The sequence below is a fragment of the Rhinopithecus roxellana genome, chromosome 15 (genome assembly GCF_007565055.1).
Source record: "Rhinopithecus roxellana isolate Shanxi Qingling chromosome 15, ASM756505v1, whole genome shotgun sequence".
In the NCBI taxonomy this organism is placed as follows: domain Eukaryota; kingdom Metazoa; phylum Chordata; class Mammalia; order Primates; family Cercopithecidae; genus Rhinopithecus; species Rhinopithecus roxellana.
This window is the reverse complement of record NC_044563.1, coordinates 38,003,645-38,124,118: the sequence shown is the minus strand read 5'-3', so window position 1 is coordinate 38,124,118 and position 120,474 is coordinate 38,003,645. Positions and strand designations below refer to the sequence as shown.

Below are 120,474 nucleotides of genomic sequence, written 5' to 3'. Positions count from 1 at the left end.
CTCTGAGAATGCACAGACTGCCTCCTCAAGTGGGTCCCTGACCACCGTGTAGCCTAACTGGGAAACACCTCCCAGTAGGAGCTGACAGACACCTCATATAGGCGGCTGCCCCTTAGGGATGAAGCTTCCAGAGGAAGGATCAGGCAGCAATATTTGCTGTTCTGCAATACTTGCTGTTCTCCAGCCTCCACTGCTGATACACAGGCAAACAGGGTCTGGAGTGGAACTCCAGCAAACTCCAACAGACCAGCAGCTGAGGGACCTGACTGTTAGAAGGAAAACTAACAAACAGAAAGGAATAGCATCAACAACAACAAAAAGGTCATCTACACCAAAATCCCATCTGTAGGTCACCAACATCAAAGACCAAAGGTAGATAAAACCACAAAGATGGGGAGAAACCAGAGCAGAAAAGCTGAAAACTCTAAAAATCAGAGTGCCTCTTCTACTCCAAAGGATTGCAACTCCTTGCCAGCAACAGAACAAAGATGGATGGAGAATGACTTTAACAAGTTGACAGAAGTAGGCTTCAGAAGGTCGATAATAACAGACTTCTCCGAGCTAAAAAAGGATGTTTGAACCCAATCGCAAAGAAATTATAAATGTTGAAAAAAGATAAGATGAATGGCTAACTGGAATAAACAGTGTAGAGAAGACCTTAAATAACCTGATGAAGCTGAAAACCAAGGCATGAGAATTTCGTGACTCATGCACAAGCTTCAGTAGCTGATTCGATCAAGTGAAAGAAAGGGTATCAGTGATTGAAGATCAAATTGATGAAATAAAGCGAGAAGACAAGGTTGGAGGAAAAAGAGTACAAAGAAATGAATGAAGCCTCCAAGAACTATGGGACTATATGAAAAGACCAAATCTACATTTAATTGGTGTACCTGAAAGTGATGGGAAGAATGGAACCAACTTGGAAAACACTCTTCAGGATATTATCCAGGAGAACTTCCCCAACCTAGAAAGACAGGCCAACATTCAAATTTAGTAAATACAGAGAACACCACAAAGATACTCCTTGAGAAGAGCAACCCTAAGACATATAATTGTCAGATTCACCAAGGTTGAAATGAAGGAAAAAATGTTAAGGGCAGCCAGAGAGAAAGGTCGGATTACCTACAGAGGGAAGCCCGTCAGACGAACAGCAGATCTCTCGGCAGAAACTCTGCAAGCCAGAACAGAGTGGGGGTCAATATTCAACATTCTTAAAGAAAAGAATTTTCAAACCAGAATTTCATATCCAGTCAAACCAAGCTGCATAAATAAAGGTGAAATAAAATCATTTACAGACAAGCAACTACTGAGAGATTTTGTCACCACCAGGACTGCATTACAAGAGCTCCTGAAGGAAGCACTAAACATGAAAAGAAACAACCAGTACCAACCACTGCAAAAACAGGCCAAACTGTAAAGACCGTCGATGCTATGAAGAAACTGCATCAATTAACAGACAAAATAACCAGCGAACATCATGATGACAGAATCAAATTCACACATAACAATATTAGCCTTAAATGTAAATGGGCTAAATGCCCCAATTAAAAGACACAGACTGGCAAATTGGATAAACAGTGAAGACCCATTGGTGTGCAGTATTCAGGAGACCCATGTCACGTGCAAAGATACACATAGGCTCAAAATAAAGGGATGGAGGAAGATCTACCAAGCAAATGGAAAGCAAAAAAAAAAAAAAAAAAAAAAAAGCAGGAGTTGCAATCTAGTCTCTGATAAAACATAGTTTAAACCAACAAAGATCAAAAGAGACAAAGAAGGCCATTACATATTGGTAAAGGGATCAATTCAACAAGAAAAGCTAACTACCCTAAATATATGTACCCAATACAGGAGCACCCAGATTCATAAAGCAAGTCCTTAGAGACTTACAAAGAGACTTAGACTCCCACACAATAATAATGGGAGATTTTAACACTCCACTGTCAACATTAGACAGATCAATGACACGTAAAGTTAACAAGAATATCCAGGACCTAAACTCAGCTCTGCAACAAGCAGATATCATAGACATCTACAGAACTTTCCACCCCAAATCAACAGAATATACATTTTTCTCAGCACCACATCACATTTATTCCAAAATTGACCACAAAGTTGGAAGTAAAGCACTCCTCAGCAAATGTAAAAAAACAGAAATCACAACAAACTGTCTCTCAGACCACAGTGCAATCAAATTAGAACTCGGGATTAAGAAACTCACTCAAAACCACACAATTACATGGAACCTGAACAACTTGCTCCTGAATGACTACTGGGTAAATAATGAAATGAAAGCATAAATAAAGATGTTCTTTGAAACCAATGAGAACAAAGACACAACATACCAGAATCTCTGGGACACATTTAAAGCAGTGTGTAGAGGGAAATTTATAGCACTAAATGCCCACAAGAGAAAGCAGGAAAGATCTAAAATTGACACCCTAACATCACAATTAAAAGAACTAGAGAAGCAAGAGCAAACACATTCAAAAGCTAGCAGAAAGCAAGAAATAACTAAGATCAGAGCAAAACTGAAAGAGATAGAGACACAAAAAAACCCTTCAGAAAAATCAATTAATCCAGGAGCCGGTTTTTTTAAATGATCAACAAAACTGATAGACCGCTAGCAAGACTAATAAAGAAGAAAAGAGAGAAGAATCAAATAGATGCAATAAAAAATGATAAACGGGATATCACCACCAATCCCACAGAAATATAAACTACCATCAGAGATTACTATAAACACCTATACACAAATAAATTAGAAAAATCTAGGAGAAATGAATAAATTCCTAGACACATACACCCTCCTAAGACTAAACCAGGAAGAAGTTGAATCGCTGAATAGACCAATAACAGGTTCTGAAATTGAAGCAATAATTAATAGCCTACCAACCAGAAAAAGTCCAGGACCAGACAGATTCACAGCCAAATTCTACCAGAGGTACAAAGAGGACCTGGTACCATTCCTTCTGAAACTATTCCGATCAATAGAAAAAAAGGGAATCCTCCATAACTCATTTTAGGAGGCCAGCATCATCCTGATACCAAAGCCTGGCAGAGATACAACAAAAAAAAGAGAATTTTAGACCAATACCCCTGATGAACATCGATGTGAATATCCTCAATAAAATACTGGGAAAGTGAATCCAGCAGCAAATCAAAAAGCTTATCCACCACGATCAAGTCGGTTTCATCCCTCGGATGCAAGACTGGTTCAACATACACAAATCAATAAATGTAAACCATCACATAAACAGAACCAATGACAAAAACCACATGATTATCTCAATAGATGCAGAAAAAGCCTTTGACAATATTTAACAGCCCTTCATGCTAAAAACCCTCAGTAAACTTGGTATTTATGGAACATATCTCAAAATAATTAGAGCTATTTATGACAAACCCACAGCCAATATCATACTGAATGGGCAAAAACTGGAAGCATTCCCTTTGAAAACCGGCACAAGAGAAGGATGCCCTCTCTCACCACTCCTATTCAACACAGTGTTGGAAGTTCTGGCCAGGGCAATCAGGAAACAGAAAGAAATAAAGAGTATTCAGTTAAGAAATGAGGAAGTCAAATTGTCCCTGTTTGCAGATGACATGATGGTATATTTAGAAAACCCCATTGTCTCAGCCCAAAATCTCCTTAAGCTGATAAACAACTTCAGCAAAGTTTCAGGATACAAAATCAATGTGCAATGTAAAGGACCTCTTCAAGGAGAACTACAAACCACTCCTCAATGAAATAAAAGAGCACACAAACAAATGGAAGAATAATCCATACTCATGAATAGGAAGAATCAATATCATGAAAATGGCCATACTGTCCAAAGTAATTTATAGATTCAATGCCATCCCCATTAAGCTACCAATGACTTTCTTCACAGAATTGGAAAAAAACTACCTTGAAGTTCATATGGAACCAAAAAAGAGCCCGCATTGCCAAGACAATCCTAAGCCAAAAGAACAAAGCTGGAGGCATCATGCTACCTGACTTCAAACTATACTACAAGGCTACAGTAACCAAAACAGCATGGTCCTGGTACCAAAACAGAGATATAGAGCAATGGAACAGAACAGAGTCCTCAGAAATAACACCACACATCTACAACCATCTGATCTTTGACAAACCTGACAAAAACATGCAATGGGGAAAGGATTCCCTATTTAATAAATAGGGAAATTAATAAATAGGGTGCTGGGGAAACTGGCTAGCCATACGTAGAAAGCTGAAACTGGATCTCTTCCTTACACCTTATACAAAAATTGATTCAAGATGGATTAAAGACTTAAATGTTAGACATAAAAACCCTAGAAGAAAACCTAGGCAATATCATTCAGGACACAGGCATGGGCAAGGGCCTCATGACTAAAACACCAAAAGCAATGGCAACAAAAGCCAAAATTGACAAATGGGATCTAATTAAACTAAAGAGCTTCTGCACAAAGAAACTACCATGAGAGTGAACAGGCAACCTATAGAATGGGAGAAAATAATTGCAATGTACCCATCTGACAAAGGGCTAATACCCAGAATCTACAAGGAACTCAAATAAATTTACAAGAAAAAAACAACCCCATCAAAATGTGGGCGAAGGATATGCACAGACAGTTTTCAAAAGAAGACATCTATGCAGCCAACAGACACATGAAAAAATGCTCATCATCACTGGTCATCAGAGAAATGCGAATCAAAACCACAATGAGATACCATCTCACGCCAGTTAGATTGGCAACCATTAAAAAGTCAGGAAACAACAGATGCTGGAGAGGATGTGGAGAAATAGGAATGCTTTTACACTGTTGGTGGGAGTGAAAATTAGTTCAATCATTGTGGAAGACAGTGTGGCGATTCCTCAAGGATCTAGAACTAGAAATACCATTTGACCCAACTATCCCATTATTGGGTATATACCCAAAGGATTATAAATCATGCTACCTACTATAAAGACACATGCACACGTATGTTTACTGCAGCACTATTCACAATAGCAAAGACTTGGAACCAACCCAAATATCCATCAATGATAGACTGGATAAAGAAAATGTGACACATATACACCATGGAATATATGCAGCCATAAAAAAGGATGAGTTCATGTCCTTTGCAGGGACATGGATGAAGGTGGAGACCATCATTCTCAGCAAACTATCACAAAGACAGAAAACCAAACACTGCATGTTCTCACTCATAGGTGGGAATTGAACACAGGGTGGGAACATTACACACCGGGGCATGTCAGGGGGTGGAGGGCTTGGGGAGGGATAGCATTAGGAGAAATACCCAATGTAAATGATGAGTTGATGAGTGCAGCAAACCAACATGGCACATGCATGCCTATGTATCAAACCTGTATGTTGTGCACATGTACCCTAGAACTTAAAAGTATTAAAAAAAATACTTTTGCTAGTGGAGCCACAAATAAATTGAAGTAGGTAGCTTAAAAAAAAAAGTCTGTTAAGAGGGTGAAAAGAAAAGCTACTGGGAGAACATATTTGCAGACTACATATCTAACAGGGGACTAACATCTAGATGTATAAAGATCTCTTGAAACTGAACAGGAAAAAAAATGAAGGATCCAATTAGAATATGGGGAAAAGACGTGAGATGCATTTCACTGAAGAGAATAGACAGGTGGCCAGTAAGCTCATGAAAAGGTGTTCAACAGTATTAGCTATTATGGAAATGCAAATTAAGCCAAGTAAGTTATCACTACACACTTATCAAAGTAGTTAAAAATAAAAAATAGTGACAACCCTAAATACTGGCAAGAACACAGAGAAACTGATCACATTGCTGGTGGAATACACGGTGGTACCCCTCCTCTGGCAAATAATTGGGCAGTTTCTTAAAAAAACCAAACATGTAACTACCATACAACCCAGCATATGAACTCTTCAAAATTTATCCCAGAGAAGTAAATACTTATGTTCACCAAAAAACCTATATGTGAATGCTCAGAGCAGCTTTATTCATAATAGCCAAAAACTAGAAACAGCATAGATATCCTTCAACAGGTGAATGGTTTAAAAAAAAAAAAAAAAGTGGTACCTCTATACCACGGAATACTGCTCAGCAATAGAAAAAACACAAACTGATTGCTTCATGCAAAACCTAGAGGTCTCTGTAGAGCATTATGCTGAGCAAAAACAGGTCAATCTCAAAAGGTTCCATTCTGTACTCTACCATTTATATGACATTCTTGAAATGACAAAATTATGGAAATAGAGACCAGATTAGTGGTTACCAGGGGCTACAGAGTGGGTGGGAGCATGAGGGCATAGGATGTGGCTATAAAAAGGGAAGCTGAGAGGACCCTGTGACGATCTGTTCTGCATCTTGGCTGCATCAATGTCAATGTGCTGATCATACTAAGATACTGTACTATAGGTTTGAAGAAGTTAATATTGGGTGGAGGGGACTAGGTAAAGGGTATACAGGATCTATCTGTATTATTTCCTACAACTGCATGTGAATCTACAGTTATTTCAAAAAGTTTAATTTTTTAAAATAACTATTCTTAGCTTTCCATCTGTTCAAAAGCAGGTGGCAGGCTGGATTTGGCCCACAGGCTGTAGTAGTTTATAGAGTTTAGTGCAAACACCAAGAAACACTGTATGTTCATTCAATGGTGTTTTAAATGCTAAAACTACAGAGATCCAAACAGAGAGGTCCTCAAATGTGTTTTCAGTCATTTGGTTCTTATAATTGTAATAGTGGTTTCTCTACAGGGACAATGTCCATCCCAATCCTAATTGGGAGGTGATAGGAGCAGTGGGTACGTAACCTCTAGATTTGGAATCTTCAAAATCCTCTTTGACTTGTTTTAATATCAGCACCGTGAGTTCACCTTCTCCAGTTATATGCTTCATGGAAGCTGGTGTGTGTTTTATTCAATGTGTTGCAGGCCAGGTAAATATGATTGTTCTTTGAAAAGGAGTTCTGTTTGAATTGCTTACATTGGTTTTAACTTTCTCAGCCCTTCCATTCACAATCTGTTTTGGCCACTGTGCAGCAGAAAAACAAATTTTAAACCATATTTAAAACATGTATATTCACATTCACATTAGGAAGTTTATTTTGATCCAAACAGCAATCATTATTCATTCATTCAGTATGGTCTCTGTTTCCTTTGCATCGCTATTTAATGTTTCCTTATGTTGGCTTCTGTCTTTTAAAAAATATATCATGATCCTTAGCCATCTGCTTGTATTTAAAAGCGGTACACTAAAAAGCTCTGTGCCCATGGGTGGGCTCAGTGGAATTTTACTAACCTGGAGGAGCTTTACTGGAATCCAAATAGATTTCTTTGGGTAGCCGTCAATGTTAGTGTCTTTAGGTCTTTTCTCTTGGATCTGCTACATTTCTCAGAGAGGCAGCTTCTACTTTTCTGTCTGAAGGGTATACTCTTCCTTGCCACATTCTGGGGGGCCAGGTGGGGAAAAATAAGGTTGAGGATCTCAGCATTCGATCTGTATATTACTTGAGCACATATTTTTCGTACAAGACTTCTTCCTTCAACTGTACCTGGTGCCTTCAGCCAAGAGACTCGTGTTCTGCTCTCTCTTGAGAATGAATCACCTGCCTTCTGCCATGGTTGGGGAAAGAATCTGGCAGTTTAATGAGTTCTTAGACTGACTTTCTACAATCTTTTTTCTAGTTTTACCTTCACAATCACTTCCAGAATAACCTGGATATACCCATTCCTGAGCTTTGTGGGGATGTGCAGTGCCAGTCAGGCTGCTTTCGAGATGCTCTCACTGCCAACCATAATTCATTGTTCTCAGAGCTGCTAAGGCAGTTACCACTCATCCCTTTGCTTTCCATTTTTCAAAATGGAGCTGCTCTTACTCTGCTCCCTTTCTCTTTATGCTAGTGATAGGGACAGGAGACAGAAATTCTAGGTAAGAAAGGCCAGGTCCCTGGCAAAAACCCCACCCTCAAGCTGAAAAGCCTGAAACCAGGTCCCAAAATGAGAACTTCTATCCCTGTTTTCCTGCTCAAATGTTGCCTTTTTCTGAACTACACAAGGCCCCAGCCCTCCCCATCCTGTGCCTTTAAAGATCCTAGACTCAGCCAGCAGAGAAGTAGCTGGATGTCAGGACTACAGCTGGATGTCGGAGAGAAGCAGCTTGACTTTAGATGGACAACTTAACGGCATAGCTTCAAAGAAGAATACAGCTGGAGACAGCCAGACTTCAGAGGAAGATTACCTTCCGACCCCGTTTTGGCTCCCCTTCTCACTGAGAGCCACTTTCATGAGCAATAAAATCCCCCACATTTACCATCCTTCAATTCGCTCATGCAACCTCATTTTTCCTAGACACCGCATAAGAGCTCAGGAGCCACAAGTGCAGATACAAAAGGCTGTCACACTGGCCCTTTGCCCTTGCTGGTGAAGGGCAGCCACCTCACGTGATGAGGCAAAGGGCCCACTGAGCTGTTAACACTTAAGCCATCTGCAGATGGCACAGCTAAAAGAGCACTGTAACATGCCCTGTGGGGCTTTGGGGGTTACAGGTACTCCAACCTAGACACTGCCACAGGGCCTGCATGGAGTTCTCTCCTGCTGGCACCAAAGCAGCCAACCAATTCCAACAGTCACACGCTCCAGTTCCCACCTCATTTGCTGACGCGCTCACTCCTGGGAGGAGTTGAGAGCGGCAGGTTGAGTAAACCAGGCACCCCTGTCATGAGTCTTGGGAAGGGGATAGGGAAATATCCTGCTTCACTAGGAATGTATGTCTTTTTTCCTTTTACTTTACTATGGCTTTACTTTGGCTTTACTTTTAGAAGAGAGCATGTATTCAACTCATCATCATTAACAGAAGTGTTTATTCAGCCTGAGCCAACACATAGGAATTGTGCTTGTAAGGGTTTAACATATCTGAGTTTGTCAGCATCTTTCTTTTTTTGAGACAAAGTCTCACTCTGTGGCCCAGACTAGAGTGCTGTGGTGCAATCTTGGTCCACTGCAGCCTCCGCTTCCTGGGTTCAAGCAATTCTCCTGTCTCAGCCTCCCTGAGTTTGTCATCATTCTTATCCAGTTAAGAGCTGGGACATAGGCTCCTCTCCCATGCCTACTTCATGCACATGCACTCAAGTTATTCTGATTGTAGCTAGGATTAGTTCTTATCATTACTATAGGTAATGACAAAGACTCTAAGGCAGGGGCCAAATCCCAAGCTTAACTTGAAGGAGAAAGTACAAGATATCCTTATTTGGATATGAAATCATCAAAGATATCCTTATTTGGATATGGAATCTTCTTCAAAATCCATTTTCTTCTGTTATTTTGTTGTTTTAAATGTTAACAACAGTATTTGGGGCCTATCTTCTCCAGTTCTAGGCTCTCCTAATGCTAGATACTTAATCAGAATCTATCAGGATGCTCCAGGAAGTGGTAGGAGATCCAGCCAGTAACTCTAAGAACCTCTTCATGTCTAATGTTCTAAAATTCAAACAGGTTTTTTAAGATAGTCTGAAAATCTAACCATGAAATATAGACCTTAATTGCTATGTAAATATGGTCTGGGCTCCATGCAGCAAATTTACATATCAGCAGTAGACTAAATAAGAGCCTCAGGGAGACAATTCCTCGTGGTACAGCAGTACAGTGGGCAGATGGGGACAACAGATGGGCAACAGCAGCTAAGCAGAGCTCCTGGGACCCAGTTCAGGGTGGGTCAATCCATGTGGTGGGTCTATCCAGAGGACATGTCACCCTGCCTAGGTATAGGCCACTCACAAATCCAGGGGAAGTTAGGATGGGACATAACACAATGTAATGCATTTCCTCACAGGCCGTGGCTGACTTGGAAGTTTGCACGAGGGTAATGGGAATTGGGAGAACCCTTCATATTTATTCAGCTCAACATTTTGGAAAGTTGACAAATTATCTACATATGCATTTATGTATAAAGCAAAGGATTTAGAGCACGCTGCTTTTTAAAAGCTTTGCCAATTTGATAGGTAAAATGGTATTCTATTGTTACTTGAACAGAAATTTTTTGTTTACAGAGTTGTACTTTTTTTTTTTTTCATGAGTATACTGGTCATTTGCATTTTTCTTTTGTGAATTATCTGCTTTTTCACTTTTTAAAAAATATTTGTTGATATTCTCCTTTAGCTTCTAGGCAAATGAGGTTAACAAGACAGACAAATTCTTTTTGAATCTCATGGAGCTCAGGATTTAGAGGAGGTAAACATACATCAGGTAATTTTTTTTTCTTCTTGTTTTTGAGACAGTCTCACACTATCACCCAGGCTGGAGTGCAGTGCCATGATCTCAGCTCACTGCAACCTCTGCCTCCCAGGTTCACACGATTCTCCTGCCTGACTTCCAAGTAGCTGAGATTACAGGCACACACCACCATACCCGGCTAATTTTTTGTATTTTTAGTAGAGAAAGGGTTTCACTATGTTGGCCAGACTGGTCTTGAACTCCTGACCTCGTGATCCACGCACCTCAGTCTCCCAAAGTGCTGGGATTACAGGTGTGAGCCACCGCACCAGACCAGTAAAAAATTTTTGTAAATGTTTCTGAAACTTGAAAAAAAAATACATAGCCTCTGTTTTTAGGAACAGAGTTTGATATGTATGAGTCAGATATATTGTTTTGTCTTCTAAATCCTTATCTTTTATTTACTTGCTCCAACAGCAAGTGGTAGGAGATCCAGCCAGTAAACTCTCAGAACCTTTTCATGTCTAATGTTCTAAAATTCAAATAGGTTTTTTTAAGATTGTCTGAAAATCTAACCATGAAATATACTTGCTCCAACAGCAAGTAAATAAAAGATAAGGATTTAGAAAACTCAAAGTCTCCAATCACTAAATTCTCCAATTACTAATACATTTCTGTCTATCACTTTTTGTATTTCCTGTAATGTCTGTTAAGTAAGATAAATTTGGTCATTTTGTACATATTCATAATTTCTAGATCTTCATTATAAAGTATATACTTTACTTCACAAAGTACCCTTTATCTCTTTTATGCTTTTTGCTCCCATTCAACTTTATTTAATAGTAAGGTTGTAACCACTGCTTCCTCTTTGTTTTCCTGACAATTTCCTGTTTGTAGATACATATTTAAAGCTATGAATTTTCCTCTGATCTCTGCTCTAATGGTATTACTTTTTCTAGATGCATCACTGATATACTTTTGTCCATCTTTTTACTTTCAACTGCTTTGAATCACTTTAAGGTATATCTTTTTTATAACATGTGCATTAGGTTTTCCTTTATATTCCAATTTAGGTCTTTTTTCTTTGAATAAGTATATTCACACCATTTTCACACGTATGACACCTATGTTTGGTCTTGCTTCTGTCATCATATTTTACATTACACTATATCCATCAATGGTTCAAAATAACTTCCAATGTATATATAACTTTCAATATACCTAACTTCCAACGTATATAGAAGCTGTATAGCTTGTGTTTCCTTCACTCGTGTGTGCTGTCATGATTTTATAAGTTTTTATTTTGTCTTAGTTTTTCCTAATGTTACCGGGGGGTCCTTGCTCTCAGAGTTCCCAAGATGGTGGCCGGCTGCTTCCAAAATGGTGGCAGGCCACTTCCAAGATGGTGGCAAGCCTCGTGTTCTCTGACCTGGGGTTCTTGACCTCACGGATTCCAAGGAATGGAATCTTGGGCCATGCAGTAAGTGTTATAGCTCTATTAGAAGCCGTGGGTCACGGAAGAGAACCGTGGAACCCAGAGACTAGTGTTCAGCTTGATTAGTATGAACCCAGGCACTTAGCCATGCAGGAACAATGGCAAGCCTTTAGCCCGATCAGAAGCGGCAATAGGCACCTTGCTGGATCAGGAGCACAGCAGACACCCTGCCAGATCCCGAGGGATGGAAGTCAGCAGTGGGTCTGTGACAGAGAGCAAAAGCTCAGCTCAAGCCATAACAAACACAGACCAGAAGAATGCAGTTGCAAGATTTAATAGAGTGAAAACAGAGTTCCCATACAATGAGAGAGAACCCAAAGGTTGTTGCCATTGCTGGTTCGAATGCCTGGGTTTATATCCCTGATCATTGTCCCTCCCACTGTGCTCTCAGGCAACAGATGATTGGCTATTTCTTTATCTCCTGATGTTGCCTAATTAGCATTTTAGTGAGCTCTTCTTACTATCTGATTGGTTATGTGTGAGCTAAGTTGCAAGCCCCGTGTTTAAAGGTGGAAGTGGTCACCTTCCCAGCTTGGCTTAGGGATTCTTAGTCGGCCTAGGAAATCCAGCTAGTCCTGTCTCTCAGTCCCCCATCTCAACAGGAAAACTCAAGTGCTATTGGGGAGGTTGGCCAACTGCTCTAACTGCTTCCTGCTGAATTTGGGCATAATAGGGGTGGTACAGTTGAGATTTTCTCGGGAGGGGTGCCTTCGATGTCATTAACATCAGAGCATGGGCTAGCAGGCCGGTCCGGGGGTCTGCGGTACATCTTAGTCATGGACTGCATCTGGGGCTCCACTTGAAGAGCAATTTGTAGTTTTATAGCTTTGATTCTGGAAGAGACAAACTTAACAAGGAGGTTAAAGATACAGGGATTGAAATGTATGGCCTGCAGTGCAGGGGATTATTTCTTTGGCACACTTCACAGGCCCTGACTATCTGCTTGATAGTTTTGAAAAGGCCTGGTCCAGTAAATAATAATTTGGCCATCTGATGGGTGCTATCAATGCCTAAGTGAAAGGTTTGGTGAAGGGTTTTAAGTAATTTCCATTGGTTAGCTGCAGGCAAACGTATTTTTCCTTCTTTGGTGGCTAGCCATCCTGAGAAGAGAAAACTATGTCCTCATGAGGTTCCCCATTCTATTTCTCCTGCTGAGTACTGGGGCTTGCTTTCCCAGAGGGGATTCGCCCATACTAGGGGTCCTTCTATAAGCATTTCTAATGGAGGGTCCTGCCTTGTGGCTCTTTGGGCTTCAATATCTGTTTGGTGGTTCCCTTCTATTTCCCTTTCCTTTCCTTTCTGATAGCCCCAGCAGTGTACGACTGCCACCTCTTTAGGTTCTGTACAGACAATAATAATCTCCCAATGGCTTCCTGATGTTTGATAGGTGTTCCCTCAAAAGTTAGGAATTCCCTTTCTCTCCATATTGTTGCATGGGTATGGAGGATTAAGTAAGCATACTTAGAGTCTGTATATATATTTACCCTTTTTCCATCTCCTAATTCTAGTGCCTGAGTGAGGGCTATTAGTTCTCCCAGCTGACCTCTAAAAGGTCCCCTTGAGCGGTGTAGGTTTGAGCAATTACTTGTTGACAGTTATGTTCTATCTTTTCTTCATTGTCTGGAAGAAATGTGGCTGGGTTAAGAGTTGCACAAGTGCACAGTCGCAGCACTGGCCCTTCAAGTAATAGAGCCTGGTATTTAAGTAAATGGTTGTCTTACAGCCACAAGGCTCCTTTAGCAGTGAGTATGCCATTCACATCATGGATATCCACACAGTAAGATCTCTTCCCTGTATTATTTTAACTGCTTCAGATACTAAAGACTGCTACTGCCGCCACTACCCACAAACAATGAGGCCAATCCTTTGCCACTACATCAATTTCCTTACTCAGGTATGCCACAGGTTGCAAGCTCGTCCCTCAGACCTTTGTAAGGACTCCTAGAGCTATTCCTGGTTTTTCCTGTGACATATAAAGAAAAGTCTTGCCCCGTTGGCAAGCTTAACACTGGGGCTTGGGTTAGGGCTTTCTTTAGGGCCGGGAGAGCCGCTTCGTCTTCAGGTGTCCACCTTACTAAATGGGTATTGGCTTTCTCAGTTTCCTTAATTAGTGTACATCATGGTCTGGCTCTTTCACCGTACCTGGGAATCCATATTCAGCAGAAACCTGTTATGCCAAGGAACCCTCTTAGTAGCTTTAGGTTTTTGGGATGAGGATAAGCCAGTACAGGCTGGATACATTCCTCACTGAGGGCCCTGGTGCCTTTGGATAATTTTAGCCCTAAGTATTTAACCTGCTGTGAGCAGAGCTGAGCCTTTGGTTTGGAAATCTTGTAGTCACAGGTAGCAAGGAAATTTAAGATCGCTTGGGTGGCTTGATGGCACAAGGTTTCTAAATGGGCGGCTAAAAGTAAATCATCCATGTACCAAAGGACAAGAGTGTCGAGGTATGAGAACTGGCCCAAATCTTGGGCTAATGCCTGGCCAAATAGATGGGGGCTATCCCTGAACGCTTGAGGTAAAACAGTCCAGGTGAGTTGAGATGTTGGGTTTGAAGGATCTTCAAAGGCAAATAAGAATTGAGAGTCAGGATGTACAGGGATGCAGAAAAAGGCATCCTTAAGGTCCAGGACTGTAAACCACTCTGCTTCCTCTGTATTTGGGAAAGCAGAGTATAAGGGTTAGGTACAGCTGGGTATAGAGGAACAACAGCCTCATTGATAATCCTAAGCTCTTGCGCTAACCTCCATTCTCTGTTGGGTTTCTGTACTCCTAAAATTGGGGTATTGCAGGGGCTACTGCATGGTTTTACTAGGCCTTGGGCTTTTAGGTCCTTAACAATCTTTTGGAGTTCTCATTGGACCTTGGGTCTAAGGGGGGGTACTGCCTTTGGTAGGGAAAGCAGGCAGAATCCTTTAGTTTAACTTGAACAGGATGGGCATTCTTTGCTCATCCATATTGTCCTTCTGTTGCCCAGGCTTCAGGATTAATTCCTTCCTCAAGCAGGGGACAACAAATGGGTGTTCCTTCTCCTATGTTCAGGTGTATAATGGCCCCTGCTTTTGCTAGAATGTCTCTCTCTAACAAGGGAGTGGGGCTTTCAGGCATAATTAGAAAAGCATGTGAAGAGTAAAAGCTCCACAACTTAGTGGCTGGGAGAAGTATCTAGTGACTGGCTGTCCTAGGACCCCTTGGATAGTGGACCCCTTGGAAGACAGTTGTCCAGGACAGGAGAGTAAGACTGAGAAGGCTGCGCCAGTGTCCAGGAGACAGTTAACCTCCTGGCCCTCAATGGTCAAGCATACCCGGGGCTCTGTGAGGGTGATGGCATGGGCTGGCGCTTGCCCTGGGCACCCTCATTCCTGCTGCTGGATCATCTGGTTAGTGGCTTCTGACTCAGCGAACCTTCATCCCCTGGGGCAGTGGGCCTTCCAGTGATTCCCCTGACATAAGGGGCATGGACGAGGGGGCAGCTTACTTCAACTTGGACAATCTTTTTTAAAGTGTCCTTGTAGACAGCACTGGAAGCAAGCCCTATTAGGCATTCGATTTGCCCAGCTTTTCCCTTTTCCAGAGCCTCCAAAGTCTGCTTGCCTGAGGGCCATGACTAAAGCGGTAGCCCTTTTTTAATCCCATTTGTCCCGTTCTGCCTGCTCCTCCTGATCTCTATTATTAAAAAACGAGGTTGCCAAGTTCAATAGGGTTTCTAAGTTTTGCTCTGGGCCTAAGGCGGACTTTTGAAATTTTTTTCTAATGTCTGCAGCTGACTAATAAACTTATCCTTTAAGATTAGTTGGCCTTCAATAGAGTCAGGTGACAGAGAGGTATGCTTCCTCACTGCCTCCCTTAGTCTCTCCAGAAAGGCAGTAGGAACAGCTCCAGTCTCCAACTCCCAGCGCGAGCGACACAGAAGACCGGTGATTTCTGCATTTTCAACTGAGGTACTGGGGTCATCTCACTAGGGAGTGCCGGACAATCGGTGCTGGTCAGCTGCTGCAGCCTGACCAGCGAGAGCTGAAGCAGGGCGAGGCATCGCCTCACCTGGAAGCGCAAGGGGGAAGGGGATCCGTTTTCCTAGCCAGGGGAACTGAGACACACAACACCTGGAAAATCGGGTAACTCCCACCCCAATACTGCGCTGTAAGCATACAGGCATTCCAGGAGAATATATCCCACACCTGGCCGGGAGGGTCCCACGCCCACGAAGCCTCCCTCACTGCTAACACAGCAGTCTGCCGTGATCTATCCGCAAGGCAGCAGCGAGGCTGGGGGAGGGGCGCCCGCCATTGCTGAGGCTTAAGTAGGTAAACAAAGCCGCTGGGAAGCTCGAACTGGGTGGAGCTCACAGCAGCTCAAGGAAGCCTGCCTGTCTCTGTAGTCTCCACCTCTGGGGACAGCGCACAGCTGAAGACCAACAGGGGAAGTAGCGGGAGCCGGTGCAGACGCGAACGACTCTGTCTGACAGCTTTGGGGAGAGCCGCGGATCTCCCAACGCGGAGGTTGAGATCTGAGAACGGACAGACTGCCTGCTCAGGTGTGTCCCTGACCCCTGAGTAGCCTAGCTGGGAGAAATCCCCCACTAGGGGCAGTCTGACACCCCACACCTCACAGGGTGGAGTACACCCCTGAGAGGACACTTCCAAAGGAAGAATCAGACAGGTACACTCGCTGTTCAGCAATATTCTATCTTCGGCAACCTCTGCTGCTGATACCCAGGCAAACAGGGTCTGGAGTGGACCTCAAGCAATCTCCAACAGACCAACAGAGAGTCCTTCTGACTGTCAGAAGGAAAACTATCAAACAGGAAGGACACCTATACCAAAACCCCATCAGTTCGTCACCACCATCAAAGACCAGAGACAGATAAAACCACAAAGATGGGGAAGAAGCAGGGCAGAAAAGCTGGAAATTCAAAAAATAAGAGCGCATCTCCCCCTGCAAAGGAGCGCAGCCCATCACCAGCAACGGATCAAAGCTGGTCAGAGAATGACTTGGACGAGAGGAGAGAAGAAGGCTTCAGTCCATCAAACTTATCAGAGCTAAAGGAGGAATTACGTACCCAGCGCAAAGAAACTAAAAATCTTGAAAAAAGAGTGGAAGAATTGACAGCTAGACTCATTAATGCAGAGAAGATCATAAACGAAATGACAGAGATGAAAACCATGACACGAGAAATACGTGACAAATGCACAAGCTTCAGTAACCGACTCGATCAACTGGAAGAAAGAGTATCAGCGATTGAAGATCAAATGAATGAAATGAAGCGAGAAGAGAAACCAAAAGAAAAAAGAAGAAAAAGAAATGAGCAAAGCCTGCAAGAAGTATGGGATTACGTAAAAAGACCAAATCTACGTCTGATTGGGGTGCCTGAAAGTGAGGGGGAAAATGGAACCAAGTTGGAAAACACTCTTCAGGATATCATCCAGGAGAACTTCCCCAACCTAGTAGGGCAGGCCAACATTCAAATTCAGGAAATACAGAGAACGCCACAAAGATACTCCTCCAGAAGAGCAACTCCAAGACACATTATTGCCAGATTCACCAAAGTTGAAATGAAGGAAAAAATCTTAAGGGCAGCCAGAGAGAAAGGTCGGGTCACCCACAAAGGGAAGCCCATCAGACTAACAGCAGATCTCTCGGCAGAAACTCTACAAGCCAGAAGAGAGTGGGGGCCAATATTCAACGTTCTTAAAGAAAAGAATTTTAAACCCAGAATTTCATATCCAGCCAAACTAAGTTTCATCAGTGAAGGAGAAATAAAATCCTTTACAGATAAGCAAATGCTTAGAGATTTTGTCACCACCAGGCCTGCCTTACAAGAGACCCTGAAGGAAGCCCTAAACATGGAAAGGAACAACCGGTACCAGCCATCGCAAAAACATGGCAAAATGTAAAGACCATCGAGGCTAGGAAGAAACTGCATCAACTAACGAGCAAAATAACCAGTTAATATCATAATGGCAGGATCAAGTTCACACATAACAATATTAACCTTAAATGTTAATGGACTAAATGCTCCAATTAAAAGACACAGACTGGCAAACTGGATAAAGAGTCAAGACCCATCAGTCTGCTGTATTCAGGAGACCCATCTCACATGCAGAGACATACATAGGCTCAAAATAAAGGGATGGAGGAAGATCTACCAAGCAAATGGAGAACAAAAAAAAGCAGGGGTTGCAATCCTAGTCTCTGATAAAACAGACCTTAAACCATCAAAGATCAAAAGAGACAAAGAAGGCCATTACATAATGGTAAAGGGATCAATTCAACAGGAAGAGCTAACTCTCCTAAATATATATGCACCCAATACAGGAGCACCCAGATTCATAAAGCAAGTCCTTAGAGACTTACAAAGAGACTTAGACTCCCATACAATAATAATGGGAGACTTCAACACTCCGCTGTCAACATTAGACAGATCAACGAGACAGAAAGTTAACAAGGATATCCAGGAATTGAACTCATCTCTGCACCAAGCGGACCTAATAGACATCTATAGAACTCTCCACCCCAAATCAACAGAATATACATTCTTCTCAGCACCACATCGCACTTATTCCAAAATTGACCACATAATTGGAAGTAAAGTACTCCTCAGCAAATGTAAAAGAACAGAAATTATAACAAACTGTCTCTCAGACCACAGTGCAATCAAACTAGAACTCAGGACTAAGAAACTCAATCAAAACCGCTCAACTACATGGAAACTGAACAACCTGCTCCTGAATGACTACTGGGTACATAACGAAATGAAAGCGGAAATAAAGATGTTCTTTGAAACCAATGAGAACAAAGATACAACATACCAGAATCTCTGGGACACATTTAAAGCAGTGTGTAGAGGGAAATTTATAGCACTAAATGCCCACAAGAGAAAACAGGAAAGATCTAAAATTGACACTCTAACATCACAATTAAAAGAACTAGAGAGGCAAGAGCAATCACATTCAAAAGCTAGCAGAAGGCAAGAAATAACTAAGATCAGAGCAGAACTGAAGGAGATAGAGACACAAAAAACCCTCCAAAAAATCAATGAATCCAGGAGTTGGTTTTTTGAAAAGATCAACAAAATTGACAGACCGCTAGCAAGGCTAATAAAGAAAAAAAGAGAGAGGAATCAAATAGATGCAATAAAAAATGATAAAGGGGATATCACCACTGACCCCACAGAAATACAAACTACCATCAGAGAATACTATAAACGCCTCTACGCAAATCAACTAGAAAATCTAGAAGAAATGGATAATTTCCTGGACACTTACACTCTCCCAAGGCTAAACCAGGAAGAAGTTGAATCCCTGAATAGACCAATAGCAGGCTCTGAAATTGAGGCAACAATTAATAGCCTACCCACCAAAAAAAGTCCAGGACCAGATGGATTCACAGCTGAATTCTACCAGAGGTACAAGGAGGAGCTGGTACCATTCCTTCTGAAACTATTCCAATCAATAGAAAAAGAGGGAATCCTCCCTAACTCATTTTATGAGGCCAACATCATCCTGATACCAAAGCCTGGCAGAGACACAACAAAAAAAGAGAATTTTAGACCAATATCCCTGATGAACATTGATGCAAAAATCCTCAATAAAATACTGGCAAACCGGATTCAGCAGCACATCAAAAAGCTTATCCACCATGATCAAGTGGGCTTCATCCCTGGGATGCAAGGCTGGTTCAACATTCGCAAATCAATAAACGTAATCCACCATATAAACAGAACCAAAGACAAGAACCACATGATTGTCTCAATAGATGCAGAAAAGGCTTTTGACAAAATTCAACAGCCCTTCATGCTAAAAACGCTCAATAAATTCGGTATTGATGGAACGTACCTCAAAATAATAAGAGCTATTTATGACAAACCCACAGCTAATATCATACTGAATGGGCAAAAACTGGAAAAATTCCCTTTGAAAACTGGCACAAGACAGGGATGCCCTCTCTCACCACTCCTATTCAACATAGTGTTGGAAGTTCTGGCTAGGGCAATCAGGCAAGAGAAAGAAATCAAGGGTATCCAGTTAGGAAAAGAAGAAGTCAAATTGTCCCTGTTTGCAGATGACATGATTGTATATTTAGAAAACCCCATCGTCTCAGCCCAAAATCTCCTTAAGCTGATAAGCAACTTCAGCAAAGTCTCAGGATACAAAATTAATGTGCAAAAATCACAAGCATTCTTATACACCAGCAACAGACAAGCAGAGAGCCAAATCAGGAATGAACTTCCATTCACAATTGCTTCAAAGAGAATAAAATACCTAGGAATCCAGCTTACAAGGGATGTAAAGGACCTCTTCAAGGAGAACTACAAACCACTGCTCAGTGAAATCAAAGAGGACACAAACAAATGGAAGAACATACCATGCTCATGGATAGGAAGAATCAATATCGTGAAAATGGCCATACTCCCCAAGGTTATTTATAGATTCAATGCCATCCCCATCAAGCTACCAATGACTTTCTTCATAGAATTGGAAAAAACTGCTTTAAAGTTCATATGGAACCAAAAAAGAGCCCGCATTGCCAAGACAATCCTAAGTCAAAAGGACAAAGCTGGAGGCGTCACGCTACCTGACTTCAAACTATACTACAAGGCTACAGTAACCAAAACAGCATGGTACTGGTACCAAAACAGAGATATAGACCAATGGAACAGAACAGAGTCCTCAGAAATAATACCGCACATCTACAGCCATCTGATCTTTGACAAACCTGAGAGAAACAAGAAATGGGGAAAGGATTCCCTATTTAATAAATGGTGCTGGGAAAATTGGCTAGCCATAAGTAGAAAGCTGAAACTGGATCCTTTCCTTACCCCTTATACGAAGATTAATTCAAGATGGATTAGAGACTTAAATGTTAGACCTAATACCATAAAAACCCTAGAAGAAAATCTAGGTAGTACCATTCAGGACATAGGCATGGGCAAGGACTTCATGTCTAAAACACCAAAAGCAACGGCAGCAAAAGCCAAAATTGACAAATGGGATCTAATTAAACTAAAGAGCTTTTGCACAGCAAAAGAAACTACCATCAGAGTGAACAGGCAACCTACAGAATGGGAGAAAATTTTTGCAACCTACTCATCTGACAAAGGGCTAATATCCAGAATCTACAAAGAACTCAAACAAATATACGAGAAAAAAACAAACAACCCCATCAAAAAGTGGGGAAAGGATATGAACAGACATTTCTCAAAAGAAGATAGTCATACAGCCAACAGACACATGAAAAAATGCTCATCATCACTGGCCATCAGAGAAATGCAAATCAAAACCACAATGAGATACCATCTCACACCAGTTAGAATGGCAATCATTAAGAAGTCAGGAAACAACAGGTGTTGGAGAGGATGTGGAGAAATAGGAACACTTTTACACTGTTGGTGGGATTGTAAACTAGTTCAACCATTATGGAAAACAGTATGGCAATTCTTCAAGGATCTAGAACTAGATGTACCATATGACCCAGCCATCCCACTACTGGGTATATACCCAAAGGATTATAAATTAGTCTACTACAAAGACACATGTACACGTATGTTTATTGCGGCACTATTCACAATAGCAAAGACTTGGAATCAACCCAAATGTCCATCTGTGACAGACTGGATTAAGAAAATGTGGCACATATACACCATGGAATACTATGCAGCCATAAAAAAGGATGAGTTTGTGTCCTTTGTAGGGACATGGATGCAGCTGGAAACCATCATTCTTAGCAAACTATCACAAGAAGAGAAAACCAAACACCGCATGTTCTCACTCATAGGTGGGAACTGAACAATGAGATCACTTGGACTCGGGAAGGGGAACATCACACACTGGGGTCTATCATGGGGAGGGGGGAGGGGGGAGGAGGGAGGGATTGCATTGGGGAGTTATACATGATATAAATGATGAATTGATGGGTGCTGACGAGTTGATGGGTGCAGCACACCAACATGGCATAAGTATACATATGTAACAAACCTGCACGTTATGCACATGTACCCTAGAACTTAAAGTATAATAAAAAAAAAAAAAAAAAAAAAAAAAAGAAAGGCAGTAGGATTTTCTTCCCTTCCCTGAGTTATAGTGGACATCATTGAATAATTCATAGGCTTCTTCCTAGTTTTCCTTAGTCCTTCTAGCACGCAAGTTAGCAAATGTCTGTGGCACCAATCTCCATGTTCTGATTCTGTGTCCCAATGAGGGTCTACACTGGGAACTACCTGCTGGCCTGTAGGGAATCGTTCTCTTTCCTCTGTTGTCATCCTATCATTGACCTGAGATACCAGAGATCGCCATACTCTCGGGGTGCAGTTATGGCGGCACTTCATTTGGGGTTAGTGTCTGATTTAGCAGTAACATTAGATCTCTCCATGTCAGATCAAAGGATTGTCCTAACCCTTGTGAAACATCAATATAGCCATCAGGGTTATCTGAAAATTTACCTAGGTCTATTTTAATTTGCTTTAAGTCTGAGAGAGAAAAAGGTACATGCACTCTAGGTGGGCCGAATTCTCCTCCTCCCACTGCTTGAAGGGTGCATAATCAGGGAATATTGGCACTCTTTGGTTCATTGTTTACCCCCTTTTCTATCTCCTTTTGGACAGTTTGGGTTGAAGGGGGGAGGTCCTTATTAGTTGGGGAATGAGTCAGGGGGACACTGGGGTAGGGAGGTAGACTGAGGGTTTCCTGTAGGGCATAAATCACACTTCTTACATAATTGCAAGTTGGCTCTTAACAAAAAGAAAGTTTGTACATATGGCACTTCACTACATTTGCCTTCTTCTCTACAAAGAGGTCTAGCTGTAAGATGGTGTTATAATTTATACTTACCTCAAGAAGCCAGGTTTCTCCACCTTGAAGAAGATATTGTGGCCAGGTGGTACTGCAGAAGAATATGTCTTTTCTTTCTTGGCACCTGAGGGTCATATTGGTCCTAATCCTCCAGAATACATCTTAGGGGCATTTTTGCCTTCAGGGGGGAATGTTTCCCATCTGAAAAAAGAACATAGGGATGCCAGCGCCCCTAGTCATTTTCCGATGAGCATTAGTCCTAGAGCGTCCTCTATGGTCCTAATGCTTATTCCTTTCCAGGGTGCGTAACTACCCATGGACCTCTGCTTATTGGATTAGTTACGCTCACTGATGTAGCAGTCCTGCACCTGTTTTCCCACCTCTCTTGACCACAAAGAAAGGGGTCCGGGCTGCTGGATTCTAGCGGTCCTTTATCAGCATGCCCAACATTGCCTTTGTGCTCAGGGGTGAGTCCTAGACCTGGGCTGGGTTCCTGAGTATTTCATAACAACCCAGCTGCCCCATCAAGATGCATTCACATAAACAACAGTTCTTATGCAAATTCATTTCAGAAAGCATGTAGTGAACCGTTGGAATCATGACTGAGATAGTCTTTTGAGTCTGTAAGTACTTTAAGGCCTGGCTGAGTGCAAACAACTCACACGTTTGAGGAGACCAATTATTAGGCAATTTTTCTAACTCTGCTTCCACAAGAGTCTCCTTATCAATTACTGAATACCCATTGTGGTTTTTTCCTCAATCACCTAGGAGGAACCATCTATTTTCCTGTCCTGAAGGGACTTCCTCCTAGGTCTGGTTGGACCATTGTATGGTAATTAAGATTTAAATTCCCTGTTGAGAAATCTGCTGGGTTAAGGGAATTATCAGTGGTTGGAGGTACATTAACCTTTTCTAACAGAATAGCCCTACACTTTAAGATTTTTGAGTTAGTAAGCTACCTTTTTGCTTTTTTGACTTAGAATAATTCTGAACTGGTGAGGTGTGCTCACAACAAGTTTTCCTCTAAAAGTTATTGTTCTACTTTTAACAAAGCAGTTGCCGCTACTGACTGAATGCATCTGGCCTATCCTTGGGTTACTGGGTTAAGGATTTTTGATAGGAAAGCTACAGGTTGTCAGTGGCCTCAGTGCTTTCAGGCTACGCCCTTATCTACACTGACAACAAAGTGTCATTGGAGTGTTATAGGGTCAATTATCAATTACAGGTTTTAAATTTACCATGGCTTTTAAAGGAATAGGGCACACTTTTTTTTTTTTTTTTTTAACTATTTCCATCTTTTTCTTTCTTTTTCTCTTTGACTTCCTCTTTGTCTCTCTCTCTCCCCATCTCTCTCTCTTAGCCATTACAAACTTGGGGCCCTAGCAAGGGTGGTGGGTAATGGGTCCCACATAACTGCCCATGTCAAGAGCTTTAGACCTAAATTGGAAGGGATATCAGGGATAAGACTCCCTGGGTTTATAGCCTAGATGTCTAAGGATGCATCCTAGAGCTTCCTTAGATCCCTCTGGAGATACAACTTGCTAAAGGAAATTAAAGTCTGAACCATTAGTACCTAGGAGGCAGGGATCAGAGGAAGTAGATTCAGATGTAAGGAGAATTTTGGGGCTACACTTTCAAGAAAGTTGTGGTCCGGACCCAGGAGGTATGGGTCAGAAGGAAAGGTTGGGGTGCACGCATGGGTGACTGTTGAGTAGAAACTTCTGGCTGTGACGTGATCTCAACCGGCTACTGCCAGGAGTTTGGAACAACAGCTTTCTGCTTCTAGTTGGCCCTCGGCTTCCCCAAGAAAACTGAAAGTGGAAGCTGGCTCCGGGCAGACCAATGTGCCCAACCCAGAGGGTTGGGGGTTAGAAAGCCCTTCCCCAGATAGCCACACACCTGAGTCTTAAGTCCCGCGGCCATGCTAATTATTTTTAACTGGCTGACAGGTGCCCGGTATTTTCCTCCACTTTCCAAGGAAGGATAGGACAGAATAGCAAGTGAAAGTGGTCCAATATTACTCACCACTTTGGAGGTCCTTTCGTCGCCACCAAAATGTTACCAGCGGGTCCTTGCTCCCAGAGCTAACAGAAGTCGTGGGTCACGGAAGAGAACTGTGGAACCCAGAGACTAGTGTTTAGCTCAATTAGGATGAACCCAGGCATTTAGCCATGCAGGAACAAGGGCAAGCCTTTAGCCCAATCACGAGCAGTAATGGGAGCCTCACTGGATCAGGAGCAGACCACTAGTGGTGGACGGGAGCAAAAGCTCAGTTCGAGCCGTAACAAACACGGACCAGAAGAGTGCAGTTGCAAGATTTAACAGGGTGACATAGAGTGAAAACAGTGCTCCCATACAAAGGGAAAGGACCCAAAGGGTGTTGCTGCTGCCGACTTGAATGCCTGGGTTTATATCCCGATCATTGTCCCTCCCACTGTGCTCTCAGGCAACATATGATTGGCTATTTCTTTATCTCTTGTTGTTGCCTAATTAGCATTTTAGTCAGCTCTCCTTACTATCTGATTGGTCCTGTGTGAGCTAAGTTGCAAGCCCTTTAAACTACCTGTTTAAAGGTGGAAGTGGTCACCTTCCCAGCTTGGCTTAGGGATTCTTAGTCGGCCTAGGAAATCCAGCTAGTCCTGTCTCTCACTAATGGCTACTTTATTATTATTTTTTTCTCTTGTTTTTTGTCAGGAAAGGTTTTCCATTTGTTTTTCAAATGATCATTATATATTTCTTATAATTTCCTGATTTTTCCTTTTAATTTCAGCTTTTATTTTAGATACAGTGAGTACCTATGCAGGTTTGTTACATGGGTATATTGCACCCAGGTAGTGAGCACAGTACGTAGTAAGTTTTTCAACCTACACACCTCTCCCTCCTTCCCTCCTCTAGTAGCCCACCAGTATCTATTGTTCCTAAGTTTTATGTCCATGGGTACTCAATGTTTAGCTCTCACTTATAAGTGACAACATGGGGTGTCTGGTTTTCTGTTCCTGTATCAGTTAGGATTATGTCCTCCAGCTCCATCAATGTTGCTACAAAAGACATTATTTCATTCTTTAGGCTGCATAGTATTCCATGTACCACATTTTCTTTATCCAGTTCACACTGATGGGCATCTAAGTTGATTTCCCATCTTTGCTATTGAGAATAGCATGGCAATGAACATGCGTGCTTGTGTATTTTTGATATAATGGTCTGTTTTCTTTTGGGTATACACTCAGTAATGGGATGTTGGGTCAAATGGTAACTCTGTTTTAAATTCTTTGAGAAATCTCCTAACTGCTTTCCACAGTGGCTGAATTAATTTACATTCCCTCACCAATAGCATAGACGTATTCCCATTTCTCCGTGGCCTCTCCAGAATGTTGGTTTTTAGCTTTTTAAATTGATAAAAATTGTGTATAATTATCATGTATATGTTGTTTTGAAATATGTATACATTGTGGAATGGCCAAATGGCGCTAATTAACATATGCATTACCTCACATAGTTGTCATTTTGTGATGAGAATACTTAAAATCTACTCTTAGTAATTTTCAAGAATGCATTAACTGTAGTCACCATGCTGTATTAAATGATTTCTTGAACTTATTCCTCCTGAAATTTTGTATCGTTGACCAAAAGCTCTCAAACCCCCTTCCGTCAGCCCCTGCAACTCTTCCATGAGTTCAACCTTTTCAGATTACACATGTAAGTGAGATCATGCAGTATTTATCTTTCTGTGCCTGGCTTATTTCATTTAACATAAACCCTTCCAGGTTCATCCATATTGTCACAGATGACAGAATTTCCATGTTTTTAAAGGCTGAACAGTATTCCATTGCGTATATACCCCTTTCTTTATCCATTTATCCACTGATGGACACTTAGGTTGGTTCCATATCTTGGCTATTGTGAATAGTGCTGCAGTGAATATAAGAGTACAGATATCTCTTTGACATACTTATTTCATTTCCTTTAACTACGTACTCAGTAGTGGGATTGGTAGATCACACGGTAGTTCTACTTTTAATGTCTTGGAGAACCTCCATATTTTCCATAATGGCTGCACTAATTTACATTCCCACAAGCAGTGTGCAAGTGTTCCCTTCTCCACATCCTCTCCAACACTTTTTTTTTTGTCATTTTGATAATAGCCATTCTAACAGGTATAAGGGTGATATTATTTTAATTTGCATTTCCCTGATTAGTGAGGTTGAATATTTTTTCATATACCAGTTGCCCATTTGTATGTCTTTTGAGAATGTCTATTCAGGTCTTTTACTCATTTTCTAATGTTTTCTTACTATTGAGTTCCATATATATTTATATATATTTGGGGTTTTGGGGTTTATTTAAAAATTTATGTGAGTATATAGGTGTATATATTTATGGGGTACATGAGATGTTTTGATACAGGCATGCAATGTCAAATAAGCACATCATGGAGAATGTGGTATCCATTCCCCCTCAAGCATTTATCCTTTGAGTTACAATCCAACTACATTCATTATTTTAATATACATTATTACTATAGTCACCCTATTGTGCTATCAAATAGCATATCTTATTCATTCTGTTTTTTGGGGGGTACCCATTAACCATCTCCCTGTATATATTTTGGATATTAACCCCCTATCAAATGTATAGTTTGCACTTTTTTTAAAAAAAACCATTCTGTAGGATGTCTCTTCACTCTATTGATTGTTTCCTTGGGTCAGAAGCTTTCTCGTTCGAGGTAATCCCATTTGTCCATTTTTGCCTTCGTTGTCTGTGCTTTTGGGTTCATATCCAAAAAAATCATTGCCCAGACCAGTGATACAGAGTTCTCCCCCATGTTTTCTTCTAGCACCTTTATTCGTTAATCCTCTATTTCTTAATTTCTATCTACTGACATCATACATAAGCAACAATAAGAGAATAGTGTGCTTCACTTCATACTGCTCCTCCACCAAATAAGCTGGTTATATTATTTCTATTTATTCTTTCAGTACTTACCCTTACACTTCAAAGTATATTATCAGCTTTAAATAATTTCAAGTCCTAACATTAAAAGAAGAATACTTATGTCACTTCATATCTTCTCACTTCCAACTTGTTATAACATTTCTGAAACCATAGTTTGCACAGTTGATTTTATCATAATCCTATAGGAAGTTATTTTCCTGTAGCTTCTCCATGTCTCTTGTTTGGACACTATCGTCTTATGGTTTCTTCATAAAATACTCATGAGAAATAGTCCCTAATTCTTCCATGTTTAGAAATGCTTGTGTATTGCAGTTATACATGTTAGTTTGATGTGTTCCCCTGCTAGAATGTACTCTATTTAATAAAGACAGGAATATTTTACATTTTTCTCACTGACGTATCTCCCAGTACCAACAACAGTACCTGGCACATAGTCATTACACTGAAAACAGTTGTTAAATGAGCAACATATTCTACAAAGGAAAGATAAAAAGAGCTCTTGGGTTGGTCTTTTTCTCCCTGGGAACTTTGTAGGCATTGCTCTTCAAATGCTAAATGGTAGAGAAGATTGAGGTTAGATTTCCATGCCCACCGCTATTTATTTTTGGTTTTTAGTAATTTGACTCCGACATGCCTACATGTGGTTTTCTTTGTTTACCCTACTTAGAGTTTGTTGAATTTCTTGAATCTGTTGGTTATTTCCCATCAAAGTTGAAAACCAAGCGAATTTTTATTAATGTTTTTCATGTGCACTCTTAAAAAATTATATTCTCCATTGAGTAAAAGGATCTAGTTTTATATACCATATCAAGCTTATTGTTATTATTCAAATCTTCTATATATGTGCTCCTTTCATCTGCGTGATCTATCAAATTCTAAAAGTGCTACATTAAAAACAACTAAAATTGTGATGTATTTCTTCTCATGGTCCTGTCAATAGTCACTTGCTTTATATATTTTGAAGCTATATTTACACATTCATGATCATAATCTTTTATTAGAGTACTAGTATATGTCATCCTTTGTCCCTCATGGCATGTCCACCTTATATTTCTTTTGCTGATGTTAAAACTGTTGCCATAGCTTTTGTTCATATTTGCCTTCCTTTTTCCTTTTTTTCTTCAATGTTTTGTACATTTTTGCTTTGAGTATGTCTTTTAAAATCCAATCTGGGAGGACTGTGTGAGATAGGAAAATTTCAATGTCTCTGGAGAATTGGGGTGGATGCAACAGATGGGCAGACCTTTGACAGAATCAGGTGAAGACAGAGAAATTTCAAGGTGGAGGAGCCTGAAAAAGGAGTTCATAATGGGCTTTTTTAATGTTTTCTAACCCAAACTTGTTGGTGCCTTTGAAGTTAAGCCTGATCCCAAATGACTTAATATGGTTTCTGAAAAAGCTGGGTGATCCCCGTGTGACCAGTTGTGCCTGTTTCAGTTGGAAAGGGAATATTCAAAGGTTGGATGAAAGTTTCCTTGTGGGAAAGTTCAAAAGCAGACAACTTTTATGAAACAATGGGAAAGTGAACACAAGGGAAGGAGAGAGAGAGACCCTTAACCATGACATTACTGAGCATCCAAATCCTCTCTCAGTTCCACATTCCTTAAGTTGTTAACAGTTCAAGGGAATAAAAGCTTTTTGAAAAGACTGGCTCCTTTCCAAAGAACTGGCAGGCAGGGAGATAATACACATGACAAGACTGAAATACACTGAAGTCAGGGACATTTGCCTTGTAATGAGAAAAGACTCAGAAGAGGACTGCCTACGGAAGTACATTAAGATTCGTAAGAAAAAGTTAGGCCTGACAGAGTAAGAGTTTTGCCAGGTAGAGGCAAACCATACGTGCACAGTTGCTCTGCCTGCTATTTGAAGCATGGAGGAAAGGGGACACGGATCCAGAGGATGTACAAACCCTTCTGCAATTCTAATACAGTTACTCTCAAAAGATTTAGAGGAAGCTATTCATTTATCTTCCTGATCCCAAAATTCTGTATCTCATTTCTAATGTTTAAGCAAAAGTCTGGGAAATATTGTACAGAACACAGAATTAGACAGTTTCAGATACATTCAAAGGCGGACATCTTTGAAAAATATTCTGTATGGGATATAGTCAAGGCAGAGATATAGGGAATGTGATGGTAGACTTCCAAAAAAAAAAAAAAAAAAAAAACCTCAGAGCCATGATTTCAAAAGATTTCCTTATTTTTCTACCTCTGAAAAGTAATGAATGGTGTGAGACCCTTTTGGGGAAGAGGGAAGGACAATCATCTCTTGAATTTTCCTAGCAACCTACAGCAGTGTCTTAACCATCTCCAGTTCACAGACGAGCCTGGCTGCAGGTTCCCTATCTTACCTCATTAAGGACACATGAAGGATGGATGGGTGCATACTTGCTCTGTCCTTGAACTGACCAGGAAAACTTAATAGATGGTGGCCTCAGGACCAATCAAACGGAACTTAACCTTTACAAGTTTAGACACATGATCAGTTGGTAGCAACCGCTGCATTTATAGAGATCTGGGAAGATCATGAGGAGATACACAGGCTACCTTGTAGCTTCTATCCTCAGACCTCTTACACCAGGTGCCATTGATTCTCTGAGCTCCAAGTAAATCTATTCATTCACATAGGTATTTTTGTTAACTCTATGTTCACAGAAGCTCTGGGATATAAGAGCTCTCATGAGATTCTATGGTCCAACATACCCATATGAGGTGCCTGGCCAGTGTCACACAGAGTAGCAGACTGGGTCCAGATCCTTCTTCTCTCAGTCTCATAACCTCCATAATGACAATGATAATCACCAAGATTTTCGTTAGCCAGAAAATGTATATGCAAACACATCTTGGTATCGGGACTTAAAAAAAAAAAAAAAATACATCAAATGACACCTTTTAAACCAATGACAATGGTTTCTATTCTTGTTTCCAACTCAAATCTTCTTTCAGAATATGCTCTTCAAGAAACATTAGGCTTGGTAATGAGGACTCTGAAAGCCAAGAGTGCTCGATTCTACTGCAGAAACCCCAGCATGACTTTCTGTGAAACTCCTAATAAATAATTCAGTATTGCCTTGAAGCCATTGAATAGCTGGAAATAATTTGGAAGCTGGTGTCTCAAATCATTACCAAGTACACCCACACGAGACTGCTATTTCCCCTGAGAACTGTTCAACTTCCACCAAGCAAGTCCACACTAAATTGGCATCTGGTCCCTGCCAGGTGACTCACATCAAAATGTTTATCTTTTAAAGGTCCATTTTCAGCCTGCCTTCACGAAGCCTGTCTAGTAGCTGCCTTCTGAAGGTCCAGTTCAAACCAACGAGGCCTCCTGATGGACAATAAAGAGGAAAACAGTGGTGAAGATAGAGCCACAAGCACCTAAAGGATCCGTCACACCGTGTGTGGCATGTCTGTTTGGCCAGTAGAGCCTTGGGGAGCAGGCCTTCATTTATATTCTGAGTTTTTGAACACACTGATGAAAAGGGAATGGCCATTTATGGGACCTCCATAATGTACTAGGCACAAAGTATGCCATTTTCATATTTCAATATATCTTCCCAACATCCCCGAGAAATTAAACTTGACTTCACAGATGTGGGGCAAGTGCGGCGCAGGTCATGGGTCCTGAGTGAGGTCATTCAACTAGAAAGTGGCAGAGGTAGAATTCAGATATGTCTGTTTCCCCAAGATTATATTCTTTTCACATCATACGCAAAATTTCCTAAGCAAGAACACCGAAATGTTTTAAGTAAGGAGCCCATGGAAAAGATTATTTCTCTTATCGCTACCAGGTGAAGCTCCTCTTTCGCTGAGCAAAAGACCAGAGGCTGGGTGCAGTTAGTGTCCACAAGGCAGGTCAAACTCACAGCCCATTTGTCTAAAGATGGCATCAAAGGCTGTTCACCATGACTAGGTTCAAATACCCTGGGCAGGCAAGGTTTCTTTAGACCAGAGGAGTAGAAAAAATAATTTATTGAAAGGCAACAGATTTTAATGATGAAGAAGAGCATGGACTCTGGAGCCAGGCTGCCTGGGTTTAAAATCCCATCTCCTGTTTTGCCCCAAACAGTCTACGGCATGTGTGCATATGAGGGTGTCTGCAGAGCAGATGGACGGGCAGGAGTGGCCAGGTAGTGGGGTTTGCTAAAGAATGGTCAATGGGGACCTGAGGCATGCTGCATCTATTTTTGCATATGTCTAAAAGGCACTGTAACACAAGCTTAAGAATAAACAAACCAGAGCTCCTCCACTCACTAGCTGTGCGACATGGACAGGTTTCCTGGTCTGCCTCAGCTTCCTCATGTGTAAGATTGAGTAATAATCGTACCTACCTCATGCGGCTGCCGTGTGAGAAATAAACACATGTAAAATACCAAGCTACTATTGTTTACACAGTTAACTATGAGTAACTAAGCCCCAGGCGCTAGATTTGGCTTTACAAATACACTATTTCAATTTAACCCTCCCCACAATCCTATGAGGCAAGATAACCTCTAAGTGGACTCAGGGGTTCCAGCAGCAAAATCTGCATCAAAACCCAGGTTTGTTCTAAAAAGCCTTATTTTCTACTAGAGGGTTCACCTTCCTAAAAGTGACTTTACCAGTTCTTTACAGATAGAGCAACTGAGGTTCAGTGGGATTAAGTAATCCACAATTCTGAGTGGTAGACTGAGAACTAAATGCCGATCAGGTAATTGCAAGACATGCAGACTGTCGTCTTTCTGCTGGAGTGGATGGGCTGGCCTTGCTCCATCCTCACAGCATCTGCCCCCCTGGAAGGGGACTCGCCAGCCACACAGCAGCCACTGTGAGGAGCAGGGATGGCTGCAGATGCCTTCCTCCTCCCTCCAACCCCTGAATGAGAAAGTCCTTGGGACAGTGGCCTGCAGTCTTTCTCAGACCAGCAAGCATTGAAGTTTGTAACAGAACCAAATAAAGGGGAGGAAAACAGAAACCTCAGAGGAACATGATGCTAGTGGCCTCTGAATTTGTTAAGTATTTTAGCGAGTCTCTTTCCAGGGCCATTGGCCCTTAAGTAAGCATGAGGAGGCACCAGGTCTCTCTGAGACCAGCTGACAGAGTAGGGCCGCAGAGCTCCGTCGGCCTGCCGAGTCCAGGCTCTTCAGGCATCAGCCAGGGAAGTCCTTCCTTTCAATAGCTGCTTCGTCTTCCTGAGACACTCACTCCAAGAGGCCCCAAATCTCCACTAACAGCCTCTGCCATCAGTGAGCGAGTCGCGCAGCCACGGGCATTAGGAAAAATGCTTGGTCCTGGTTCCTGATGGAGCACCCTCTTTGGAAGTCATATTCATGGTTACTGTTCTGAGGATTTCTGTTCTCCTGTCATTGCTGATTATGGAGATTTGTGGGGAGAGGCATGAGCAGTGCTGTTAGAACAAAATGAGGCAACCATTCCAGCCAATTTGCATTGAAAACTCAGCTGGAATGCCAACAATTTGCATCCTTTCAGCTAAGAACAAAACCAAGCCTGACCTTTACTTCCAGGACCACTCTGTATTGCTGTTTGCACAAACATATCAAGTTAAAGTAGGAAAAACTAACTGGTGTAAAAAGCATCTGTGGTCACAGTCTAATTAGAACTCTTTCTTTCTAAAGCAAGCCAATTAATGCACCCTTTCTGTCCCTCTCCATCTTAAAACTGTCGGTCAAAAAGCATAATTTTACTCAGAAACGATGAGCAGAGGGAGTGCTGAGGAAGGTGGAGACAGCCACAGGAGAAAGGGAAGGGGAGGGAAGAGGGGCAGACCCCTGGGCAGGGGGAGACTCACAGACAGCAACTCCTGGCAAAACACGATAAGCATCCAGTTTAAGGCTATTATCTCCTTTATTCAAAAAATAAATATTTCACTTTGATTCAACATATTTCAAATCACATTAAGCACAGAGAAGAAATACAGTCCCTTTGGAGATTGTGACACGTGTTGGAAAGAGGCATGATCCAAACAATGGGAATGAGGTGAGTGCGGATTCCAGCTGCTTCCTGACCCAGAGGTTCTGTACCTCTTCAGGTGGAGCTACTTATTGATTTTTAGGAGAGAAAAGGAAACACACACACACACGCACGCACGCGCTTTGAAGTCTGAAAGGCACATGAAGTGGACCATAAGGTGTATGGCACATTCACTGATAAAACATCCCCTATTCCCTCCCAAGAAAAGCGGAGATACTTTAATCAAGTCAAAGACCAGAGAAGACAGGGTGCTCCAGCTTCCAGCTCAGCAACATGAACATCTCTGAATATGAAAGCCATTTTTTGTTTACGTCCCCCTCCCGCGCCTCCTATCCCTGCCGATGGGGTCCGCGGCTGGCTGTGGGGCTCACTCGGTGATGGTGGGGCGCGTGGCCACGTACACAAACACCACGATCAAGAGCACGACCACGGCCAGCGTGGGCAGCACCACGGTGGTGATCTGCTGCCGGGCCTCCTGCATGGCTTGCTTCCGCTCCTTCTTGTCCTTGGAGGTCTCCTTCTTGGGCTTCCCTTTGAGCTGCCGCATCTTTCCTAGAGGAAGCTAGGAAGGTGTGTCCAGAGGGATTCCAGGAAGAGCCACCCTCCTCTTGTCAAGGCTGGAACCTCCTGTACAGAGAACAACTGTGATGGTCAAGAATAAACCAAGTGGAAGAAAAAATAAACCATAAAGGCAAATACACAACTAGGAAAAATACCTGCAACTTACACGACAAAGGGCTAAGAAAAGAGGCCACACCGGGCTCTAAGTTCCCTTGGGATCAGCGCTCTAAGTAGTGGGCACTGGGTCACCGGTGTGCTGTGAGAGGGGCCTCTGCTCCAGCACCAGCTGGACAAAGCCCTGGGTACCAGACAAATAATACTGTGTTCTGTACATGCCATGAGGTGAAAGGATTGGGAAGTACCAACTACGCTGCCTCCACTCAGAGGAGTGGCTGTCCCTTTCACGGCTCTAGCTGCTTGCTTTCCTGCTCTAAGTTCCATGATCTCCCCAGCCCATCTCCAGCATGCAACTACAGGCAGTCTGCAGTCTCCAGGCATGTGGCCCCCTTCCTGCCCAAGCCAGGCCAGCCTCATTAAGGCTGCAGAGAGCCCACGGGCACCAACTTCTCTGATCTCTTTGTTGGTTCCTTGGCCCATTCATTCAAACCTTCCTGAGCACCCACCGTGTGCCAAGCATTGCTCAAGGAGCTGAGGATAGAGATGAAGGACTCAGTTGTGTCCCCACAGAGGTCAGTCTGGGAGGCATGATGGAAACCTGGGTCACAATAACAATGAAGGGAGATGGCTGAGCCCACAGTCCTGCCACCCACTCAACCTGGGATTCTCCTGTGAATTCTGTGGCCCGCGGAGGGTCCTAACAGGTGAAGTAGAACTTTCAGGGGCCTGAGGAATGAATACAAACGTTTGGCTAACCTACAGAGGAACATCTCTATAAAAGTCAGCTTCTTAGCTTGAAGCAGATGAAAAAGACTTTGGCTGATTTAAATTGAGGAGTTTACTTAAAGGTCTTTGGCATCTCATTGATTCCCAGAAAAGCCAAAGAACCAGGCTCAGAAAATGGGAAGGACATTATGCTGTGCTGCCATAACTGGAGCCCAACTCACACTCCCAGTGTGAGGATGGCAGAGCCTGCATCACCATCTGTCAGCACTGGACATGGGCACTGGAGCATGAGGTGCCGAGCCACCATGACCACCCCCAAAAACTAGATGTGGCTGCTGGCACGGTCTCCAGATGAACTCCCCACCCCCCAGCTTTCTGCATCACCAGCTCTCATGCATGTGTGACTAGACAAGCCCAGGTCTATATGCCCACAGCCTAGCTTTCCAATTTGTACAACAGGAAGAGTACTTTCCAAACACAGTGAGGGAGTGGGGTTGGAAATCAGGCAGGGATATATCAAAGGCAGATGTCCATTACAATATCCTGGGCGAGTAGCACGGAGTGAGGGGTTCTTGGAAGCAGAAGAGCGCTGTACACCAATGTTCCTCTAGCAGAGGGACCTATGCTCTATACTGTCTGCCCTGTTTTGTCCAGGGTAGTGGGTGGCCTGTCATCATCTTGAGGAGGAAGATGACATCTACATCTAAGTGACTGAGGTGGCAGAATGTGGACTCAGAGTTGGGAAAGGTCTTATTGATACCATCCTGTTTTTTTTTATGAGGGATCCTTAATCTCTTACCATTCCTCTCATTCCATTTAGATCCCAAAGCCTTTTTTTTATCATTCAAAATCAGGCAGAGTTTCCTAAGGTACGAGATGACAAATATTATTGTGCTAGGATGGCCACAATATATATATATATTGCCAATCAAGAGCAAACATTAAGGTTCAGCAAATATTAAGGGAAGTGCCATTTAGACAAATGTATAATTTCCTTCATGAAATTAGGAACAGATAGAGGGAAAAAAACAAAAACAAAAAACCTACTATTACTTTCTTAAGGCGTGAAAGGTATAGGAACCCCTGGCTTTACCAATTCTCCTTTTCAGGTCTTCCAAAGGACTTCCAGACAGACTTGCCTTCAAATCCAGGACGTATCACTTACAGGCTAAATGGTTTTGAGCAAGTCACTTAACTCCACTAGGCCTCCATGCCATCATCTGAACAATGAGAACAGCTTGTTTTAAAGGATGACTGTGAGAATCTGGAAAGCAAATGCATCTGTACGCAGAGCTCTGCCCACCCACAGGGACGCGGTACAGGTGGGCTGAGACATCTCCACCCATACCCGTGGGCGGCCCAGAGACAGGTGCACTGAGCTCCTCTAAGCCAGACTACAGCCTTGAGTGGTGCCCACCTTCACCGGACCGTGGTGAGGATGGAATAGGAAGCTGTATAACTCAGGGCTCGGCACAGAGCGGGCACTGAATTCATGCTAGCTGACATACCAACACCTGGAACGCACCCCAACAGCCCTGTGAGTCAGACAGACAGGCTTTATTATCCCCATCACGGAAGGGAGGAAACCAAGGAGCAAAGAGGAAAAACGTCTTGCCAACAGTCACCCCCAGTTTGTAAATATCCCATGGCTTCTAACAGCAACGGACAGCATTCCTGTTCAAAGATGCAAACGGCAGCCCATTCCCTCTGATACGACCTCAAAAAAATTGTTTAAAATGAAACGAGCCATCAGCAGCGCTCTGATTCATGGCCATTTCCTTGTGAAGCTAATGGCCTGTCAGAGCCCGCTGCTGTCTCCCCCACATTTCTCACAGGACTGGCAGGTGGCACCCCGGGCCTGGGGCTAGCCGTGCCCTGGCTGTCTGGCTAGCATTGCTGGGCCTGACTTCCCTCATGCACTTCAAGCTGCTGTCAGCATCCGCCCACATAAGTGCAGCTGACATTCAAAGGGCCCAGCCTCCACGATGACCAGTCCTCAACATTTGTAAGATGCATTCAGAAGTTCCTGGAGGCATTGGAAAAAGCCTCAAGCTACTGGGGCCGGGGCAGTCTGGTCAGGATTTAAAGGGCAAACATGCCCATCTGAATCCTGGGTACTTCATCAGGCTTCAGGAGGAGCAGCGTCTCTGCTCTCACTCACCTGTGAGCTGGGGCAGCAAGGGAAAGCATTTCTGAGATAACAACTGGGGAGGGGACCCTATGGTGAAAAGAGACCAGCCAGGAAAAAAGCTGGGAAGAGCACCAGGCAGAGGGCAGAGTGGCCTGAGCCAGGCAGGGCATGGCTTATCGAGGAGTGAGAGGAACGAGGTGGCGAGGTGGTGAGGGCAGGAGGGGACTCCAGGGAGGGGAGGGGAGGGAGGAGCAGAGGTATTGCAGGCCATGGCAAGATTATTCCAAGAACAGCAGCAGGCGCTGAAGGGCTTTCCAGCAGGGAGGCACAGGTGCTAAAAAGCTCCCTCTGGCTGGTCAGTGGGGAGTGGATTGTGAGGGAACGCAACGGGAGGCTCTGGAGCAGTCTAGGGGCTGGGGGGCTGGTGGTGGCTTGGACACGGGGTGTGTCAGCGGTGACAAAGAGGAGGATGGAGTTATGTTCTGAAGGTATAAGGGACAGGCCCCAGTGACTGACTGGACATGGCAAGTAAGGGAAAGGGGGACACAAGAATGAATCCAAGGTCTGGAGCCTGAACCACCACATGGGTGGCATGGGTGGTGATTCTGTCTCCTGAGAAGCAAGAAGGGGCATGGGGAGGAGTGGGCACTGGGGAAGGGTGGGCTCAAGAAGCGCACTGAGTGCTCTGTGGGTACCTCTCTGCGTGTGAGGATGCTTCTTAGAGATTGTCGTGTAAATAATATCAAGGAGGCAATAGGATAAATGAGTCAGGAGTTGGGTCTGGGCTGAGGATCTGTATTTGGAAGTCATCAACTATTGGATTAAGAGAGATCATGTCCAAGGCAGGCAGAGAAAGGGCCCAGGACTGAGCCCCAAGGTACCCTGACAGCTACAGGGCAGGAAGCGGAAGAGCGGGCAGGAAGGGGAAGAGCAAGGGGGTACTCAGAGAATAGGAATGAGGAAAAAGAGAACGTGCCATCGTGGGGACCGAGACAGTCAAGAAAGTCAACTGTCAGAAGACAGAGGCACTTGTGCCAGAACATAAGCGAACACACTGCTTCCTTCCTCGGGAACATTTGGCCAAGGAAAAACTGTCAGTGGCACGTGCTCAGTGCAGAGCTGGCTGACACTCTGCTGCAAGCCCCTCTGTCTTCCGGTAGCTTGTGATGACGGGTCTGCATGCCAGCACGCCAAACAGCACCAGGGCCGCCAACTGCTTCAAAGTTCTGTGGGAAGAGTGTGTGTGGCCAAAAGGGTTTTTCTTTGTTTTTCTTTAAATAATAAGAGAAACCAGAGAATGATGTTTGAGGGATCTAATAGAATGGGAGAAAACCCTGACACTGAAAAAAGAAGAGGTCTCTGTAGGAGCAAGATGGGAAGCCGAATGGACAGACCTGCCTTTGAGAGGCAAAGGACCCTTCGAACTCAACAAGAGGAGCGTAGGAAGATGGCACCGGGGGTGGGGGGTGGCTCCGTACTGTGAGGGTTGGGGGACTAAAGGCTTCTGTTTATTTTCAATGAAACAGGAGGTTTCAGCTTAAAGTCTGGGAAGTTGGGAGGCAGGCTCAGGGAAAGAGAAATCAAGAAGTAATCACCTTTGGAGGGTGAAAAGGCCACCACAGAACACTGTCCATGCCTGCCTCCCTCTGGGCTGACGACTGCCTCACCACGGCTCTGGGCCCAGGAGCTGCACTGGGCAGCCTCCTAGGCCACGGCTGGCTCAATCACATCTGCTAGGACCTCTGAAATGTGGACTTGCCTAGAGGAGAAGCTGGGCCAATTGGCCTCTACTTCAAGAATCTAAGAGACATGAAAGGACACTGAAGTTAGACAATCACACAGATGGAGTCACCAGGGAAGGCAGGCAGGATAGAGGCCTGGGGGCGGGGGGAGCACTCCTGAGAGGCCACAAGAGAAGTCCAGTCCCCTGGGAGACCAGCTCTACACAGGCTTCTGTCCTCAGGGTACGCCGATACAGGTGTCTCTGTATGTGATGAACACCTCTTTCAACTTTGACTGGCTCCAAGGGGTCTCTGTCCATTACACTGGAAAGAGCTCTGCCTAAAATGACTGCTCCAGTTTCACAATGAGGAATCCAAGGCCCTGCCACTGACACAAAAGAAAGGACTGGCAGAGTCAAAGGTCAAACCCACATCTGTGACTTTGAAGCCTGGACAGTCCCCACCTTCCTGGGTGCACCGCACTTATCTTCCCGCCCTTCACCCACTTTGTGCCCCCATCATGGTTCAGCAGCCCCTTGCAGAGAGAAATAAATGAAGCTCACATCTCAGCCTGCTCAGCCTGGCTTCTGCCCTGCAAGCAGCTCAGGCAGGATGGAAGCTGCAACCTCCAGCTTCTCAAATGCCAGTGCCCCACGGCCTCTAGCTTCCCTAACCAGGGAAACGGAAACTTCACAAACGCCTGAGTTCTACTGATTCTAATGAAACTCCACCTGCTACACCCCTACCCCCCACCAGCACACACCCACGGCAACAGGTCGGCATGGGGACATTCCAAATGGTCCCCAGGATATGTGGGCAGGAGACCAGAGGCAGAGAGGAGGAAAGCGGGGACGCATTCTTCAGCACAGAACTGTTTGTGATTTTTTTTCTGTGATTGTAACTTTCCCATCTTTTCCTACTTCTGTGTATGTAGATATGCATGTATGCACACGTGCTAACTTCTTATATGCACTTTTCTCCGATTTGGAGATTATAATGTACACAGAGGGTTAGATCCTATGAGGGAAAGGTAGGAACACAGGTTCGAAATCAGGCTTGTGCCTTAGCTCTGCCTCATCTGGTTAAACGATCTTGGACAAGGTACTAACTCTCTCATGTCCCGACTCTCCTCCTCTGTAAAATGGGTGAGAAACATGTTTTGTAGACATCGAAAAATTAGAAATAATGTATTATCTGAAGTATGTAGTGGATGAACAGGCCATACTAGAGGCTCAATAAATGGTACACAGTAACCTGCTGTCCAGCGAGGTCTGTCCCATGGAGATGTACATGAATCTGGGAAACACCAGGGAATTCTACTTTTTTTTTTTTTTTTGCACCATATAACCCATGGATGACAAAATCCCCTAGGTTTTCTCTTCCCCGAGTTACCAATTAGCTGTTGGGCAGGTCTGTTTCAAGGTTTGATGGGAGAAGGCTGGTTCAGGCTCTCAGGGGAAGGTCTAGGACAAGGAAGATCACTTTCAACTCTCATCACCCCAGACCTGCTAACCCTGTGCGGCCAATGCAGCAGCCACCGGCCATGTGTTGAACATCAGCCATATGGCTGTGGTCCAAATTCAGCTGTGCTCTGGTATAAAATACACACAAGATTTGAAGGCTTAGTACCAAAAGAAAGAATGCCAAATAGCTCATTAAAAGTTATTTATGCTGATTACATGTTGAAATAATGTTTTGAATACATTGGGTTAAATAAAATCTATTATTAAAATCGACTCCACCCATTTTCTTTTTTCTGTTTTAATGTGGCTACTAGAAAAGTTTTAAATTCCATGAGTAGCTGGCATTCTACTTTTACCGGACAGCTTGCCCCATGCAGTCAGGTGCTCACCCTGCCCTCCTGTAACCTTTCCACATCACAGGCTCAGCCCACAAGGCTGAGAACTCCCTAACCCTTCACAGCCCAGCCCCATTCACTCTTTCCAGCCTCACCACACCCAAATGACCCACTATGACCACCACACCTGAGCCTCCCTGAGGGCTCTCAGCTCCACGCCTTTGCTGATGGAACATCTCTGCTGGAATGCCCTTTTCTCTCGCACTGTCACCTGCCTGACTAAAGTCTCTCATCTTTAGACAACCATCACACATGGCCTTCGCCAGCTCCTCCACGCAGAAACAACAGCTTCCTCCTCAGTGCTATCTATCTCAGGACTTGGTTTATACCTTTACTGCAGCACTGACTGGTAGCTACTGCCTAGCTGGCCGGGCCTCTGACGTCTCCACTTCTTGGGGGACTGCAAATGTGCCTTGCTGGTAAGAATATTCTCCTGGGCTGGCATGATGCCTTTTATGTCACAGGTGCTCAACAAACATCTGCTGGACTGAATATCAAAGCTGGAATATTTTAAGACAAGCAGTTCATCTTAGGCAACTAACCATTGAGTTAGAATAGAAAATTCTGTAATAATAAACTAGCTAGCTGCCATTTATAAATACTTATTTCATTCCCACCACAATCATACAAGATTGGTATTTTTACCCCCATTTAAATGATGAAACTGAGATTCAGTAAAGTATGCTGTTACCCAACATCAAAGACTGCTTGGAACAAGCACAATCTCAACTCCACTATAAAACCTGCAATAAGTACTCGTTAAGTATTTAATGAATGACCTGCCGAATGAGGATTTGAACTCAGACCTGATTCCAAAGTCCACCCATTTGTGTGACCCCACCGTGCCTTCCAACCACCCCACAAATAAGAACAGCAGTTACTGCTTCCTGATTGCTCAATACCTATCAAGCGACTGCACTAAAGTCCTCCACAAACATGCAAGCCTCACAGCAGACTTCATCCCCATTTTGCAGACAAGGGAACTGAGGCTTAGAGCAGGCCTCAGGGAGTTAGAAAGTCAGTAGTGCAGCTGGGATTCCAATCAAGCTTTTTCTGGCTCAGAAACTGTGTTCCTCCCACTCCACGCAGCTGCTTCTGCAGGGGACGCCAGGCTATCCCCTACAAGGCGTGTGGACCAATGGGACACAGATCAAGAGTCCATGCCTGGTTCCTGCTTGTCAGCTCTGGAAGCTGAGGACACAGGGAGGGCTGTGAGAGGAACACAGGCCCTCCGGGTGTGTCTCATTTGGCAGCAGGTAAAGTCTGTTGCTTACATTCAGGCTAACCCTGATGCCTGGAAGGTGCCGCTACATGCTGGCTGGGCAGTCGTTCTGGGTTAAAAGATACACCACATCCTGTTTGAGTTTTCAGTGTGGGCCAGGCTGCTCTAAAGGCCCCCAGGAAAAGTACAACTCTCTCCACCCACCCCTACACTGCCCAGGGTCAACAGCATGGAGGGAGCCAAGGATGTCACAGGCTGTTGAAGGGGTGCCTGCTGAGAACAGCTTGACCAGATCTGGAGTCCGTGCTAAGTCCCTGTACACTAATGCCAATTACATCCCACTGTACAACCCACGTGAGAACAGTAACCAGGCCCAGACATCCAACCACTAGACATTCTCAATGCTGTTCTCCTTTTCTGAAGTGTCAAAGCTCTCCTGTCTTCGGAAAAAACAGTTTAAGGTGCTCCCTAAGAAGTGGCTGCATGTTTCTCCCACTTCAAAATCAGGAACACAAATGAATAAACAACACAAGAAGGGGATAGATGGGGAAAGCTTCACCATCTCTTCCTGTAGCTGTGTCATTATTACAACATGAGGCATTAGAAGGGCCAAACTGCTCTATGCTTTATGCCATACGCCCAGGGAAGCTGCCCTGGGTTCAGGGAGACATAAATTCTGCACTTGAGAGCAGCAGCTCTGCGGTTCATCAAGTGTGCTTGCTTCATTTTATGTCCCTGGTATTTAGCCATAATGGGCCTGTGATCACTTCACTCCAGGCAGCTGCAGAGCGAGGGTAGCGGACAGACAGGCTGCCAGGAGAATTGTGCAAGATGGGACTCCTGACACCCGCGAAGCACCTGCTGATAACATAAGTGTCTGTCCTAGGAACATATACATGAACCAATAATGACAGCCACACAGGTGCCAGCTCCACTGCTCCCTGCTGCTGACAGGCCACAGGGGTCAGGAAAGCTCTTGACCTGAAGGCCAGTGGGTGTATGGGGGGAGGAGGGACCACAATAGTTCCAGACAGATAAAAGATACACACACACACTTCTCACACCAAGGGCAGAAAAAAGAAGAAAATGTTATTTGGCAGCAGTGGCAGCAGCATTGGCTACTCCCAAATAAAAATCCAGAAACACAAAAGAATCTCTGAGTGGGTTGCCGAATGACAGAGACATGAAAGCTAGTGTTCTCAATAAATTAGATAAGTCACACTTTTTTTGGCACACTTGGATTAATAAAGTGCTTTTCTTTTTCTGTGAATTATTCATTTTATCCTCGAAGTAACTGTGTTATGTATTATTGTCCTTAGTTAACAAGAAAAAGCAGCACATGGCAAGTTAAGTGCATGTCAGGGTTTCACTCCCATCCTGGCAATTCTAGGGTCTGTGATCCTGGGCAAGTAACTTAACTTCTTAAGACCCTCAATTACTATATTGTCAAACAAAGATAAAAGTACCTAGCATTCAAATATTTTTAAAGCATACCCTGTATGTCAGGGGACAATGTTGAGGATGCAGCTATCAACAAAACAAGCAAAAATGTTGCCTTCAGGTAATTAAGCTATCTTCATTCACAGGGACTGTGGAGAGACAGACAACTAACAAATGGAGAGAGCATGTGTCAGATGATGCTGTATGCCGCTGGAGGCGCAGAGGCTGCAAATTTAGAGTAACTGATCAGGGAAGGCTTCATGAGAAAGTGACACTGGACCAGAGACTTGCAGGGATCTGTGCAGATTCCTGGGAAGATCTTCCAGGCAGGGCAGGACCCATGCACAGACCCTCAGGCGGGGCATCACTTGCACATCTGAGAAGCACACAGGGGCCACAAGTCCGGAGAAAGCAAAGGGAGAGCTGAGGGGTCAGAGAGGGAGCAGCACAGGGCGAGATGGGGCCACAGGAGGGTGCTGCTTATATTTTAAAAGAACTCTGTGGACAATTGACTGCAGTCATGAAAGGGCTAAGGCAAGGAAATCAGTGAAGATGCTAATGAATTATTCAGGTAAAACCTGATGGTACAGGATAGCGGTAAATGTGGTGCAAAGTGCTCTGACACCAAGTGCACTTTGAAGGCAGAGCCACACAATTTACCGAGACTGGAAGTGGAGTGTGCAAAAAAGGAAAACAGACTGAAGGTTCTCGGGCCTGCAACTAGAAGAATGGAATTGCCATTGAGGGAGGTGGGAAGTTGCAAGGGGGGTGTGAGGTGGGTGGGGAGAGCTGGAGTTTCACAATCTATCAGCCATCCCTAGTAGAGGCACGAAAAGGCAGCTGGAGGCATGGGCCTGCAGTGCAGGGAGAACGGGCTGGACACAGGACCCTGGGAGCTGTGGACCCTTAAAGCCAGGAAGCAGAGTGTGCGCAGAGTAGGGAACTGAGCCCTGGAGCAATCGAAAGTCTAGACCTTGGGGGAGTTGAAGAGGAAGCAGGAAAAGACTGAAAAGGGAGTCAAGAAGAAAACCAGGAAGAAGATGGTGGCTTGGAAGGCAAATGAAGAAGGTGTCCTGAGGAAGGGGGAGCTGGTCATCTGGTCTGGCCACATGCAGGTCCTCCATGATTTGCAGAGCAGTTTTGGTGAAGAGGTCAGGGGCAAGATCGGAGTAAGTCTGAGGGAGGGTGGCCGCAGGCAGATGGAAGGTGGCGAGGGCAACTCTTCTCCAGACTGCAGTAAACAAGAGCACAGGGAAGACTCGGAGGCAGTGCCGGCCTGAAATCCTAGTTCTGCCGTTTATCGGCCCTGCAACCACAGACAGGTTACTTAATCTTCCTGTGCCTCAGATTTCTCACCTGAAAAATGGGGCTAATAATTGGACACAGAAAACTGATATACAAGAATAGTGACTGGTACATAGTAGGTATAATATAAGCATTAGCTGTCATCATCATCATAAGGAATAATGACAAAATAATTATGCAGGAAAAATAATTCCTGGAAGAAGAGCATCCGCTTAGGAGGCAGGGAGAGGAGGGAGATGTTGGAAGTCTGAAGAGACAGAAGCCACAAACAGCTGTCCCAGGAGGCAATGACTGAATGGGAGTGGCGTGCACCCGCCACCGCCTCGGGGCCCACTGCAGTCGTGGGCCACACAGCTTGAAGCAGGCAAGTCAGGATGGCACCAACCGCACAGGTGTAGGCACAGAAAAAGTAGGAGGTTCAATTTAACCAGGGATGGGGTTTCATCAGGCCAGTACGACAAAGTAAGAGAAAGACAACATGAAGATGACATGAGATTACAAAAGAAAAATCCCTGGCATAGGCCCTGAGCCTGAAATCCGACCACTGTTTAAAGAGCTTAAGTCTTGTGTCCAAGGAGCCCCCTCTCTCCACAGCTGTCCCTCACCTGTCCCCCCACACCCGTCTCCCCCTCCATCCCCTATGCAGAGAGTTCAGGACCAGAAAACAATGCTGGACTCTCAACTCTGCTCTTTCAACTAAGCCACATCCCTCCCTTTCCAGCTAGAGGTATCCTCACATCCCTCACACCAAGTTGTGATAAGGTGCCTCTCTTGTTTGTGAGAATACTTTCAGGCTCGGGGCAGTCTAGAGACCAAAGCAGCCCATGTAAGTGCAGGTTTGTCCTCAAAAGCTCCTTCCCAGAGCCAGCAGCAAAGCAGGCTCCTCCTGCCTTGAGGAAAGACTGCCTTTTAAGGACAGGCCTTCAGATTGCACGAAATCCTCTAGGTGCTCACAACCAACTCCTCTCACTGAAGGTGGAGTAAGGAAAAATGAGGAAGCAGAGCTTTTGAACAGATCTTGTTATTTAACCCTGGCCAGCCAGGACATGCCCTTCTTTACAGAGGAATCAGAGTTAAATTAATAGCCACCAGCAACCTGAAACACAGCAACTATGTCTTTAACTAGTTGACATGAAGCCAATTCAACCATTAAAAGGACAAAGATGACAACTAAATAAAAATGAAGCAACTTGAAATTCCTGTAAGAGGGTCCAAAACAATGGCTTTTGAAATGCTTACCATGTGCAGAAAGAATATAAGAGCAGCACATGCAACACAAACTGAAATCAGAGTTTTAGAAAATATGTATGTTTATATAGTCTGATACTTCATTTCATCAAAAAAAAAAAATGTTGGTTGCGATCCACAAAAGAGATTTCGCCATCCGTGAGTTGAGACCTGCAGCTGAAGTCCACTGGACTAAGTCGACCTGCCAGTCAAGGCTGCCTCTTGCAGACTTCATATATTTAATGGTTAAACCACAATGGTTAAGTGGCCAGGTGAGGTTGTGGAAACACTAGCTCCAGAGGTCTGTATATTAAAAGGGGATAAATTACAGGTTGAAGAAGGGCTAGATTTAGCTGCGGCTCTAAAAGAACCTAAACCAATCCATAGAAGTTACGGGGACCCAGATTGAACTGCCTTTGGGGCTGAAAATGCTCTATCTCCTGGAGAAACCAAGCAGAGTCTGAAAGATGAATAGGATGCTGAAGAAGGGACTTTAGAAATCAGATCAAAGAGATGGACTCAAGAATTACTGAAGTCTCTTTCCATTCTGACAGTCTTCTCTACCTTAATGAATAGGTGGTTATAAGAATGAAATGCAAGCAATCTGTGTGAAAATGCTCAGACAAGTTACAAGCTCCTCTATATAAAGTCATTCCTTAGATGGCAGTTCTTTATCCAAACCTGTAGGTTCCCTCGACTTCATTTGCTATTCAATTAGGTACTATAAAACAGCAGGTACTAAAAGTAAGCATGGCTAATTCATCACTTCCTTAACGGCAGCTCAACTCCAAGGCAAGGCTGGGGGAGAATTCTTGAGAAAGCATGAAAGCCATCCAATGGTGTGCACTGGGTTTTGTTAAGGCAGTGCTTCTCCTAACTTGCCCATCTGAAATATGCAGAAGGAAATGAATGCCCATCCCTGGAGGCCATGTCTAGGGCATGGCCAGGGTAAGAAGAAAATTTCATTTGGCTCTTCTGCTATCTTAAAACGTCAAGTGATCACATGTAATATCTGCCTTGTTGTTTACTTACGATGTGCACACACTGTGATAAAGCCTTCCGTGGCTCTCACTGATCCCTGACATCCCCATGCTGTTGGCTCTACTGCATCACAGGCTCCCACCTTAGAAGTGAGAAATGAGTTTTGAGACTATGCAACTTGCTCAGGACCACCAGGCAAGTAAGTGGTGAAACAGAGCCAAACCTAGGCAATCTGGTTCCACAGCCTGCTCTTAACTACTAAGCGATATTGAATTCTCCTCTAACAAATATCAGCATTTGTTGTAAAATTTTAAAATGTTATTTCTCCCAAATCTTTGGGTTAAATGTGACCCTTGAGGAAGATGACCACATTGACCCTGATCCTTGGCCCCCATGCTGGCACGCCGGTGCACTGGAACTAGAGAAACACAACTTTGCCAGAACTTGCCAGACTGTCCCCATGTTTTTGTGGCCAGGTGTGGGCTAACAGTCCCCTCTCTACTGGACATGTAACACAGGCCTCATGTTCTTTTAGGCATGAACTTCATCAACAACCAAGATGCCACAAGCACCTGCTGTTTATATCATCTTTAAAATGAAAAATTCACCTCTCAGCTAAATTACAGTAAGTTAATTAGAGAGCCTGGCTGATGGCAGACAAACGGAAAGAGTGAGGGACTAACTGCATTTATCAAACAGGAACAACAACAGCACACACCAAAGGTTGTGCATCCGGGCCTTCCCCCAATAAAGAAGCTGGGGACTAGGCCCAGAGACAGGCGAGTAAGCTCCAGCATCCATTCACTTATCCAGCTAATAGTTGCTGAGCACCAGTGTTGGCGACTAACCATGCACAGATTCATTCACTCACTGACCAATTCATTATTTCAAATACTTCCTGAGCACCTACCACATGCCACGTGCTGATTAACTATTGTGAATACACAAACTGATTGACCAGTCCATCTGATCATTCACTGATTCACCAAATACAAGGCAGACTCGATGTGCTAGGTAATGTCCTGGTAGCAGGACAGAATAATGAAAACAAAGCTCCTGGTCTCATGGAACTCACATTCCAAATGAGGGAGATAAAAAATAAATAAAAGTGTAATATGTCAAGGAACAAAGTGCTATGAATAAAGACAAAAGAATGTAAGGTGACCAGGTGAGAGTCGTGATTTAACATAGAGAGCATCACGAGGGACTGCCTCTCTGACTGGAGAGCAGAGGCCTGCAGGAAAGGGTGGAGCAAGCCCCAGGGAGACCTCAAAGAAGAGGGTGCCAGGGAAGGGCATGGAGGGCAAAGGCCACAAGGCAGGAGCAGCCTGAAGGTTTTAAGGGGTAGCAAGGGGCCAGGGTGACCAGAGCAGAGAGGGTTGATGTATGGTGAGCAAGGGGACTAGCCGAGGAGCTGAGACGGCCAGTCCAAAAGGGATTGTGCAAACACATTGTGCACGTCTCAATGCTTACTGTGTGTGCTTCACTGCAGACCTTTGATTCCTGACACAATTCAAATATTTTGCAAAAGAAAGGCAGTAAGCTAAGCTGCTATCAAATATTTACATAGCGGTGTGTCAAAGTTCTCCAGGGTGTCCTAAGAGTCTATTTTAGGGTAGGAGAAAGGGAATCATCCCATTAGAAAATGAACTTGGGCTACTAAAGTTGCATTTGTCACTAACAAAGTGATAAATATTTGATCTTTAACTTAAATGTCCTCCTTTTTGCTGAACCTTAAGCTGATTTACCAGTCAATGAGAATGGTTTTGGCAAATGGCACAGAAAAAGGCTTCTGAGCACTGAAGACAAGGTTTATTGATCTTGCCATTGGCCCAACTGCAGAATGCACAGAAGCCTCCAGGTCAGCAAGGGTCAGACCAGCTCCAGCCTTAAGTCCACTCAGGCCACCGTGGGGCCACTGTTAACTAAGGCAAGCCTGGGCACCAGAACAGAAGAGAGCACTCCTGGTCACCTTCCACTCCACCTTCCCCTTGCTGCCCCCACCTGCTCCTGATTAATAGCTTACTAAGAGCTGCTCATTCCCTTCTGTGTTGACTCTAGAATCCGTATCCCAACCCATCCCCAAATAAAATAGAGGCTGCAGACGCTGCATGCATACCTACGCCTGTATGTTCTCCCTGCCATCAATGAGTCCTCAGCAACTCTACCCAGATGCCTCCAGCCTCCTGGTAACTCAATTTCCAGGGAATGATTTCACAGAAACCCATGTCTGATCTTAGTCCTCTAACTAGAATGTGTTCATGGGTTCCCCACTGACAACAAAACAGGGTACAGATAGGACCTGGCTTTCAACGCCTCTGTGCCGAGCCCAACCCTGACCTCTGACGACATATCATGTATGGCTGTTCTGTCTGCACAGTGGGAGAACAAGCCGCACTCTTGCCCACTTCCAAGCCTCCTCATCTTGGCCTGCTTTATATACTTGCTGGATGATACAAGACTGTCCCTCTCACCAATGCTGCCCAAGCCAGAAGTTTGGGGATCTCCTAGACACCACTCCTCTCTGTCATTCCCTACATCAGACTGTTCTCCCTTATCCTAAACATCTCTCAAACATGGCCCTCTCTCCTTCCCCACAGTCCTCGTCTTTGTTGTTGAGGAAATTGTGATAGCCTCCCCCACCATTTCTCTGCCTTCACCTTACTGCTTTCTCAAGCCTTAAGTAATGCAAACACTCCTGAGTCCTTTCAGAACCACTGCCCATGGAGGCAAAGCAAGGGATGCCACCCTTGCTCATCCCACATATTTTCCCCTTAGCAGCAAAAAATAACATGGTAATAACACTGAAGAATCATCAGAGAAGCAAATGTGGGAGACAGAGACATCTTTTGCAAAGGGATACAGATGATGAATCTAAACCTCATACCTGTTTTAAAGTCTAGTTACCATAAACTTTGAAGCCAAAACATGTTCCTAGCATAAATATGCATCGCTTCATAGTGCAGGGTTAACAACCAACCAAATCATGTTAACCAAATAATGAGAAAGCCAAGTTAACAGTATAATTAGACCTCTAGATTCCCAGCAACTTTTAGTTGCTGTCACAAATTCAAGACCTCACTGACGCTGCACTATCAGAGTGCCACTTCCAAACCAGCAGGAATCCAACTGCCTGTGTCCATACTCAGCAGGCACCTGGAATGCCCCACTGCTGAGCATGGCAACCCAGGGCAGTACAATCATCCAGAAACTCCAGCAGGGCACTAAACACCAATCACATGTCAGTCACTTAGCAACATCCAGCCTACAGCCACACCTAAAATGTGCAAATCTGTGGAATTTTAAGTCTCACAGCCATTAGAACTAATAAAAGGACTTGCATATCTGAATCAGATCACTGACTTTCAGGAGAAGTCTTAGTACAGACCATGCCTACAGAATCCCTATTGCAAAAGACAAACTTGATCCAGTAACTCCCTAGTATTTAATTCTACAGTGGCATTCCACTGCCTTTAGAACAAAATCCAAATCCCTTGCTTAACCTGGTCCCCAAGGAAGGACGTGCATGATCTGGCTCCTGCCCACTTTTTGCACTCAACTCCCACCCCACCATGCCCTCCACTGCAGCAGCGACTCTCCTGGGGGTTCTCTGGCATGCCACGCTCTTGCTGACCTCCCAGGCCTTTCTCCATGCAGCTGTCTGAAATGCCCTTTGCACCCCTGTTCTCCCAAGCCTTCCTTCTGCTTGGCAAAAAAGTAAAAAGCACTTGGTACTTGGCATCTCTTTCAAGACCCATCTCAAGTGTCACATGACTTTCCACTCACCAGGGTGAGCGAGGGGCCATCTCTGTGTTCCCATGACTCTGGGTAATAAACTCTATCACAACGCTCATGACACTATTAAAATCACCTTTGCTAGTATTCCCATTACAATCTTTGCTGTAACTCATCAGGGGGACCCACCAAACTCTTATCTTAAAACATTTCAATTTCAAGATCATAGAAAAGTTGTCTTGAGGCCATAGTGTACCAAACATCCAGCTGGAATTTCAGTATTACCATTAATTACCTTGGGGAAGGCCTGAGAATGGAGAGTATCATGCCTAAGATGAAATTCAGGTACGTGCTTTACAGGTGTGTGCATGGCTGCACACGCACACACACACATAAGAGTAAAGCTCAAGACTAAGGAAAACAAATCGGCTTCAAGATAGGAGAAACATATTTAAAAAGGAAAGCTGTATGCTAATATTTAGCTTTGTTTCTTTTTCCCTTGTATACTAGAATGTCAGTCTTTTCTTGTACCAACCTAGAACCAAGTTTCATTCAAGATTTCCTGAGCTAAAATGCTGCTGCATATTTTTATGTCAAAATATGTGGGTGGAGGGTGGGGAGGTTGCTTGGGGAGCAGCAAGGAGTATTGCAATTTCAATTGATTACATATTGGCTATTAACTTATTAAGGTTCCAAATGAAATAGTGGTCCACCTCTGTGTTCTAGGAATTGTTATTCTGGTGTTTGGAGGAACAAATCACCCCTTGTTCCATTTCCCAGAACACAATACTCATTCTAAGTACACCTTTGAGAGCTTGAGATATTTTATTGCGTCTGGAAAATTGAAGTCACTGCAATCTTCCAAGGAAGCCAAGAGTGAAGGGGAGAGTGTCTCACAAGCTATAACAACGTGGTGCCAACAATGCTGTGCCTCTGAAGCCAGGCCTGGGGCCCAGACAGAGCAGTCCTCTCCACGAGCTGCACTGGGCTTATGTGTTTCATCAAGTGCAGGATGAGGTCACCAACAGGTTTCAAGCAAGGTAGTGAAATGATTTGACAAGAATTTTTAAAGATTGCCCTGGGTCCAAAGTGATGACAGGAACAGAAGAAAAAGAGAAGCAGGCAGGGCAGCCAGTTAAAAGGCTTTGGCAGTCACCTGGCAAAGGATGATGTTGGCTTGGACTTGGGGGTGGATACACGAAGGCCATGGATGAACTCAATATCCACTTTAGGAGAGGCAGCATTAGGACTTGATGATTTGGAGGAAGAAAAAGATGAGTATTAACAGATGAATTCCCAGTTTCTGGCTTGACAAAGTGAGTTAACCACTATGCACCTTAATAAGATGGGGGAAGGGAGGAGGCCTAGAAAGGGACTATGGTAGAAGCAGACCAAGAGTTAAAATCTGGACACAGTAAGCTTGAGGTGCCCATGAGATACCAAGTTTGCTAACTGCGAAAAGGTTGTAAGAATGCTACAGAACACAGAGGAGTCCTCGGGCCAGCCTCAGAGGTGACCCCTGTCCATCCTCTCATGGTGCTTGGAGGTCCTGCCACTGTGCCAATTCAAGGTGGGCACAACCACTAAGGAGCACCTGGGACCCCGCCTGGGACCCCATAGAGGCTACCCCATGTGGGTAGCTCTATGAGGATCCTCACTAATGAAGATCCAGCTTTGGGGTTAAGAAAACAATAACCTGAACAGTAAAATGGTGCTTGCATCATGCCACAACTGGAAGTAAAATGTGAAGCCTGATGTTTCCTTTGATTACAAGCATCACAATAGGCTTGCAGATTTCTCGATACTGATGTTTCAGATTCCCAGTAAAAGGGTGTTGGTATCTGGTCTTGGGCCCCAATGCTTACACTATGATAGGGAGTACCAACCTGTTTGGGAGATTCCAGGTTAGAGTTTCCCATAGGAAAATGTTAATTTAAGAGAGTATCAGAGGAAGGTCTCAAAATAAAAAGACGAGAGACCGTGGCCTATTTTAGGAAAACAACAATTCACTGAAATCATATCCTGCTCTTAAGTTAATAGCCTCCCTTCTAGAATAGAAGCTGGTTTTTTATTATGATGGTTCTATTTTCCCATTTCCCCATCAAAGGACAAATCAAAAAGTCACTTGACAACCCGCTCTTTCATTAAAAGTTGAGCCATTTTTTAAAAATCACAGTAAACTAAACAATTCCACATGGCAATAAAGCACTGTGCTCTGCTGCCTTGATTGATAGAAACCATTTGCAATTATTTAAAAGAGAAGAAAGGGAAAGAACATCATCAGATACAGCTGAATTAAGCTGATCAAACCCGTTACTGTCTTCCAGTTTACTCAGAGTAAGACAATACAGCATTCATGTAAACTAATTAAATTTCTTGTATTTAAATTAGCCTTAACAAAAACAAAACTTTCAAGACTAACTGGAAGGTCTCAGGAGGAACATATCTGCTTTTTCAAGAAAGCTGCCTGGCTGAGGATGGAGGGAGCACTAGGGTCAGACTCTCAACAGAGGGTCAAGACTCCCCTCCCTCAAAGGAACACTGAGGGTGGGGAAGAGATGGTTTTGTGACACTCTTAGTTTGCCATGGCTTCCAAAGGAGGGGAACCAAGATGAGATGGGGTGGGAAAAACTGAAACCCATTCACATCAGCTCATGACGTTATGCAAGACATCGAACTTCTGAGCTTATTTCCTGACTTTGAAAATGAGAGGTTACCACTCGCCTCTGCCTGCTTCCCAGGACTGGCAGGAAAAGAAAATCTGCCGATGTGTGTCAAAGCACCTTGCAAAAGAGAAAGCACTCTACCAGTGTGAGAGACAATTGCTGGTTACTGTTACAGGCAGAAAGGGCTGAGTCAAGTCTTCCAAGATGATGGTGACCAACTACACTGATTTTTTTTTTTTTTTGAGAACTGTCAATTATTTATTTTTTATAAAAGTTACATTGAAAGAAGAGGTTGAAAAGTCAAGTATACTTGATTTGCACACACTCGCGAAGTCTCACAGGATTCAACCGCTTGGATAATTTTTTTATTGATAACAGGATATACATATTAAAAGCCTCACACTGAAGCCCAATACACATGTCCAACCCAGATAACAATGTGCAAATGAATACGCAAAACAATCTCTGGAAATTTGTGTCTCTGGGAACACCCACAATCTATGCTTTGTCCCTCTGGCTATGATGTATAAACTCATAAAATTAATAAGAAACTTTTCTGAGATCTTTAGCACTTACAGTAAACAGTTTGAGAAAAGGAACCTGCTGACTTGTTTATTTAAAGGACAAAGCTAGAGGCAGGGAGGTGGATTAAGACACAAAGTCATTGAGTGAAGCAGTTGAGAGTATGGCACAGATGGAGAAGGTGATCCACTGGCGCAGCAGACAGGAGGGGCCACAACCACAGCGAGACCTAAACCCCACCACACGCAACCCCTACTCACACCCGCCACAAGGGGTAGAAGCGGGCTGGGGAGCTGTGCTCCGGGGACCACTGGCATCCAGCTCTGCCTGTCACCTTCCTCTCCACTTCTGGATTCCTGCTCTTAACATGGGCCCAAAATCGAATGTGAAAAAAAAGAATCAGATACAAAAGCTTTGCTATTAGCTTCATTTCATCAATAGCCAAAGGACACCTGGAGAAGATCAGGAATTTCGGATGAATGCTCAAAGATCAGAATGTATTTAAGAATGATTTCTAGTACAGGCCCAGTAAGGGAGGCATGGTGGGGGTATGATGTGGGTCCACACAGGAGCAGGCCTCTTGTGGGGAGGCTACTACATTAGTCATTCGAGAAACATTTATGGAGCACAAAGTGTGTCCCAGGCACAATTCAGATGTGCCCTCAAGGAGCTTACTGGGGAAAACACAAAAACAGGCAACAAGAATAAAGGGTGGAAGTAAGTACTATGATGGGGGGTGTGTCACGGACCTCTACCCGACCGGCCAAGAGAGGAAGGGTGAGACCATCAGGGGAAGGGCAAACGAGAACACAAACGTCACAGGAAGGAGAAAGTGTCGTGGGGGTTCAACAGCAGGAGAAATCACCCCCAGCCTGGAGGAGATCTTCCACAAAGGACAAAGGTGGCATTTGATAAAGATCTTGAGGGATGAAGAGGAACTTGGCCAGGCAGAGAGAAGGGGTAAAATATTACACACAAAACTGGGCATATGGGAGGAATGACAGGGACAGTAACCTCTCCCCAATGAGTTTCCCTTATAAGAGAATGTTTACCTTTTCTTCAACTTCAAGAATCGTTGATTGAATAATTTCAGCAAACTGATTTCCAGTACAGGTGACTTCAGTTATTCCTGTTGAGAAATTAGAAGAAAGGATATCATGGGTGCCAGGAAGGTATCCCTCCACAGTCTCCTTTTTTGGGACTCCCCAGCCCCTCAGCCCATGCTGAGAGGGCAGTCACACGGTCCCCCTCTTCCAACTGGCTTAGGGATAGACATTTACCACCGTCCTGCTCCAGAAGGGGAGAGAGACAGATACACTGGCACATGCGTGCATGTGTGTGATGGGCAGGAGCACGCAGCCCCTGTGTGGAGTTAGAGGGGCCTTCCCACTCCTGTGTCCAGCAGGCAGTCAAGCTTTGCTCCTTGTATTCCTGGGATTACTACAACAAACTCACTGCTAACTTAAGCTGCCATGAGAGCATGGCTATTCCCTGCAATCAGAAACCACTGATTTAAAAATGAGGGATACAGGTTTGGGACTAGAAAAAGAAAGTGGAAGGTGAAGGAACAGAGGCTTTTAAACCAAAGCCTTGGGAAAAATAAAAGATGATGAGAAAGTGACCCAGGCATCTGAACTACTGTCCCATAACATCAGAGAGGAAAGGAAGATATGTGTGAGAGCCACAAAGGACAGCCAACAAATTAACTCAAAACCTCAGTGGCATTAAATATTAAGTTGGAAGCCCAGATACTGGGGGAAAGGAGCTTTTAATACGGGTATTACTCATAAAGCAAAATAAATAAGAGTTTCGTTGAAAATAAAAAGGTGGGAGGCTCCAAAAAATGTCCATAACAAGCAAAACATAATTGAGTAATGGTACAATGCCTATCATTACTAATATATGTAAAGATAAATCTTGGTTTACTGTGATTTTGTTTTGTTTCAAAAAAAAACCATTTCATTTCAAGGTGTGGTGGGTCAGCAATCAGTGCTGAGTTCAGCTGGGCTTTTTCTTCTGGTCTTGCCTGGCTTATGTATGTGGCTATGGACATCTGGTTGCTCCACTGGGCCAGGTGGCCTCACATGACTTTGCTCATGTTAGTGGTTGGTACTGGCTACTGTCCTGCCTTTATATTCTCTTGCAGTAAATGTAAACAGTTGTTTTTTTATCCCCCCAAGAGCTTCACAGATGTATGCCCAACCTCTATCCTCGCCATATTTTTCCATTAGTTCCTGAGTTGGGCAATCACGAACTTACCTACTGTGGGGATTTAAGAACCTAATATCTTGTACTCTCTTCTACTAGGGAGCACTGATTTTGGTGAAGTCCAGAGATTAAGGTAGGTAAAAGGGAGGGATGGGACGCAGAACTGAAAGGGGAAGGGAGTTGGTTATTCAGGAGTCATGAATGCCAAGTAAAGGAGTTTGGACTTTATCAAAGCAGCGTGTAGTCTAGTCCCCATTCCCTAAGAGATAATTACCATTCTGAAAATAAGGAAAGTTCAAATTGGGCTCCAGAGGAAAAATATGACCTGAGCTAGAGGGTCTATAAAGACTAAAGCAGTCATCAGGAAATTAAGTCATTAGTAAGCTATGACCTCTACCCTTGACAGGGTTCTTTGCCTGCTGCTGTTGGCTCAGTAGCTGCAGCAAAGGCTCTACCAGTTTGCCCTAGTTTCTAGGCCTTCTGAGCAGCTTGTTGCTCCAGAGGCTCACTGAAGCATCAGCTTTCACCGAACAGGGTACAGAACAGCGACAGGGACACCAGCTGGCCTCCGAAGGGCAACTCTGCTATCTGCTCTCCCCAGATCTGGCCCTGTCTAAATATTCCAAGGAGCAGAGGCACCTGCTGCTTGTCCCAGACCTACAGTACTTCCTCTCACTGGGCCTCAGTTTCTTCATTCATAAAATGATGGAGACTAGATCAGTGGTACTCAACTGGGGTTCTGCAAACCAGTGCCAACCCTGCTGCTGGGTCAGGACCAGATAAATACAAAAATTGGGAGTAAGTGCTCAGAAGCTTTTCTAGCAATATGATATTGCTACAGAGCCAAGCACATAAACAGTGGAACTGTCCTGGACAGGGCACAGACTAGTATATGAGTTTCCTGAGGCTGCCATAATTATCACTGGATGGCTTAAAACAAGAAGTGTATTAGTTCTGAAGGTCAGAAGTCTGAAATGAAGGAATAGGCAATGCCATGCTCCCTCTGGAAGCTGTAGGGGAGAACTTGTTCTTTGCTGCTTCCAGCTTCTGATGGCTTCGCACTCCCTGGCTTGTGGCCACATCATTCTGACCTCTGCCTCCATCTTGACAGATGCCTTCTCCTCTTGGCACACTGCCTTCTCTTCTGTGTCAAATCTCCCTCTGCTTCTCTCTTATAAGAATATCTGTGATGGCACTTAGGGCCTACCAAATAATCCAGGATGATCTCATCTCAAGATTCTTACTTAGTCATATCTGCAAAGCCCCCTTTTCCAATTAACATTTATAGGTTCCAGGGATGTTCTAATCTAAGCACATCTTTGGGGCCACCATTTAGCCAACTACAGCCAGGTTTGGGTATTGTTGAATTTGTGCATGACCTGCTGCACATGGTGTATACTGTACATTTCCACTGGGGAAACACAGCCCACCCTGTGTTTCTAAATAGCCTGAACAGCAGTGGACTAGATGACCTCAAATGTAACAGGTTCCCTTGAGCACACACACTCGGAACCCCTGCTATGTCTCTCTACAGCCCAGAGGCCTGGGCTGCACAGGACCAGACTGCAATGGGCAGCACCAAGAAAGGAGAGCAGGCTAGCAGGTGACCTGGGGGGCAAAGCGCAGATGCAGACTGTTCCCTTAGCCTTTCCCAGGGCTGATCTCCCGGATAATCTGGCAGGTAATGCAGGAGCTTCCCCTTCCCCACCCCATACTCCTGTCCCTCACATGGCCTTAGTTGCAAAGTGATTAATCTGTTTTCTGTTCAAATGTACCTTCCTCATCCCATCAAATGGTCAGTTTTAAATGTCCACATTTGAGAACAGAAGCAAAACTATGCTACTGAAGTCCCTGTAAACCTAGCATTACCCTGCTAGTAACAACCTTTCCCCCAACAGCCCTCCTACTAACTTCAAAAACACCCAGCAAGTTTCCAGGCTTCATAACAGAATGGAGAAGGCACTTGGGTGACTTCACAAAGCAAGGATGTCATTTTGTGTTAGAGGTTTTCTTGCATGGTCAGAATACTCCTCACTGAATGAACCACAATGTGTAGGGGCCCTATGTTGTTACACTTCAGCCTTAAAGGGCAGACTATGTCAAAGGACCTCAGAGTATTGAAAATGGTAACATGCGATAACAGGTATGGCTATGATAAAACAGGTACTCTCATCATTCAACTTTCTGGAAAGCAATTTAACAAATTCTCATTAAGTGGCTTAAAACTGTACACATCCTTTGACATTGTAATTCCATTTCCAGAACTCTACACTAAGGAATAAAGTGGAACAAAACTTAATGCTATATGGCAACATGATACCTGAGATAAAAAATGAAAAAGAAACTTTTCCAGCAAAAGGATATAATTAGACAAATTATGGTAGATTCATTTAAAAACTCTTATGCAGCCATTAAAAATGACATCTGACAAAGAATTCTTAATAAAAATAACAACTACAATAACAGCTACTCCTAACACAGGCCAGTCACTAATCTGAGCTTTTTAGGTGTTCTGTATATATTAATCTTTTTATTTTATATACCAACTCAAGGAGGTAAGTATTATTCCCATTTTACAGATCAGAAACAGAGGTACCGAGAGTTAAGGCACTTGCTCAAGGTTATTCTGCTAGTAAGGCACTAGAATTAGATCCCATACAGTCTGGCTCCAGAGTCTATTGTCTAGAACCCTGTAGAAGGCTGAATAATGGCCCCAGAGAGGTCAGATCCTGTATCAGTCCATTTTCACACTGCTGATAAAGACACACCCGAGACTGAGTAATTTATAAAGAAAAAGAGGTTTAATGGACTCACAGTTCCATTGTGAGGCCTCCCCAACCACAATGGGGTGGAAGGCGAAAGGTACGTCTTACATGGTGGCAGACAAGAGATGATGAGAACCAAGTGAAAGCAGTTTCCCCTTATAAAACTATCAGATCTTGTGAGACTTATTCATTACCACAAGAACAGTATGGGGAAAACTGCCCCCATGATTCAATTATTCCCCACCAGTTCCCTCCCACAACACATGGGAATTATGGGAGCTACAATTCGAGATGAGATTTGGGTGGGGACACAGCCAAACCACATCAAGTCCCAACCCTGAAACCTGGAAATGTTATCTTATGTGGAAAAATGGTCTTTGTAGACATGATTAAGTCAAGAATTGTGAGATAAAGCTGTATTCCTGATTATCTAGACTGGACCTAAATTCACATGTCCTTTAAGGCAGATTACATACACACAAACACACAGACGCACACTGTGAAAACTGATATACAAATAAAACAGATATACAAATGACAAGACCACGTGCCAAGGAATGCTGGCAGCACCAGCGGCTGGGCTAGAGCAAGGAGTGGAACGGATTCTCTCCTAGAGTCTGTGCACATGGAGCACGGTCCTGCCCATACATTGATTTCAGACTTCTGGCCTCCAAAACTATGAGAATAAATTTGTTATTTTAAGCCACTCCGTTTGTGGAAACGTATTACAGCAGCAACAGGAAACTAATACAAGTCCATGTTGCTCTCAACACAAGAAAAAGTATTCATATATTAAATGGAATAATAAGAAACAAAATTTATACACAATGATCCTAATTATGCATATAAAAATACATGCAAATACAACAAAATGTTTACAGTGATTATCTCTGAAGAAGGATTATGGGTAATTTTCAGCATTATGCCTTCTGCTATTTACCCAAATTTCTACAATTAGTCTGAATTATTTTTACAAAGAAAAGAAAGTTATTTTTAAAGTAGGAATCCATGATATTTCTGCAACTCTAACTCAAAGAAGATTACAAATCAAGAGGTCCAGAACTCAGTGGGAATTTTCCTAATTCAATCTCAGAGCAACACTAACAAATTTAGTAACCTGGATACATGCCATTCTCTAAATGACTCCACTCAACCTTTGGTCTCTTGAAAGCCTGTTGGTTTTCAGACTCTGGCAGGAACATGATGTGACTGAAGAAGTTTCAGGCTTCTTTGAAGAGGATAACCTGAGAAGGTAAATATTTTCCTGCTTATCTACCCATACAAGAGAGGGAATGAGAGATTTTTATGCATTCCCAGAGCTCATCCAGCCCAAAGCCTGTGGCCACATGCCAAAACCAAAAGCACCAGTTAATCAACATGTAAATGTTTGATTTCTCTGTAGGTGACTTCACAGAATGAAACATCAAATCAAACACTGACCTAATCTTCTTACAAAAGTCCTGACTCCAAGGCTATTCTGTCGCAAAACCCTCCTGCTATTATCTGCCCAGGCAGCCACCAGACCACAGGCCAATTTTACTGTATCAACATCATGTCCTTTGATTAAATATATTCATACAAATAGTACATTAACATTTCCCCCAATGTGTGGGCAATACTGGATCAAAACATAAAGATGTGCTTTTCTGTTTTGCATGGCGGGGAAGGGAAGAGTCATTGGATCCCTCCAAAATGGGGCCAGGTCAGAGCAGGGGCACAGGAAATGCATGTTAAATGATTTTATTCAGTCCCCCTGTACAGCACAGTGAGTTAGGGCAGTGGGTGAGGAAACCACAGTGTAGGGTTTGTCCTTCAGTCCAGGTTTTTCTAAGTATGTTTATGCATTCTTCATGCAGTCTATCAATATGTACAAGTACCTACTAAACATGAAGCACTAAGAGAAAGTTGTCTCCCGCTGTAACAGATCATGTCTTCAACATGCTACACTCTCAGATGATGCAGCTGGGCAAATGGACATCTTTACTGATCTTCAGCAGTCTGGATCACAGAGCTACCAGCAGTGGCAAAATGTTGAGAGGAAGACCTAAATAGGCCTGGCAGAGCTTTGAAAGTGAGCAAAACAAAAAACAAATGATTTAGCACTGCGTACCTTCCTACACACCATTCACATAACAGTTCTAATTTCAGTAACTACTTCATTAATGTCTGTACCTCCCACTTAACCATCTACTCCATATAAACAGTATAATAAACACTTTCCCCAACTCTGTTTTTTTTCTTCACTTGCTATTGTATTACCCAACCTAGCAGTGTCTAACTTTAAGAAGTACTCATTACATATCTGAGGTATACATTAATGTAAGAATGAATATAGGTCATCAGTTTCCTCATCTGTAAAAATGAAAAGGCCAGACTATGTGATTATTTCCCAAAGAAAATTCCAAGAAACCTAATTTTATGAGTTATGCCAAAAAAAGAAGGTTCACAAGTTATTCAGCTTTGGAAATGCAACATTCTATAGCCTCCCATTCCCCTTAAAGATTCACAATATACACCTTATACAATAAAAGATCTTGAAAATCCTTCAGTCAAAAACGTATTTGAGCATTCCCAAATCTAGCTGACCACAGATGCCCGTTCATCAACACTTAAACTGGTATCACAGAGAACAAATGTTCTAAGGAAACCATGGGAAAAACTAACCCAAACTCTTCATTTGTTAAAAAAGAAAAAATGTATTAAGCCCTTGCAATGATGATGATGTTGATGATGATGAAAACAGCTAACATTTAACGAGTGATTAGCTATGCCAGACATGGTACTTGGTGCTCCTGCCCACCAAGATAAATATGAAACCTGGCCCACAGTCTACAGTCTACTGGATGAGATCATTGCACATGATTATAACCAGTACTAGCTGAATATACACACGTGTGCATTTATACACCTATACATGTGTAGATGTATACAAATGTGTGAATATGCACACACAGGGGGAGGGAGAGGTGGTGGTGAAGACGAATGTTCCGGGTAGAGGGCGCATGGAGCCAAGATATGGAAAGCAAGAGAATCTAGAGCATGCAGATGAATGATGGGCAGTTTAGTCTTACCCACCAGTTTTTGAAGTGTGGCCCAAGACCCTTTCTGGGAGTCCCGTAAGGTCAAAACTATCTTCAGCTGTGTTGACACTTACATTGCTGGTGCAAAAGCAATGGCAGGTAAAACAACTGGTGGCTTAGCATAAATCAAGGCAGTGGCATCTCACTGTATCAGTGGTCATTATATTCTCTACTGCCACACACACAACTATTTTTTAAGTCAATTTTATCTAAGAGTGTCCTTGATGAAGCAGTAAAATTATTAATTTTATTAAACACTGATTCTTGAGTACACATCTTTTTAATGCCCCTTGTAACAAAATGTTACCCACTCATTCAGCACTTCCACTGCAGGCCAGAGTAGGGTGGTTGTCTTCAGGAAGAAAAAGTACCTGCGTGACTGAGCTGCAAGCTTAGCCACTGTTTTTCACAGAACATCATCTTTCCTTGAAAGAATGACTGAGAAAAACTATGATTACTCAGATTTGTGTATTTATAGACACTTTGTCAAAAATAAATACAGTGAGCCTGCTATTTCAAGGAAAACTGACGGTATTTGTTGCTAAACACAAATTTTGGGCTTTCAAGCAGAAATTAAAACTTTGGGGCCCGGTGCGGTGGCTCACACAGTGTAATCCCAGCACTTCGGGAGGCCGAGGCAGGCAGATCACCTGAGATCAGGAGTTCAAGGCCAGCCTGGTAAACATGGTGAAACCCTGTCTCTACTAAAAGTACAAAAATAAGCATGGTGGTGGGTGTCAGTAATCCCAGCTACTCGGGAGGCTGAGGCATGAGAATTGCTTGAACCCGGGAAGCAGAGGTTGCAGTGAGCTGCGATCGTGGCACTGCACTCCAGCCTGGGGGACAGAGACTCTGTCTCAAAACAAACGAAACTTAGGCCGGTACGGCGGCTCACGCCTGTAATCCCAGCAGTTTGGGAGGCGGAGGCAAGCGGATCACGAGGTCAGAAGATCGAGACCATCCTGGCTAACACGGTGAAACTCCATGTCTACCAAAAGTTCAAAAAAAATTAGCCAGGCGTGGTGGCAGGCGCCTGTAATCCCAGCTACTCGGGAGGCTGAGGCAGGGGAACAGCGTGAACCCAGGGGGCGGAGCTTGCAGTGAGCCCAGATCGCGCTACTGCACTCCAGCCTGGGCGACAGAGCAAGACTCGTCTTATTAAAAAAAAAAAAAAGAAACTCTGTAAAACTTATATCCAGTATTTGGAGCATCTCAATACTTAAAGACTTTTCAGATGAGAATGGCAATGACATTAACAAATGTGACATGTTGACATTTTTCTAAAGGGTGGTATTAAATGTGATATTTTGATATTTTCCAAATGACTAATGATGCATGATATTACAAAATGATGCGTAAAAGATCCTTTCAAGGTATGTGATAGGACAACGGACTTTAATGTAACAGCATTATGAAAAGTTCATTGATTGGTTTAAGATTCTATGTTGCAACAAACCTTTACAGCTGGTCAAGTTCTGATATAGTTTCAAAGACTATCCACAATTAACTGAAAGGGCTATTAAAACACTTCTCCCTTTTCTAACTACACGTCTGTGTAAGGCTCGATTTTCTCCATATAGTTCAACCAACACAACATACTGCAACAGAATGAATGCAAAAGCATTTATGAGACTCCAGCTGTCTTCCATTAAGACAGACATTAAAGAGATTTGGGAAAAAGTAAAACAATGTCACTCTTCTCACTAAATGTTTGTGCTTTGGAAATATTTATTTTTCATTAAAAATGTTCCTTTATGTTATCATATATCATATAATGGGTTTATTGTTATATTTAAACAAGTTTAATAAATATTTTTAAATTTCTTTAATTTCAATTTCTAACACAGTAAATATTGCTAGATACAATCTACATAAACCAAAGCTCTTTGGGGAATCTCACTAATTTTTAAGAGTTATGTAAAGGGGTCCTGAAACCAATTCTGCAGAACTGCTGATCTCGTGTCATAGGGGGCAGGCGAAGGGAAGGGGACATCATTGGTCTCCAACACTGGGATGGGGCATTCAGAGCTGATCTTCACGAGCCTATGAAGGGTGCTGAGTACCAAAATGGTATGGACAGATACGCCTTTTAGAAAAAGCAAGGACAGCATAAAAGTGTCTCTACTCCATGAACATATGATTCTGAAAACAAGTAAGTATAAGAAGTCAAACTGTAAGGCATTGAAGGTCCATTATTACAACCTAAAAAATGAAATACAAATTTCTATAAAAGAGCAGGAAGAGAAGAATATTAAAATGTAATGATTTAAGAAAGAAGAAAAGCATGGTCTTGCCAAATAGAACTACAACCAAATGGAATTCTGCAAAATGGGGGAAATCATTAGTAACAAAGTGCAGGGCTTTAAACTTCTAAAGATGCCAGAATCAAGATGTATTTCAGGCAAGTCTGGAAAATAAAAATAAAGGAGTCAGCAAAGAGCAAGAAACTACAGCAGTAAAGCGGGAAAATGAATGCAGCCCAGAAAAGACGAACAAAAGCAGTTAGAAATAAACACCAAAAAGCAGTTAGAAATAAAAATAGTGACGAGAGAAAATTGGTTCCTATTGGTTGCTCACAAGGAACTTACAAACAGCCATCATTTTCTAAGTCAAAAAAAGCAATTATGGGAATGTAAACTAGTACAACCACTATGGAAAACAGTGTGGGTATTCCTTAAAGAACTAAAAGTAGGACCACCATTTTATCCAGCAACCCCACAACCCCAGTATCTACCCAGAGGAAAAGAAGTCATTATATGAAAAAGATACTTGCACATGCATATTTACAGCAGCACAATTCGCGTTTGTAAAAATATGGAACCAGCCAAATGCCCATCAATCAACGAGTGGATAAAGAAACCGTGCTATATATATATATATACCAAGAAAGACTAGTCTTTCATGAATGAATGAAATAATGGCATTTACAGCAACCTGGCTGGAACTGGAGACCATTATTCTAAGTGAAGTAACTCAGGAATGGAAAACCAAACATCCTAACTTCTCACTCGTAATTGGGAGCTAAGCTATGAGGATGCAAAGGCATAAGAACGATGCATAAGAGTGGACTTTGGGGACTTGGTGGGGAAAGGATGGGAGTGGAGTGAGGGATAAAAGACTACAGAGAGTACAGTGTACACTGCTCAGGTGATCAGTGCACCAAAATCTCAGAAATCACCACTATATAACTTATTCATGTAACCAAACACTACCTCTTCCCCAAAAACCTATTGGGATAAAACAAAAAAAAGCAATTAAAAGAGTAGTTATAACTAAATGAGAAGGAGGTCCTATAAAGAACTCCAAAAGGGAGACCTTGGCGAGTTTCTCAAACTCTCTGGACTACAGTTTCGTCTTCCATAAAATGGGGAGTCCACGACGTACTTGACAGGGTTGGTGCAAGCATCATGGACTCTGGTGAAGGGCAGATGCTCAACAAATGAAAGCTGCAATTATTATCACTGTAGTTATGACCGCAGGGCCAAAGCAGGACCTACAGTTGTCACTGCAGTAGCCTAGGCCGGAAAGCTCTCCAAGGTCAAATATTAAGATTTCAACAATCACCAATGTGTGAACGTAGGAAGGAATTTGAATGGCTTTGGCCTTATGACTACAGTCACTCTGCTGATGAAAAAACTGCCCTTGACCAACCAAGGCCCGGATCTAAGTGGAAAGGCACACTGCCAAGCACAAGGAGATCCAAGCAATAAGAGATTTTTAAAAAAAAAAGTCACTTTTCCTGAACAGCCAACACTGCCATGCCCGGACCTTTTACACACTATTATCTCCCAATTGTCAAAAGCAGACCAGATGTAGGCTTGTGTGCTGTTACCAACCACCTCCAACCCCACTGCACCCCACCACTGTCTTATGGACCAGGAAGCTGTCTCAGGGCTGAATTGCAAAGACCTGGTGTAGTCAGGGCCTCTACCTCTTGATCTGGGGCTCAGGACTCCTTCACTACCACACTGCCCAGCCCACAAGGACTAAGAGCCTGTCCAACAGATGTAAGCCGGTAGCTCTTCATCTAGTAGAGCAGCACACTGGGGATTCACAAATTAAAAGACAAAAACAGGCCCCGCAGTGGCTCACGCCTGCAATCCCAGCACTTTGGGAGGCCGAGTTGGGCAGATCACTTGAGGTCAGGAGTTTAAGACGAGCCTGGCCAACATGGTGAAACTCCATCTCTACTAAAAATACAAAAATTAACCAGGTATCGTGGCAGACACCGGTATTCCCAGCTACTAGGGAGACTGAGGCAGGAGAATCGCTTAACTCCAGGAGGCAGAGGATGCAGTGAACCAAGATTACACCACTGCACTCCAGCCTGGGTGACATAGCAAGACTCCGTCTCAAAAAAGGACAAAAACAAAAAGCCCACTCAAAAGATTTTGACCCACCCACAGAAATAAACATGTCCAATTAAAAAAAAAAAAAAAACATGCTTTCTAGAAAGGTAAGACAGGAAGAAGAAAGGATTATTTTGACAGGGATAGACAATTAAGCCAAAAATGAGACCGCTCCCTTCCTTCACCTCCCATAGCTAATCAAACACCCAGTTAGGTTTTCCCTGATTGGCATGCCAGACTCTGCCCCAGGGACTGAGGATGCAAGCCAGCCTTTGTGCCCCTGAAGTCAGCAAGGAACTACAGCAGATCCTCAAATAGCATCATTGCATTATAACATTGATAAAAAGAAGAAAAAATCAATTCCCAGCTGGAGCCACTGTCTGTGTGGAGTTTACACATTCTCTCCATGTCTGTGTGGGTTTTCTCTGGGTACTCTGGTTTCCTCTTACAAACTTTACAAATACCTAACTCGAACATCCCAAAGATGTTGGAGTTAGGCATTTGTGTGTCTAACGGTCCCCATCGGAGTGGGTGTGAATGCACCTTGGGATGAAACTGCGTCCTACCCAGGGTGCACTTATCACCTTGTGCCCTGAGCTGCTGGGAGAGGCTCCAGCCACATGCTATTCTGCACTGGAATAAGCAGGTTAGAAAATGGATAAATGAATGGATACAAATTATTATCAAACAAAAATTCGTAAAGTATAATCATACAAATGCAGGACATTAACAATGTGGTCTGAAAGTGCTCAATGAGCTGCCATATTCGTAATTGTTTTTAAACTGCATGGTGGGAGGAGATGCCCCTGGTAATTTTCACTGTGCAAACATGTATTCCTTGATTTAACCTGCCACCACCATGACCACCCTCACTCACTGATCCACCAAAAACTGGATCAATAATGATCTCACCTGTTATTAATTTTTCTTAAATGTATGCATAGCTCCCATTTACTTCAATGTTTAGTATTGGAAGTGTTTGGGGTCTTTATTTTGAGATTTGGTGATACTTTTGTGCCAGAAATATGCAATAGGAATTTAACTCGTTTATATCAATTAGCCTTCATAAAATTGGTTTCATTATACATGGTTTCACTTCAAGTCATAGTTTCTGAGAACCCATGTATGAGGTTAAATGAGGACTTAGTGTACAGTCATGCACCATATAACGATGTTCTGGTCAACAAAGGACTGCATATATGACAGTAGTCCTCTAAGATTATAATGGAGCTGAAAAATTCCTATTGTCTAATGATGTCATGGCCATCATAAAACCATAGCACAAAGCATTACTCTGTGTTTGTGGTGATGCTGGCATAAGCACATATACTGCACTGCCACACGAAGAGTGTACAATGGTGTCCTAGGCCTTCACATTCACTTACCACTCAGTCACTGATTCACTCAAAGCAGTTTCCAGTCCTGCAAGCTCCATTCATGGCAAGTACCCTATACAGGTATACATTTTTCAAAAGTTTTATACGGTGTTTTTATTGTACCTTTTATATGTTTAGATACACAAATGCTTACCATTGTGTTATAACTGCCTACAGTATCTAGTATAGCAACATGCTATACAGGTTTGCAGCCTAGGAGCAAAAGGCTATAACCACATTGTCTAGGTTTGTAGCAGGCCATACCATCTAGGTTTGTGTAAGCACACTCTACGATATTCACACAACAAAACTGCCTAATGATGCATTTCTCAGGGCGTATCCCTGTCATTAAGTGAGGTATTGACCGTATATCTTGGTTGCTCCGGTAAGTACTGTGAAAGGGTACAATACAATACAGAGCAATACAGGGTACTATGGGGGCAGGTCATGAAGGGGCCTAACTAAGTCTGAAAGGCCAAATGCAAAGGCCCTGAGGTGTTTCAAAGCCTGGCACATCTAGAAGCTGAAAGGCAGTGGGGCAGGAGGACGGTCAGCAGGCGCCTGAGAGGTGTGGGGAAACCAGATTACACAGGGCCTTATGACCAGACTTTATACTCAACTAAGAGCACGGGACCCATCAACAGAGAAAAGTCATCCGACTTGCATTTTATAAGCCTATTGTGGCTGCAGTGTGGGGGCTGGAAGACTAGCATTCTCTGTGACCCTGGGCCAGCTTCTCAAATTCTCTGAGCTTCAGTTCCCTCTTTTGTAAAATAAGGATAAGCATAATGGTACCTACTATACAGGTTGTTGTGGGAGATAAATAAGTCAATATATGTGAAGACCTTAGCAATGTTAGCCTTTTTTGTGTGTGTGAAACTATTATACACAAACACAAGTTTCACAAAATAAAGCTCAAACTTACTACATGTAATTTACTCGAATGTCTTCCATTCTACTATTTTTTTATTTTGTTAAATGATGGGAGGAAAACCCTAAATTAATTTCAGAATGAGGTAACATGGGTCATGACCTGCAGCTAGAGATGGCTTAGACTTAGGTGATAGCAATGGAAGAGAGGGCAATAGAGTTGCCAGGACTTGGTGGATGATCAGATAGAAGTGATGAGGGAGAGGGAGGTATCAAAGATGCTCTCAAGCCTCTGGATTGATGACAGTGCCAATTTTGAGATGGGGGGCCCAGGAGGAAGAGCAGGTTCGTCTGTGAGAGGAAGGAAGACTGGGCTCCTCAGTGGAAGAGGATTTGGGTGGAGGTGACAAAAGGAAACTTCACTTATATACTTTCCCAACCAAGACACTATACAGAGAGATTTCACACCAGAATCGTAGTTATTAAAAAACATGCATTTTCCCAGATTGCTCCGTGAGGGGGACAGCCTTTCTGAACCAAGCACAGCAGCAAGTGAATGAGGGAGGACTCTGGGATTTGGGGCTCCCGCCAAATGTCTTTCCTTATCTGACCAATATAAAGCAGTAATCACATTTAATTAGAATCCATTTGCCCATCTGTTTCCTCTACTAACCAAGCTGCTTCAGGGCAGGGACCGCCTGGTTTCATCAATCTCTTTATTCCCCAGACCTTCTTTGCATACTGCCCCACATGCTGCCTGTAGTAGGTGCTCAACAAGCATCTGCTGAATGAATGGTCATGACTCCACATGATGGAACTCCTGAGAAGGCCATTTCCAGTGCACAAAATTGAAGTGGAGAAAATGGGAGGAGGGATGCAGAATCTGTTAGGAGAATTCTGATCATTGAGGGCTGTAGGCCAGTGGTTCATGGCAAAAATGAGTCTGCAAAGAAAATGCTAAACTCTGAAATGGGCAATGGGCATGGGTCATCAATATAATGATCAGAAACATTAAGCAGATCTGGGAAGGAATCAGGAAGACAAAGGAAAAATAAAATAGGATGAGGCTATATAACATATAAATAAATAAAATTTGGTCTCTTCCAAAGATTGCCCTAAGTGTTTAACTCCTGACATCAATTCCCTTGCTATATTTTTCCATCAGCTCTACACCTCCAAGAAGCCTCCCCATTTTCAATCCTCTGCCACCCTCCAAACCCCAGCTGCCTCACATATTACTTTTTTCCATACGTACATGATTTATTTCCCTAATAAACAAACAGGAATGGTGTTACATAACTTCTTATCCACTCCACTGCCACCCCTTGCACAGAGGAGGCACTCAATAGTATATTCAATAGCTGATTAACTGATTTTGGCATTCACATTTTCGAGTCTCATTCCCTTTAGTTGCGAATGGTTTACTGAAGATATTGTTTTTAATAGCAACAGCTGCATTTGTTCAGCATCTACCACACACCAGACATAGCTAAAGACTTTAAACACATCATCTCCTAGAATCCTCCATCTGCAGGGTTGGGGTAATTATCCCATTTTACAAACTTCAAGATTGAGGCTCAAGGAGACAACACAGTTAAATAAGTGGCAACACTGGCATTCAAACCCAAGGCTACTTAACTCCAAGGCCAAACAAATGAATCATTACTCTAAAATTTTGGCACCATTATCCCTGGCACAGAAACACGAAGAAAAGCTCATCTGACCTGGAGGCAGTACTCTCTGCTCCCCAAAATATAATTAAAACTCAACTCAGAGAAAGCTTTTTTTAGGTTTGGAAAGGCCACAATTTATCAAGAGCCATTCATTCATTTCCTACAAATACACCGGTCAGGTCAAGCAACTCTGTGATTTTAAAAAGTGGAGCGTGTAATTGGCATCATTTGTTTCTGAAAGAATGTTTAACTTATGGTAAGAAAACCAATGATGTTCAGAACAATCAGATCATTAGCGATAGCTAGTTAGTAAAATAATCACAATATGCTAAAGCCTCCACATCTCCTATGCTACAGTCCCCCCAAGCTTCCATGTTCATTATTTTATTGGATCATCTCTAACTGTGAAGTAATTACTTGTATACCACTGTATACATGAGGAAAAAGTTAGAGTAAAGGAAGTTCAATGAGTTAATGAAGGTCATGTCTGTTACTCAGGACCCTTGATTGTAAGTAACAAAACAAAACACCTTGGCAAAAGAAAATTTGCAATAAGGAAGAGCGGCCAGACAGGAGGGAATTTCCAGGCCAACACACTCCCTTCTCTGTTTCTCTCTGACCACAAGTTCCTCCTACTCCAAGCCAGCTGCAGCAAGCCAGTTTTCTCCTCCAGACAGGAAGCCAGGGTCACTGCAGCTTCACACTCCCACTTCTCTGGCTGCACCACCCCAGAAAAAAAGGCTCTTGGGCCTCAAGTTCAAAATTCCAGGGAGATGGGCTTGAACAAATGTGCACTACGCCACTATACCTCTCCCCAGCCCTATCTATGCTGGATGGATTGGCAGCAACACAACAGCAGCTCTGTTCAAAGACACCTATCCATCAAATCCTCTCCCATCTCCAGTCTGACCCCTTTTTAATATCTTTGACCTGGCAAGGGTTCCAAATGCATTAAAACTGGTTCTGTTTTTCCTTTGTAATTTCTACACAGGAGGCTGCTTCACATTCATTTGGGGCAGGGAAAGGCCCCATCTTAACATCTTATTACATGGCTGCAATTACTGTCTTGGATTTTCTTGAGGCATTCTGGTTCTCATAATAAATTCTTCCTTTTACTAAAAAAGATTTTTAATTAAAAAAAATTAATTATAATGAAAATTATACCAAGACCAAGAACACAGGGGACCAAGAACCATGCTTAGCAGGTCGCAATAATGGATAAGGGAGAAGTAACACCCCCGAAGAAGGGAGAATGCCAGTCCCAAAAGGAGGAAGGGGAATCAGGCAGATAAAGTAAGCAGAAATCCTGTACACACAACTGCTAAGCTCTGCTCTTCAGATCCCAAGTCCAATAATCTTACTTCTTTCCATACCACAGTTTACATTATTTGGGCACTAAATTGTGAAGTACCAACAGTAAAGAACCACCAATATATAAAAGGTGCTAATTGTGCATAACGACATTTAGTGCAAACGGAATTAGAAAAGAAAGATCGGCTGGGCGCGGTGGCTCATGCCTGTAATCCCAGCACTTTGGGAGTCCAAGGCGGTGAATCACTTGAGGTAAGGAGTTCAAGGCCAGCCTAGCAAACATGGTGAAACCCTGTCTCTACTAAAAATACAAAAATTAGCCAGGTGTGGTGGTGCCCACCTGTAGTCCCAGCTACTCGGGAGGCTGAGGCAGGAGAATCGCTTGAACCCAGGAGGCGAAAGTTGCTATGAGCCGAGATCATGCCATTGCACTCTAGCCTGGGTGACAGAGCAAGACTCTGTCAAAAAGAAAAAAAAAAAGAAAAAGGAGAGAGATCTACATACCCATTTACATTCAAGTAGTATCCTAATATTAGAAATCTCTACAATTGTGTGCTAAGAAGAAACAAAAACTATTTCTTTACCAGTGAAAGTCAGACTAGCCTTCCCTGCCTCACAGCCCTCTGCCTTCCACCTTCCCTTAAAGCTGGCCAATGGGAGCCTCTCCTTAGGTCCAGGGTTTCTTTGTCCTCTACTCAGCTGGAAGGTTCACCTGGATGACAAAGACCTTTCTTCCAAGGAAGAAAGCAGGAATCAGAAACACAAAACACATTTACAAAGGTGACCCCAGTAGCTCAGCTTCCTACAAATGCCGGAGGGCTAACAAAAGATGCTGGTGCATCTCCATCGACGTGTGCTCAACACTCTCACAAAACCAGCTCGAGAATAAGACCACCCAAGCATGAAGCAGAGAGCTCAGGAAGGGAAGTGGGCAGGGGCTGTCACCCTACTGCTGCCTTACGACTGCCATAATCCAATTGGTTTTTTCTTCTCTAATTTAATCAAGCACTGAATTGAGCCCTTGCTATCTGGCAGGCACTATTCTAAGTGCTTTATAAATATTCTTTGCTTCAGTTGGTAGAAATCAGCTCCCAATAGCATCATTGACTGCACATGGTTATGGCAACTTCTAAAAAGAAATCTAGAGAACAAGATTTTTAAAATTCTTCTCAAAGGCCTAACCTAAACCTAGATGGCTGAAATCAACTCCAGTTTCTCTAGTTCCAGCACTTTGCTTCTCTTCTTGAGTCCACTTTATTCTTCTCCTTCCACAGAACAGATAAAGGTTAATATTTATTAAGCACTTACAGTGCACCAAGCACTTTATATCCATTATCTCCGCTGATTCTCATAGCAACCCTAGAAAGTAATGCTTTTATGCTCTTTACAGAAGAAAAAACAGGCTGAAAGACTCACCAGGCTAACTTGCCCCCAGGCCAAGTGACAAGCCAAGATCCCAGCCCCAGCAGGCTGACTCCACACTCCTTCTCCTACCCACATCGAAGTACCATGCTAGACAGCAACTCTTATATGGTGTCATTGGAAAAGCCATCTTTCACAAGAACACATATACTGCCCCTCCAAATTGTTTCTAATTGAAGTGAAATGCATATATCAGACATTTTAAAGTACATAATTCATGCCATGTAGACATTCACAATGTTGTGCAACTGCCACCTTTATCTAGTTTCAAAACATTTTCATCACACCAAAAGAAAATCAGTATACACTTGGCAGTCAATCCACACAACCTCTTCCCTCCAGCCCCTGGCAACCACTACTTTGCTTTTTCTGTATCTATGGATTTACCTATTCTGGATAATTTGTATAAATGGAATCATACAATATGTGGCCTTTGGTGTTTGGTTTCTCTTACCAATAACATGTTCTTTCCATTTATGCAAGTTGTGGCATATATCTGTACATCATTCCTTTTTATTGCTGAACAACATTCCATTGTATAGATATAGAAATACCACATTTTGTTTATCCATGTATCCACTGATGGAGACCTGGATGAATTACTTCTACTTATTGACTGTTGCTAATAGTGCTGCCATGAAGATTTGGGTTCAAGGATTTAAGTCCCTGATTCAATTCTTTTGAGTACTGGGTCTTATGATACTTCTATGTTTAACTTTTTAAGGAGCCACGCCCTTTAAAATATTTTAAAAATATTTTTAAAATTGGAAATTTAAAATTCTGCAAAGAAAAGTCAAAAGGAAACTGAAAACAAAATGCAAACCTCAATGAAATCAAAGGAGATAACCAGTCTCATCTCATTTGAATAAGTTCAAATCTGGGCAGAAGAAATCCAAACAGTACACTTCTACGTTTTTGAAAGGCTAAGAGAAAAGATACGTAATTCTACCAAATAACTAAGAAAGGGGTTGCTGTATCTCCAGGATATTTTTAACAACAAAATCACACCTAAGCCAGGGCTCCACTAGGAGCCATGTGACTGGCTATAAGACTTTTCAACCAAAGAAAACAGTCAAGAGGACAACCACAGGCCATTAACAGGGGTGGCTTTCTGTGATCAGAGAAGGCTGAATTCCCACCCTGGTTCTCATTTTTAATAAGACTACTCTTCTCTTTGGAAAGATATAAGTCTCTAATGTCAAAAAATGCCAGCACTCTTTTAAAAACCATCTTGTGTCCCATCCCTTAAAAGACTACTTTTAATTAGTTCTAAACCGTCAGCACTACTTTAAGAGTGGCTTGCTGGAAATTTAGCCCGGGACCAAGGGAAAGATACACAAGCATCAGAACCAACCCAGGGTCACATATGCCCTTGTCCTGCATCTGGTCTTTCAGGGTTTTTATGAGGCCTAGTCAGCAATGATCTTAACTGGGAGGACAGTGGCAAGATGGGAATGCAGAGGGACTGTAACAAAAGAGGATGCACGAGTGCCTTTAAATTACACGAAAAAAAAAGTTATCTGAAGAACACAGAAAGCAAACTACAAATGACAAGACTGAGTCTTCGGATACAAGCAAGACACTGACATGACAGGAATGGCTGGCAAATCAGGTAACAGGCAGATGACTTGGCAGCATTCACTGGGCAGGTGTTCAATTAGGCAGGAAGTGGGCTGAAAACAACTCAATTAATTCATTGTGCAGCATGCCTGTCCAAGAGAACAAGATAAACCTGAAACATCAATGGCAGACCAGAGATTAACTCCACAGCTCCACCTTTTGCAAAAATAGGGGCTAACAAAGATGCATATGCAAAATATAAAATTACACCAAGATGAGCTCTGGTAAGCTCTTTAAAGGTTCGGACTAAAACCAAGGCAAGGAAGGAAACAAAGCAAGAAGGCAGCTTATTATGGATCCAGAAAAGCCATTCCTTTCTCATGAGAGGCTCTCAATGGCCAGCCTCAGATATAGGCAGCCCTCAGAACTTGGGTTGGTAAGTGTGACAGGTACAAACACAAACACATTTAAAAAGTCAACAGCAAAGTGATGGGCTCACCCTTACTTTTAATATCCCCTATGTGTGAGGCTCTCCCAAGCTGAGACTTAACTCTAATGCCAGACCTACTGTCTGAATACACTAGAAAAAAATACCATAAAACCATGAGGAGTCATTTGGCAGAGTCAGAAAAAGAAAGTTACCCTACGAACATAAAATCAAGGAAAGAAAAGCAAAGGTTAGCAGGGCCTACATCTGGCAGAGCTACTACAGGTCCTTACTGGAAAAGGGGACTCACAACCCTTGCAACCCGGATGGCATCACTCAGGCCTGATGAGAAACAAAGCATGCTGCAGGTGGGGCAGAACGTTTGTACTAGAGGCAACTGGGCAACTCCCTTATCCTGAAGTTTAGGAATTCAGCAACGCATCCACGGCAATTGTTAGCAACAGCAAAGCCAGGTCTATAATTCTGGGCTCCTGGAAAGACCTTCCACTAATAATACTGACAATGATGATGACAGTAACAGCTCTTATTTACTGAAGAGTTTAGGAGCAGACATTGCACTGAGGGTTTTACATGTTACCCCGTTTAATCCTCTCAACAACTTACAAGGTAGCAGTTCTCTTATTAACCCACTTTACGCACAGGGTGCAGAGAGGTTAAGGCACCAAAGTCAAACACCTTGCTGGAAGCACAGGCAGGACAGGAACCTAAATCCAGCTAAACGTTTCTGCTGTTGACCATTATACTTAACTGTCCCTAAACTACATTGCTTCCAAACAAGGGAGAAAGGCTATTTTCAACTAAAGTATAAACCAGCAAGTTTCAACCATTAGACAATTTTTCATATACACCACCTTTTCCTATCAAGATACAAAGACAATCCGCATTTTGGGATATAAAGAACAAAATTATTTTAACTTTGAGGAGAAAGAAGGCTCAAGACTCTCCAGCCTGGAAAAGAGAACTGAACAGAGACCCAGACTTGCAAATTGGGGGCTAAAGCCAAAACCAAGTCTCTTTGGGATTTCTGTCCAGTGCCTTGCACCTTTGGCATGTCACGTATTTTCAAGGAGTTCGTTCTAAGTGCACAGTGGTGCTGCTAGGCTCAGTGAATGATTTCAGAAATCAGTATTTACCAAATCTTGGAGTTTCCACTAAAATTATCACTGTGCCAGACACAAAACCACCAGTTTAAGCATATACATTGCTATATTCAGTTTTAGGAAACTGTTATTTTTGATGAAAACACAAAGCACCTGGCTTTCCTAAGAAATGTCATTTATATTCTCAGATTCCACACGCAGCCACACCTCTGGAAGATGCTGTTTTCTCTAACTGGCAAAACCAGGACATCTCTTTGTATGCACACACCTGCTCTGTTGCAACATTCACTTCCTTTCACTGCCACAGCCAAACCACAGATTAGAGCTACAAGTTTAGCTCAAGATCAACAGCCATCACAGATCTGTAACTCTGGAAGGGGCCTCCTGCAGTGAGCCTGGCTCCAGCTGGTGCTCTCGGACCCAACATGAGTCACTTAATCTCTCTTAATCATGAAACGACGGGCAGCAGATAATGCTTAGTAACTGCTTATCAGATGCCAGGCACTGTGCTAAAGCTACTAAACTCGAGCTAACTCATCTTATTGTCACAATACCTGAGGTAGGTGCCCTCATCATACCCTGACTAAAGATGGACAAAGTGAGGCTTAACAAAGTTACCCAAAGTCACACTACCACAATACTGCACAAACAGAATTCAAACCCAGGTTTCTCAGACTTTAGAGCCCAAAAGCACTTCACTATCACACTCGTTGTCGTTCTGCTTTCCTCATTCATAAAGCAAGGGCAAGAATACCTGTCATTTCCTTGTAGAGACAGTATTCTGCAAATTGTCCTTAACATCATTCTGACTATTCTTCCAGTCTGAAGGGTGAACTGTTACAAATTCTCCCAGACAGATCAACCAATCAGCCAAGTACTCAGCAATGGACTAAGGATAAAGGGAACATAAAAGAGAGAACATCCCTGCCGTCAAGGACTTCGCAATCTAGCCAACACCAATCGAAGCCATCATCTCTCTCTCAGATATTTTGACCACTGATCCACAGTCAGAAGCGTATTTCTATTATGGCCTGGGAGGGACGCACCTACACACAGCCTTACTGTGTGTGATACACTGACATTTTTCACCGTTCTGTTTCATTTAAAAATGTATCAAGCCACTAAATCAATTCTGTGACTGTGGATTGTGATTAACAGTTTGAAAAGCCCCAACTCTAGCCCCATTTTAGCACAAACTTTAAAACAAAAACAAAATGTCAGGAAGTTCTTCCTCAGACCTAGTTTGTTTCTTGGGCTATCAAGTTAATTAGATTTGTATCGCTGGATAGGTCCTCAGGGGCAGATGCACCAGCATATCTGATCTGTGAAGGGTGTAAAAAGTGAACTCCTGAAGGCCCACATTCAAATGCTGACTCTCTGGCATGTTAGCTATGTGACTTCTCCAGATTTTGGTCTATAAAACAGAAGATAATACCACTCACCTCTCTGGCTTGTTACAAGGGACCTACCTGGTACTGGTCCTGTCTTTCTCAGCAGAGGGGCTATGGGCATGGGGGAAGGGAAACAAGTCTGGTCATGTGGCACAACCAGTTTACACAGAGGACGTGTGGCAGTCAATTCCGCCCCTCTGCCTGCTACCATGTTAAGTGATCCGAAATCTTTCAAATCTTTTATGTAGGCATCCGTTGTATTCCACATGGAAGTACAATACATAAGATGCCTAAGACATAAACAGGGCATAGGCCAAGTCTCTGCCATTGCAGAGCTTGCTGTCAAGCTGGGCAGGTGGCCAGGTAAACAGGTAACCATAACTTACTGCACCCGGTGGTATAACAAGTCTGGGAGTCTGAGGAGAGAGTGTCTCATGCAGGGAAGTCTAGTCCTTGATCCCATTTGCAATTCTTTTAGCGTGAAAAACCACATCTTGCAAACTTCTAGTTTGTAACGCATTAAGACTTAAAAACCACTACCACCACACTGAGGACAAGAATCCTTGTCTGTAGCCACAGCAATAAGAGGGCTATCAACTCCAGGTCTATCTCCCCTATGAGACACTAAATTCCTTGAGACCTGAAGTTAAGAGAATTGCTCAAGATCACACAGCAAATACACAAAATTGGAAACCCCAAAGATCAAAAATTGCAGGTCACTTTGCTGGTTCCTCTGGAGCTTCCCCTATACTTGTCTAGGCTCAAACATAAAAACTAATGTGGAAAGGAGAGAGGGGAAGGGAAAAAAGGTCTGTCATTAAGTGACCAAAAATGTAAGAGCTGGCCAAGCACGGTGGCTCACGCCTGTAATCCCAGCACTTTCGGAGGCCGAGGTAGGAGGACTGCCTGTCCCAGCTCCTCAGGAGAATCGCCTGAGCCCAGGAGATGAGCTGTGATCACACCACTGCACTCCAGCTTGGGTTACAGAGTAAGATCCTGTCTCAAAAAAAAAAAAAAAAGACTTAACCACTAGACGCTGAGTAGGTCTTTTAAGAGGTGAGACCATGCTGGGCATAGTGGCTCATACCTATAATCCCAGCACTCTGGGAGGCCAAGGTAGGTGGATTGCTTGAGCTCAGGAGTTCAAGATCCCATCTCTACCAAGAATATAAAAAATTAGCTGGACATGGTGGCACATGCCTATAGTCCCAGCTATTCAGGAGGCAGAGACAGGAGAATTGCTTGAGCCTAGGAGGCGGAGGTTGCAGTGAGCTGAGATGAAGCCACTGCACTCCAGCCTGGGTGTCAGAGCAAGACCCTGCAAGAGATGAGACCAGAAAACCTCAAATTTAGACTTTTTTAAGTCTTTTCAAGATAATTATACAATTAGTGAAAGTGTGTGTGCTACAAGTGCTGACATGTCCAATATGTACATTTAAAATACCCCGCTTTCTAAAATCATGTTTTGGCATTTTCGCATTTTTAAAAATCCGGGGCATTTCTCAAAGGCTGTGTGGTTAACATGGACTTCCTTAGTTTTGGTTTCCAGTAAATGAAACAAATATCAGCACCCCGTTCCAAAACCAAAAAGAATGGGAAAATCTTGGAAAGATTCTAGCTGAAAAAGGGTTTTTAAGCTTTATCCTCTCCCTCTTGTTCTGGGGGAGGAAGTGTGCAGGGAAGATGAGTTACTAATGCCCTTCAGGGGAGGGGAGTTTCTCAGGCCTCAGCCTGTGTAGCTGAGATCTGTGCTTTCTTCAAGCCATCCTAGTTGAAAAATAAAGACAAGCAATTACAACACATTGAGCCCTGGGTGATCTCGCATACATTATCTCATATATATCTTACCACAGTCTCTTCTAGATTGTACTATCATCACCAAATTATAGGACACAGATTCAGAAAGGTTCAATAACCAGCTCAGGCTCACAAAGCCAGGAAATGGCCGTCGGGAGGGAAGTTAGGATGGGTCCACACATTCCTGATGGAGAAGAGAACCCCACTGTGTAGGCGAGCCCCAGGGCATTTGAAGAGGGCATTCTTTCACTTTTGGAATACAAGCTGATTTTAAACAAACACCTCCTCGGCTGTGTTTTATGAAACTTACAGGGGAAGCTATGCTACAGAAGTATGCTACCTAAGACTGACTTCCCTTAAGAATCCCCATCTGTAAAATGGAGATGATGATGACTCCCTGGGAGCACTGGACAAGACTTTCTGGGCAAAGTCCTGAAAACTCTGACACTCAAACACAAATGACCTGCAGCAGCAGCATTACTGCCAGGCCCCTGGAAGTAGCTTATGGGGACAAACTGAAGAGAAAGGCAAAACACACACTCCCCACTACAAAAGTGTGTTTAGTCCTCCAATATGCAGGGAAAGCACCGAGTACTGAAGATGAGGAATGGTGGATCAACAGCTGGTGCACACAGAGGAGGTGGTGCATCCGATGCGGTCACCACCTATGTTAACTCACTGATCTCGCCTGCTCACTGCACTAATCCAAGGTCTTGGGCAAGGACCCACCAAAAAATAGAAAAATAACGAAACAGGAAAAAAACCCAACAAAGGGTAAAAACTCAGAATTCTGTGATACAGTCACATCAGAATGACATCATAAAACATAACTCCAGTTCCACAAAGACAGATGCTTCCCTGGGCTGGGCAGCCCACATCCGCAACACCCACAGCTGGCCTCCACTCAGAGGAAAGTTGCACTCAACTCACAATGGGCCAAGGAGCCACTACTGTGCTGCCACTCCCAGCTGGCCAGAACACCTTCTCCCAGGGCTCCTGAGACCACTGTGCTATGGAGCAAAAGGACCACACTCTGATCAGAAGATCTTACATTTGAATCTCAAGCCCTGCTACTTACACAACTGGGTCTGTCTGCAAATTACTGCACCACTGATTCTCAGGTTTTTTCCTCTGTAAAATGGAGAAAATAATAACCACTTTCTGAGCTTGTTGTGAGGATTAAATGAGATAATCTGCATAAAAGGCAAGGCACACAGCAACTGAAGCTATTATCCAACTTGAAGCAGAGGCCAGCTAATATTGGGTAAAAATTAAATTTGATTCCCCGAAAGAAAAAAGTTCCATAAAGTTAGTGAGGATCAGTAATTTTCAGAAAATTTAAGGAAGTGAGGTGGAAAAACTCCATTTCCCCCATTCCTAAAGGGTTTTGAAGCCCACCCACTCCTGGCTCTCCTGCAGGAATAGAGAACTGCAGTATCTCGTTACCTCCAGACTCTTCCCACTTTATAAATACACCCTACGACCAACCAGAGAGTGTTTGCTGCCAACCTCCTGGGCAAATGCATCCAACAGGATTGGATCCGGAAATTAAATGTCCATGCAGCCCAGCCATACTCAGTTCAAAATAGATATCTGTGACCTACTTAGTCTTCGAGTACCATTCTCAAAGCCAAAAAACAAGACAGGGCCGCTGACTTCAGCAGAGCCCTGCATGGGCCCCCGCTTTCCTGTCAGATGAAACGTGCACTGCAACAGTGATGACTCAAGAAATTATCTCAGGATAGCTGGACAGAAACCGCAGCCTGGAAAGAGCTGATTCAAACAGTTGTAAAAAAGCAAAAAGTCACAGAAGTCCCGCCGACAGTTTATCCTCTCTGACTATCCCCAATAGTCCATCTTCATCCACTTGGACTGAGGGCTGCACATCTCACGACAGGGGCTTCTCAAGCTGTCTATCCCTAACACTCACATTGGTCTAAGTATACATACCTTCCCATAAAACAAGGCCTACTGTACCTTCATGTTCTACAAAGCATCAAGCACAGAAATGGTCCAATAAGGAGCAAGCACCACTCAAGGGGGACCCCTCCCCTCCCCAGGGGCAGACCACTGGGTTCCAGCCCACTCACATGCTTGGCTGCTCAAGATTAGAGAACAGAAACAGACATTTGCAAAAAAAAAAAAAAAACTAGGAAGACAGACAAGACCAGGGAAAGTTGCTGTGTACTTTCAACCACCGCAGAGTTACAGAATCATCTCCTAAATTACAACTCATTTCACCAAGAAGATGAGAGTTTTGGGGAGAGTGGATCCAAGGAATTTAGCAGGGGCAAATTTCAGTGAAATCCTAGAGCATTCAGCACCAGACAGAAAAATACTATGTAGACAGTGGAACATTATATTTCACCAGCAAAGCGATGGTGGAGGAAACAAGCTGGTGCCAAAACAAAAAACAAACAAACAAAAACCACACGAAATAAAGCAAACCTGCTGCTCTTCACATCCGCATCCAACCTCCTCATATCTCCGAGGTCAGCCCCACTCTTCCCACGTACCATTGTACACTCGAAATTCTCACCAGAGAAACTTCCTTGAGAGCCCTGTAGTTTCCTCAGCACGTTTTCCCCACTTCACGACATTTAATCCTCACTATCCTGGGAGGCAGGTAGAACAGGCATTTTTATCCCTCACTGAGAAATGAGGAAATTGAAGCCAAAGTCTGTCTACCACATGGCACAATCAGGACTAATGTACAGACTAATTCCCAAGTTCAATGTGCGTTCTCCAAAACAACCCAGACCTGACAAGGCCACGTATCTGAGCTCTAGGCCACTGCCCCTTCCACTGCACTGCTGAGAACCTTCTAGAGTCAGAATTCCGACACACAACCCTCTCAGCACAGCAGCCCACTCTTTAACCTTCTCAAGAGACACCAGAGCTCACAAACCAACCGTGGCATCCGCCGACAGGCAGCACCTGCGTCAGTCACACACCCTAAGTGCGGCTGACCACCACCTCACTGGCAAACACACACAATCCAACCCCTAGAGTTTCAAAAAAGGGCCATATACTAGCAAATGGCTTTCTACAGTCAAATGATGGGCAGAGGCAGAAAAGTGATCATGGACTCCAACTGTTATATACCATAGATCCCAGGAACCTGAGACCTTTCTGAGTATGTCAGTTCTGGGTTCAAATCCCGTCTCTGAAGCTGACTAGCTCTATGACTTTGGGCAAGTAGCTTTGTTTCTGTAAGTCTCAGCGTCCTCATTTATCACATAAGAGGTTCCAAAGAAAAGATCTCTCAGGAGATGTGGTTAAGACCACAAAACTGTACACTTAAAAATGGTTGATGAGGCAACTTTTTTTCTTGAGACATGGTCTCGCTGTCTCCCAGGCTGGAGTGCAGTGATATGATCATAGCTCACTACAACCTCAGCCTCTTGGGCTCAAGCAATCTTCCCAACTCAACCTCTAAGCAGCTGGGACTACAGGCACACACCACCACGCATAGCTAATTTTTTAAAAAAATTTTTGTAGAGAAGGGGTCTCAGTATGTTGTCCAGGCTGGTCTCCAAATCCTAGGCTCAAGTGATCCTCCTGCCTCAGTCTTCCAAAGGGCTGGGATTATAGGCATAAAACACCACAATCAGCCTAAAAAAGGAAGTCTTATGTATATTTTACAATAACAAAAATTAGGTTAATATTTGTTTGCTTTTAAGAAACAGGGTGGGTTTTGCTATGCAGCCCAGACTGATCTCAAACTCCTGGGTTCAGGTGATCTTCCCAACTCAGCCTCCTGAGTAGCTGGGCCTATAGGTACAAGTCACCACACCCAGTATATTTTGTTTTTTTAAAATAGGAATGTCATAAGTTCACAGTGAGAATTAAGTAAGATACTGTAATGGCAAGTTCTTACATTGTCTGGCACATACTAAATCCTAACAAATAGCTGTTTATTAATCATAATTTTAATAGTTATAAAGACAGTACATGCTCAATGTAAACAAAATGCTTGAAAACTCTCCTATAATATGAAAATCCAGAGATGACCACTAAAATAAAGTACTTTATGGTCTTTTTCCTACACATAGATATTTCTTAACAAATTTGGAATATAACTGATATAAAATTTTGTAGTTATGATCCATTCTTTTCTGCCTTACTTATAAATACAAAAACTTCTCACAACATCATCCAGAAATAAAAAGCCTTTGTTCAAGGAAAGGATAAAAAGTTGTGTGAAACTTGAGAAAAGAACAAGGAGATCAGGTTGAGCAACTGGAGACACCCGCCTCCAGAGCCAGAACGGAGATTTAGCCAAATCCTCCACCACCTGCTCCTCGTCTCTGCCTCCAAGTTGACCCAGAAAGCAAGAACTCTGGGGGTCTGGCCAGACGGGCCATCAGGGAGCACCAGGGCTGAAGCATGTTGAGTTCTGGGGAAGCCCTGTATTTATCAGGCTGGCTGGGACAAAAAGTTCACGTTCCCTGTGCCTAGAACAGCTCTACCCTCCAGGAGCTCCCACTGTGACCAGAGAGACAGGTGCAAGGGGCTGCCCAGAGTGGGTGGAGAGGTGAAGGGAGACCCTCATGCCAATCATTTCATCCAACCCTCCAGGTTAAAGATGAGACAACTGAGGCCCAGGGAAGCAAGTAATTTATCCAAGACAGCAGTGATGAAGTCAGAACTTAATGTTCCAGTCCCAATGTGGATACCAGAAGACCAACTTCTCAAGGTTCTAAGTGAAATCACAGCATGCTGCCTACTCAGAGCCCAGCAAAGATGTCAGAGCCCACATCCAATACATCCTGTCCATGAACAAGTACGTATTTACTAGATGCTGGGGGCATGTCAGCAGAGACAAAAGCCACCCCTGAGCGTAGGACAAGGGGGTTGTCTTATGGGAAGGGAACAACTGGAGCCCTATCTGGCTCCCACTCTTGGGCAAGGCCTCTCTGTTCTAACGACAACAAGGAAGCAAAGCCTGCCTCCACAGATTCTGAAGGAAGGCTACCTGAGTCAAAACTTCCTGTAGCACTCTGGCAGAGAAAGCTGTGCAATTTAAAAGGCAGTTCCTCTAAGGAAGCTCTTTTGATGTGCTAAGGGAAGCACCCTAAAAATAACTCTGGAATTACACACTCACAAAACACATTTGTAACACTCACTTTTCTAGCTAGGAATCATCTTCACAACTTTCATTTTGGATGGGTGTGTTTTGTTTGAGAGGAAGGAGGGGCCCCAAAGGCAACTCCTGAAATACTACAGAAGAGCAGCTGCTCCTGGCACTGGAGAATTCTATTTCCATCTCCACTTACACATAATTATCTTCGAAAGCGATGCTCCCCAGAGGGGTCACAGTGACATCGGCCTCCCAGATAACCTCCCCAAGCAGGGTGCTTCTGACACTATCTTGGTAAGTAGAGGCAAGACAGAGAGGCTGAAATCAGGCCCTCGCATAGCCCACTACCCCAGAGCCCTCATTAAACAACGGCCAGGACCCTTCCTTTGGAGGCGAAGAGGAAATTAAATGTCAACCAGATAAGGATATTTCCCTTCAACTCCAAGGCCAAGGAATCTGAAGTAGTGATTCCCCCAGTAACTGGGCAAACTGAACCGGCACAGGCCACAGACCAGCAGGCCAGGCTCACTGAGGGTCAGCCTCTGCTTGGAGTTCCTTCTTTTTAATGACCAATACTCAGATTGCAGGCTGAAGTGTTTTTATGACAAACAAGAACAACAATGTGTGAACACTCTGTAGGCCAGTAACAAGGCTGGCAGCAGAGGGCCCTGGGCCCACGTATCAAGACCACACAGCCATCTACTCACTGTCTCCAAAGGTCCTCTTGGATGCTCCTCCCTGTCCTACATTTTCAAGGCCAAATGTGGCCTACTGACCAGGGGAGCTGACTCAACTCTTTTCACTGCATAGTGATTTTATACACAGAAGAATCCTGGAAGCACAGAAGAATCCACATAGCTTGCGCACTGACCTCAGCATTTTCTAAATCTACCCAGGTTAAAGACCACCTGGATGGCAGGCATGGCATTCACCAGGCAGGCCCAGGGCTTAAGAGGTCGTGGGGGGAAGAGCCCAGCAGTTCACATGTTTGAGGCCCTGCAGCTCACAGCAGGGCAGCTATGCACACAGTTTCCTAGCAATTTCTGCCACCACAGTCTTGTCTGTTTGCTCTCTCTTCTCCGTGCTTGTGGTTTCTGTGTGGGTGGGTAGGTGAAAAGCATGCAGAAAGGGAATGGTAGTGGATCAAGGGTCAGTACAGCACTAACATTTTTTAAAAACCTGCCTAGAAACAGTTGCTGCAAAATATCTAGGCACACACACAGCTCAGCTACATCCATCTGAACTTGGAAAAGTCTTCAATGAGCAGCCCACACTACCTGCTTTCATTCATGCTCACAGGCACAACAGTGGCTCCCATCTTATTAGAGCAAAGGTCACAGTCCATGCAAAGAAGGACCTCTTGATCCTCATCCTTTTATTTACTCCCAACCTCTCCCTTTCCTCCCCTGACACAATGGACTCAAATTGCACTGTCCCTACACTTCAGGGCCTCTGCCTGAGCTGTCCCTTTTATACAGGATCCTCTTCCTCCACACAGCAGCTCCTCCCTCTCTCCCCCTTCTCCAGCCCCAAGTGCACACATTCCTTCTCAGCAAGGCCCTCCTTGATCATCTCACCTTCCCCTCTGCTGCAGGACTCTTCCAGCTTTTCAGCAGTCACCAATAACTCACATACCACCTGGGCAGAATGGAGTCCCAAAAAACTCTTGTCCACCTGGAACCTCAGAATATGAGCTTATTTAGAAATAGGGTCTTTGCAGATACAATCTTTTAAGATGAGCCGGGCGCGGTGGCTCAAGCCTGTAATCCCAGCACTTTGGGAGGCCGAGACGGGTGGATCACGAGGTCAGGAGATCGAGACCATCCTGGCTAATACGGTGAAACCCCGTCTCTACTAAAAAATACAAAAAAACCAGCCGGGCGACGAGGCGGGCGCCTGTAGTCCCAGCTACTCGGGAGGCTGAGACAGGAGAATGGCCTCAACCCGGGAGGCGGACCTTGCAGTGAGCTGAGAGCCGGCCACTGCACTCCAGCCTGGGCGGCAGAGCAAGACTCCGTCTCAAAAAAAAAAAAAAAAAAAAAAAAAAGATGAGTGCGATGGTTAATTTCATGTGTCAACTTGACTGGGCCATGGGTGCCCAGACTTTTGGCCAAAGATTATTCCTGGTATGTCTGTGAGGGTGTTTTTTGGATACGATTAACATTTGAATGGGCAGACTGATTAAAGCAGAATGCCTTCCCTCATCTGGGTGGACTTCATCCAATCAAATGAAGACCTGAACAGAACAAACAGCCTGAGCAAGAGAGAACTCCGCTTGCAGTGTATGTAAGCTTGAGCTGGGACATCGGTCTTTTCTGCCTCTGGACTGACCTGAACTGAGAAACTGGCTCTTCTTGGGTCTCAAGCCTGCGGACTTTTGGACTAGAACTTACACCATTGGCTCTCCTGGGACTCAAGGTCTCAGTACCTGGATTGGAACTGACACCACTGGCTCTCCTGGGTCTCAAGGCCTCCGTACTTGGATTGGAACTTACACCATTAGCTCTCCCCAGTCTCAAGCTTGCAGACTGCAGCTCTTAGGACTTCTTAACCTTCATAACCACGTGAGCCAACACCTTACAATGAATCTCTTTATATACATACACATGACCCTATTGATTCTGTTTCTCTGGAGAACTCTAAGACAATGAGGTCATACTGATGCACAGTAATGTACAGACAGGTAACACTAATATATTGTACACTTAAAAATGGTTAAGATGGTAAATTTTATGGGTTTTTTTTGCCACAGTTAAAAAAAAAGGCAGTTGTGAAAGGAAAATAAATCTTGGGGCCCCCAAATCACTAAGCTAAAGGGAAAAGTCAAGCTGGGAACTGCTTAAGGCAAACTTGCCTCCCTTTCTATTCAAAGTCATCCCTCTGCTCACTGAGATAAATGCATATCTGCTTGCTTCCTTTGGAGAGGCTAATCAGAAACTCAAAAGAATGCAACCATTTGTCTTTTATCTACCTATAAGCTGGAAGCCCCCTCCTCATTTCGAGTTGTACCACCTTTCTGGACCAAACCAATGTTCATCTTACATACACTGATTGTCTCATGTCTGCCTAAAATGTATAAAACCAAGCTATGCTCAAACCCCCTCGGGCACATGTCATCAGGACATTCTGAGGCTGTGTCACAAGCGCATGTCCTAAACTTTGTCAAAATAAACTTCCTAAACTGACTGAGACCTGTCCTCAGAGAGTCAGAGTTCACACAGTCATACTAGAACAGAGTGGGCCCTAATCCAATGACTAGCGTCCTTGTAAGAAAACAGAGACACAGACCGTAATGGTTAATTTTAGATGTCAATTTGACTGGACTAAAAGATATCCAGATAGCTAGTAAAGTACTACATCATCTGGGTGCTTCCAGAAGAGGCTGGCATTTGAATCAGTCGACTAAGAAAGACTTGCACCAGCACATCCTGCCCCCAAACCCCCAGGTTCTCAGGTCTTCAACCTCAAACTGAGACTTACACCATCAGCTTTCCTAGTTCTGAGGCTTTTGGACTTGGATGGAGTCCCACTGCCAGCCTTCCTCATTCTGCAGCCTGCAGATGGCCTGTCACAGGACTTCTCAGCCTCCAAAATCATGCGAGCCAATTGCCCTAATCCCCTCTCACCTACCTATCTATGTCCTATTGGTTCTGTCTCTCTGGAGCACCCTGACTCATACACAGACACAGGGGAACGCCATGGGACAGCAGAGGCAGAGACTGAAGCTATGCTCCCACAAGCCAAGAACACCAAGGAAGGCCAGCAACCAACCACCAGAAGCTGGAAGGGAGGCATGGAACAGACTCCCCTCAGAGCCCCCAGAACCATGGGAAAACATACTCCTGCTGTTTAAGCCACTCAGTTTCTGGCACTTTGTTACAGCAGCCCTGGGAACCTAATAAACATGTGTATTTTAATCACTACTGTCTGTCATCCTCACTAGAAAACAGGACCCACAAGAACAGGATTTTGGCTCCTTTTGTTTGGTACAAAATCCCCAACACCTAGAACAGTGTATTTCCTGAATGAATTCTGAGTGAAGGAGGATAAGCTTAAAGGCAGGCAGGGGTGCTATACTAATCCCAGAGGGTAAAACGGAGAGGCAAATGTTCTCACTTCAGAGACACGAGAGCCAGGGAAAGACTGAATTGGATCTTGCTCATTTATTTGATAAATAATACGGAGTGCCACACCAGTCGCCAGGAGAGCTGCCCCATGCAGGAAAAACTAACGACATACATGGTGTGGTGGGAAAGAGCAGGCAGGATCCAGTCTTGGTCCTCCCCTTGATTACAGGTAACCAGGGGAATGAAACCAGCAGACATCAATCTGTGGCTGGCACTGTTGGAATAGAAGAACATGCATATCATGACCTCATCTCACAAGAACTTTGGGAGGAGTAAATGGCAGAAAGTGCCTAACACTATGTCTCTCCTGCATCTGGCTATAAGCAACGCATGGCAGTGCAGGGAAGAAGGGAAAGAAATCTCAACTCCACAGAGCACAGAGAGCTGGGCCTACTTGTGCTCTGTCCTGGCCAGCTGTGTAGCTTGAGGCAGACACTTTGGCTTTGAGGGCCTCACTCACCCACCTCGAAATAAAGGGCAGAGGTTGTACTAGCAATCCCCTAGCCATCTGTCTTTCTAAAAAAAGAGAAAAGGCCTCTGTGTGTGGGGCTCTGGTGTGCACAAAGGAGGGGTTTCTGCAGGAGCAATGGTGTTGGAAGAGAACATCCCAACTCAATTCTCCTGCCTCCACCCAAGTCTCCCACCTTCATCCCTTTTAATTCCCATAGCCCCACCCTCATCTGCCCTAGACAGCTGCTAATCTCCGGACCTCTTCTCTTTAATGTTACCAGATTATGTCTACTTATGTAATATGCAAATGTAATATGTAGTCACTCATTTTAAAACAGTTATTAGCTGGGTGCTGTGGCTCATGCCTGTAATCCCAACACTTTCGGAGGCCAAGGTAGGCAGATCACTTGAGGTCAAGGGTTCAAGACCAGCCTGGCCAACAAACATAGTGAAACCCCATCTCTACTACAAATACAAAAATTAGCCAGGAGTGGTGGCGCACACCTGTAATCCCAGCTACTAGGAGGCTGAGGCAGAAGAATTGCTTGAACCTGGGAGGCAGAGGTTGCAGTGAGCTAAGATCGTGGCACTGCACTCCAGCCTGGGCGACAGAACGAGACTCCGTCTTAGAAAAAAATATATATATATATACACGTGTATATACGTGTATACACGTATATGTGTGTGTATATATGTGTATACATATGTGCATGTATATATGTGTGTATGTGTGTGTATATATGTGTATATATATACCCATAAGGTGCTGAATGGGAGCTGCAGTCCCTTTGTCTCCCAAGAGTTCCCCCTCCACCATTCCTGCTCTCTGCCCCTTTGAGCAATGGTAAAGGACTCTGTGGTCCAATAAGCCAGCGCTTCCTGAAGCCCACTGTGTCCACTGGGCAGCCCAGCCTGCAGGGAGGGCCCTGGGATCAGCCTATTCATGGAGGCCACCAGATGCCTTATCTACCAGCCTATTGTGTCACACCCCTCAAACACCTTCTAAGAAATCATTGCTTCTCCCCAAAGCATCCTGTTAAGGGTCAAAGCACCACAATATTCCCACAGCAAGCCAGGAGATGGGGAACAATCACAGGCAACTAGAAGAAAAGATCTGCTTTACCATATTCCTGGAGGCTTTTCCAGAAGCAACAGTGCCTGATTTTCCAGCACACAAACTTTAAGTATCTTCCCAGTGCTGCTCCCCAGTCTCCAGTCCATGCCTCAGCAGTGCAGGACAGACTGATCTTAATACTTACGGAGCCTTGGTTCCTCAGATGAAAGATTTGGAGAAATACTCTGGCAAGTTACACCAAGATTAAAATGTCCTATTACCATACCTAGCATCTGGGAGAAACAGAGAGTATGAAACCAGGAGCTCTTGCTTCCAGGTCCCACGATGCCACCACTGGTGGCATGATGCTCATACCACCCTGAGCTCAGCCATGGTCCTTGAGGGTTTGGTTCCCTCGTCTTCTATGGTTACTACGAACCCACCACTCTGAATGTCTACGATCTCAGCACTAAGAATCAAGAAGCCAATAATAAATGAAATGCCTACTAAACAACAATCCATTTCTTTCACCCAGGAGAATGGCAGCCCATACACCACTGGTAACCTGAACTAGCACATCTGTTGAAAGCATAGTACGGGTACTGCTGTAACATTTTAAATGAATTTAACATTTGACATACCAATTCCACTCCTAGAGAAACATGTGCATACTAATATGTATGAATGAAGATATAACAGCAAAACTAATGAGTTAGTTTATATGTCGATCAATAGGGGACCAATTCATAAATTATGACATACCTATATTAGAAAATATTTTGTAAGCAGATAAAAGGCAAATTAAAAGAACAGAGAAGAGCCACATGCATGAAAAGCTCTCAAAGATATACTATGTGAAAAAAGCAGTATGATACAATCAGATTCATGCTTCTAAAAGAAGGAAAACCATAGTATATTTGTGTATACAGGCTGACAGTTTCAGGACACAGATCCAACTGCTAACACTGGTTATCTCTGAGGACCTGGAGGAGGTGGCACCTGGGGAGGGGTGCTGGGTGAAGGGGAATGTGACACGTCTGCTGTGTCCTTCTGCACTATTTAAATGGGAGGACAGGCTGCAGGAGAATACATTTGCATATTACCTATATGATTTCAGAAAAAAAGCAACTAAACTGATTAAAAAATCACCACCACGAAAACAAGCTACTTATGCTGATATGAAATTGTTGCACCAATCTGAACAGGTTTCTATGCTGCACTCCCAGGTCTTCCCAAGACTGACAAAGTTCAAACCAATTTCTGCAGTACTGATGACAGATTGAATTGGGACTAACAGGGAAGAAGGAAAATGTGGGATGCAAGAAAACGTCTGTAAAAGCTCTGTGGAAGCTGCAAACCAGTCCTATCCTGAACCTGCCCATCACCAAAACTCACTAGTTCTGGGGCTTTCCTCCCTCTCATCCCCATAGGATGAGAAATAAGCCAAAACCAGAATCAGGAGAGAATTCCCTTTCCCACGGGAGAGGGAGGCCTCCACTGTCACCAACAGAGCTGCTCCCAGGCAAAGCCAAAGAAACGGCCTGGCCAAACTCCACCTTCCTAACAAAGGCACCATGTGCCAGGCTCCTGGGATTGCAGGGACAGCCAAAACTGGCAGCCCTGAAGCCCACTCATTCGAGTCCCTCCACTTCGGCAAACAGCCCAGGAATCTTTTCACACTCACTACTGAAATCCAAACTGAACCAGTATACAAATCAGATGATTCTGCCAACAAAACAGCAACAAAATGGAAAAAAGAGTAATAAATCAATAATATCCTGGCTAAATATATACTTATTCTTTCTGCTTGCCTAAGCAGGGACACTGCTATAGATTTAAACATTTGATAAATATCTTTTTTGCTTCCCAGTAATAATTAAAGCAAACACACCCAAACACGCACCTAAACACGAAGCAAAAAGAACAACAAGAAAAGGGCTTTGCTCAGGACATAATGTTAAAGAGGTAGGCATGCCAGCTCATATCCACAGGCAGAAATGCTCTTCTCCCATTAAAACATGTACCTGTCTGGCACGGGCTCTTACACCACAAAAGAAACTAACTGGACACTTTAGGGGACTGCCGAGAAGTGCCCTCGGAACGAAGAGAAGAGGTTCCCTCTTTGAGGGAAAGGTGTAAACATCAAGTAGAAAGTGGGTGAGCGGACTCGCACGGGTGACTCACCGGCAGACAGCTTGTGGCTGGAGATGCTGGGAGCAGGCAGGTCCAACAGAGGTAACCTGGCTTCCTCCTCGCAGCGAGAACACAGCCCAAATAAAGCCAGAATCTGACCACCTGACCTCCGGCCGGACCAAAGCCAGCACAAACTCTCAGAAGGCCAGGGATATTGCACAATTTGGAAAAACAGAAGCCCAAAAGCAAGTTTATTACCATGTCTGGCACTGACTAGGGGAGAGGACAGAAAACCAGTATATTCCTGATGTGGCAACAGTGTTCCCTACTGATGACAGGACACGCAGACCCCAGCCAACCATCTCCCTGGGCTGTGACGCCTGCTCCCCTGAGCACGGCTTGGTGCCCCGCAGAGACGGTACCCGTCAGAGGAGGCTGACCTCGACTCCTCTCAGGGTTGGCCATTATGTTCACTGCCACTCCTGCTTCCCAGTCAACCCCTGCAAGTTTGGTGACCACAAGTTAACCCCATCTAGGGCAGATCAACTCTTATGGAACAGCCAGAACTGAGGACCAAACCCTGTGCCACCAGGGAAGAGGGATGTGCAAACAATACCCAAGGAAGGTGTCTTCCCTTCCACACTTCTAACCTTGACTGCTCAAACTAGTATTTCCCAAAATGCAGTCTGAGGAATCCAATTTCCATCCTCTGCGACGCTCCTGGAAAGTTAGGAATGATAAGGCTGGGGTGGCACAGGGAAGGCCCTTTCAGACTGTGCTCAGCCACCTTTCTCTAGCTGTTAGCAGAGACCAAAGGCGGCACTTTTGGTTTCTGCAGAGATTGCTTTTAACCTGAACATAGTCAGCATCTCCAACACCCATCCCTGGGGCATCAGACCTGAAACAGGAAGGGACGACGCAATTCTAATATCCAAAGGCACTAAGCTCTATGGATTCCAACAAGTCCCCTCTTCTCTGCCACCACTGCCACTGTCTTAATGTCTTCCGTTCAAGCCCTCATCATCTCTCAAGACAATTACTTCAATGAACTGGTTTCTCTACTCCTAATTTCTACTTGCTTCACTTCGAAACTATAGACAGCCACCGAGCTACCTTTCTAGAATACAGACCTGACCTTCTCTGCCTATAGGACTAAGTCCCAACCCTGGCACAGCATGCAAGGCCCCTGCCTGCCTTTCTAGCTAGAAGCATGGGCTTTGGAGTACTACAGATCATTGCAGTGACACTTAGATTAGCCACTTGCTGGCTATGTGAACACACATGTGTTTCTGCACCCATTTCCACATCTGTGTGTTGGGAATAGCATGATCAGCCTCCCGGAACTACTGTGAGGACTCAATCCAAGTTCTGAAGAGCCTAGATCTCACCAACCTAGCTCCAGGGTCCTCTCTCTTTCCCACCTTGCTATAGCAGCTCTTCATAATGAATGAGAATTGACTTAAGGGGAAAAAAAATACGTGCAAGATCTAAAAATGAAGGGTCATAAACTTAAAAATTAGGCCACCACAATGTGAAAGAAACCAAAATTAACTCATTATCAAAATAATGTGGGAGGAGGGAAAGAACAGGAAGAGAAGGAAAATATTACATTTAGGAAGAAATGCTTTTAAAATATAAGTCTCTATGATGTTTTGAGCCTCATTTGCTCCAAAGATTTAGGAAGATGACATTTCAAAAGCTCACAAAGATAACACTTCTACTTTTTAAAAACTATTTCCTAATTATCTTCAGAAAACTAAGAAGTACTTTCATAGACTGAATGTTAATAAAATTCTCAGAGAAATTCTGGCATCAGTCACAACAAACACCCTCTTGGAATTTAATTTCCTTTCAGCATACAATTTACTGTGGAAACTCATTTGTGATGCCACCACAACCAGTCAAAATCTGCCTGGAGCACAAAAACTTCAAAGTCCCAAAAGATGGTCTTAAAGAACTAGATGGAAATTGGTCCCATATTTAGCCAAATCCTGCATCTAACAGAAATTTCCCCCACACCAAACTCTAGCTTTGACAGTCAGCCAGCCCACTCCTCCCTCTAGCTGCCCCTACACTATAGGCTCTTCCAGGGTCCCCCTCCAGCTAGAACCCCCTGAATTCTGTATCTTTTCCCTGTTCAACAAAATTAATAAAAATAATAATAATAAAAAATAAAAAGGAAGAAGGCCACAAAATGGGCAAAGGGAAACAAACCAGCTACATCCATTTTCAACTTTCTATCAAAGACCTGTCCTTTCTGGCTTATGATTTTTTCAATTCCCTTGGACAAGACAATCATAGGCCCTAGAATATTCATTGCACGTGCTGGGGCTTGGGGTGGGAAGGCAAAAAGGCTAGAAGAATTATTGATAAGTACAAAAAGTACTTTAAGCCTTTTCCCCCTGAGGACAACTGCTGACTTCCTCAATCCCATTATTCCAAGTACCTGTGTGCAAGGGAAAGGAGTGGATGCCAACCTTTACTCAGCACCCATTGCAATTAGCGTGTACATTTCATTGAATATAAGACAGACAGTATTATCCTGATTTTACACACGTGGAAACCAGGCTCAAAGAGGACAGGCGGTAGGTTCACTATTTACACCCAGGCCTGCCAGACTCCCAAGGCGCTTGAACTTACCACTTCACCACACTGCTTCCAGAGTCCACAAGTGCTTATGTTAAAATGTGCTGTGTTAGGGAGGCTGTTATAGTTTACTTATTCCTCTTCACATACAGTATCTCATTTAGCACAACCCCATAGGATGGCTGAGAATTCCTTTTCCACTGTTAACAAAATGGTAGGTGGATTGAAAGATCACAACTTATGCACAACAGCTGTACCAGAGTCGTGCCGTCTCTTGGCTTTGTTTTCTCTCCTGTAAAATGATGCTCACTCCTACCTCACAATGCCTGCTCAATGGCAGGGGCTCAAATGGTGACGATTACGATTTTTATTAATACTTCTCAATTAAAGTAAAATGTATACACACACAAACAGTAGATATTTTAAAGACTCAACCTAATTAATCAAGCCTTTACTTGTTGGAGAAGATATCATTTTTAACACTACCTCATCTGGTCTGAAAACGAAAGTAGTTGAAAAAATTGTTTAATAATAAAATACCACTACCTCAAACTCAGAGATAACCACTAACTGGAGTTTCCAAAAAGCTGACAAAAAAAGGATTACTGAAAATGATGTGGTCAAACCCAATATGGATTTTGAAAGCTACTAATGGACAAGAACAGGAACCTCGGTTATGATTTAAAAAAAAAAAAAATTCCTCTTCTTCCAGCACCATGGCTTGATCATTAATGTGTGGTGTGATCCCGGCCAAGTCATTTCATCGCTGTGATGGCCCTCAGCATCCAAAATATCAAGGCCAGCTTATGACCAGGAAGTTCTAGTGAGAAGTTGCCCAGGGGGTCTAGGGGACAGGAGCGGGGTGGAGGGGGCACACATGATTGCCTGGAGCAATTTTTAGTGTGTTGCATCTAAGGTACTGCTTGCCTTTTACTACACTCATTTGAAAAGAAATGAGAAGTCTGGACATGCCAGAGACAACAGCAACCAGCTCACCACTTCTCAAGCCAGAATGGAAAAGATGGCAGATGCATAGCTGTACAAGGACCCCAGCATCAGACAGAAGGAACCTATAATATTATGCAATGAGAGACCCTGAGGATGTTCTTCAGACAAACCCCAGCAAGACCAATCCATCTCCAAGCTTGAGTGTCCACTCGAAGCCTGAAGGTTAAAAAACAAGAAAAAATTCGGGTCCACAGGTGAAATACATATTTTCTAAGCACAATAAGCAACTTTATAGTAAAGACAGCTGGACAACCAAATACACTAATTGCAAGCATAAAAACAGTATTCATGTTGTAAATCTAGTACCAACTACTATTAGTTTTTTGTTGTTTTGCTTCTTGCAGTATTTCTTGCTTCTCATGTTTTCCTTTAAATCTATCCTAATCTCTTTATAAGAACAGGCTGAGGCTTATTTTGTGTGGCTGATCCAGCCTTACAGGAAAAAAGATTTCACTGTGTCCCTCAGAAACCCACTCCTGTCTCCATCACACTGTCGAGCTCTCTCTTTATACTCCATGTGACAGATAAGAAAACAGAAGTCCAGAGAGGGCAAGTGACTCATCCAAGGTCGAACTTCTTGCTAACACATCTAGGACGAGAACAAGGGCTCAAGAACCCCACTATGGGTCTCTTGCTGTATCACTGCTGCAAATGACCAGGCATACTGGTGTCTTGAATACAAAGTTTATTTGTAGGGAGGGGAGGAAGCCAACATGAGTCATCTGCATTGTCAAGGGGCACCACACAGGTTGTTCTAATAAAACATCCAGCACCTCCAGAACCACTTGTTTCTGAAAGCACCAACCTACGCAGACACTAGCAAGCCATGTCTTCCACCCTTGCCACCCTCGAAGCTGTGAGCTGATGCGCTGTTGGGCTCTGGGGACCTAGAGGTGTCACTTAAAGAGTAAGGGAGCCTGGAGCTTGGCAGTACTGAGTGGATGGGTGGGTGTATGAGGACATGGGAGTGTTTTCTGACAGCTCCCGGAGATAGTTATGATATCATGCAGCCTAATCCCACTCATCTTGGAACACCCCAAACATCTCATCCGCTCAGCTGTCCCTCCTCAACTTCCTCAGGGCAAAAGCACTGCAGTCAGAGGTGAATCTGGCCGCTGGAGAGGGGCGGTAGTCGGCCCCGGCGGCAGAGGAAGCAACGCTCAGCTCCCTCCTCCACCCACCCCGTACAGGAACTCCCCACCGGGTCTTCAGATGACATAGGCGTCCCCGGCTCAGAGCCTACCCCCGGCTCAGAGCCTACCCCCGGTCTCAGGGTCGGCCCCGACAGGGCGGGGGAGGAGGAAGGCTCTATCCCGCCCCCGCCTCACCTCTACTCCCCGACCCCCAGGCTCCGACCCTTCTCACCAGCAAGGCCCCCCGCCTTACTCTTGTCCACTCCCAGAGACCCTGAGCGCACCCCTTTCTAGGCGTCCTCGGAGGACCTGCGTCTCCCGCCTTCCATACGGGGCCCTCCCGGCCGCCCCGGCCCGAGCCCTTTGCACCGCGTCTCCCGGCCCCTGAGTCCGCCCTGCATCCGCACTTCCCGCCCGGTCTCGCGGTCCGCCCCAACTTTTCCCAGCCCCGGCCCCGCAGCAACCGGGATGCAGCGTCTCCAGCCGCGACGGGCAGGCGAGCTCGCGTCCCTCCGGCCCCCAACCCCGCCCCCGCGAGTTGCGCTCCGGACCCGCTGGGCGCCCGGGCCTGGGTCGGCAGCACGGCGCGGAGGCGGAGCCGGCGTGGCGGGAACCGCGCTGTCCCGGCGCCGCACCCCTGCCCGGTGCCCGGTGCCCCGTGCCCCGCGCCCGCCCGCCGGCTCGCCCGCCCCGCCACCGCCGCGCCGCTCCCAGCCCACCTGCCCGCGGGCGCCGCCGCCGCCGCCACCACTGCCGGGAATACGTGGCAGTGGCCGCCGCCGCTTGCGCTCCCCTCCTCGCCTCTCCTCTCGGCGCCCGCGCGGGCGGCTCCGGCGCGCCGGACCGCAGCGCCAGGCGCCCTCTGCCGCCGGGAAGCCGAATCCTCTCGCCCTAACCCTAACTCGCTGGCTGCCCCCGCCCGGGCCTCGGCCCCCGCCACCTCTTCCCCGTCCCGGGCTCCGACTGTAGCTTCCGAGCGACCTGGGTTCCCGCCCCGCCTGCTGCAGCCGCTGCCTCCAGGAAGTTCGCCCTGACCACCTCTGCAGCCTCAGCGCGCTTCCTCCGGCTCCCGCGCAGCTGGTGCTTAAGTCACCCCCTTGTTGATATATATTCTGCTTCTTTGAATGCCTCGCCCGTGAGATAGCAGAATCGAGAAGGGGATAGTTGGGGGCAAACGCCATGTCTGTTGTGTTCACCGTTCTCTCCTCCAGAGCAGGGTTGGCGCCCTGTCTGGAATACTGAAGTGTGCAATAAATACTTGTGAAGGGAGCAAACGAGTAAATGAATGAGTTGAGATTTTTACCGCTGTCTACCCAAGTAGGCTTTGAAACCTCAAGCGACAGAGATCCTGACCTGGATTTGTTTTTTGTAAATTACACGTGCATACACGTGCGCAGCTCAGCATAAATAAATGAGATTCACAATTCCCCACCTCGGACCAGCGCCAAATCCGCACGAGGCCCACGGCTAAATGTTATTCAGGGCTTTTGGTCAAACACATTTAGGTTTTAGATCTACCGCTTAAAAGCTAGGCAATCGCGGGAAAGCTCATCTCCCTGGGCCACAGTTAACACGTCTATAAATTCAGAATAATAAAACCTACTTCATAGAGTTGTGAGAATTAATTGAGATGGTGCAGTGTAAAGCTCTTTACACAGCTCCGATATGTGCGGTGGTGTGTAAATGGTAGTTATTGTTGTATTACTACTGATGGAGTAGGTGATTTTAAAAACTATCTTCAAAATGTAAAGTATTGACTACCTTTTCACCTGAGGACAAACCTTAAAACCTTTATATGTGTGGTATTGTTACCTGCTCAGCAAGGCCAACCCTGGGAGCAAGGCCACTCCTGTAACCTCTTCCCCTCCACTGGTAAAAATTAACAAGTCTTGGGGTTTTTTTGTACTGTTTGGAAGAATTGTGGAACCCACTCTTCTGCAGGTTTTCCACCTGGATTTCTGTGGCCAATCTCCTAACTAACAAGTTTTTATTTTAGGGATGTCAAAGACAGGGAGCCCTTTGAAAGCACCTGCAGTCTACTGGCTCTTCCCGTTTTCTTCCTGACCCTCTCTCAAACAACTTGAGGCTTTTTTTTTTTTTTTTTTTTTTTTCCATTTTTACAGGAAGTGTCCTTCCTGCTGCATACAAAAGACAGCAATGCAGTGGAGTGGGATCAGAGGCGACTGGGCTGCATACACCTTGGTCTTTCTGCACCTCAGTCCCCTCAACAGTAAACTGTGGAGAATAAGACCTTCTCACGTTGGGAGATAATTCATGATCCGATCTGTGAAGGAAATACCTGAAACACAAAGATATTTAATAAAACGCAACTATTGATCAGTTTATTTAGCAAGTATTTAAGGAGCATCTTTTTAGTGTTCTATGTGCTGAAAGAGTGAGGGGAACACGCGTGTGTGAGGTAAGTTTCCTGCCTTCAACGGAGTTTGAGCTGTAGCTCCACACTAGGGCAGAGGGATTGGAAGCATATGGGATGTGGTTAAATATGAAATTAGCAAGCCTCAAGGTTTAAATTGGGGCAGTGGTACTGCCGTGTGAATTGCTTTAATTCATTATCATTGTAAATGCCATTTTCCTCTAAATATTATGTACATAACTTCCCAAAGCCACTGCTAAAAATTAATGAATACTTTCATGAGGCAAGCAGAGCCACTGATCTAGGACTCAGTCCCTTAATAAGGTGACTCTACATGCTCCCTTATAGTAGTAATAACATAGATATTGTGTCTTTGTGAAAGTGCCATCCTTGGCTGGGCGCAGTAGCTCACCCCTGTAATCCCTGCACTTTGGGAGGCCTAGGCAGATGGATCACCTGAGGTCAGGAGTTTGGGACCAACCTGGCCAACACGATGAACCCCGTCTGTACTAAAAATACAAAAAATTGGCTGGGCGTGGTGGCAGGCGCCTGTAATGCCAATTACTCGGGAGGCCTGAGGCAGGAGAATCACCTGAACCTGGGAGGCAGAGGTTGCAGTGAGCTGAGATCGTGCCACTGCACTCCAGCCTGGGCAACAAGAGGGAAACTGTCTCCAAAAAAAAGAGAGAAAAGAAAAAGAAAGTGCCATCTTTTTTAGGTTAGAGTTGCATATCTTGCAATGCAAGTCTCAGAGGAAAAGTTTACACATTGTTACACTAATGGCTTCTAATGAATCCCCCTACTGAATTGTCCTTCTGTAGCTCCCTCCCACATTGACCCTGGAGTTGGCCTTGTGACTTGCTTTAGCCACTGGGACACAAACAAATATGACATAAGCAGGGGCTTTCAATGTGCACTTGTGTCTTGCTCCTTGCTTTCTTGAAATGCTACCCTGAGACTGCCATGAAGAAACCTGGTTCAACCTCCTTGAAGAGGAAAGACCCCGAGAAAAGGAAGCCTTGCCGTCCCAGCTATGCAGCCCACCAACTCTCAGCCACATGAGTGAGCTCCAGGGAAAGCCACCCAAAAATAATCCAGCCAACCCAGGGAATTGTGAGAAATAAAATGGTGGTTGTTTCAAGTCACTAAGTGTTGGGGTGGTTTGTTATACAGTAATAGATAACTGACAGACAGATCACTCATAGGCACTCCTACAGTTACAAATTCTAGATGAGATTCACCCAAGAATCAGTCCTCCCGCTAGTGTTTTCTGTTATGAAGCATTCAGTTGAAGTCACTAAATCTAAGCTTAGCAGACCGTCATATTTCATGCAAATACCCTCTTTCAAAGGTCTTCATTGAATTGGTTACTGAGCCTAGTACTGTTTAAAATCCTTTTGCAGTCAACATAACAATGGGCTGGCAAAATCAGCTTGTAAGCTACCAAAAGCTTTAAACATTAGAACTTCCTGGAACATCAACAGCACGTATCATAGAGGTTGGGTGTGTTTCTCTCTCCCACTTTATTGTAAGCTCCTTAATGACAATTACATTTATTGGCATGGTTTTATCATAGATCACGAAACATCAGAGAAGGAGTTAGAGATCATCTAACCCACCACCTCATTTTTCAGATGAGAAAACTGGGGCTAAGAGAAATCATCAGAGTCTTACAAATATCCAAGGTCCTGGAGCTGGCTCAGAGCAGAACTGGGATGACCAGTTCACAGTTCTTTCTGCTGTTAGTTGAACTCTTCTGTTTTTCCTTGGTGACATTGGTTGCTATTTAAAATATTCTTCCCGTGCTCAAAATAGGTCTGTAACTTTCCTATGTGCTGGTGATAAAATCTAAACTACTATATATGGCCCCATGAGGTCTGGTGCAGCTTGCCCCTCCAGAGATATTGGTACTGTTCTACCCCTCACTCAGCACATTTTGCCCAACTGGCTTTCTTTCTGTTCCCCAAACCAGCAAGCTGTTCCCCACTTCACAGAAAGTCCTTTCCACATGCTGTTCCTTCCATTGATATGCTCTTTCCCAAACTCTTCGCTTTGCTAAATCCCACTTTCCAGAACCCATTAGAGTTCTGTGGTACATTATTTGGGAAATAATGTAAACAAAAAAAAATTGGTGGACATAGAGGTAGCTCTCAGTCTCTTCAGCCAAGTTTTGGAAAGCTCAAAGACCAAATAGCTCAGGAATCTTACAGAGATTTGATTCCTAACAGACGCCTTGTTGAGGTTCAACCAGCGGAACAAGCCACTCCAGTTTTCCTGTTTTTGCATCATACCACTCAAGATTCCAAGCCCTAGAAGAAAGTCAGCCTTAGCTAGCTTGGCCACATGCCTACCCTCAGCCAGAGAACAGGACACCTTGAGTGAAAGCCCCCAAACATAATCATCAGGGCGTTGTTACCAAAGAAGGGAAAGTTGATCCAGGATAACAGAACCAGTGAATGTCCACTACGTAATCTCTCGGGCCTTGCCTTAAATGTCATCTTCTCAGAGAAGCTTTTCTTAACCACTCCATCTGCTGCACGCTTTCATGACACTCCTAATGTTTTTCACTGTTCTCATCACATTTTTATAGTTATATATTCTCATGTGTTTGTGTCTCTCGAATTCTCCCTCCATGAGAAAAGGGACTGCGCTTGTTTGCCCACTACTATACCTTCAATACCTAGCATGGAGCCTGGTGCATACAGGTACTCAATAAATATTGATTAAATCAATCAATAAATGAGCAAACGAATGAATAATATGTCTTGTGAGTCTTCTGACTTAATCCATGTGATACGAACTTTGTAGGAAGAATGAGAAAAGACAAAGAGAATATAATGAGTGTAGGCTGTGGAAGATTCTCTCTGCTGGGTCCCTCTGTGATGCTGTGGAGAGGACAAAGACTCATGTGTAGGATAAATGAAGAAACACAACCTTGTGCATCAAAGATAAGCCATGTGTTGTGCTATGCTGTACTATCCTTGAGGGATAAATTATATAAGTAATGAAGTAGGAGGGGGAAGCCTAGAAAGGTGGTCTGCATGTCTCAGAATGTTTGCAGAAGTAGGAGCCCTCAAAACTGCTGCCTGACTGCAGCTGCCAGGAGCTGAGGTCAGCAATGTATGTTCATAAACCTACTCCCTTGGCCCCTGTTCATGCCTGGCTGTGCATTCTCTGGAGCAGAGGTCCCAGCATCATCTGCCGATGGCTGCAAATCCACAGACAGGTTTTTCACAACTCAGAGGAAAAATGAGAGTAATCAGAGCAATGTAAAGCTAAATGTATGCAATTCTTGTATCAATGATTATTTGTAATCATTTGGATTGGGGTTTTTTTTTTTTTTTTGGTCACTTTTTGGCAAAATAAAAAGTTGACAACCTCAGTTTTCATTCCCACTCCCAAAATGTTTTTGTAATGGTTTTGTTCTATGAAATCTGAAAACCTCAGAAATTCCCACTTTATAATCTCAGAGACCTAGATGATCTCTGCAATGGCTTTACACCCAACAGAAAATCAACTATTGGTGTTTTGTTGTTTCTTGTGTTTTAATCATGTACCCTGTTTCCTTTTCTGCCTCATACCTACTTGGCAGTCTTTTTTTTTTTTTTTTTTGAGACGGAGTCTTGCTCTGTTGCCCAGGCTGGAGTGCAGTGGCGCAATCTCGGCTCACTGCAAGCTCCGCCCCCTGGGTTCACACCATTCTCCTGCCTCAGCCTCCCAAGTAGCTGGGACTACAGGCGCCCACCACCATGCACAGCTAATTTTTTTGTATTTTTAGTAGAGATGGGGTTTCACCGTATTAGCCAGGATGGTCTCAATCTCCTGACCTCGTGATCTGCCCGCCTCGGCCTCCCAAAGTGCTGGGATTACAGGCGTGAGCCACTGCGCCTGGCCTACTTAGCAGTCATTTTACTCCGGTGGTTAAAACATGGGGGTTAAGGGGCTTCATTGCCAGAATCACATCTGTGGCTGTGGGTCAGGAGGGAGCTGGGCCTTGGTTCTGTCCTGTCCACAAGGAAGATCTGGACTTGAGGTCTGGTTGTTACCAGTGGAGGGTCCAGGTTCTTGGCATTTTGAACAAAGAATGGGACAAAACACAAAAACAAAGCAAGGAAAGAATGAAGCAACGAAAGCAGAGACTTACTCAAAATAAAAGCACATTCTAGAGGGTGGGAACAGCCCCAAGCAGGCGGCTCAAGGGCCCTGGTTACAGAATTTTTGGGGGCTTATTAAATACCCTCTAGAGGTTTCCCACTGGTTACCTGGTGTATACCCTACATAAATAAAGAGACTGAAGGGAGGTTGGAAAGTTATTTAGTTGGTGTACACTCTATGCATACGAAGAGGCTATTTCCTGTCATAGCTGAAGTAGAGTTACAGAGTTATTTACTTGGTCGTAGAAAGTTGGGTTTTTTCCATTTGATTCGCTTCTAGGAAGTCCTTAGTTTTCCTGACCTGAGACCCTATTCCCCTGCGTTATGGTCAGTGGCCATGAGTGTGTGTGTGTGTGTGCACTCACATTCATGTGTGTGTGTACACTCACATTCATGTGTGTGTACTTATGGCAGGGAGAGTCCCTGGGTGTCCCCAACACTGTTCCACCATAGGGGAGCTACTTAACCCTAAGAGGAGATATTGTTCTTAATCCCTGTTTTACAAAGAAGGAAAATAAGACTTAGAACATTTAAGCAATTCACCCCAAGCCTGGTTAAATACAAAGTTCAAATACTTAATTAACCTTAACCTCTTTGGTCATAGTTCTGGTGCTTGATGGGTGTTACCTGAAGTTAAATCTGATATGAATTCCCAGAAGCCAACATTATGGAAAGACTTTTCTAAAACTAGGAAAGAGGTAAAAAAAAATTTTTTTGAATCAGGGTCTCACTCTGTTGCCCAGGCTGGAGTGCAGTGGCACAATCACAGCTTACTGCAGCTTCAACCTCCTGGGCTCAAACGATGCTCCTGCCTCAGCCTCCCAAGCAGCTCGGACCACAGGCATGCACCACCATGCTTAACTAACTTGTTTGTTTATTTTTTTTTTATGTTGAGACAAGGTCTCACTATGTTGCCCAGGCTGGTCTTGAACTCTTGGGCTCAAGTGATCCTCCCACCTCAGCCTCCCAAAGTGCCGGGATTACAGACACAAACCATTGAGTTTGGCCAAGAGGTAAAACTTAACCTCCCTAACTTAAGAGGGAAAACTACCAGCTTTTTGGATTTAAGAAGCAGTAGAGCTTTAAGTCCTGTACATTTACATAAGTATAAAGTGTTATAATAAAAAATGTCTTTTTCTCACTGGTAGTAATTTTTTTTTAAGACTTCAAACAAAATTATACCTACTCTTGGAAATTAAGTAAGCATGCCTATTTTCATAAAGCTGTGAAATCCCATATAAGGAAAAGTTTAAAGATCTCTGCTTTCGCTTGTACAAAAGCACCAGAGTGCTATTGAAAAGTTCAACTCAAATCTTCATGCTTACTGCCCCGTTTTCTGAAATTTAAGTCTCTAGCTAAAGGATAGGAAGGAATCCCTACTGTACCCTTGCTGCCAGCAACCAAAGCATGCTCTCAAGCCAAGAACACCACTGAACCCTTTAAATTTCTCCAAACTTTCTCCCTGCTGGCAAATGTCAAGTTTCTATTTCAAGAGAAATAAGAGCGTCATTAACATGCCTGTCTTCATGCTCTTCTAACTCCTTTCAGAATTTTGGGGGGTTTTGCTTGAGAAAGTTAAGACCACACTAAAATCACAACTCCTCAGGGTATCATTAAAAGTGGAACTCGGCCAGGCACAGTGCCTCGTGCTCGTAATCCCAATAATTTGGGAGGCTGAGGTGGGAGGACCGCTTGAGCTCAGGAGTTCTAGATCACCCTGGGCAACATGGAGAAACCACGTCTCTACAAAAAATACAAAAAAAAGAAAAATTAGCCAGGCGTGGTGGTACATCCCTGTAGTCCCAGCTACTCGGGGGGCTGAGGCAAGAGGATCACCTGAGCCCAGGAATTTGAGGCTACAGTGAGCCATTATCACACCATTGCACTCTAGCCTGGGTGACAAAGTGAGACCCTGAATTTTTTTAATTTTAATTTTAATTTTAATTTTATTTTTTCAGGGAAAGTATGTGGCAGAGAAGAAAAAACAAAAGTGGAACTGTTGGTGTGTTTAGAAGGGAGCGGGGGGCTCCACTTTTATTCCATAGGTTGTAAATAGCCCACTATCATTTTTAAATTCCAAAGTGAAAAATAATGCTTAATTACCTTAACTTTCAGACCCATAACCACAAGATCTTCATCAGCGACTCATATACCAGCTGTCCCTTTTGGTCTGGCACATTTTTTAACATCAAAGGTGTTTCCTATCAACTATGTCTTTTCCCCCAAGGGAGCTTCATCTTTATTGGAAAGCAATGAGAATGTTTCTAACCTATACTTAACTCTTCAATGACTTCACATGTATTTACAGAACACCTGGTACATGCAGGCAATTTACTGAGTTGTGTGAATATAAAGGAAAAAAAGACATATACTCCTTTCCTTCCCTAGAGAAACTCACAGACCAGTGGAGAGAAAAAATAAATATAATTACAAATTTTATGAATTATGTTAAGAGTGCTGTAGAAAAAGAACAAGGTTCTATGAGAAAGTTTTATAAACAGAACGAGTTATATATTGAGAGGTCAGGGAAGACCTTTCTGGAAGTGATCTGAAAGTTTGACCAAAGAGATGAACAGGTACTGACCCAGTGAGGAACCTCCTGGTAACGTGGTCCTCCTCACCCAAGGCTTCTCTATGTCTTGGGCAATGACCAGGACAAGAAGTGCAACTTCTCGGTGCATCATTGCTTTCGGAGAGGAGTCTTGGGGCTCTGTCTCCCCAGAGGTACAGAGGCAAGACAGGCAGTCCCCAGCTTCTTCCACAGGGGCTTACTTCTCTATCCAACCCACAAGGTGAGCACTCCAGGTAAGTATTTTACTAGTTCCTGTGGATATGCAGTCTCTACACCTAAACTGTCAGCACTTGGAGAGCAAGCAGATGGCTCTATCTAACTCTCCTTTTATAATGCTCATCGTGTCTACAAGAGAACTTGATTCATAGCCACTGTTCAACAAACACCTGTTTAATGGGATTGAATTTTATCTCAGCATTTAGTAGTGTGCCAAACATCTGATGTGAAATAAGAGCCAAATTAGGCAAAGTAAGCATGCTTTAGAAGTGCAGAGATAGAAAGAAAATGGCATGAAGAGCACTGGTGTAGAAGTATTTCCTGAAACTTGAAGGAATCCATCTGGTATCGCTTTCATTGACTTTGTTAAGGACACAGTTCCTAGGTTCTGAGACTCCTCAACTCTAAGATGCCAGTCACTGAACAACAGTTTACTTTTCGAGGGGTGAAAAACGGCTGCTTTCAATGTTTACATATATTGAGAGTCATAGAGCCATATTCTGACTTTGGAAACACTAAAATGTTTCCCAAAAGTGTGTTTTATAATTAAAAAAAAAAAAAAAAGTCAATACTCATCACTACTTTTTTTTTTTTTTTTTTTTTTTTGAGACACAGTTTCATTCTGTCACTCAGGCTGAAGTGCAGTGGCACAATCTTGGCTCACTGCAACCTCCTCCTCCAGGGTTCAAGCCTTTCAAGTAATTGGGATTACAGGCATGTGCCACTGCAGCCAGCTAATTTTTGTATTTTTAGTAGAGATGGGGTTTCACCCTGTTGGCCAGGCTGGTTTCAAACTCCCAGCCTCAGGCAATCCACCCACCTCGGCCTCCCAAAGTGCTGGGATTGCATGCATAGGCCACTGTGCCCAGCCACATTATTATTATTATTATTATTATTATTATTATTATTATTATTTTGAGACGGAGTCTCAACCTGTTCCCCAGGCTGTAGTACAGTGGCGCGATCTCGGCTCATGGCAACCTCTGTCTCCCGGGTTCAAGCGATTCTCCTACCTCAGCCTCCTGAGTAGCTGGGGTTACAGGCACCCGCTACCATGCCCGGCTAATTTTTGTATTTTTAGTAGATACGGGGTTTCACCATGCTGATCAGGCTGGTCCCAAAGTTCTGACCTCAGGTGATCTGCCTGCCTCGGCCTCCCAAAGTGCTGGGATTACAGGCGTGAGCCACAGCGCCTGGCCCACATTACTACTTTTAACAGGACTTTGTTTTCCCTTTTGCCTACCTCATGTCTACATCAATTTAATTTAATATTTTTTGTAATAGCGCCTCAAATTCCTTTTAGGAAATTATTCTTCCTTATTGGGATTATTTCATCAAGGTGTGCAGCTTTCCCCTAGTGAAGGGATTGAGGAACACCCTACCCAAGTTGATACATATTCATATGTATCAACAGTGACCAGAACATCAAAGGCCTGGCCACGGATGGAGCCTACTCATTCCAGACATGGGATGTAGACAAGATTGTCCAGAGCTTCTGCTACAAAGAGCCTCTAAAACCACATGGTTCCAAAGTCCATTTCTGTTATTTACAGGGAAATAATTCTAAATGGGACAGTGCTTTTGGTTGATAGTACATCTAAAACTGAAGTTCTTAATCTGAGGTCCAGAGACTTGGACATGGTTCATGGGTGGCTGTCAGGGGTCAACAGACAAGATATAATTTTTATATCTGCTGATGAGTATATTTTCCCAGTGAGATGGTCTACAGGAAGCTTTTATCAGATTCTCAAAGGGGTCTATGGATGAAAATGGGTTAGAAACCATTGATCCCAGAGCAGGAGTTCCTAATAAGTCTGTGTATAAACTCAGATGGGGAAAAATTATATCTTTGTTTGTACTAACTTCCATTCATGTTTTCTTATTTATGAATGTTGGTAACAAACCACAGTATTATTAGCAATTCCCATGATTTTGCTACCAGTAGAAATCAGATATTTTCATATCATATTATAGTGTTGCAGATATCAAAATATAATTTATACCTTTCACTGCTTTAAAATTACAGTGTTAATAGACCCAAGCTAGACCTTGTTATTCAATGTGTTAACAAAGAAGCATATATATTACTTGATTACCAGATACTTTAATATTTTAAAGCTGCATCTCAACATAATTGGTTTCCTTGGTAATCTGTATGCTTCAGTTTATTCAAAACATTATTCTGAGAAGTCCAAGAGCTTCATCAGACTGCCAAGGAGCCTATAATACTAAAAAGTCACTAGCCCTCTTAGGAAAATCTTGGTAGGACCAAGCCTCCTAGCCTTACCTTTATTTGCTCTACAAAGCCAGGTTCTATCTGGTAGTTTCTCTGCTTTCAATAACCTGACATCTTGGTTCCCAGCATTGCAACCTCTGAATACTTCCAAAGTAGCAGGCATTGCCTAAGTCCAGAAAAACACAAACTTATACAAACGATAGGACAAAACAAGAGCAAAAAGAGAGAGAAAGAGAGAGAGATCCAGAATAGGTAGATCCAGAGAGGCAGAAAGCAGATTGGTGGTTGCAAGGACCTGCAGGGAGGTGGAAACAGGGAGTGATGGCTTAATGGAGGGATTGACCCCATAATGGGTATAGGATTTCCTTTTGGGGTGATGAAAATGTGTTGTGAATGGATAGAGGTGGTGATGGAACAGCACTGTGAAGGTAGTAGATGGTGATGGATTATATACGGCAAAAAAGCTAATTTTGTGTTCTATGAATTAGCATTCATTAGCTCAATAAAACAAAAACAAATAAGAAATAAGTAAATAAAAGGCAACTCCATAACAAATTCACCTGGGAATTATACAAAGTCCTACTTAGGGGAATAAAGAAAAAAATAATCCCAAAGTTTAACGGTATTTTATTTTCCTTTTCCCCCTTCAACCCACACTCACATCAAGTTGCTTGTGCACACTGCAATTTGAGATCACTTATGAAATTGCTAATGTGTACTTTAGCCTACATATTAAATTCCGGTTTGCACTTATGCATATTAAAACACACCACTAAATACTCATCTGACAAGCTATATTTTAAACCTCAACCTAGGCTTTATTGTGCCTGGATGCACTTTTAACATACCCACTAAATTTCAGCCAGACTGAAGACTGGCTGGCAATGATGATTTATAAGGAAGTGTAGAGTCTCTCACTTTCTAGCCCAGAGTCCGCTCCCACTTGAGGGTCTGGGGATTGGCAGCCCCCTAGTGCCTGATGGCTCTGTGGAACTTCTAGGAAAAGATTTCGAGCATGATCTCACGGCCTCAACCTGGATCTGAAAGATGACTGAAGGGCTTCCCATTCTGGTAATAGGCCCCACCGAGGACTCAGCATATCCCATCAGAGCTTGCCAGCCTCCATCACGGCAGGCTTGGATTGGCTGTTCACAAGCCCCTCTCATATCCTCCTCCATCATTCCCTCTCTGCCAAGGTTTTGAAGTTCCTTTTCCTGCTCACGAGCCCTGCTGGCACCACACAGCCTACAGGATAGTGTCCAAGTGCCTCAGTCTGGAAAGGGAGAACTGACCTTTTTTTGAAGCCCCACACAATAGAAAGCTTTCATATCAAGGGCCCCATTTAACTTCATGAAAACCACAACTAGGCTTATTATGGCCATTTAGGGATGAAGACACTAAGGCAAAAGATCATATAAAGTCACACAACTGGTCAAGCTTTTACCACATTTCTGTTCCTCCTTCCTTTCCAACCTTTTCTCTACCACTCACTCCTTTGTGTCAGCCTGCAGGCCCCCCTACTCACTATCCCCTGACTGTCACACCTTGTCCACAGGGCCCCTCCACCTAGGGGCCTCCCCTCTCCACCTTCCAAATCCCACTCATTGCTCAAGGTTTGGCTCAAGTCTTCCCTGCTCCAAAAAGCTTTCTCAGACCCCAGTTTTCTCCCCGCCCTCTGAATTTCCACTTATTACGCCACTACTCCTATCCAGGTATTGCCTGGTCTGGAGTATGTGTCTGGCCTCCTCTATTAAAAAGTAAACTCCCTGAGGACAGAAATTGTGTGTTATTCCTTTTGTATTTGCTACAAGTATCCTGTAGGATTGAGAAATCAAAACTGCTTGATTCTCTCCATCAGCAAGAGATTGATTTTTTTCAGGCCAAAGCCTTGATCCTTTTTCCCAGTTTCTGCACTTCTCCCATCTCCTGCCACATTCCCTGGACAAGTCTCACGGGACTCCCAGTCATCCTCTCCAGGCTGCCCTGCACAGGAGAGCCCCACCTTGCACAGGTCTCCTTCCCTGCTGCATCATCTCCCCTAGATGCACCCTGCTTCCTTTGTAGCTAGAAGATGAAGAAGGCTCTTTTTTTTCCTTTTACATGTCTAATGACATTGTTTTTTTCAGACAGGGACTTTGGGAAAAGTCATGGCAATAAAGTATGGAGCTTATTCAGAGAATGAGCAGGTTGTGTCCTGTCTCCAGGTGTGTGACAGCTGCTGAGGGGGTAGCATGTGAACTGTTTTGGCAGGAAAAGGGGGTTCAGTGGTATTAAGTGCTCATAGGAAAGAACAGTGGCTTTGGGATGCAGGACACAGATGAAAAGCACTGTTACCTGCATCATGTAATTTGACAGATACTGTAAGACTCCAGAGGTTCCCAACCATGTCCCTTTAAGCTTATAATGTTTTCTTCTTTCCTTCTGTGTTCAAAATTTCTCACATTTTAGTTTTTCTCTGTTTTAGATGATGTGGTTAGCTAATATTTTGCAACAACATTTATGTTCTCTTCTCTTTTTTTTCTGCCCTGCCTTCTTCTCCCACAACTTCCAAAAGTGCCTTATTTTTTCAGGGATGTGGCAAGGAAGAAAACAGGGGTTAATCAGTAACATCTCTAGGCCTTTGTTTTCCAAAGTCCTCTATCTTTTGAAGACCTAAGAGGGTTAATGAAGGAGGTTAAAGAATGAGGCAATTCACAGAGTAACTTGAACATTTGAATCACGGCATGGAAGAAGAGAGGATCCTCCCAAGACCACACAGCCAACCCCAGGCCAAGGCAGGAAAAAAGGAGGCTGTATGACTCCAGAGAGGAATGGTAAGCTCAAATGTTCAAATGCCTTCAAAGAATCAGAAAGATATTACAAACAAACAAATGAGTAAAGCTGGTAGGGAGACAAGTGGGACTGGTAAGGACTATGTCTACCTGGGGTTTTATATCCTAAGTGTATTAATTTTGTTTAAAAAATTTACACTATGCTGGTGAAAAAAAAACACATCTAGGGCTTCATTCCACTCACTGGCAATCTCTGAATCTAGCTAGTTGTGACAGCCTTGTAAAAGACTTTTGTACCTGAAGCATGAAATAAAATCTGCAGAGCCAGCCATAGTGCTGTGCACCTGTAGACTCAGCTACTCAGGAGACTAGGCAGGAGGACTGCTTGAGCCCAGGAGATCTGGGCTGTAGCATACTATGTCAATAGGATGTCTGCACTAAATACATCAATATGGTGACCTCCCAGGAGCAGGGAACCAGCAAGATGCCTGAGGAGGGGTGACCCAGCCTGGGTCAGAAACAGAGCAGGACAAAACTTCCACGCTGATCAGCAGCAGGATCACATCTGTGAATAGCCACCACCAGTCTGGACAACATAGAAAATCCCTATCTCTAAAAAAAAAAAAAAAAAAAAAATTATGCAGAGAGGCATTAGTTCTAATAGAGCCCTGCAGACAGCAGAAAACTGTGAACTAATGACCTGGTAACAAGGGAGACATCACCCCACATCAGATGCCTGGGGAATGTGAATGATCCTGAAACTGTGATCTAAATTCCAGGGTTGGAGGAGGCAGAGAAAGTCCAAGAATGACTTAGGTTAAGTAGCCCTTCCCCAGCTACCAGCCCAATGAGATAGGATAAATTAGGTTACTTTATAAAAATATTTTAAAGGTACAATATTTGTGTATACAGTTGAAATTCCTATAACTACAAACATTGAAGAATGTGTTTGGGTTAATTCAATTCTCCATACATCTACTGTGCACTGCCTATATATCTCTGCTGTGTGCATATATATCTCTTACATCTATAGATATTGAATTGAGTTGTGCTGTAATGGATCTGTCTCATTTGAGTCTTGGAATAAAATAAAGCCACATCCTTGTGTTCAGAAGATTTGGTCACACATACAGTAATGGGTACTTCCAGTGTTGGTGGTCCTGAGAAACAGTGGAACTTGGAAGAAGTGAGGGATTAGAAGACAGGACTTAGACCAGGGTAAAGGAAGAATGTCTTCCTTTCTCTGATATGGCTCTCTTGAGCTCAAGCTCCTATAAGTTTAGCAAGGTTTGAATGTCCTACCTGGTTGGGGGGGATGAAAGCTGACTCTTGCCATTTGAAGCTGGATAGGGAGACAGATTACTGAGGGAACCTGCCACCAATATTTCAGCGTAGGTTCTTTCCATTTTCCATAAGTGTCAGCTGGTCTGAGAAATAAGGAGAAAGAGCACAAAGAGAGGAATGTTACAGCTGGGCCTCCAGGGGTGACATCACATATCAGTAGGACCATGATGCTCACCTGAGCCACAAAACCAGCAGGTATTAAGGATTTCAAAAGAAGAGGAGGTGTAAGAACAGGGAGTAGGTCACAAAGATCACATGCTTCAAAGGGTAAAAAGGGGAACAAAGATCACATGCTTCTGAGCAAACAGGACCAGAGGTCTATGTTCAGCAGTGCACGTATTGTCTTGATAAACATCTTAACAGAAAACAGGGCTTGAGAGCAGAGAACCAGTCTGATCAAAAATTTACCAGGCTGGAGTTTCCCAATCCTAGTAAACCTGAGGGTACTGCAAGAGACCAGGGCATATCTCAGTCCTTATCTCAACCACATAGGACAGACATTCCCAGAACGGCTGTTTATAGACCTCCCCCTAGGAATGCAATTCTTTTCCTAGAGTATTAATATCAATATTCCTTGCTAGGAAAAGAAATTAGTGATATCTTCCCCACTTGCACGTCCATTTAGAGGCTCTCTGCAAGAAGAAAAATATGGCTCTTTTTGCCCAACCCCGCAGGTAGTCAGACCTTATGGTTGTCTTCCCTTCTTCCCTAAAATTGCTGTTATTCTGTCCTTTTTCGAGGTGCACTGATTTCATATTGTTCAAGCACACATGTTTTACAATCAATTTGTACAGTTAACACAATTATCACAGGGTCCTGAGGTGATGTGCATCCTCAGCTTATGAAGATAACAGGATTAAGAGATTAAAGTAAGACAGGTGTAAGCAATTACAAGAGTATTATTTGGAAAGTGATAAATGTCCATGAAATCTTCACAATTTATATTCCTCTGCCGCGGCTCCAGCCAGTCTCCCCATTTGGGATCTCTGACTTCCCGCAATACAGATCTGGAGGGGCACCCAAGGATGGGCAGATGCAGGTGATGAGAACAACCATTTATTCACCCAAGAGTTTTATGAATAATTCTATGTTATTAGCACAAAGGTTTAACTTAAGCACAGCTGTTCTGAAAGATACTAAAAGAAGAGAATTGGCCCATCCTTAGGCTAGAAAGGTAAGGACTTTGATGCCACCTAAGGCCATGGCAGCAGTGGAAGCAGCAATTGAAGACATTCCCAAGAAGAAAGTGATGTTGGAGTAACAAGTGTCAGGCCATTACAGGGATCCTTTCACAAGTGCCCACCCTGAGGGATCACAAAGTGCTATTTTGTTAAGCCAGCTGGTGAGTTCCCTGGTCAGACATGGCTGAATTCTGAGGGACGACTAAGACAGAGCCTCTGCCCTCCAGAAAAAGTGGACACATTTTTATGGTGGGGGAGCTTACGTACGATGTGTTGTAAAAAAAAATTTAGAGCGTTTCTCTAAAGAAACACTGGAAGAGTAGAATATTAGTGACAAAGGTGTAGCTGGGAGTGTGTTCCAAGTGGAGTAGACAGCAGGAACCACGGCATAGACATGGGGAGCCCCCTTTGATCAGGAGAGATGGAGCTACACCCTCTGACTATATCATAGAGACATGAAAAGTGCAAAGCCTGGAGAAACAACTGACATCACAACAGGCAAAGCCTCAACTGCAAGGGAAGACATTTGCTCTTAATCAGAAGACAAAGGGACTGTGCACTTTAAGACTTCTGAGTTACAAACAACCATTCCAGGGAGTTTAAATAGAAAACAAATTAATTAAAAGACATTACAGACTTGTACTTGTATGAAGAATAAATTCTGCAGACCCAACATACAGCATAGTGACTATAGTTAATAATAATGTACTGTGTACTTGCAATTTGCTAAGAGAGTAGATCTTAAGTAATCTCATCACCAAAAAAGGTAACTATGTGATGTGACAGATGGGTTAACTAGCCTGATTGTGGTAATCATGTCACAATGTATACATATATCAAAACATCATGTTGTATATCTAGAATATACACTATTGCTAACTGTCAATTGTACCTCAATAAAGCTGAAAAATTGGGGGTAATTTGAATAAAAATATTGAGATATTGGGTAATTTACAGAAACTCTGGGTGGGCAAAGAACAAAACTTGAAAACCGAGGAGCTAATCCACCCTCTGTGCCAATTCCATGGAGGCCCACATTTACTGCCACCAGGCACTAGATGCAAGACCTCATCTCTACTTCCAGAAAATGAGTCCCACTCCATGTGGCTTCCTGGTGGTGCTCTCCTCTGAACCTAAGTCTACCAAGAGCAGTCTATGGGCAGATCAAGGGTCCTGGGCCTATGCTCCAGCTGCAAGGGAGACTGGGTAAGAGTTTCTAGCATCTGCCTTGGGAAAGCAGGACTCCTAATTGCACATTTCCCTAAATGTAGAAAGGCTTTCAGAAGATGCTGAGCAGCAGTAAAGCATAGAAAATGTCGCTACAGTTGCCAGTAAAGTTTTTGGAGACGGAGAGTAAACATAATCTAAGCACGTGTTGGGAAGATTAATTAGGGGTCGGATGGGTAATGCCTACATGTTTTCTGGGAAGAGTGACCCAACTGGAGAAGGGCAAGGAAGGCCTGAATGAGTAGCCTTCATTCCACTTCTGCAGAGGACTAGTTGTCACCCTGTGGACAGTTTGACAGGTCCAGGGAGTCAGAATGGCAGGACAGATAAGTCAGGAGTAGGGTAGGATAGTAAGAAAGTGTCTACAGAAGGAAAAGACTGAAGGTGAGCAGGGAAGTAGATGTGAACGTGTTGACAAAGGTCAGTCTGACCAGCTCCCTGAGTTGAGGCAAGCCCAGGTGAGGCCCAGCACCAGGCCATGGAAATCCAGCCACTACAATGCCAAGCAAAAGGTGAGAGGTTAGAGTTTACATAGGTATGGGCAGAGCCACATGAGAGATGAAGCAGCAGCAGCCAGGAGCTGCAAGTGGGCAGGAAGTGGAGATGAGTGGTGTTCACTGCAGGTTCTTCCTGCAGGTCAGAGCTCCAAGCCAGAAGGGAAAGGAAGTGGAGGAGTGCTCTGAAAAAGCAGCAACCCTGCAGCTGAGGGACCAAGGGGCTGAACGGTTTCTCCACTGAGAGATCCAGTTCTCAGGTAGGAACTGAGAATCAGAAACAAGGCAGAAGCACATCCTGTTTTACGAGAAAAATCAAGGTCTTCAAAGATAACTGTAATAGGTTTCTATCTGTCTGTTTTTATTGTGGTAAAATATGTGTAACATAAAATGTACCATTTTAACCAATATAAAGTGTATAATTCAGTGGCATTAAGGACACTCACAGTGCTACGCAACTATCACCACTATCCAGGTCCAGAACATTTTCACCACCGCAAATGCAAATTCCACGCTCATTAAGCAGTTGCTCTCCATTCCCCACTCCCCACCAGTCCCTGGCAACCACTCATCTGCTCACTGTTTCTATGGATTTGCCTATCCTGGATATTTTATATAAATAGAATCATATAATATGTGACCTTTTGTGTCTGGCATCTTTCTCATGGCATGTTTCTGAGATTTATCCATGTGATAGCATATGATGGTCAATTTTATGTGTCAATTTGACTGGGTCACAGAGTGCCAAGTATTTGGTTAAACATCATTCTGGGTGTGTCTGTGAGAGTGTCTCTGGATGACATTAACATCTGAATTGGTGGCCTGAGAAAGCAGATTGCCCTCCCCAGTGTGGATAGGCCCCATGCAATCAATTAAAGGCCTGAATAGAACAAAAAGGCTGTGTAAGAAAGGATTTGTTCTCTCTCTGCATGAATGTCTTCCACTGAGAATGGAATTCTGCCTTTTGACTTGGACTCAGAATAGACCTTACACCATTGACTCTCCTGGTTCTCAGGCCTTTGGATTAGGACTGAAACTATACCATAGACTTTCCTGGGTCTCCAGCTTGTCAACCAAAGATCTTGGGACTTCTCAGCCTCCATAACTGCCTGAGCCAATTCTTTTTTTTTTCTTGAGACAGGGTCTGGCTCTGTTGCCCAGGCTGGAGTGCAGTGGCATAATCTTGGCTCACTGCAACCTCTGCCTTCTGGGTTCAAGTGATTCTCCTGCCTCAGCCTCCTGAGTAGCTGGGATTATAGGTGCCCGCCACTACGCCTGGCTAATTTTTGTATTTTTTTTTTTGTAGAGACGAGGTTTCACCATATTGGCCAGGCTGGTGTCAAACTCCTGACCTCAAGTGATCCACCCACCTTGGCCTCCCAAAGTGCTGAGATTACAGGCATGAGCCACTATTCCCGGCCTCCAATTCTTTATAATAAATCTCTGTGTGTGTGTGTGTGCGCGTGCGCGAGTGTGTGTGTATGTGCACGCACATATATACATACACTCATACATATATCCTATTGGTTCTTTTTTTTGTGAGAATCATGACTAATACATAGCATGTATCATTACTTTATTTCTTTAATGGCTGCATAATATTCCATTGTATGGATATATCACATTCTGTTTATCCATTCATCAGCTGATCAGCATTTGGGTTGTTTTCATCATACACCAAGGTTTTAAAATCCTGGTTCCCCATTCACATTGCAGGGTGGCTTGGTCAAATCACTTACCCTCTCTGGGCATCTGTTTCATCACATGTTAAATTATTAGGAGGGTTAAATGAAATGAAGCATGTAAAAGCCTAACATAGAGAGGACAATTGGCAAGCAATAAAAAATTGGTTCTCTTAACTGGAGTTGGAACTCAGATCAGAGTGGGCCCAGCAGCAGCAATAACTTGCAATAGATCAGGGCTCCTTAAATTCCCCCCAAATCAGAACTGCACCCACAGCCAGGGTAGGGTAGATACCTGCAGGTAGAGGACAAAGAGGTCTTAATTCTGAGGCAAGAAACTGGACCCTCCCTTGCCTTCCTGCCTCTTCCTACTGTGCGTGCTTGGGGAATTAGGGGTTCTAAATCAGGGCCGTAAAACATGGCTATGCCTCTGTTTCACAAAGTCTTAGGCAATAAATATTGTCTGGAAATATCTCATGTTTAAACTGTTAGAAATATCATACATTTTACAAATATTTGAAAGATAAGCATATACTTCTATCATATCGTATCTTAAAAATGAGTACTCTTCGGGTTTATTTACAACTTTTGTTCAGATAATTCCATAGCATGCACTCACATTATATAAAACCTGTGAAAAAATAACACCTATCATTCCCTAAATCACAGTAATTTCAGAAGTTTACACTTGCATTCATTTTTCTTTTAATGTTCTGTAACCATAAATGTCCCTCTCCTAGGTGTCATAAAAGGCAACGTAAAAAGTGAGTTTAAATGCACCGAGGTTTCCTTGCTAAAGGCACATAAGCAGAAATTTCTTACTCCACATTCAGCGGTGAACAATTCAATAGCTGACCCAGGAACACAGCCCTGGGGGTCACAAGGCCCTTGGTGCATGCTCCAGTGGGGCCCTGAACATATTCCTCAGTTTACTCATCTGTGCAATCCATTCATTCAGCAGCAATCCCTGAGGACCACAGTGGGCCAGGCCAGGCTGTAGTTACAGGATCAATAAGACCTGCATCCCCGTTCTCAGAAACCCATAGTCTAGCAAGAAAGCAGCGAACAAACTTAATAATTATTGTATACCAGGCATTGTTCTTCAATGTTCCATGTATTAGCTCATTAGGTCCTTCTAACAACCCTCTGAAATAAACAGTATTTCCTATGATTTGACAGTTTGTATCTCCCACCCACAGAGTCATATGTGGAAATCCTACCCGGCAAGCTTATGGCTTTAGGAGATGCGGCTTTGGGAAGATGATCGGGTCATGATGGCTCATGAGTGGAATTAGTGCTCTTATAAAAGAGGCCCGGGAGAGACCCTTACCCCTTCTGCTTTTGAGAAGGCAAAAGTGAGAAGATGACTATCTATGAGGAAGCAACTCCTCACCAAACATCAAATCTGCTGGCACTTCCATCTTGGATTTTCCAGCCTTCAGAACTGTGAGAAATAAATTTATGTCGTTTATAAGCCACCAGTCTATAATATTTTGTTGTAGCAGCTAGAGATCAGGCTAAGACACTATTAGTATAAATACCATTATTGTCTTCATTTTACGGATGAGGAGACTAAAGCGCAGAGCAGTTCAGTGACTTAGCCCAAAACAAACCTGGCCAAAAACAAACCTTGGCAGCCTGGCTTTATAAAGTCCACACCATTAATCGTCACGTGAGTGTGCCTTATGTGTTTTACATAATAGACCTTAATGTGAGTAACACAGGTGCATACAGCACAGCAACTAATTTTACCTGAACAACGTTAAGGAAGGCACCGGACATGACTCTGTATCTCGGCCAAGAAAAATGATTTCACACAGCAGGGATGGGAGAGAAAAGCAAAGAACGGAGAGACCAGCAGGAGGAAACAACTGGAGATGTGGCAGAGTCAGGAACCTTGAAGAAGCCCCTGATGGAAAGAGCAAGGCCAAGCAGGTGAAAATAAAGAATGAGGGCACAGGTCTCCTCTGAAGCTCCTTTTAGTTCTCAATCCTGTGACATACCTAAAAATTGCATCTACAATCCTTCATTTAAGGACATGCGATACTTGTCTATGCATTAATCATGCTGGGGTTTAAGAAGGGATTATCTCTCTCTATCCTATCACCTACATCAATTTTCCTTTAACCAGTTTGTATAATGTGTTGTATATTTAAATGTGCATGTTTTAAATACCTGATATTATTGAACAAACATGCTGAGCATTAGCTCAGTGCACAGCATCCTCTTCATTCTGACCGCACTACCTTAGTGAAGGGAGTGCCTTATGTCTTGCCTGCAGTATTTGCTTTCTCCATCGAAGTCCCCTCTTCTATATGACATTAACCTAAGCATGATTTCCTAAGCCCCTCCCCATTTCCAAGGCCATTGCTTCCAGCACAAAATCTGTCTTCCTTAGTACACACTCACCACCTTTCTCCATTGTTTGCAGTCTAACCTTCAGCCTCATCTTCTGCCACTCCTCATCCCTCCATCCTTATCCCATCTGTCCCAAGCTCCAGCCCACACCAAGCCACTTCCCACCCAAAGGGGATTCACCTGCTGCCTGAATTATCATCAGTCTTTCTGACAGCCCCAGACAGCTCATCACTCCTTCCTCCCATAGCTCTCTGTTCTAACAGCATGCTAGTATTCACCTTATCATCCAGCCATATCTAAAACACCTAGGTAAGTTTCCTTAAGATTCACCTGGACCTGCTTTTGTTATGATCGCTTAGCCAACAAATACACACACATCTAGTGACCATATAAAATCCAGGCCTGCCGGGAGTGGTGGCTCACGCCTATAATCCCAGAACTTTGGGAGGCTAAGGTGGGTGGATCACCTGAGGTCGGGAGTTCAAGACTAGCCTGACCAACATGGAGAAACCCCGTCTCTCCTAAAAATACAAAATTAGCCAGGTGTGGTGGTGCATGCCTGTAATCCCAGCTACTCTGAAGGCTGAGGCAGGAGAATTGCTTGAACCCAGGAGGCATAAGTTGTGGTGAGCCAAGATTGCGCCACTGCACTCCAGCCTGGGCAACAAGAGTGAAATTCCATCTCAAAAAAAAAAAAAAAAGAAAGAAAAAAAAATTCAGGCCTTCTAAATTATTAAAGACTGACCTGAGTAGATGATCATTACTTAGAAGAAACGTATGGGGTGTTTTTGTTTTTGTTTTTTTTTTTTTTTTTAGCATTTATTACTTAATATTCATAAGATACATTTATCAACTCATTTGCCAAATACATATTGAGCCTCTGTTCCTTGCACATACCACGCACTGGTGTAGTAAACAAGACAGTGGTGAGGAAGATGCCATCACAGAGCTTACAAAACATTCCAGATGGGGAAATAGACAAGCACAATAAAAGACATAAACATGACCGTGAAAGGCTCCAGTAAATTATCAGCAAGAACCCATCAGCAGAAAAGGACATCATAGCTGGAGAAAGCTGCTTAGATTGGGTAGTCAAGGGCAGCCTCTCCAAAATGATGTTTGAGCTGACACCTGGTGGGTACACACAAGCCAACTGTGAGAAGAGCTGAAACTAGCATGTTCAAGGCCAAGGGGACAGTGAGTACAAAGGTCCAGGGAGTGGGAAAGAGCTCTGCGAGCATTTGGAAAGTACAGCTGCCATATAAACTAGAGAGGAGGAGAGATAAGGTTGTCATAAAGATTAGATGAGATTCTAGCTAATGCTGGTTGGTA

General features: G+C 43.8%; 1 protein-coding gene across 1 annotated transcript; it reads right to left on the bottom strand.

Moving 5' to 3' along the window:
• Nucleotides 1–33,252: 33,252 nt before the first annotated feature.
• LOC104657534 lies at nucleotides 33,253–97,714 on the bottom strand. Its single transcript, XM_030918626.1, has 4 exons — nucleotides 97,532–97,714; nucleotides 97,253–97,424; nucleotides 54,662–54,738; nucleotides 33,253–34,024 (listed from the first exon to the last, which is right to left on the bottom strand). The coding sequence occupies exons 1-4, from the start codon at nucleotides 97,712–97,714 to the stop codon at nucleotides 33,950–33,952; spliced, it is 507 nt and encodes a 168-aa protein (XP_030774486.1). The 3' UTR covers nucleotides 33,253–33,949.
• Between the last annotated feature and the right edge of the window lie 22,760 nt (nucleotides 97,715–120,474).

What these genes read in the sequence shown, in the direction of transcription:
- LOC104657534 (XM_030918626.1), bottom strand. Translation starts at nt 97,714, where the DNA reads ATGGCGTTTGCCCCCAACTATCCCCTTCTCGATTCTGCTATCTCACGG. An exon ending in GGAGGCAGCGGCTGCAGCAG is followed by an intron (nt 97,425 to 97,531) that starts GCGGGGCGGGAA and finishes AGTTAGGGTTAG; the next exon opens with GGCGAGAGGATTCGGCTTCC. An exon ending in GCGGCGGCGCCCGCGGGCAG is followed by an intron (nt 54,739 to 97,252) that starts GTGGGCTGGGAG and finishes ATTTCTCAACAG; the next exon opens with GAATAACTGAAGTCACCTGT.